The following is a 144179-nucleotide window of genomic DNA, read 5'->3' as shown; positions in this document are numbered from 1 at the left end:
TTAGGTGTAAACCAAGTAATGGTTCTACAAGGTGCTTTTAAAGTTTTACCTTTAAAATTAACCATGAAAACTTATGCCAGGTGATCAAATGAAGCAGACTGGCTTGCTTTACTGGTTTTTGTGAATCTTTCTAATGGATCCACTGCCCTGTGTCTCAACAGCCATGGGTAGGTTTTATTTAACCTGATTTTGGCCAAGTGAGGTGTCTATTTTAAGAAAGTCTTCAAAGCACTCTTTGAGTCCCTTAAGAGGAATGACAGCCTTCAAAAGGAAATTCCTTGTAAGATGTCTCAAGCATGTGGGAACAGTCATGCCTGTTAAATAGTTTGGATTAATTTTTAGATCTGTTAATATTAAAAAAAAAAACACCAAAAACCCAAAACCCAAACAACAATAAAAACAACAACAACAACAAAACCCCCACACACAAAAAACCCACCAAAAACCCAAAGAACCCATTTGCCTAAATCACATTCTCAGGGACATTAAAAAAACAAAACCAAAACACAACAAAAACAAAAACAAAACAAAACAAAACAAAAAAACACAAACAAAAAACCCCCAAACAAACAAACAAACAAACCCCCAAAAACCCCAAAACAAAACAAAAAACAAAACCACCACCACCAAGAACAAACCCCAAAAAACCCAAACCAAACCAACCCAACCCAAACCAAAAAAGAGAAACTCTTCTTGTTTCCAACAAACTTCTCCAAACCAAAAGCAGCATGATGACTAACTCTAGCCGAGGCTCTTAGAGCACTTCTGTGTTCTTCAGTTTGGGTGCATCATTGAATTATGCACAAAATCATAGACAGGCACCAGACTTCCATTTTTAGGCAAAGGACCTCAAAATAGGAGGCGATAGGGCAGAGGAGGGAACTAGCAGTTTATTTTAATCAGGTCTCCAAGCTACATAATCTGTGGTGATCATCTCAGGGCAAGCTAAAACTACCCCATGAGACAGAAGTCTGCTCTTCCCTTTCCTTTTTCTCAGTCTTAGGTCCTTTTAACCTCTCTGTTCCTTCTTTCACTCTTCATACCAATTTTCTCATGACAGGCAGGGTGATAGATTTCTTTGATTTATTTTATAAGTGTTGCAAAATCTGAGGCACCTTAGACAGTGATATATGAGACAGATACTTCTCTCATCATTTAAACTTTTTACAAGTAGATCAAACACTGTCTCATTTTTCATCTCAGTAGTCTGAATGTCTTCATAGTTGTAAATGAGTTATTCTGTATATGCGGCTATGAGGTCCATTAGACATCACTTGTCTAAAGTTTTAGCTTAAAACCCCCCACAATTTTAGGTTATTTTTCCTGATTTTTCCCCCCCCTAAAGTAACCTCCTATTTGTTAAAGATACATAAAGCAGAAACATGAAACAGTTGAAGTCAAATGTCTGTAGATGGCCTTCTGGTTTTGGACCTCTTCTGACATGCATTTAGCAATTAGTCCATTGTATTCAGCTCCCAGTCAAGCAGTGTTACATTACGTCGTGGTTTCTATAGACAGCTTAATAGCAAAATTAACAGTGTGAATTTGGAAGCAGTAGCCACTTTTGCAGAGCTGTCAAAACCACACAATGCCAACAAATATTTCTATATCTTTAATTAAAATGCATCTCTGTCTTCTCTGCATTCGTTACATGCTGGATCTTCTGCACTTGTCCTGCAAGCTCTGCTGAATGTAGTTATTCCAGAAGAAGTATGCCAGGGATAATTTACACCACTCAATCCATGCAGTTTGAACATGGTCCTACTTTTTAAATGAAGATGTGACTAGTCATGAGTGATAGGTATTATTTGCTCTCTTTTAATTTTGATGAGCTTTGTTGCCACTCATTTATAAGATCTGGCTTAAAACTAAATGTACCATATGATAAGGCCCGGAAAAAATAGCTTAAGTCTTCATAATTGCTAGTTGTATACAGTTCTAGCACACAGGTCTAGAACAAAACTCATAAAACTAAAGCACTGGCATTGTTTCAGCTTCCTCAAACAACTCAGCAATTGTTCCAACTTCTGAGATACAAAGTTACACACTAATACTTTAGACCTGGAAAACTGTTACTCTAATGGAGACAGTGAAGTCATCTCCTGCAAGAACCTGTAGTTATGCTGTCTCCTGAAGGCATCCAAAGAGACTCAGCTGCATTCTCCTTTAGCCTCATGGACGATGACCCTCTAAAACCATGCTCTGTGTTACATGCCATAGAGCAGGCTTCAAATGCAGTCCATGGAGATCTTTACTCACCAGCCAGGTAAATGTGTGTCTTTTAGAATAAAGCAGGAGTGAAAAATCTATGGTCTAGTCTCTGGTATTGATTTTATGGCTCCCAACCATGCTATTCTTGTATTCCTTGTTCCTACATAGTAAAGTGCAGATATCCAAATTTCCAAGTGTGACTAACTGGCCTTAGAAAAGATAGTTTCTCATCTGTGCATAAAACAAAAGCAGCAGCATTCTATTCTGCTAGACATGTTTCAGCAGGAATGAAGCTAAAACACCATAAGAAAACCAGCGATATTTGAAATCAGCAAGGACTGCAATTAAAAAAAAAAAAATAAATCTTATAACTGCATGTAAAGAGTTTACATGAGAAGGCCCGTTGAAAAGAGGGACTTCCTCATGTGCAATTCCTATCTTTATATATGAAAATGGTTTTGATTCTGTTTAACTGCACTCATTGTGACATTATAGCAAAGCAAATTATGACTGAGCCTGGCTGATAGTTTGTCTGATGCAATGTAATTCTCAATTTCAGAAGTGCTACTTTCTCACAAGAATGCAGTGATATTATACCTCTGTTGTAGTGATTGTGTTTGCTGAAAAAAAATCCACCTTTGTCACTTAATTAATAGGTATTTCTTTAGTAATCACAACAAAAGGCTATCAGAAAATAACTACGAAGTTCATAACCCTCTCCAAAGAGATTACTTTTTTTTTGAAAGGCAAGTTGGGGTTTGTTTTTCTCTATCCAGTTTCAGTTTCAGGCTTCTGGCCTGGTGTATTACAAATGCAAGTAGAAGTGCATTTGCAGTTAGGTGCTTAATTCAAAGGCTCCTCCTGGTGTTCTTCACAGCAGAATCCTCCCTGAGCCTGACTACCAATTCAAGAGTGGAATTTGTAGTGCAGGACATCCAACTGACATCTGACTCAATTTTCCCTGAATCATTAGAAATTTTAGTAGTAGCTAAAAAAAATCTGTTAACCCAAGGATAATTTTAGGACTCCTTCTGGGTTGTCAAAAGATTTTCTGAAGGTATCGCCAACTTCTATTATTTCATAGGAACCCTTCAAATAAATATGAAAGGCACTGATTGTCCAGTTTCATTTCGTAATCATTTGCAAGCACCAATCTACTGTAAAATTAACATGTGATCATTTTATAATCACATTATACAGAGGAGTTGTCACATCCAATAGTTCTGGTCTGGTTTTCTCCAGTGTAATTTTCCTCATGTAATAATGCACAATTTGTAAAGAGGTATGAAAGGAGATTTGACTTCAGCTTACTTGGGACTATACAAATTAGCCAGGTGCAGATCTAGTGCAAAATGGAACCAGTCCCATAAAATAGAAAGAATTCACCTCTGTAAGGAGTATTTACATCATGATACCTTTTGCCTTAGAAGATCCTTGTATTTTTTATTGCAATCCTCTAAAAACAAGTTAGTTTAGTAAATATTTATCATTTTTGAGAAACTGGATACCTTAAACTGCTTCAAACTGAGCTGGAATCTGTATCTTTAAGTACTGGAGACTGCTAGAATATCTAATACAATCCAAATATTTTGTAAACACCCGGTTCTCTGGAAATATTTGTTCTACTCTCTTAAGTGTTGTTGGCCTATGTTACTCCTTTATATTACATTCATTTTTTAATATCAAAGCTGTAAGTATATTGGTAATTTCCTGTAGTCAATAATTTTATTCACATGCAAAAGATGGCTGTGTAAAGCAAGATGATGAAGGACTGACATTTTTGGCATGTTCTTCTATAAGAATTAAAGGGTTCAGTGTTACACCCTTTGCAGATACACATGAACATCCTTGTTATATAGGAGCCCAATCCTATAAAAGAAGCTTTTGTGAGAAACTAGACACCAGAAGATGTGTATCCAACTGAAAATGCAGAAGACACTTTAGGGTGACTCATTCAAATGCCTCTTCAGAATCAGGGAACAATAGTTATGGGTTATAGATTATTTTTTTACGTTTTACAGCATTACAGAACAGCCTGTTATAAATTAATTCTACTTGGTTAAGATGAGTAAAGCTACTTGGGAATATTTTAAAACTGTGAAATTATCTGCCAGTAGATTGGGGTATGCATTTATTAATGGCACTGAATATACTCTTAAGCAAATATCTGTCATATTTCTCCAGTATTTAGAATTCTCTTAAGATTTTTCTTATTTTAGGTTGTAAAGGTGCATCATCCAACCCTGATTTCCTTATTTGTCTAAGAACAGCAGTTACCATCAATTTGTAACTCCAATAAAAAATTACTGGGGTCCCATATAGTCTGAAATGTTCCTGATTCTGATTGAATTTAATTTAATTTATTTTCTTTTCTGCTATGTCCTCATTCAAAAGGCATTTTTAAATCCCATTTTAAGCATGGACTAAATTAAAGTAAACAAACCATAATCTTTTGCATTTTAGCAATATTCTCCTGTAGGTGCCATAGATAATGTATTAAGTATTCATTTATTTTCTTACCTTTGATCAACTCAGTCTTACTAGTATATCCATAATCCAGTTAATCACAGAGTTGGATTGTTTTTTGACAAAATCTCAAAATAGTCCAATTCTTACAGAATTTCAATATCTGGACTCTGATTGTGTGGTTTGTAGACTTAAATGAATTTTATTGAAAGACTTAAAATTTTCAGGGTTTTTTTCTTCCTACTAATTTACACTGTTGGTAGAAAAGTGAGTTTAAATTTCTGGTTTAAACCAGAAATCTGTCTGGCTTTCTTCTAACCTACATGCGAAGTATAAATAATGTATTAGAATGCCCCCTGCAGGAACATTGGCAATTGCCATCTATTTCAGCCATCATCTTTTCAGGGAAGGGATCTGAGAAATCTCTGATTTTATTTCATTCCACAACTGACTGCTGTATTAGTCAGTTAGAATAAGATACCCTGTTCAGAACATGGAAAACACAAGGAGCTAGGATTCAGATAACTAGTTCCCCATTTCACAAGGAGAGTGCGCTCTTTTTCTCTTTGTGGCAGGTAAGAAAACACATCCTGTATGCATTGACAAGCAGACATCAAATTGTTCATTGCCTGTGCAAATTTGAAGCTTTACATCGATTTCACATCTCACAGATGTTACTAAGATTGGCATTTTGAGTTAATGTGCAGTTTAGATAAAACTCCAGCTCCCTAAACATATCTTTTTGTTGGCCCCATGGCAGGTGCTGGACTCATCATATTTCTCACTGTAATGGAATGGGAGAGCTGGGGCACAAGGGGGTGCAAGGTGTCCAAGGGGGTGTGCTCCTTACACAGAGTAACACATGAACGAGGAACGTTTGAGAAGCTGAAGAGGAAATGTAAATACCAGATGTTTTACATGGTATTTCTACAAATGACACAGTTTTAGGAAAATATACAGCCCATTTGGAGTCACTGGAGGATGAAAACAAATAAAAAACCTCAAATCAATCAAACAAGCAAACAATACCCAAAAAAAAAAAACAAAAAAACCAGCAACAACAAAAAAACTCACCATCAATGATCAATGGAAAAAAAAAAAAAAAAAAAAAAAAAAAGAAGAAAGAAAATAAAGGTAAAAACTAACAAGACAATTCACTATTTTGAAAACAAGACTGCAGGACACAGCAACCAAAACCAGCCTCACCTCAGCCCAGTGTCTCCTAACTGACCAGGATACTGTTTTCTCTCCAGGAGCAGTGGAATTTAATCCTATGCAATACTTAACCAGAAGGATGTAATTTTCTTTGAAGGAGCACTTGTGGGTCAGAGATTTTTTTTCAGAGAGATCTTCACGTGTTATAAAAAGAGACTAAAGAAGGACAGAAGAGTGCTGAAACAGAAGAATTTGTCTTTCTTTCATATGATCTGTATGTGTAGTCTACATCCCCAGCAGTCACCATCTGCTAGTAGAGACAACCACTCGCTTTTCTGTGTTCTTTTTGTGATACTTGGCACGATTGATAATGATAAGAAGGAGATGGTACTACAAATCAGAGATGTAGAACAGATCCTGATTGGTACTGATTTAAAGCAGCAGAGGGCTTGGCCCAGTGCTGCTTACCTAGGGAGAGACCAGGACATACTTTCCTCCTTAATGAAAACAAAATATTTGAATTCCCTGAAGATTCTACAAATATGTGATTCATAATTATATAACTATTTGGATGAGCTAACCAAAGTCCTAAAATGGATTAACCCAACCATTTAATTTAAGGATGATTGAAAGCTGATGAAAAGTAAAAATTACACTTTTAAAAACGTAAAACAACTCAATGAACATGCACACCAGCTTTCTGGAGACTAGTTGCATTTGCTGATCTGAAACCACCTGAATGAGCACTGAGTTTGGAGTTCATCTCTGCTGCAACTCTAACACAAGCTCTCAGCCTCTGGAATTACGGTGGCCTCAACATGGCTGAGGGCATTTAGACAAACTTATGCCATGTATTTAAGGAATCTGTGGGTCAAACTGGAGGAAATACACCTCACATCTCTCCCTAAAAAGAGCAGTTAAAATCTACTATGTAGGTTCATAATGACAAGAAGTCATTTAAACAGAGAGAAATTTATCCTGGCCATCACAGATACTATCAGCTGTTTGAGCATTTTAACTTTTCCTCTCATCTGCTTTTAGAAAATAGTAGATGATTGAATTCTTCAGATATTTCTCAACATATGGGAGTTTTAATGTTTAAATTCTGAAGAGTGAGGAAGAGATGGTCATTGTAATCTCGAAGCATTTTAAAATAAATTAAAATGAAAGCACCTGTGTTTTCTGGCTGGACAACAGTGTATCGGCCAAAATAGCTGGTTTAACAGTTCTGCCTGTGGTAAGCTAGGTCCTCATAATTCATTTCATAATTGGGAAAAAATGCAGATTTTCTGACATCATCTCAGTGCACTGTTGAACACACTGTACTGCAGAGAATCCAACAATAACCCCTTATTTTTACTCTACATGATCTGACAAGAAACAATTGACCCAGACTGTATATGATGGCAATACATTTTAATTTGGACTTTTTGGCTCGTAATCTAGACACAAATAATAAATGTATATTTGAGTATAAATTAAATTATGTCTGTGAACTTATATTCTTTCTTTCTTTTTTCCCACTTATAAAAACAAATCAAAGAACCAGAGCCAGATGTTTCAGATGCTAGAATCTGAAAATTAGATGTTGGACTCTGTGAAAGAGGAGAAAGGTGTCACCTCCCCATTTCGTGGTTTGGAGTTATATTTAAATGTTATCAATGGTGGTGGGTTTTTTTGTTTTGTTTTGGTTTGTGATTTTTTTTTTGTTTGTTTGTTTGTTGTTTTTTTTTTTTTTTTTGTTTTTTCTTTCTTTCTTTCTCTGCAGTCCCAGCCCAATGTCTCAATGGTAATGGACTCGTATCCTATTACTTGTTAATTACTAATTTTAAACCACAGGCCCAATCCCTCAACTGGACTCACAAATTCCGCTGTGCCACATATGAGTAAAATCTGTGAATTTCAACTCTCAAATCTCCTTCTGCAGCTGAGTGGGTTGCTATAGAAAGAACTGCTTTTGGACAGGAAATGATCTTCCCACAAGAAAGCAAGCCTAGGAAAATAATTACTACAAAGAGTGCAGCAAAACCCTGATTCTGACCTTGGCTGTCCTGATGCAAATCCTGAATACGATCCTCTCAAGTTTCTCTGAATGAATAGGCAGAAGAATATAATTTCTAAGGGGACCCATTCTGAGAGTTCTCTTGTGTTTTTCATCATGTGAGAGCTTTCTGCTGAGAAACGAGCAGGTGGCACTCAGCCTGGCATTTCTGGCTTATTTTGATTTACCTGATCTGATTTCAGAGAGATTAGGGAAAGAGATGCAAATGGACACAGGTCTACGAAGGGAACAGAAAGGACACAGCAAATGTAAAGGGAGAAGGGATGGTGTCCATTTAATTCCACCTGTCTGCCTGGGTCACTGTCATTATCAGAGAACACTATAGAGTCCTATTTTTAACTTGAGAAAAAACCCAATTGTGCTCTAGTTCATATTGAAAAAATCAATTTAATAACAAACGCCTATCTAGGAGAGCATGTCTAAGATTCTGCAAGATCAACTTGTTAATAATGGCCCAAGTATTTAAAAAGTAAACAAAACCTCAATTGCCTATTGACATGAATCTTTCCAGACTCCTTCACTATCCCTCTGTCTAGCATAGTTTAGAATTGAGTGGGAAGGCGATATGGAGACAGAAATGTAAAGGAAGGGAACAGACAGAAAAAGAGACACAGAAAAAGAGAAGATGAAAGTAAAGAGATGGAGAAAATAACCGCAAAATTCTTCTAAAAAGATCTTAAAAATTGCATGTCACTTCCAATTCTTCAACGACAACCCATGACGGAGAAGCAATGTAGACTTTCTCATGATCTAGCCTTCAGTTTCTTCACATATTGCATAATAGGGGACATTCACAAAGGGATTATAAAGACTAACAAATGAATAATGACTATTATACATATGCTAAAGACCTGAATGATATGTGCTACACCTGGATTTAGGTAGAGCAGTAGAAGTGTTATACATAGTTAGAAGAAATACCATAAACCTCAAATCCTTTATTAGAAGCTTACTTGCTTTTGCAATGCAGCTTCAATGTACTAAAAATTGTCAAAGGTTTAAACCGTCATCATCTCTGTCACCCTGTAATTGCAATCAAAAGTCATATTTCTGAGGCAATATCTTAAATTTTATTGACACTACATCATGTGGTCTAGCTGGTATTTAATGGGAACAGAGCTACAGCAAGATTTGTCAGCACTGTAGGCAAAACTAACAACACCATGTACAGCTGAGTTATTCTGACACTTTATAAGACTGTTACTAGTGGTGTTTAATTTCATTAAAATATGACTTCTGGAAGGAAATTATCCATATCCTCTGTTTCAGTCTGGTTAGTCTATGTCTCGGCAGAATCATTTCAGATGTTTCCAATAAATATTTCACCAGCAGTACATTATCTTTGCATTATAAACATCTAAAAGTCCCTTCATGAACAGATCCAAGTGTCATATTTTGCACCAGGGATGTGTGAGGAACATAAATTTTTAGTCTAGAAAAAACCTACCAAATTATGCCAATTTGTAAGAACTTGAACAACCTGGATTCTGTTTGATTATGTTTTGAAATAATCTGTCTCACCTGATCATGCTTGAAATCATGCCCATGATAATGATCATGGGCATCTTCTACCTGGATGCTAATTAGACCACAGCTGCAGACAATATCCAAATTCAAGCTTTCACTGCTGTAGCTAGGTAACAAGGCAAGCAGCCTCCCAGAGTTCTGCCTAGACTGTTCAAGGAACACCCTGGATGAAGAGACCACAGAGGAAAAAAAAAGATTCATGGCTTACAGGAGTAGCCTTTGAAGGAAATTATAAGACCAAGACCAAGAATCAGGAAGGTTAGAAGCAAAATGGAAATAGAGCATAATAGAGCTCAGTGGAAAAAGGGATGTATCATCCCATCTTGTGTCTCCATGTCAACTTGCTCATTTTAGCAATTATTATGCTGTTTTCCAGGCCCAAAGTCAGTTTTCTGTTTGACAAAGGTTCACTCTTGCCTAAGGCGATCATTACTTTTTAGGCCAGTGATTTTCTGTATGAGAGAAATGATACAAGGTTATGCAGAATCACAAAATCACAGAGTAGGAAAGGTTGGAAAGGATGGCAGTGGGTCATCTGGTCCAGCCTCCCTGGTCACACAGAGCTGAGAAATATTTGGGTTTTAGATAGCTTGCCATTACATGCAATTTCACAGGACCAAGAAGACAAAGACATATAGTACTTCTGTAATAGTGTGAGGAGGTAGCTATTGTCACTGGTGGCTGTGAATACAAATGACTCTGAAGATCATCCACTGAAGCAGGACAGGCATGCTTAATGTCTCAGCGGTTGATCAGTGAGGTTGTTTAAAATACTCATATGTGTCACCAGGTTCTTATCACACACTTTTTCATCTTCTATAATCATGTTGACATTGGAAGTCAAAAATGTGACAAGAGATTACATCACAACTGTGGCTCAGCTCACCGTTTGACTATGTGCTTCAAATTCAGTTTACTATGATATAGAACAGTCTTGCCTAAAAATGGCCTGGAAAAGATGCCAGCCCCTAGGAAGCATACGTAGACTGATAAACCTGTACCAGGGTACCAAGCTGAAAGTCCTCCTAAACAACTAATGGTCTCTAAACATGATGCTGTGTATGTGCCAAGTATCTGCTGGTAAATGCTGTTCTAGGAGGTTTGTATATTAACAGACACATTGGCTGAATGCTTGTACAAAACCAAATTAAAATACTTTATTTTTAAGAAACTGGACAACATAGACGAAACTCATCTAGCTCACTTTCTGTCTGAAACCATGTAGCCTGTTTGGAAAACTCAAGGGCAACTCTTGACAGTTTTGTCAGAAATCTGACTGCGTATTTCTGACAGCAAACAGGAACAGCAAAGCTCTTGTGAATGAAAGCAAGTAACTAAAAAATAATCCCAACTCGATTCTAATGTGTACAGCTCCACAGCAGCCACAAAAGACACATATTTGCTTTCAGTTCAATATTCACATGAGAATAAAATAGGGAGCATTTTCAATTATTTGGCTACATCTAAAAGAATGATGTCCACAGAACTTTAGGGATATGGGTTTCACTCCAGTTAATTAAAGAATGATTCCTTAAATTCAACTATCAATCATTATGACATGGGATTTTTAGAGACAGTCTTCTCAACTTCCCTTTGCATTGTCAAATCAAACAACAATTAACAGCCAAAGAGATCTGGCTACAGCCATATTTTTCAGCTTCTTTCCTAAAGTGCAGTGTAAAAGGAAGACCTTTTTATTTAGCAGTGTAATTAATTTTTATGTTTAAAAAATCTACTATGAAAAACTAACATTGCAACACATAGACAAAATATTGATGAAAATTAATGAAATTAAAACTATTTAAGAGGTACGGACACAGAAAATATCCACATTTTCAAATATGATCATATGCAAAAGTGATCATATGAAATTTGCTGTAATAAATGTCAACACTTAGCATCAAATAACAGTGAAGTAACTAGTAATATATGTGTCTCAAATAAATTTTAGTTTAGTAGAGTGTTTAGTATAACTTCACTACAATCATGATTTTTAAAGTCATGTCATTTATAGAAGTCAAGAGAATTAACTGGCATAAAGTTGATGAAATCCTTACACTAGACCTATATTTGGAAGGAAGAAATGCTAATGGTGACTTCATTTATTTGTTATTTCAGAGAAATAGCTGCCTCTTGATGCTTTCGAACATGGGTAAGACAAATCCAAGACCTTTAACAGAAATTGTAATGGTTTCCAACTTTTGTTCCAGGCAGGCTAGGACTAGAGATACAGAGCCAACTCTGTATCTGGCCTAACTCTACTCACAAAATTTGGCCAAACATAAATTTGTCACACTGATTTCATGTAAAGGCCTGCACCTGTGTGGTGCTCAGGTTTCTTTCAGAATTAAATGTAATATGGGAAGTCTGTAAAACCACATTTAGAATTGAAGGCTCTGAATTACTATTTTTTCTATGAATTCCATATAAACAACTGAGTTTGCATTTTCTAGGGTTGTTACAGTAGTGCATTTATTTATAATAACTATTTATTTTTCATATTTAATAGAATAAACAATAAGTTGTTTTCATGGATACTATACAAACACCAGAGAAGGTATCCTATTTTAAAGACTGCCAGAATATATTAAAGAGACAGGAAAAAAGAACAAACCAGCCATAACAGCAACCAAATACATCTTGACAATGTCAATTTTGAGAATGTGTTCCTCAGGTTTGCTATTTTCAACAGTTTATTGCAGATATAGAAACTGTTCTGAAAACAGGTCTTGCAGAGTACCAGTGCAGAAAATAAAGGTTCTGTGACCCAGAGGTTCTTTGTTCTGTGAGGAACAAAGCCTGTGAAGATTACGCATAGGAAACACCAGGGAGGAAAGCATGGAAGACAGATTGGAGAGCAGCAGATAACTGGAAATTGACAGGCTGGCATGTTTGGTGAACCATATGGATTGACGGGATGACGTAAAAAGAGGCAAAATAGTCCAAATACTGCAGACTTGGTAGGCCAGGCCAACAAGTTTGTTTACAACAGTTATTTCCAAGATTCATATTGGAAGGATGACAAATATTTGTGAGGACATTTTAAATTGCCACGGTGAAAGAAAATAAGCAATTTCCTAAAGGATTCACTGTCGGTATGAACTTTGAACATAAGAATCTCTGATTGACTTACATTTTATACCAAACACTATAAACTGTTCACTTACTGGAGTAAAGGAACTGTGATCTCTGTACAAGTTCTCGGTTTTTTCATTACATCTGCTGAGAATCTGACACTTCCCACATATTACTAAGATTTCAGCAGAATGTACACAGTTGTGCAATGTACACAACTGTGAAAAAGCATGTGCAAAAGCCCTTTATTTCTTGTTACTTAAATACTTCTACAATGGCAAAATGAAAATCTTTTTCCCTGGTCCACAGAAGGCATAAGCTGTGGTAACAACCTCTGCAGAACTTCAGCTTGAGATGTTGCATTTTATGTTTACAACTCCAATGATGTCCTGTGTGAGAATCTGAATGCTTAACTGGTTTCTGTAGGAATAAACTGGAAGATGCAGATGAGTTGGAGGTGAGTTGAGGCTGTAGTTCCTTGGCACTGACCATAAGGAATGCGAGTGCGGGGTTTGGCAAATTCCCTGGCTCAAGGTGATTTCTGAATACCCTTCCTGAGACAGTGGCTGGTGAATTAGCCAAGTGGCAAAAGAACAGCTTAGGTCTAAGTTTCTCTTTACAGATATGAGTAAGAAAAAAAACCCCATGAGAATCCTTGCAGCATGTCTTAGTACGGAGCAGAAGGGAGGTAGTTTCCATGCTTTGTTCAAGAGTCTTAGTGCCAGACTGCTGCTGGAATAAGCACATTTCAGTGCACACCCTTAGCTTGAGATAGTCCATCTCTTTGCAGCATGTTAACACTGCAGCTGTGGGACCCTCACCTTAATAAGCAAGACTTATTTCCCTATACCCCAAATACCGTTTGGAGTAGCTCTGTGAAAAAGGGGACTCGACTCCCAGTGTTCCTCCTGCAGTATGCTGCAAGCAGAGTGACACAATTTATACAACTAAACAGAATCGTCACATACAAAGAAGATAAGACACATCTGTGTTATGATGCTGCATGGCATCCACGTGCTTCCTGAATAGTCACAATAGTGGCAATAATGAGGGTTATGTTAAAGTCATAGGCAGAGGCAAAAAACCTAAGTATGCTTCTGCAGTTACACGTGAGCTGAAATAGGTGTGTGGTTTCCACTTCACTTTGAGCAAGGCTTACCCAGTACAGCTGCAGTGAAAGGATGTGTGCAAGCTGTGTAAAATTCCAGTGGAAATGCTGCAAAGAAAAGAACTTCTTATGTTTGTGGAGGATCTCATGTAGCAACAATTTAAGTCTGCCTTTCTCTCAAATGGAGAGTATCCAAAAGTTAAACCGTCTGCTGGGGCCTATATTTAAGATTAAGCACTCAGCCTATAAGCCAAGAGGCATGATTGAGTCCTAGTTTTAGGACACAAAAATGTTAATGTTATCTCTCTTCCCCTCTTTCTCTCTCTGTATAATATTTGTTATGCTCTTTGTGAACATTCCTCTTTTTAACCTAAGCCTTTTTAGGACTAATGATATCAGCACAGCTTGTTACACTGAAGTACTTGTTCTACCTGTTGGTATATGAGATTATTTTCCTTCTATATTATATGTCCAGAAAGAAACTGTAAGGAGAAAAAGAAGGAAAAATAGCTGAAAAAATATTTGCACAGAAGATGGAACACACAATTCTGAGTTAGTTTCTTTTCAGGTGCAAACAAATACTTTTCAGGCAATATGACTAACATTTACACACCTGGGCTATTACATCTCTCTTAAAGATTGTCACAATAAACTTTTTGGTTTTAGGAATATTAAAAATTGCTGCTTCCTAACCAGGCATATTTTAAACCTTGATTGTCTTAGGTAGGGGGCAAAACATATAATTTTGTTTTTCTGTAGAATAGTCAACATCCTGTTCTAGGAACAATTGAAATAATGAAGATTTTCTGGGTCTCTAGAAGTCCTTAGGTTATTATTATTGCTTCTGGATGACAGTCACCTTCTGTTTAGATTTGCTGAACGCATTTATCCCAGCTGACAGGCCCGATACCTTTAGAGTTGACTGCAGGGCTGTGCGTGAGGGGGAGCATGCACCGATCCTAACAAAACACTTTGTTTGCATGGTCCGTCCCTACACAGGGGAAAACAATGCTGTTCTCTCTCTTTTGTTTAAGTAATCATCACGCTGACCCATTGGACCAAACGACCTTACACTGCTGACAACAAACTGCCAGAAGGAGTATTGACCACAAATACCAACCCTGGTATTTGTCACTCTCTCTTTGTGGAACTTTCCAGAGGACATTGCACTTGCAGCTACTCCAGTATCACATCTGCACTGATGTGACTGAGTGGAGCTGTGACTGACTCACTCACAGGCCAAGGTCGACCTTGCCAAAGCCAGTGCTCACCACAGATTCGTGTTTTTCTTGTTGTAAGCAAGAACTGGATGAGAGGGGAGGATTTAGAAGCTGATCACAGCAGAACGGTGACTGAAATATGTGCTTTGACTCCTCTGAGAGGGCTTGTCTCTTCATGAGCTGTTAGGAAGCCCTAGGAAACTGTCCAGGTTCCTAAGAAACTGAAACTGGAGAATTTAAAACATGACCTCCACAAGTGAGGTGAAGTATTGGGACCTCCAGCCTAACAGCTGATTTTTGTGGGTGAATTCCTGAAAAATTACTACTGTTTTTTACTGTGTATGGTGATCTTGTGTGATTAAGTTCTATAAAAAAGTTTTTTAAAGGTGTTTTGTGCAGTTGGAGCTACCACTGCTTTCCCATTACTAAAATAACACTACAGTAATATCAGTATCCCTGTAGGCAGGGTGACTGAAGAAGAAACCACTTCAAGCTGACTCCTGAGTAAGCAGGGTAGAAAACTTTGAATTTTGCATTTTGTTGAAGCACAATGAAGTATATGTGTGTATGGACGTTTGGTGGTGGTGTTTTTTTTTTTTTTCCTCTCTCCCCTCAAAGGAATAAATAGAATTACATATCCAACATATCTACATAAAGGTTCATTTCATATTCATTGCTTTAAGCATAGTATTTGCTGGAGGCTATATTTTTTAAATGGTATAAATTAACTTTCACCATTTGCTTACCTCTAAAACCAAGGCCAGTCATAAGGATTGCTTCTAAAGACATCTAATGGAAAAACAGCTACAAGACAGCTAGTAAAAGAATGCATGTCCTCTGTAGTTCCCAGATTAGAGCTCAGTTACATCCCACAGAAAATATACATAGAATAAGAAGGCATGACAAAACCACCTTCTGACTGGGAAACAGAAAAAAGAAAAAAAAAGATATAAAAGGTTAGATTAGCTGAAAAATTACTTATTGGAATGAAAAAGCAGAATAACAAAAAATAAGCATTGGTGGTAGCAAAACAGGGAGGAAACTACTAAGGGAAATTGAGAAATCTGCCTGAAGAACAATCACCAATCACATATCTTCTTAGAATACGTGGTTTAGCTGAAGATGAGACAGAGGACAGTGGTGAAGGACTAAAAAGCAGTGGCCTTTGGCTTTCTTATATCAGTGATAAACTGATTAGACTGTATGATCCAATGACCTCAAGTGATCTTAACCTTGACAAGACAATGAGTTTCTCAGTTTAACTACAGGAAAGATAAGGCACTGACATTGAAATGCTCTCAGTATAAGAATGGAGGCATGCTTATTGGCAAATAAAGTTAGGTAAGGCAAGCTGCAAACCTGCAACCTGCAAGCTGCAAATATTAAGTAACATGTAATACTACTTAATAGCACTTTTTTTTCTAAAGAGATAAATTTCTCAGCTTTTTGTGGGTTCGCTTGGAGCTAAAGCTATGGCACAAATGGTGTTTTATTATAGGATAGGGACCATAGAGAATGAGAAAAATAATTTCTAGGATATAAGTGGAAGGCAAGTGGTAATAAAGGTCAGATAATTCCCATGTTGGCTTGAATTAACTAAATAGTTGACTAGTAACCCCTTGCCTATATTCTGGAAATGTTTGGCAAAGATAAGCAGTCATTTGTATTGTTAATGCATTAATGTATTACCATGGCACAGCTTTGTCAATTGTGCCTTGAGAGCTACAGCTGTACCTCTTCAGCTTGCTTTAGGGTACAGCAGACTATGTGTATGTCCATGTCTCCAATACTAGGCTCAAGTCTGCTCCTGTTAGTTCTCCAACCTTGAAATTGGTCAGTTCAATTGAGTTGGTTGCTTTACTGGCAGATGAACATCTCAATGATCAGCTCTTTTTAAGAAACTCTAGCAGGCTGTATTCATATATACAATGCTCAGCGAGGTAGTAAGAAATTGAATGGTGTGTAGAAAAAAAGAGCAGAAAAGATTTGCAGAAGTATGTTTGGTTATGCTAACTTCATCACATATACTTTCAAGGCCCTGTAAAATATGCAACAGATAGGAACTGCACACAGAAAGCAGCACTAACATAGAGTGAGCCACTTACCACTATCACTTCCTATGAACACGAACAGAACTCTGGTAATAGGGAATGAATATTTCAGCAGTGAGTACAAAGATCAGAAGAAAATGATGCATACACCAGTATACTCATAATTCACTACTGCTCCTGATGCATGTCTAGTCCAGAATTCACAGCATGATTCACCATTTTTTAATATATTCTACATTAGCCAATCCCTCTTAAGAGAGGGCCAGCATTTATCAACTTCAGAAATGTTAGTTTTAAAAACTTTTATAAAACATCACTAGTTCTCCAGGATCAAGGACACTGTTCCTGAATTTTCAGGAAGACTTTCTGTGTGATCTGACATTTTAAAATTCATACTCAGTTGGACATATATTTGAGATAGATAAAATAGTTTGAAAGAGAGGAAGGGAATTAAACTCCATCTTATTAATACAATGTTGTTAAGAAAAGTGAGCATGAAATTGTTAATACAATATTTTACGAAAGTCCGTGCAGTTTTTTTCCAAGCTGTGTCCCTGTCCAGCTAGTGAAAATGCTGTAAACTCCCATCCAAACACGCCCCTCTAACCCTTACTAATTCCTACATTTTTCTCATTCCCCTGCTGTAGTATTAGTTTCCTGGCTAAAGTGTGGGTACCTAACTTGAGGTCCAGCTGCTACTGTTTGTGAGCCAATGCATAGGACAGTGCATATTTTTAAAACACTGAGGCTGCTGTTTCCCTGTAGAAAATAAAAGTGTTTCCTGATAACGCACAACCAGCTGGCTCAACAGTTTTTGCATACATACAGTCAAGGTCTATTCTTCATTTCACATGTTGTGAGATGTTCGCCCCAGATTAGTGTTCCAAAAGAAAACTTACCATCGCTTATTTGATTCATTTAGAATTCTAAGGAACCCTTCAATTGTTCATGTTCATCAGATCTTAAAAGAAAATAAGAATAAACAATGTATTACTGTCTGGTCAAAAGGGATTTATTAAAGATACTTGATGCAGGATTTAAATAAATGCTTATAAAGCAAGATAAAATTTGAAAATCTAATTTTGTATGTTACTAAAGATAAACCATGGATAAATATGTAAGAAAGAATAAATGTGGTGAACTATGATATAAATACTCTAGCTGTTGCTTAAGCTAAGCTTTAATGTATTAAAAAGGCATTTATATTGTGGCATGTTTCCTGGACTGAATATCTATGTTATATAAAGGCCACTGAAGTGCTCCCTTCCCCCTTCCATTTACAATCTTTTTAGTTTAGGTCAACTGTCATTCAGCAGAACATGAAAAGTCAATTCTGATATTTTTCCCTCAGTGTTTTCTCTATATGAAGCAATCAATTCAAGAAACTAAAAAAAAAAAAAAAATAATATATATATATATAAAAGAAGAAATCAATGAAATTTTATCAAGCATGAAATAATGTTTTAACGAAACAGGGGGATTTGCTGAAGTAATGTTTCAGTAAGGAAGGAAATACCATTGACTTTATTACAGCTGCCTAATGTTTTCCACGAACTGCAGAAAATAATTCATTGTATCTTAGTGACCTACAATAACAGCTGACTGCTTGCACTTGATGGAAATGTGATTTGTGCCTACTAAAAATTAACTATTTAACTTCTTCATATTCTTTTCTCTCTAGCACGTTACTTTCCTTTGCATTCTGTTTTGAACTGCTTTGTGAGATGTGAACTTCAGTAAACAAAACCACCAATTGCTAGGCAATGTTCTTCCATGAAAGAAGAAAAAGAGGGTCAGACTGCATGCTTCTGTGAGCTGTAAACCCCATGCTGGGCTCTAAAAGACTGCACTTAGATGAGGCCCCTTCATTCTAACAGGCATTTTATCTCAAAGGTTCAATAATGCAATAAATATAAAGGAACATTTTTGGCAGTTGCACATGTGCACACAAATGCATATACATATACGTTCAGCAGAAAGTTCTAGAGTAAGAATATTAGAGAAGATGAAAAAAACAGTTAAGGTTCAGGGCAGGAAGAGAAACAGTGACAAAGTGAAAAACTAGTAATTTGTCTAAGTAGTGTGGAGGAAAATGGGCAGGGATGAGGCAGAAAGAATGGGAACAAAATCTTTGTCTAGTGAGACTTGTCAGAAGATTTACTCCCACCACCGTTGCTGCCTCCAAGAAACAGGAGATGGATCCAAGCTGTCCTGCTGCAACTGACTGTGCTGTAAGTCCAACAAATTTCATATTCGCCATGTAACACCATCCCTTCGCTACACAACCTACCATGTTCTGTCCATACTAGGTAATAGCACCAAGATATTGTGCACACATCAATGAAAATAATACTATATGTATACAAAGTATTTATCCTTATAGTGGGAAACTGTATATGTAAGTGCATCACATATACAATATCTATGAATATTTACATCTACATTGCATGTATATGCAACTGCCTATGGATACCTGTGCAGTTTACTGGGGAAGGAGAATTTGTCTAGGGATCACAAGAAAATTTTACTGTAATAGGTCACCCGGGATCCTTCACATTCATTCAGAAGAAACAAGAATGTTCACCTTCAAATATGAATAGTACTGCACACCTCAATAATTTGCATGAAAAATAGAGATGAAAAAGAGATATATCCACTTTGATTTTTATTATATATAGTTGAAATGCACTGCCTATTTTTTCTAGTCTTTCTAATTCAAAAGAGGAAAACTAGCACGAAACCAGGATTGCTTCCACTGAAGTAATGCACGTTTATAGAAGTAAAAATAGTGTAAGGAGACCCTGAAGTCTTCATTCTACAATTCCATGCTAGTGGGATTTTGTTTTATTCTTTCAAATGTGTGAATGGAAAGACCACTTCACATTACTGAAAATGAAACAACACTGTAAGCAAGGAAGTGTTAAGATACTACTGTAAGTGAATATCAGCTCTTTTGAATGGGCTGAAACATTGCATTATTAAATTGCTATGAAATTTTAGGCTTGCATTCTATATGCTAGTCAAAAAATGTCATCGTGACCATTACAGTGGCTCATCAGCAAGGAAACTGTTTTCAAACTCACTCCTGGCATGATGTCAGGGTACCGCTCACTGAAATATGAGTATCAGTTCCTCAGAGGTTTATGTTTAAAATATTATGTAGGCCTGTTTATGAGCTGAGCTCTCTTAATACCAGAAATCAAGAGACTATACCTGCAATCTAAACTTACCTTTCTCTGTAACAACTATAATTCCTCTGTAAGTTCCCAATTTCCTTCCTGCTGTTTAAAGTACTCTGGACCATGTGTCAAATGCCTCTGTGAAAGACAAGATGCGACTGGGCTCAAAAAAAAAAAAAAAAAAAAAAAAGCTGAAATACCAAAATGAGAGGGAACCTCTGATTGTTGAACCACAACAAGTTTATATAATGAAAGGTCTGACTCTTCTGTCACTGGGGAGTAACTAAAAAAAGTTCCCTGAGATTATTCACTGTTCAGTTTTTTATTTATTTTATCCTTCTTGTCAAAGGGAAATGACTGGGCAACCAGTTGGCACAAGCTTCAAGCAGACTTAATGCCCCCTCAAGTAGTTTTTTATTGAGCTCATTTTTACCTAGTGAAAAGAAGCTTATGCTCATATAGATCTATATTTTTCTTTTACAGGCATTAAAATCAAGAGAAAGTGTGTAACATAAATCTTGGTAAACAGGTTCACAAGATTGGCAATATACTTATATATAGTGAAAATCAAATTCTACAGAAGGAGACCACAGATGATTGAGAACTGTGTCATAACAGACCTTTCTGTCTAATATATCCCGTAACTAGTTTCTGTGTTTCTTACAAAGATGGATATGTCTGGTGGATTTTATGCCTGATATCACAGAAAACATCTATATGAAACAAATAAATGCTTGAACCATTTTACAAAAAAATACTGCAAGGTTTTCTGTCTCAGCAGGTATTCAAGTAGCATGCTCCAGGCACTCACTATATAGAAAACATCTCTCACTAATACTCATTCTTTATTATTGATTTGATTGGATATATTCTTTGGAACATAAGAAGCAAAATACAGATGCCTAATTGACTTTCTCTGCACCATCATATTCTACACTTCACCTTCTCTTCTGATATCCCCTCTGCCTAAACTAAATTGCCCCAAAATTATTCTCAATAATAGAGATTTTTTTTTAAAATTCTTAGAAATTCTTTAGAAAAGCTAGTTTTTTTGCTTTTCTTAGAGTGACTTAATATATTGCTTGCTTTTCAATTAGTGTTAAAATTGGAGTGGATCTTTTTTTTTTGGTTGTAACAATATACAGGTTTTCTCAGCAGATTTACAGCACACCAACCTGCACAAGTAGTTTGGTTTCCTTGGCTTACCTACACCTACCCTGAATTCTCTATGTTGTCATGTTTCTACTTTTTCTTATTTCCCCTAAAGTTTTCAGTAGCTTCTTGCCATTTTATTGCACATTTTCCCTCTTTTACCAATGCTTGTACTGAATCATAAGAATATTTTTTCTCCATCAAGAGAAACTCTCACTTAGAATAAAATGTTAGAGAGTCCTAACCAATTTTTATATTTTAATGCTATTTTTTAAAAAAAGTCACTGAGAAAAGTATGCTGAGAATCCTGCACAACGATGGCTTACAACACTAGTAGATAATGGTGCTCTCAGTGGCACCAAATGCCAAAGGAAATACATCACTGAAGTAAATATGGTTATAAGACATAGCTGTATCACTGCTAAGGCAGAAAATAATCAGTTCCATAATAACTGGGTATATTTTAAAACAATATTATTTTAAGACTAGAACATACATTTCTTTTTTTCCCCCTAAAGGACAGCTCTCAGATGAGCATGGAGTAATACCTTGTACACCTTTTAAATCCTGTGTGTGCACATATTGTCCCAAAATGTATATACTAGATGTGTTCTACTGTCAATATAATTGTTCTTACAATTCAAAAGTGGAAATAATTGTACACTTTCTCAGGTTACAGCTATTCTTAAATACAACCTGGGGAGTTGAGATTATCCTTCAATGAATTTACTCTTTTGCACACTAAAGCAAGTGCAAATTAGAGATGTAAAATTAATTTCTGTAATGTTGTAAATACTTAAAAGTAATTCAGTCAGTGGTTGCAATTCAGTATCATCTTGGTGAGTGTTTCAGTATTTGATAAGTCCACATTTGCTTACTGCAACCTCTTACCAGAAGCTGTGCATTTCTCTAGTGCAGTCAGAGGCATGTAATCCAGCTAAGGCAATTTTGGAATCATGGGTGTGTAGCAAAACACACCTCCAGTGTTCATCTTGGCATGTCTTTAGAGAGCTGCCAGCTTTCCAGGCAAGTGTGGAAGTCTAGAGGGTAGCAAAGAAACCACAGTGGAATGCTACAATGAAAGCATTAAGATTGGAAATACTAGAAAATATAAAACATTAATAACTACTCTACAAAAAGCTACTCAGTAAATAACTTATGGAAATAAGCTGTATTTTTAATTTTACTACACTAACTGATCTTCTGTGGAAATATAATTTTCTCTGTTACTTGTTAAATATATCCAGACAAGAAGACAGCTTACTCTTGCTTGCCAGGTGGACCCTCCTTCCTTCTTTCCTTCTTTCCTTCTTTCCTTCTTTCCTTCTTTCCTTCTTTCCTTCTTTCCTTCTTTCCTTCTTTCCTTCCTTCCTTCCTTCCTTCCTTCCTTCCTTCCTTCCTTCCTTCCTTCCTTCCTTCCTTCCTTCCTTCCTTCCTTCCTTCCTTCCTTCCTTCCTTCCTTCCTTCCTTCCTTCCTTCCTTCCTTCCTTCCTTCCTTCCTTCCTTCCTTCCTTCCTTCCTTCCTTCCTCCATCCTTCCTTCCTTCCTTCCTCCTTCCTCCTTCCTTCCTTCCTGCCTCCCTTGCTTCCTTCCTTCCTTCCTGCTTCCTTCCTTCCTTCCTTCCTTCCTTCCTTCCTTCCTTCCTTCCTTCCTTCCTTCCTTCCTTCCTTCCTTCCTTCCTTCCTTCCTTCCTTCCTTCCTTCCCTCCTTCCCTCCTTTGATACAGAAATTGTGTGACTTTGAAAAGTAGCTTTCAGTGGTGTCTGCCAGGTTTACCAGGGTGCTGTGTCCTTTCAGACCCCTGTCAATCCATACACTTGATCCTCCACAATAGGTACAGGCAAGTGGGACATCCTCCTCTCACAGGCTAAAAGGACTCAGTGTATGCATCTTGCTGGGAGATGGTGCAGGCAAGAGGTTCCTGGAACGGTGAGACAGATCTTCTGTAAATTGCTTTTGCTTCAGTTCCACAGCTGCAAGAGCAGCAGGCGCTGGAGACAGATGAGTCCAGAGAAGAGACTTTGCTAAAGGCTGGCCAAGAAACCAAGCCAGAGGCAGAGACACTGGTACGTAAAATGCATTCCAGTGGTTGGCATCTGGGCCCTGCAGCTGCCAAGCACACCCAGTGTGTGGCCATGGGTGTTGGCTTCAATACTAGAACATTTTGAGGGGGAGGCCAACAACCAGTAACCAGAGAAGACACTGCCAAGTTACTACAGAAATTAAATTCATGTGCCAATTTGCTTGCTATTTCAAAAGACAAAATTTTATCTCATAAGTATTGTTTTGAACATAGCTACAGAACAGTTAACAGAAATATGCTGATATTTGCTAGTGGGGGAGGGGTAAAATACTCACGTAAGTGAAACGATGCTCCTTGGGGCACTGGTTAGCAAAACAAAACCATACCCATTATACTATTCCTTAATTAATGCACGAGTTTCCTTAGAGACCACAGCTCTGTTGGGGGACACAAGTCTGGTGTATTTCTTCCCCAGAGACTGTGTAGGGAGAGTTATATAAAACAAAGATAGAGGTGAAATGAAAGATATACCAAGTATATAGCAAGTTTCAGCTCCAAAGACAGGCTCTGTGCACTATAAATATGTGAGTAGATTAGAGTGTCATGTAAAAACAAAAAGGTTTTATTAAATCTTTAGAACATAATAGAATTTAACACATGGCTTAGAGTATAGTATATCTAATGGCATGCACGCTGCACAGTCCATGCTGTATCAGGCTGTATACCCAGCTCTTCAGTGGAGACCATGTCAGAACAGATGATTACATTTTATAATTTGTTAAGAGTTAAAAGGGGGTCAAATATATCTTTGCCTCTCTCCTGGGAGACTTCCTTTTAAAAATAAAAGCCCTTAGGTTCTCAAAATACTTGAGCTGTGGTAGCAAAAAATTCATAGAGGCTAATTTGCCAATCAGATCACATGTTAATTAGTGAAAGGGACTACTGTTTTAAACACAGCATTCACGTTCCTTTGAAGAAGGCTTGAGCGTGTTGCTCGTGCATGATTCTTCAGTCCCTGTCTCCCCAAACCCCAAAGCAATGCTGGAGTGCAGTGCGTCTCTGAAGGAGAGCTCTCTAAAACTGTGAGACTGAGATCCCGTCTCAATGACTCACAGACCTCCCACCAAATCTCACTTTGCAGCATCTGCAAATTCAGTTAAGAATCTGAATGTCAATCAATGGTTTTCTCTGGCTCAGTAATCATTCACAATAATGATTTTGTTATTGAAACTCCAGCACCAGTTCTGCTGAAGATTTACAGGCCAGAATGGAATCCAGCTCGCTGGCCTTTAATTATCCTAGCTCTATAGTACTAAAAAACCTAGGGAAAAAAGTATCAAAACCCAATGAATTAGGCAGATATAATTTTACAAGCTCTTGGGACATATTAATTTAGAAAGAGAACATGGCAAATCAAAATCAAAAAAATACTATGTTTCAATCATATATGAACTTGAAAAATAAAAACAAAACAAGAAATCTCAAATTGCACTGTTGGCAATCTACTGCCATAATTTTCTTCTGAGACCTTGGCTTTTAAATACGTATTTAATTTTGACTATAAATTAGTGGTGAAATCTTCGGAAGTTAAAATGGGCAATATGTAGTAGCGATCCTAGTTAACATGAATGTTGTCTTAATTCTGTTAAAGTCTGCAACATAAGAAACAACACCTTAAATCTGAGTTTCACTTAGTAACTATTTTGCCTCTGAATAAAGCTGCTGCATATTAAGTGTTTGATTTCAATTTTTTTTTGTTATGACTGAGAATTTACTTACCAAATTACCATGTTCATGTCAATATAAGAAAATATTGTATGTGTATCACAGGAGAGCCTGTGAATTCAAATGGTAATGAGATCTTTTCTTTTCTGTTTCTGTGTTACTGGACTAAATTGTGCCGTACTGGGGCTTCTTAACAGTTTGATGTCTGTGGAACAGATGGCTGAACAGAATGAGTTACTGATGCAGATGCAAAGTTGACACAGAACCATCTCCAGGCTGTGTTAATAGAGATGGATGGCTCTGGGAGGGAAAGTTCACACAACGGTGTGTCTTAGCAGCATACTGTAGACCCTAAGTCTTTGACATTTCAGCTTGTTCTCAAAAAAGCTGATTTTTCTCTTCGCTATTATGCTTATTTTATTTCTTTTGCTACTGGCCTTTTCATGGCAACTGCAGATAGAAGAAATTTAACCATAAAGATTAGTTGTTATAATATAAAAATCCTACTTGCAAGACTAGTTATAAACAGCTTCACTAGGCAGGACTTTAAAACACCCTCCCTTTAACAAGACTCTCATTTCTGCTCTATCTTTGCCTTCTACTTGGTCTTTAGGGAAAGCAGGTCCATATACTAACATGTAACTCATAAATGATCATCACCCCTGATCACCATTATCTTGAAATCTATACATTGATGCCACCAGGAGTTTACGAAGGATCTCAGCTTTTTTTTCTTGTCTCTGTTCTCTGCAGTCCGATGGGCAGTCTATCAGGAGGTGGTAACTCATGTCTGAGGTATGTTTTGTAAGTCTTCCTAGGTTTTGTTTCATTGGAGCACACACATCCCATCATATGCATAAACTGGATCCATCTTGACTGACTACTAAACCAGTCAGTTCGTGTTCTTTTCTCATTTCCCTTAGTTTCAAGACTTAGGCACAGGAGTTATCACTGAAGACAGTGGGAAGTTAGCACAAAACCAGGTCTTCCTTCTTCCCTTCTTCCTCACTTCTTATTACCATCATTAATTCATAGCTGTTACCATATTCCTTGCTACTGCAACTTTCTCCTTTAGTCTTCAAGTGCTGTGAAGCCAGTCCTCTCCTAGTGCAACCATAGCTGCGCCGGAGCTGGTGCTACAATTTGGCTCAGCAAGAAGTGGTGGAGCCCTGAGCTGCTCCCAAAGAACACAGCTGCTGAGTAGGAAAAAGAATGTTTTTTATTCTGACCTCTTAAGTAACATCGAGGAACAAGCAAAGGCCTACAAAGGGGAAGTCAAAAGTCATCTTGTGACAGGTTACATAAAGTTAAGATTTGTGCTTCCAACAGGCAAAGGGAAACAAACGAACAAAAAAAAGCTTTCTGCAGCAGAGTCCTTAAATAAGCAATATGGATTTGTCACAGCCAACAATCCTCCCACTGAAGGGTGGGTTGAAGTTTCTAGCTGGAATCAGCCCAGAGAGAAACTCCTTGTGGTGTGCTGGCTCTCCTCATTCTCTTTCGACAAGGTAAGTCAGTCCCTCCAGCCGAGCCCAGCCACTCTCATCGCTCAGGATGTATTAACTCTTGCCACACTGACACCCGGATCGGGCCCCGTGTGAAGCTTCCCAACACGGATGTTTGTGGTTGGACAAAGTCCGTGTCATTCGTCGCAACCCTGGCGATCTCCGGTCTCCTGCTCAGCATCTGCCCAAACGGTGGCAGCGATGGAGGCACAGGCGACACACGAGTCCGCCCCAGAGCCCTCTCGGTACCACCGCTCTCACATGGGTCGGCGATGCAGTCGGGAAGGGGAGGGCCCTGTTCCGCCCAGGATGGATTTCGCTGGCGGTTGCCCCTGTGCAGCTCCTGGAGCGATTTCCCCGGGGCTGTGGGCATTCTCCCCGTGGGGATGGCGCGTTCCCCATCGGCCTCACGCGGGGCCGGGGATCTCTGGCTGCAGCGGCCAAAGTACGCGGCAAGAGCGCGTCTTTCCTCTCCAGAGCCATTGTGATTACAGACTGTGACAGCCTCGCCATCAGCACCCCTTCAGCCATACACTCGGAGCATACCTCTGCAAGAGTGTACTACCTGAGTAAAACACATTACTCTTTTTTCTGGCGTTTCTTTGTAAAGGCCGCGACGAACGCGCCGCCGCCTCGGCCCCGCCATGGCGCGGGGCAGCAGCGCCCCCTGCCGGGCCCCGCCGCGCCCGGCAGCTGCGCCTCGGGCCTTGGAGCTGCTCCGGCCGGAAACCAGCGCTCGTCCTTCGTAAAATCCCTCCTGCCTTTGCCTTGCTTCCCCCTTTCCGTGGGTGTATTAAATTATTTCAGACCCCGAATCTCGTACAATTACACATATACTTATTTTTCTTCTGTAGAAGAACTTGGGCCACACAATTTTGGTTTGAAATAGAAGAGTGAAGTGTGAGTACTAGAAACACTGCTCGTTGCACCAGGCAGAGGTGAGGGAAGGACTAGGCAGGAGCAGTGTGTAAAAGTTTAACATACAAATACTAAGTCATTGTTACATCTGTAGTATGAGTAAATAGGGATACGTTTCATTTCACAGATGGAAATACTGGCATAAAATTGCTTCCCTTATGTCACATGAAGACTAAATGGCAAATGTGATATTTCAGTTCAGGCATTACCAGGTAACACGTGTGGTGCATATGGCTACCCACCTAACGTTTATGAAAAGAGGGTTTTTCCTATTGTCTAGATAATCATTATAAAGAAATATCCGTGAAAATATTAGTATGTGTTACTCAAGTCTTATACTCTTGCAGAGATATGCTCAAATCTTGAAGTGGATAGTTTTAGAGGTTCTGGTGACAAGACTGTCACAGTCTGTAATCTCAATAGCTTCTGAAGAGAAAAGACATACTCTTGCCATATACTTGGACACTGAATTACCTACATTTTCATAGGCACATTCTTTGCACAAATTTTATCTCTGACTCTAAGAGAATACCCTCTATTGTTAAACAGCTAGGATATGTCCTTTGTGGATGTTTTCCCTAGGAATATCCCAGCCTATCCCCAACTATCACTTTTACTGATACCTTTGTTATAATTATTATTGTGGTATAGCTTGAATCTTTCCTATGGTATGTTTTTACTCTCACTCCATGACCACCTTGGGCATGGAGAATATTTTTCTACCTTCCTTTTTATCCACTTCTTTGCAGAAGCCCTTTATCTATTAGAAGATACTGTGTCTTCCTCTATTTTCTCTTTTCTTGAAAATCTCCTTGTTCTGTCTTGTTCTCTTTGTCTGTCTCCTATTGTCCCTGCTCTGGCTGCAACCCTGAGAGTTTTCAGCACTTCCCTCCCCTCCTCCCCTCCCCTCCCCTCCCCTCCCCTCCCCTCCCCTCCCCTCCCCTCCCCTCCCCTTCCCTTCCCTTCCCTTCCCTTCCCTTCCCTTCCCTCCCCTCCCCTCCCCTCCCCTCCCCTTCCCTTCCCTTCCCTTCCCTTCCCTTCCCTTCCCTTCCCTTCCCTTCCCTTCCCTTCCCTTCCCTTCCCTTCCCTTCCCTTCGCTTCCCTTCCCTTCCCTTCCCTTCCCTTCCCTTCCCTTCCCTTCCCTTCCCTTCCCTTCCCTTCCCTTCCCTTCCCTTCCCTTCCCTTCCCTTCCCTTCCCTTCCCTTCCCTTCCCTTCCCTTCCCTTCCCTTCCCTTCCCTTCCCTTCCCTTCCCTTCCCTTCCCTTCCCTTCCCTTCCCTTCCCTTCCCTTCCCTTCCCTTCCCTTCCCTTCCCTTCCCTTCCCTTCCCTTCCCTTCCCTTCCCTTCCCTTCCCTTCCCTTCCCTTCCCTTCCCTTCCCTTCCCTTCCCTTCCCTTCCCTTCCCTTCCCTTCTCCCTTGTGATCCATTCATCTTCTTTCCCTTGAGCATCATAGCTCCCCAGAGCTGCCTCTTGTTTCATCACCTTCTGGTATCTGTTTCTCAGCTCTTTTTCCTTCTTGCCTAGTCTAGACCCTGCCACAGTTCCTATCCTAAATCTTACCAGCCGTGCTCCAGTCTGTTTCCCCTAAGTTCTCCTTAGTGAAAATTTCCCTTTCTGTTACTGTTTGTGAAGCCCCCTCCATGTTCTGTACTTCAAGCTCTTTTTAAGATTTCCCAGTACTTTTAACTTCCGTCCCCTAAATGCACTCTTCCCGGAGAGGATTCCTCTGCCCCTGTTCCTGTGCAGGAGTTCAGAGTCCAGAAATGCTACTTGGCACAATGGTGGAGGGAGCTGCTGACAGAGCACCACAGTTGTTTGGGAAAGTCACACAGCTCCTTGGGCCTCCCTGTCTCTCCTCCTTCCTGCAGAGCTGCCTTGGGCTCCTGTACAACCAGGCTGTATCAGGTTGTCTCCTCCAGGTTTCTAGATTCAGGACTGACAGAGCACGGCTGAGCTCTCAGCACTCACCTGGCCCATCACAGCCCAGCTCTGTGACTCCTGGGGTTGTCACCTGTGTATAGACCCTGCTGTTTAATCTTGAGTTTGCATATGCCCACCTAGTCTGCATATGAATGGCAGTCTTTTCTGGCCTTGCAACTTGACAAAATTAGGCCTGTGAAGACAAATTTCCCCTCCCATATACTTTTTTCTTCTAGCAGAGTAAAGCCTTATTTGAACATGGTACAAAAAATTTCCGAGCATGCTGGGAAAAGCTGGTACAGTTGTTTAACAGAGGTGTTACAATATATTTTTTCCTTTTTGAACTCACATTTGGAGGCTACTGAGCCTTTTGGCTTTAGTTAATACAAAACACATCTGAGGTAGACATTTGGTATGGAACAGCTTAATTTTCAAAATACAAAGATCGATAAATTCACAAGCCACATAAAAAATGTCTTACAAAGTAGAGGAAAATAGGAAATTCTTGTAGAAAGAAATTCTGCCAGTCCTTTTCTATGGTATATAATCAAATACAATTCCACATTATGCAATTGTGATTGTTATCCAACATCTGCATTTAATATTGGACTACTGCTAAAAATACAGTTTTATAACAAGAAAACTACTGTAAACAAATAATAAAATCTCAATTTCTGTAAACTAAGATAGATATAGAGTGCTGTGTTTAGCATGTAATACACTGTGCCAGATCCCAAGGATTATTAGTAAATGTACAAGTATTGCAGGCAAAATAGTCTTGACTTGGAGAGTTTGACTTTGTTTGTTGCCAATTGCAAGCTTTAAATACTGATTGAGGTATTGAGAAACCAAGAAGACAAACAACAAAGCAAAAATGGGGAAATTTCTTTCTTCCCACCATTCCTCCTTCCCATCACAGTTGCTACACTTTCTCAAACTTGGTTGATTTCCTTGGGCTCCCCTGAATGGCCGGGGGGTTGGTGAGGAATAGGGTTCTTACCCCAGTGCTGAAGCTGTCTGGAAGATAAAATACTTTTTAGGCCTGTTCTAAACTTTTTTTCCTCATTTTGCTTCTCAATGGCTTTCCACATTTGGCTGTATCTTTCAGACACATTTGAAAAGAGTTTCAAATGGAATCTAGTTTTTTTCAGTGTCCCACTCTGCTGTTTAGAATAGAGGTCCAGAATATTTGAATGTACTTGGATTTTTCTTTACTTTTAGATACAACTTGTGGATGAGACTAAGCATGACAGACTTAAAGGACTTGGAAAGTGATTGAAAGCCAAGTTTTGAATTTACTATGATTTGATAAATCAGCATACAAAAAATCAGCAAGCTGAAATTAAAGAAAACATATGAAAGATGCCCAATGCAATTTTTGCTTTCTCACAGATAGATGTTTGTCTCGACTTTGCAAGACATCCTTATTCCACTACTATTAAGATGAAAAAAAGTTATATAGAAGCTACTTTTTAGCCCTACAACATGAAAGATATAGCTTGATGAAGATATCAGTGTTGACCTTGGACAGTACTCTCCTAAATAAGGACATATATTATATTTGGTTGGGGTACGCTATTGTAATGAGGGGCTCTAGTTCAGAAGCCCTGCCCTAATAGTTGTACATTTAATTGTATCTGAGTCACAGGATCCTCTGTGACCAGCAGTTTGTACTTTGCCCTGGAACACAGCACATAGCCTGAGGAGATACACACATATTATCTTTTTAGGTGGAGCAGGATTTCCAACATGCTGGTATTTGCACTTCATGTTTAACTGAACTGTGATACAGAAATGTACTTGAACGGACTCCTCAGATGTCTAATCCTTTATTTGTCTTCTTTGCTTCTTGTCTGTTGTATATTTACCACAGATTCTAATCAAGAAATGATCCTCTGCTTTTTCCTCATTATTTAATGACACAATACAACTGTCACTTTCCATTGCAAGGCTTCATCGGTTTCATTTCTCACAATGGGATCCCTTTAAATCTGTCTATGAAGTGTTTGGAATTTTTGCTACAGTTGTGTTTCTTTCTACAAAAGCCTTGTGGACTCCACAGAAAGGCAGTGACAGAGCTGGGCTCCTTTGGAAAAGCTGGGCTCGTTTCATTAGCTCAGGACTCTTTACGAAGATCTGCTTGTTGAGAAAAGCATTTTTGTACAAACTGACATGGACTTTTATACTGTCAGCCACTGTTAAGATTGGGTACTGAACACTGACATTTTTAAGAGATGCTTATGAACAACTTTCTGAAGTTCTTTGTGTGTCAGTAGGGAATATACTTAAAAATACATCATGACTGACTGTTCAAGGGCATTAAAAAATACTTGGTTGAGTGCAAAAGTATTCTCAATACAGATATTTATCTACCTAGAAAATAGCTTCTATTAATCAGGAAGCCTCTTGCAGGACACAGCATTGAGGAAACAGTCCCCCTTCAAATGTGCAAATCACATGGGACATGATCAATTTGCACATCTGTCAGAAAGTTAATGTTTACTAGTATTAGCTCCTTTCCCTTTCTCCTTCTCACTGTCCCAAGCATAGTTCCCAGGAACTTCTACCATGTCCTGTGGGAAGCCGTTGCCCTCTAGCTCCCAGAAAGATGTATGGTATGAATGCATGGATAGGACCATACTGGTGACAGATTTCTGAAGGAATCGTGCTACCACTGAAGAAAGTCCATAGAAAATATCTGATTGTATTTTATCTGAGTAAGGGAAAAAGTAATAAAAAAAGAATAAAGCTACTTTAAAAAGGGTTTTCACCTGAGATCATAAAACAATGAGGTGTCTCCTTTTCAAGGCTCAGCTTTCTACAGGTAAAGCATGGAGGTACATGCACAGTATTGTGCTTGTAATTTGCCATCATATCTTGCTTAGCTGGCCGTGCATGTTTAAGGAGATGTTTAATGGAAACATACATTCCCTTTACAATAACATGAACTCATTGTGTTGTAACTGCTAGTGTCACTTTTGCTGAGATCGACCTACTAATCATCTCCCTCCCTGAGCTCACAGAATCACAGCATGTCTGAGGCTGGGAAACACTGCTAGAGATCATCTGGTCTAACTTCTCCTCAAAGCAGGGTCTTAGGAAAATCTCATTCCCTATTTATTACACCAATTAATCTTTGTAATATAAAATGGCATTAACTTTCTTTAAAACACATGCATAGTTTGCAGTCTTGCTTAAGCAAGCAAACTAAACCCCAGCATCTTGTGAGGAGAAGGACAACCTGGTTCCCAAGATAAGGACTTTGCTTCTTAGCATTTTAATCACTGTACATGAAGAATAAAAGATACTCCTGGGCAACCACGATAATTCCAGCATTCTAGCCCCTCTAACATGTGTTTGAAACCCTCCCACCATCTGTCAGTATAGATAAGTAGGTACAGCAAGACTGACTCTGGGTGCATCTGATCAACAGAGAAGCAGGTGGATGATGACATAGGAATGTTGTTGCTTTGTGAAGTTTTACTATGATTAGTAAATATTGGTGTGTGTTTGTTAAGCAGCAGTAAGTGAAATGTGCACCTGAATGCCTGGCCTGCTTTGAATGGGACACCTGATGTAAATGAACAAAAGAACTACTCTTGTAATTCTATGCTTTGCATCCCAGCTTGTCTCCTTCTATGGCATGGTCCAGGGCAAAATTTAGGACAGAGGTCAATTACAGCAATTTGGCTGGGACTGCATCCAGATGGGTTTATATCTCCAAGGATGGAGACTCCACAGCTTCTCTGGGCAGAAGTCTGTGACCACCTTGACAAGATAAAAGGTTTTTCTTGTATTATGAACATTGGTAACATCTCCCTGAGGCATTTCTTCTTCAGGCCCCAGCTCTCTCAACTCACCACTGTATGTCAGATGATCCTCATCATCGTTGTGGGTGGATTGCTCTGGTGTATCCTTGTCTTGTACTGGAGAGCCCAGCACTGACTGGACTCAGCACTCCAGGTTTGGCTTCAGCAGTGCTGAGGGGAGGGGTCACTCCCTCAGCCTGCTGGCAGTGCTTCTCCTAATGCTGCCAAGGTCAGCCTCCTTGACCTTGCTGCAGTCTTAAAAGAACTGTGGAATATAGCCTGATGGCCTGTAGGAAGGGGTTAATATTTCAGAGCCATGATGAAGTGTGATTTGGAGCATTCTCACATGAACAGTAGCGAAAGCTGATATTCTTCAGTATTCTTATTAATTGCTTTTAAGGTATGTAGTAAGAAAGACTAAGTCCTACACACCACCTTGTGATATGGTACAAGTGCCTGAAGGTGCTGTGACTGCTGTTACTGTTCCTACACTTCAGACTTCCAGAGTTATGGTTTATCTTCCTTACCTTTGATCTCAAGTCCACAGCCTCACTTCATCAAAGAAAGCCATCCTTGACCCTCATCAACAGGCAAATGAGATGGCAAAAGCCTCCACCAAAAGGAATAGAGGAAAAAAAGAGACAGGATTTTTAAAACTCCTCCCTGTCCCATTTCACACTGCTTTCTCATTATCCCCATCTCATGTTTGAACTGCCCAGGGTATACATCACCTAGTTCAATGGACACACACTCCATTGGTTTTGGTAATATTTGGAATAGATTTTACACCAATAAATAAAAGCTTAGTCAATCTCTTTTGAATGTTGTGATACCAGTGAGAAAGAGGCAAGAGTATAATATACAAAGGTTTTCTTTGTCATACATTAAGCTTCTGTGACATTTCAGAATTGTTTTTTCCTTACAGTTTATTGTTTTTCTACCTCCACCAAATGGATTTCCCCACCAAAAGTAGCTCAATGCACTGTGCAAATTTTGGAAGAACAGCAAATAATAAGCACAGTTTGAATAGGAATTTATGCCTGTGTATTTTTGGTTAACAGTCAGTAATACACAAGACACAATGAAACAAAACCAAATGAGAACAATATATTATAAGCAGAAGATGACTTGCCTGTGTTTCCCCTCTGTCTGTTTCAACAACATATTCCTGTTTTCAGAGATGGTTCTGCTGCTATATCTAAAATTATTTAAGCCAGTTTTTCTTCTTTCTATAGTAAACCAAATTTCTCTTCCAGCTGAGTTTTTCCCTGTACTTTTTTGTTGTAAGTGGAAAGTAGCAATGTGGCAGCCACGACTTGCATGCAGGGCCTCCAGCGGATATTTTACTTGCAACAGGCAGGTTTCTGTTTCTTATTTACAAACCTAATGATTGGTGTCCTTTCCAGTGAAAATGCATGGACCCACAGAACTATTAGGCATTATGTGATGCATAAACAAAATTGTTTTATGAAATTTACAGTTATTTCTACTGGCACTTTTCAGAAGTTCAAAAGACTGTTAAGGTGGACTTTTGTGTTGGACTACTGAAGTCATCTCACTTTACTGACAAACGGCTTAATCCAAATCCCTTTGCTCGTCTATTGTTGAGACACGAGCACAGATTCTGAAACAAAATGTTTTGGGACCTTTAAAATGCACTTAGTCATGGGCTTAAGTGAGCTTAAAAGAATGTAGAATGGAACTAATATTGACCTAACTTGCCCCCGCCCCCCCCAAAAGCTTAAAAAATGTAAACAAATGGCAGTTTTAAATACAGAGAGTCCAGAGGTGGAGAAAGTACTTCCTCTTTCTTAATTTATCTTCATTTTCTGCCCTGTGGCCTGCAGTGACATCCAATGTGGTAAGATGGAATGGTCTCAAACCCTTCAGAAATTAGCATACTCCCTCCAGAGCAATTAAAATTATCACTCCAGCAAGAGAAGGAGAAAAGAGGGTGAAAATCAGACTTTGCAAATTCCAAAGATCTGTCTTGATTTGAAACACACATGAAGTCAGCTTTGACTGAACAATGGAGGAATTTATGGGGAACTCTCTAAGCTTCTCAGTCTTTCAGAGTTCTGCCCAAATGTTTCTACTTAGAGCCTCTGCCTGATGCCTTCATGTCAGATGTCTATTTCTTAGGGAGCTAATCTGGTGACTACGCTATTTTTGAGATCATGTCACTATTACTTGCATATTTGGGCTTCACGTGCTGCCTCTGTGAAATGCCAAATCCTATTTTCCTCACACGCAATGGTGCAGTTGTTTTTTTCCCTTTTTTTTCAGCCTCACAAGATCAGAATGCTCACTGAAAACCATGCTATTTTTCCTTGTCTTTGAAAGATGGAGACAGGAAAAATGTTTATTAAATATGGATTAAGAAGGTATTTTATTTAGGTGCAAATTATTTTTCATAATACAGAGTGCTTTAAATAATACCATACAGCCTGTCTTAAAAGATGGACACACTGTATGCTTTCTCATTACTTGCAATAATGATTTTTCTGAGCAATTAACTGCTCCTGAAGTAACTTTTTTTTTTTTTTTTTTTTTTTTTTTTTTTTTTTTTTTTTTTTCCCCGTAGGTTAATTCACTTCATATTTTCTCTTTTGCCTGGCTGCAGCTGGCTGACACCAACTAATAGCTGACCCTGTGGAAATAATAGTGAATTTTCCTGCAGGATCCAGAAGCCAGCTAACAGAAGCTTCTGGAAGAGCATTCTTCTATTTGCAAAGGGACTTGCAGCACACTATTTAAACAGAGTAAGATTGGTTTCATTTGCACTGGAGAACTATTTTAATGTACAAATAGCCTGAACTTTCTGCAGCTTTTGGAAATAACTTGAATATTACTTACTCTCCTAGTCAATGAGAAACAGATTCTTCAGCAGCAAATAGAAAACTAGCTCAAATGCAAAGGAAACAGAATTTAATGAGAACAAATTATTCTGAATAATATACATATGTACATTTTTGTAACTGCCTGACAGATCTGTTTCTATGCTTGAAAATTATGTCACATTAAATGAGTTAAAAAGAATGACTTTATCCTAAACCCCAAAAGTATTTTGCAATCTGACTTACTGCATTTATTACTATTCATACCAGTATGGAGGTCTTCTATTGTGAAAGTCAACCCAAATAAATAACCCCTTCTGTTTGCTATTTTTTTGCTATTTTTATACATAAAATAAGCATGGATGGCATCTCGGGCCTGATTGCTTCTTGTGCCTCTGCTGATTGTTTTTTTTTAAAGGTGTAGGTTTTATAGTGCATTTTTAAAGCTATCCCTTTGTCTTTTATATTCATGGATAAGGGGAAAAAGAGAAAAAAGAATTTAAAATATCCCAAGGAATTATTACTTAAAAAAAGAAAAAATAACTGAGAAATGGGCAATCTGGAGCACCCTAAGAAAAGGGATTGTCAGTCTGAATAGAAATTGCCATTTTAACACAAGGTGGCATAAGCCTTCGCAACTCTTGGAGTTGTTGTTTCCTTCAATATGTTACAAAGAAGAAGAAGTAACTTTGTTATTTTCAGATGCTTTCATTTCCTCTTCCTGTATCTTCAGATACATCTACGAAAGAACATATACATAGATATACATAATACTTGTCCACAATGCCGTTTTTCTTGTCTTCAAAAGAACTGTTGCAAACATGTAAGTGAACCAGCAGCTTGAAATACAATTCTTCAGCTTGGATAAGATCTCTGGGCACATACTAGCAGCACACTGATTTTTGACTGAATTTTTAATATGCATAGTATGTCTAGTTTTTAAAAGACAGCACGGGTTTGAGCCATGAATAACACAATGGCTTATATGGCACCCTGCATTTTGCTGCTCCTTCTGTACAGATATTTCAAGCTGCTCATATTGTACAACAATAATAAATAGCTATTAAGGGTGGTGGTAAACATGGACTGAGCCAGTGCAGTCCACCGTACAACCCTGTGCTGAAATGCCTGGCAAGGCTTTGTATCTTTACTGCTCTTTAACAGCTGGCAGAGCAGAAATTTGTGAAATGGTTAATGATGGATATGAGAGAAACAGTATGGATCAGAGGAGAGGAAGATGATGTAAAATTACCTTCATTTGGTGTGAGAATGAAACCTAAGTTACAAACAGTTTTCAGTGGAACAGTTATGAGCTGTCAGTGCTTATCTGTAAAAGCTGGCTAAACCTCTCACTTGTTAGCTTTGGCAGACATCTTTGGATCTCTTCCATACATGGAAGAACCTGTTCAGTTTGTCAAAGGATTTATATTTAGTTAAAAAAAAAAAAAAAAAAAAAAAGTCCAAGGGAATCAAACCAAAATGGCTTAAAATACTGGAGTGTGTGACAATCCTGTAACTCCCTGTGAATGTGGAGCCCAGAGATGAAGCAGAACAGTTCCCTCAACATCTGATTTTGTGTTTTCCCTTTGACTCTTTGGAGCAGCAGAGGAGTTGAGTCTGCAAAAGACAGTTGTGTAAAGCAACTAATGGAACCATATGGATGTAAAAGTGCAAAGCCATCTATCATCTCACCTCATGTTTTGACTGCAATCAAGTTATATGTCTCAGTCCAAATCCAAGAGATTTAAAGAATTTAATTATTTTCCAGTGGTATTTCTACCTTTTAAGAGCTGGGGTGCATCTAAAATTTTGTAATTATTAAGGTTGTCAAAGGCATATGTGCATAGGTGGATGAAAGGATAAAAAGGATGATAAAAGCACAATGAAAAGTGGAAAAAGCTATTCCCAGGTGTTAGGTATTGGCTAGTCTGAAAATTTGCTGGTACTGTCACTGGGATTTCTAAGAGCAAGAGAGAGAACACTGGCTAATTCTGGTGAAGTTCCATTCAAAGACAGGATTTGAAAGATTCTCAAACTGTAAATCTGAGAATTAAACATTGCTTTTGACTGATTTTTTTTCTACATATTTATTTTAATAAATTTGTAAAATCACAGCAGTTCCATTTAGAAGCACTGGGAATAAGAATAAAGTGACTACTTAACTAATGAATCTGTTTGCTCCCCGTAATATCTGTTCTTTTGCTTTGTACAAAGAGAGATTCCTGCCATAAAAAGAATGCAGGCAAATTTTGTATCATTTTTCCTGTGAATATTTCTGATTATTGTACAGATGGCTGCATACCGAGTCTGTGGGATTCATCCATAAGTAATCGTTACTTTGCACTACAGGAGTTTGCAATTACTTTCCCAGCTTCATTCTCTGTTCTGTGGTGTTTTGTTTCTCCCTTATACTGAAATTGAAGGATCCTGCTGTAAGCAGCAGTATTGACTTAGTCATCCTTATTTATTTATCACTCAGAGTGCTCCTTCTCAGCAGGTCAGAAATTGGAAAATTCATGTATGTGGTCCTTCTAATCTGAGTAGTTTGCCCAGTATCATGCTTAGCAGATTTTGTGCGAAAACTTTTTCCTGTTTCCTTTTCAAAATATGAAATATGAAAAGAGCAGCAAAATTGATTTGTGCAAATGAGTCCTTTACAACTACAGAATATGTTTTGCAAAGTTTAAGCTAAAATCTGAACTGTCACAAAGTTCAAGTTACCTTTTTGTTGCATTTATTCATTTTTTTTCAGAAGGGTCATGTATCAGTGAGAAAGCTGAGAAAGAGGACATGTAAGAGGAAGAGCAAGAATATATGTACTTTATGAACAGCATTGTTTACATTGGGCTTTAAAAATCCTAGGGTTCAAAGTGAAAAATTCTGAGCAGAACAAAAAACATCATTAGCAATTCAGTGTTGCTTTCTCTCTGACCAGCTTGTTTTGACAAGCATGGCTGTGTGTTTACATACATAACTTGGACACACAGTTGAAGACATAACCTAAAACATAACGAAATTTTTTGTAGTGTAAGTACCGCATGCTAATGCAGTCACATAAACATTGTGATTACTCAGCCAACTGATTAGCATATTGTTAGGAGTATGTATTTTTCTTTTCAACTATAAAAGAAACAGAACACATTAAAAACCCATAGAAAATGAGATATAATAGGCTTGTTACTAAATAAAGTCTTGTATGCTGTTCTTAATTTGTAAGGAAGATTATATTCACAATAGATTTATGGCAGCTATACCACAATTACAAAAACTTTAGAGTATTCACCCTTCTTATGCTAGGAAGCCATATACAGTTGGTGAATTAAACAAAACCAGGTCCATGATACATAAACACAGCGTGCTGTAGCCTTCCTGGTATTTAACTCAGCAAAAGTGTTTCTGTGGAGTTCCCAGCCAGGGTAGCACACAACAAGAATTCTTTTGTTATAGAGTCGCTGCTTACTCAAGTACTAGTCTGTTAGTATTTCAGTGACTATTTTAACAACCACTGATTATTATTCAGCTGACCAGTTTCAACATTGTAAAAACCCCCACCTTAACTCTACTTGGCACATGGCTGAGAGGTCTGGAAGCCATGCTATCAATTAAACTGCTTTGATTGAATATTTAACCTATTCAGTAGGAAGAGTTGATGTTTCAGTGCTCGACTAAATTAAGTGGGAATTTTAATTTGAAGCTGTGTTTGAAGACCTTACCTTTTGTTTTTACATTTTAACAAAACTGGCATAATGAAACAATAGACTGGAGTTTGGAGGAAAAGTGAGGGAATGGATAGGAAACGGTGGAGGAATTAAGGTAGCTTACATATTTCCTTCCATAACCCACTCAGCAGAATCAAAAAACAGCTACCAAAATGTAAATTGTTCTGGATGCAAAAGTACTTGTCTTTGAGCTACCACGTGAGTGAAGAGAGTCTGTGACTTACAGTTGGTGGTCTTGCTGCGGCTGCTCAGGAATGTGCCGAATAACTTCATAAACCGTACTTAGCATATCCTGGGCTGCGACAAAGTCAGGGCCAGGAACAGATTGACTTGAAACCTAAAACCAAGAAAGTGTATTCCTACTCCAAGTGCAAATATGAACAGATGCAACAGAAATTAAACTGTTAATGTAACTTGCAATTTTTAAAACTTTTTGTCAAAGTTTTGCTTGTAGATTGAACGGGATTGAACAGATTGACTCTGCTAGTTTACATTTCATTTTGGGTAAGTTCTCACCACATTAATAGTAAGGCAAGTAATAGTTTTAAATTCGTTTAGCCACTTAAAATATTTAGGATGCATCTTTTGCATTTAATACAGTAAATAAGTTACATTAATGTACCACAAGTCAAGAAAGGAACATTTAATAAAGAGAAAAGCAGGAGAACAGACAGTAAAAAGCAGCAAATATTCAGGGCATGGGTTCAGCATGAAATTCCCATTGGCCTGTCAAAGACAGAGATATGCATGGAATTTCCATAGATCAAGTAATATTGATTGTTCAGCATGGTAAGTATATTAATTTCCTCTTATGTCATGACAACAGCTTTACCTAGAGTCCACATCCATAAGGAATTACCAGTCCTTCTGCCTACATCTGCCTATACCCAACCTTCAGTTCTTCATTATCTCCACTTTCTTATTTTCCCCTTTCTCTGCTAACTACAGTGAATCAGTGGATCAAATGCTGACTTTATCTGCGATGCTATACATTTGAGTAGCTGAACATAACCCAGTGGAGTTTCTCCCATTTCTTGAAATCTTACTGTAAATTACAGTAGATTTCATTGCTTGTACATCCATCCTGTGGTTCTTGTCACTGCTCTCTCCCTCCTGACCTCCTAAGGCCCTGATCCTGCAAGAATGTGATACTGTGATATGATCAGCTTAAGGGATATAGACTCATAGAAAGTTTGGGTTGGAAGTCCCTAAAGATCATCCAGTTCAAACCCTTCTTCCATAGGCAGGGACACCTTTCACTAGACCAGGTTGCTCAAAGTCCAATCTGAGCACTTCCAGGGATGAGGCATCTGCAAATGAGGCAACTGGAAGTTGCTTCACCATCCTCACAGTAAATTTATTTCATCTAAATATATCCTCTTCAGTATAATATGGCAGTGTGCTTAAGGGTGTGATGATCTAGAGCCTGATCTGTAAACTTAATAAGCCTCTTACTGGCACAAACTGTAACAGAAGTCATTCAGCTGCTCTTTTTTCTGTAAGTCTTTTATCTCTGCTGTAGTAAAAGTCTGTCCTCTCCACTAACATTTGCAGTAGCACTTTAGCCCTATAAATGTATATTTCAAACTCCAAATCTAATTCCATCAGAGAAGATAATAAATGAATCTATGACTGTTTTTTGACAATATCTATTATGAGTACTAATCATAAAAACAAATGAGGTGTGACAATGTGGGCCAATGACCATGCTTTAAGAGCACTCCCGTACCTGACCAGATTGATGCTCTCCAAAGGTACAAGGTTACATTGCTGGCAATTTTCTCTAGCAAAGGGGAAGTCTTTCTTCTATTTCCACCTAATTTTGCCATTGTCCCTAAATTTTGTGGCCCTCTTTCTGATTTTTTTTCTTTATCCTCTTACACCATATCAGAATGATTTTCAACTGCTATGCAGTACTGTCAGCAAAGACACAATGTAAGGAAGCAGCAAATGTTGCAGGATTTTTTTTTCTGCTGGCTTTCCTTTGTTTAACTCCTCCCCCACAATACATGAAAACAACAAAGTAATTTCTGTGAAATACAGCCGATACTTACCTTACATTTACACTTTAAATAACTTCTCTGAGACTTGTCTGCACTGCCAGGGCTGAATGTTGCATGAGCAGAAATATTAAGGTCAAGGGAGAAAATGGTGTCACAATAATATGCTTCCCTGTGTGTCACAAGTGGTCCAGTGCTAACCAACTACCCAACACTATTAATATTCTTTTAATATAGGGTAGTTGAATGGAGATTGCTCTCTTCAGAGCTTGGTTATTCCTTACTTCACTATGTTGATTACCAAGTACTGAACTAGTAACACAGGAAAGAAAGAGCAAGTACTGGATAAACAATAGTCATGAATATGGAGTCATACACATATCCATAAAAAGCAACAGAAGCAAAGCTACAGAAGGATTCTGGTACAGATATTTAGTATACCTAGAGAAATAGAAGAGAAACTGTCTGTTTATGATGTAAAATCACATACCCTAGAACCACTGGTAAGATCTGGAAATGTGATGAACTCATATATCCCAAAATCATCCGAAGCACTTTCATGACCTAAAGTTAGAACAAAGATTTAAAAAAGAGGTGTAATACGAACCTGGAAAATAATGACTAGCAAGGTATTTAGCTCTAATTTTTAAAACACCTGAATACTGCTGATGTGATCTGCTTTAGACCACTTCCTGCCAAATTCCTAAACTGATGTGGAGTGAGGCAGGACAGCTGCAGAGCTCTGAGTCCTGACAACACAAAGGCAGTACAGAATACGATAGAAGGTTATATATGTATACTGCAATGTCATTAACTCATGATTTTGATAACAATTGATGCCATGAACATTTTCAGTTGTGATCCTCCCATGGTGTATCACCTCTTACTGATGTCCCAGAATAACACTCATTTAAGTCGTATTGGTGACAACAGCGGACTACAGATATTCCAATCCCAGAATACTGGGATTAATAAGCAGAACTCAAGACAATAGTACACACTGCTATGAGCTCCAGGCTCATGGGTTTAGCTCATAGCTCCAGCTATGACCTAAACCCATGCTGACTTCCTATTTAGGTCTTCATTAGGCTATCATAGAAGTGTGCAATATAACCCAACATAAAAACACACTTTTCTTCCCTTCCTTTTATTTTTTTTTTCTGTATGTGGGGATACTATTTTTTCTTTTTCAGGAATGGACTTTGACCTTATGCTCATTAATTTGACACTTATTTCATTACCTGAAAATGCCTGTGCCTTTCTGTAATCAGCCTCTGCCCTAGAAAACATAAACATGTTTGATGTCATAAGCCAAGGAAAGAAAATTAATATGATAAAATGCAATTCTCTGGATGGAAAGTACTTTTAGACCTAAGATGAATTATTTTTCTACCTGCTCCGTAGCTTCTGTTGTATCACTGAAAAGAAGAAGAAAAAAAAATTACTCTTTTTGCTCCAAAGGTCTAAAAGAAGAGCTGGACTATATTTAACTTTTACATACCTTTATGTGGCTGATATCTTTTCCATAGGAATAAAAAGGCCATAGCTAGGATCAAAAATAATGAAATTCCTGTTATTACTGCAAGAGAAGACAAAGATTTTCCTTTCTGGGCCAGCTTTTCCAACCCTGTGACAAAGAAGATGAGTACTGTATTTAGTTTCTTGTTCTTTACAATGTGCTACAATGACACTGAAAAATGCATCTTTTAAAATTATTCTGAAGCTAGTAAACCTGCATAGAGATACAAAACAGATACAAAATTTGGGTCTTGTGAGTGGATAATATTTATTTTTCCCCACAGGTCTCCTGAACTGAAAAAGCAATGATATGCATATCGGAAAAGACTTCAAAGCAGATTAGTGCCTAGAGCTAATGGAAAGTCAGTAAATGTAATCCACAAATTACAGCATCACAAAAAGAAGATGTATATTATAACTTGACAGTGATAGAGACACTGAACTACCAAAAAAGAGGATGAGAGAGCAACTTGTGCTAGATTGGAGGGAAATCCTCCTAGTAGTACAAGCTATAAAGCAGGACAGGAAAAAAGATGCATTAGACTTTTTCTTAAGAATTTTAGATCACTGACACTCTTGTTGTTTATCAAACCACACCAGAAACCAATAAATTATCACAGAATTATAGAATCATTTAGGCTGGAAAAGACCTCTGAGACCATCAAGTCCAACCTATGACCAAAGGTTAACATGGCACTAAGTTCCATGTTCAGTCTTTCCCTAAACACCTCCAAGGATGGTGACTCCACCATGCTGTTTGTATTTATATCTAAATATATTCAAAATACTTCTTTCCTTTGCTCAGGTCTTTTGCTGGGATATGCATTAGCAGGACTTTTCCAGCAGGATTTTCTGATACAACACGAACACAAATTGCATATAATTACATACATAAAGGCACATGGAAAACATTTGTAGTGAATTTTCACAGAATATGAAACTTAGAAAATACCAGACATATTTGCTTGTGCACTCTTAATTTCCTCCTTTTGCTCTGAATTGTGCAAAATTCATGTAATTAAAGGACATGTCACAATCCATACAGGTAAATAATGTTGAGTATTTGCTAGCGCCAGATTTATTAGTACAATTAAATGTATATTATTTAGCTGGATGTGTTTCCAGTATTGACAAATTCCTGTGCAGAGGGCTAGAAATGCTTACATCTACTGACTACACACAATTCACTGGCATTGTGCAGTGTTTTTCATGAAGATTCAATATGAGGATTTCTAGCCAGATGTGTCCTAAAGATATGGGAAAATAAATCACTGCAATTTCACCTTTTTTTAATTAGTCTTTCAGTATACTGCTTTCCTTAGGAAGAAAAAGCCCAAATGCTGGAGAATCAGATGAGTCCTTAAAACTGTTTTATAAGGTGAATAATTTCAAATGTAGACTCAATAAATCACATCTCCATAGATACATCAGTGCAGAAAACAAAGACATGCTCTTTGCATGCTTTTAACACACTCAGAGTGACTAACCTTGAAAACTGACCATCTCATGACTAGTGTACATGAGATAACCTCATCTTATTTTAGAATCTTGGCTAAAAATGGTTAACAACTTAGTGAAACTATTGATTTGATTGTAACTTATTAAAATAATTGTTTTATTGATAATTTTTAGTATTAATAAGGCAATTGTCTATAGCACCATATAGGTGAATTTCTGTCCTATGGGGAAGTTGTGTAAAATCTTCTGAAACATCAGAGTTCCTGTTGCTACTGAAAATGGGGTTTTGAGTATTTTGAATGCCATACCCCAGGCCCTGTATCTAGGATTATGGGGATAAGGAGAAGGACTATGGACAATTTTCATAGTCTTTGCTTAGTATGTTTATTCAGTCTCAATCAGAATTTAGCCTGAGCAGCATCACTGAGTATGAATTGTGTATGAATTCATACCTCTTAGAATCAGTCAGCGCTGCTCTGCAAAGTGTAGCCTTGACATCTCCATTTATTGCTATTTGAATAAACACTCATCAAAAAGAAAATAGCTGCAGAGGCGGAAAATGATCTTTTTATATTTTTAAACACACAGGATAAAATGTTTTAATAAGATATAAGTAAAATATTTGTAATTAAGAAATCTATTATTTTAAGTGCAACTAAACATGAAGCTGTGGAGTCTTCCCTCCTTTTTGGCCTTTGAAAGGAAATCTCAGCTGAATATCATATCTTACATGAACCTCCTGGAGAAATGTCATGTTTATTTCTATCAACACATAGTTCTGGTTGCATATTCTTTCACTACTAAACACAATATTCAGTTTTTGAGTGCAGTATTCTTATTATGAAATTGCAACCCATCTTCCTTCCAGCATACTGAAAGCCCTGGATTCATGATGAATCAGTAATCAGCCTGAATCATGGACATCAAGACATGTTCTTGTTTACCAGACTAACAAATTTTTTAGCTCTTTGCTCAGCACAAGTGAAATTGCGTTGTTAAATTTTCTAACAGGCAATCTAGTCTATCTTTTTGAACATTAATAGCATATGTTCCTTATCTGGAAATACTTGTATTGATCTGTATTGAGAAGAGATACCAGACTTCCTCGATATCTCGTTCTTTGCTCTATGCTTCTGGGGACTTTCTGAAAAACTGTTTTGTTGTTATTGAACACAATCATATGGGAGCTGAGGTTATAGTGTATGAGAAATAAAAATATATGTTCTTCAGAACCCAGCAATCGATCCAGAGATTCATAAATATGACAAGGAAATAATTTACATGAACATTGTAATAAAATCTCACAAAACTTCAGTGTCTTAGTGGGTTGCAGTCCAAGCTGTGTCACACTGCAAGTAAAACCTGTATCCCACAGAATGTCCAAAAGCCCCTTCACTATATTCTTAGCAAGACCTACATTTTGATGCATCTTCCATGAATGTCTTCCTTTTTTCTGGGGCTGACTCTCCACTCAGATGTTACACTTTCCAGCAATGAAGTTACATCCTTACCTACAGACATAACGACAACTGTGAAGTGAGTTTCATCTCGTTTTCCAGTCGCGTTGTTGAAAGCACAGCACATGTAATCTGTTGTCTTCTGGGCCATTTTATCAGATACAACTTCCAGATGGGGTCCATATTTGATTACTTGGGTGGTATTGTCATCCCTTTGAATCCATGAATAAGTGTTTGGTGGATTTGAATCTGCTGAGCAGTCAAACAGTACCACTTCCCCCATGTCAACTGTAAACACTGCCCCTATATTCAGACCTTTGTCTGATTTTACTCTAAGTCCATAAGGTCCATCTGCATTGGGGAAAAAAAAAAAAAAGGGAAATACAGTGAGAAAATGAAAATCAAAGGATATAATTAAAATTAAATAAGAAGTGCATCACTAAAGTTAGAATATTTAAGTTAGAGTAGCCTTTAGAATGGCTGGCATTCAGTAATTTCAATGAAAAGGCTTTCAGTTCAATAACTGGATCTTATCTATGCTTAGGTCAGGCTACACCCACTTATTTCTGGTCTAATTGTTGTTTAAGGAAAAAGCATGGGTCTATGTATTTCTCAGTATGATAAAAAGAATGAAAACTGAAATCAGTTGGATTTCTACAAGGTAAAAAAGCATGTCTTCTTCAGCAGCATATTTGATTTCTACTTCAATGCTAAACTTACTGGCATAAGTAATTTCCCTACAAATTTAAAAGTGAATAAATTGGCCTTGTAATGTTTCCTCACTGCAATAATTTACAGTGTAAAAATTATTTAGGGAACTAACTTACAGGTATAATATTGAGTGGGGTGTGCCTTAGATAAGTTCAGAAAAAAAAATCCATAAATAGCTGCTAGAATAAACTTTAACTTCCCCCCTCTCCCCCCATTTTAGTAGGTTTGTACTACTAAATGCTTTAAATAATTAAATAATATTTTAATTAAATAATTTAAAATTCTTAAATAATTACTACTGTGATAATGCTTTTTCCAAGAGCAAGTTCTTGTGCTGAAAATTGTCTTTCTAAATATAATTAGAAGAAGCATATGTTGTTCTACAGTCATGTGTTCGTTACTCAAAAAATTGAGCAGATGAATATTTTTAGTGTATATGGAAATGAGAAGACAAACAATATGCTTCAATATTATAAGGATATTTCTCACGCTGGAACATTTTTACTGGAACATTTCAGATCATTGGGGCTTTTATATCTTTACATGTTAAAATTATTTTTACAGTTATTTAAGTATAGAAATTAATATAGAGAATATAATGATTGAAGTGTGCCTTATTAAATAACTTTTTCTAGTTAAAGCAAACAACCAAAAAACAAACCCTATTCATTTTAATGTTGTTAATTCCCTGAGGACTTACATGAATAATCAAAAATGCACAGACCTAATACTGACAGAGCCAAAGACGGAAATATGCAGAACATCTTTTTGGTAGGATCCCTGAAGATCAGTAAAGTTGCCTCATACAGAATGGTGTAACACAAAATGGGCAGAGTACAGTGCCCATTGCAGACAGTGGAATCTAGTAATATTTCCACCTTCCTGTGGTTGTCTGGAAGAATTAAGATAATGTAGCTGGGTTTGAATAGGAAAATTCCTGCTACATGAAGCTGCACACTTGTATATTTCAGACTTTATCACCCACCAGGAAATTTGGTACGATATTAGAATGTTCTGTAATACACACTTCTGTTTACTGTTTGTCTTTTTTTATGAGACTCATTTATACTTCAAGAACACCTGAGCCACCAGCACACAGCACAAACCAAGCCATTTTGTGTGTGCCTCTGTTTTTTTCTGTTTGTTCAGGCTTAGACAAGAGACTATAGACCACCACATATGACCTCAGTTTAGTCCACTTTTAAGTAAATGTCCATATTTCACAACATAAACTTGTCAATCTTTCAATTTTCTCTACTAATTTCCTAGTGGTAAGCTTTTCTCATTCCAATTTTAAGGAATGGCCAACAGCACACATAATATTTACTTGGGAAATGACATACAAGTTCACTTCAGCATAAATTAGTGCTGCTCCCACCTACATTGCAGTGGCCACTCTGAAGAAACATGGCTTTTCTTTAAGTCCTAGAAGCTGGGCTGTTCCCTCACAGGAACTCTTCAGCTCCTGAGTCACTTTATTGTCTCCAAGCTGACCCTGAAATGACCATTTCTGTGAAGTACAGACCTATTCCCCGCTGTTTTGGCTTGGCTGGCCTCACTTGGGCTGCATGTTTCTGTGGAAGGGGAGCTTTTCACAGAGGCTTACCTCTTATAGGTATTTACTTCCTTTTTTTCCAGATCTGAAAGGAGAAGGGATGTACTGGCCTCTGCCATTTTTCATAAATGAAAAAAAGCCCCTCTCAAACTATTTATAGGCAGGAACATACTTTTTTTTTCACTTTTCAGAGCAATTCAGTGGTTCTTTCAATCCAATTCTCCCTACTTAGGAGAATTAGCTTTTATTTTCACAGATAATATGACTTTGACATGTGTTAACAGAGATAAATGGTAAGAATAGTAAGAATAGCTGACTGGTTTCCATGACCCCCTCACTGTAGTGGGTGGCTTGCCACAGCCTGCAAAAGAATTAGAAGTGATTTTTGGTTTTTTTTTTTTGTCAGTATCATAACTGTGCAGCATAAAGAGATAACACTGAGGATTATATTTTAATGAAAGCTGCAAATTGAAAGAAATCATTATACGAACACTGACACACACTGGCTGGGGAAGTAAGTTAGTTAAAAAAAACAGAGAGGTTATCTTAAGAAATAGTCAAATCTTGGCAAAATCTGAAAAGTAGCATTCCTTGCTGAAGTCAACACAAGGTTTGGGTAAGCCTTCTGCTTTGCCTGGAGCAATATTTTGCCTCTCCTGGGCATCGTGTACATCAGGTCCGTAATGGGTAACTGACAGGTATACACAGCTTTAAGGATGATTCTGAAAAGCAGGCAATTAACCATTCTCTCACTAGTACTAAGTATATTCTATCTTTTGGAAGACTTGAGGAAGAAAATCCCACTTAATCTGCTGAGTTCAACTCCATCAACACAGTATGACAGTGTCTGCTGCAGCCTACAGAACAGCAGCTTCTTCCAGTCTTGAAATAATTTGTTTCTGATTCACATGACTGCAATAGCCATGTTCCAGGCTGCATTATCTCCATAACTAATGGAGAAGCAGGATAATATTAATAAGACATAAATTAAAACCCACTTTTCATACTCAGTAAAACCCCACAATGACAGCCTTCATGGATCCCGCAGCTCTATTTTCCCTTTCCGGTATTGTTCTCTACAGAAAACTGCCTCTCGCCTCAGTAAAACCATTTAACTAAATGACGTGTAAAATAATAAATCAATCTTTCCGAGTAACGATTTACTGCTCCATGGGAATACTTCCAATTGCTCCTATCACTAGGAGGCAGTTCCAGTTTCCAAGCAGATGGCAGGTATTTACCGTGAGTGACCTTTTCTTTACCACCTGCAGTAACTCCCCCACAGCAATGACATATGGCAGAGGGATCCCAGGGCTTGTTCCTGACACTGGGAGACAAAGTACTTCTGCAGCAGAGGTTGAACCAAATTAGGTGACTTCGTACAGCTCAGGAGGGAAGACCCCAATTCCCATTGCTGACTTGGATATAGACAATACCACAGGTATTTGCAGTCTTTCAGCATTGCATTGTTTGCTGTTAATATTTTCTTCCAGATTTTATGTTATGCACAAAGCAAACCCTCAGTTCTGATGGATGACATTCTGAAAATGCATACACAATAATATTTACACACATGGAGAAAAAGGCAGCAAAAGATTCAAGAAATGTGGACTCTTAAGTAACTTGGAGAGTGTAAACAATATGTCAAAAGCAGGTCTCTAGTTTAGAACCTGGAAAGACTTTTCAAATTTGCAGAAAAATTTGAGTAATTGAGTGAGGAAGAAGGGAGGAAGCAATGCCAGAGCTGGGACTGAAGGGCACACACGTTGCCAGAGCAAGTCCCAGACACTTGTCAGTGTGATCAGTGCTTTGGAGATTTTCCCAACTGTAACAGGTCAGAAATTCAAATCTCACATGGGCTGTGCAAGAAACAGAGCTGTCTGGAAGGTAGCAAGAGTGGCAGATGTTTTTCTAGCCTGACCTGACTTTATTGTATGGGAAGAAGGCTGTCAGGCTGGATACAGCCTGTTCTGTCGCCAAGTTCTGTGCAGGTATTCTTTGAAGACAGACCAGTACAAGGCCAACTCACAGCTCATCAAAGTGAGAAACACAGTAGAGGAACTGCATTCATACACCTTCAGCTCTCATTCTTAGCACTTTAAGCACATAAGTGAGCTGAGATTGTGACTCTACAAAAGCAGGCATATAAAAACGTGCTACCTTGAGGAAAGAATGTGATTTTTTTTTTTTAACTACAGTAATGACAAGTTATTTCCTTGTTTATCATGATTCCTCGGTCCAATGAGATGGAAGCTCAATCAATATTTGCTTTGTTTCGGACTCTTTGCAACTGCTTCTTCATCTTCAAGTCTGCACTGCTGGTAAATTTACAAGCTGCACATGATCTTATATCAGCTCATATCTAAAAATGTCCTTGTTGATCTTTACTAATTTAGGTAGTCTTTTTCTCTTCTCCTGGAGCAGTGTAGAGAGCAGCCCCCCCATACTTTGGATGTGAGTCATCCCCTTATCCAATTCTTCCAAGTTATAACAAAAACCCCTGCCAAACTAGCAGAATAGATAATGAGAGATTAAAGGAGATGAAAGGAGGAGGAGGAAAATAAGAGATTCTGAATAGAATAGAGATTCTGATTAAAGATGTAGGCTCTGAATATGTTGGCAGTGCAATCATAACAAGTTGAGCATGAGCTGCCTACCAGCTGCTAGCTGCCAGAGCCTGCAGAAAGCAGGAATGAACACCAGCCCTTGGCTGGACAGGAATCCAGCTCCAGTCCTTGCAGTGTCCCTTCCAGACTGGGCCACTGGGTAAACTGGCTATATCTGAATAGGACTGGTGGCAAAGTGGGTCCTGGCCTTTCAAATTTCAGCTCTCCTCTGAGAAGGATAATTTGGTCACATATGTGTAGCATGTGCTACTTGAAAATTGAGGCACTGGGAATTCCTGACATGGACCAAAATGAGAAGGCCCTAAGATTTGTTGTATAATTGTTGAATGGTGATTAAATCAATCTTTTGTTTCCTCCAACTCAATTAGTTTCTCAGGTGCCTTCATTTCCAGTCAAAATATCTGGCTACCTTATGGTTTATTCTTCTGTAAAAAAATGGTCTTTATGCAACTGTTATTGCTCCCTCACGTTTCCCATTTGATGTGCAATGCAGTCACTTCTCTCAGCTCTAATTTTGCTAAGCCTGACTGAGGTCTCTTTGTCTCTTCTCCATTCCTGTCTTCCTCTCTTTCCAGTTCAAGATCAGCATTCTGGGATCTTCAGGGACTGCACTAAGTATTGTACATGTGGTGTTATCTTCGGTGTGCCATTAGCACTCCCCTTGTTTCCCTGTCGGAAATCCATTGCCCACTTCTATCCACTGCTAGAATTAAATGTATCTTTCTCATGCCTGAATCACGCTGTCAGTTCATAGATATCTTGTGACAGCTCAATCACCTAGGCTCACTGCCTTGATTATTTTCTGATCAATCTCAATCTTATCAGCAGAAATTCATGTTTTTTTATTCTCTGCAAGGGCATGCCCATTTATTTTTTTACTAGTAAATTTCATCCCAGCTCTATCATAATGTCAAAGTCATTCAGTCCTCCTATTTAATGTCATAAATGAACTTCATTGAGATACTCCCTGTCTTCTTTCTGGTGCTATTAATGTAAGTATGAAAAAGGAATGGACTTGAAATGATCTTGAGGAAATCCACTAATACCAGTCCTTCAGCCTGGTACTTCCTGTGCTTAGTTTTTTGATACTAGTTCGTGTCTCCATTTATAACAACATTTTCATGTATAAAGATCTCATTATTTTTTTCTTTGAGTCACAACTGAAGACATCTTTGGAAATCTTGAAGTTTCTATTTGAATTCTGCAGTTGAGACCAATCTTCACAACTACACAACACTGAATAATTTTATTATCCCATTTTAAGTTAAAGCTATTATAAACAAGCTCATTTTGAATGCAAGCTCACATACAATGTTGACTCAACTGTTTTCTACCTGTTTGGAGGCACTCCTTCCAGCAAAATCATTCATGCAAAGATAATAATGAATATTTCATATACTCACAATATATGGTTGGTGCAATTATCTCACTTTCCATTGCGCTGACAGGGTTAGATACCAGACAGCTGTAATTCCCAATGTCTTCTTTTACTACAGGGGCAATTAGAAGTGTAGCATTGTTTGATGAAAAAGTATAATTAGGGCCAGCATGAAGACGCTTCCCATTTTTCATCCAGTGGTAAGCTACCCTTGTACCTCTATCCACAGTACATTTTAGGGTAATATTCCCTACATATTCCACTACTCCTGAAGATGGCTCAGTATGTACAGTTGGCTTTGTCACTGGAACTGTAAAATAAAGAGACATGAAGAGTTTTTAAAGTGATAAGCCACTATATTACAGTCTTCATGGTCAAGATGATTCAAATAGCAATCATCATTCTCCCTGGAAATTAGTCTCTTAAATGTAGTTAAAGGTTAAAAAAAGAAGGCCATATTCTCAGCTGATGATTCTAAGAATTGTTATGAGACATAAATAAAACCAGACTGTTTATATTACTGGAAATAGGATAAAGGCTGCAGTCATGTACCATAGCCTCATATACAAATCACTGAGTCTACAGAAATGAAAAGAGCACAAAGCATGATTGCCCACCGTGTGTGACCTATCAGCATGATTGCCCACAGCTTTGCCCAGCCTGGGCACCAAATGAAATGTGGGTGACCTGTCATGAGGATGTCTGCAGCTTGGGATGGGTTTGGGAGTCAAATGGCAGCTTCAACTTTGTCACCCCAAGATGTCATTTATCTCATTCCTTCCAAGCCCAACAGTTACAGGATTCTCTCTGGATAATTAATAAATTACAGAATTACAGAGGCCTCTTGACATCTTGTCATACTTTTAGATAATTCTTTTCTACTTTCACTTTTTTTTTTTTTTTTTTTTTTTTTTTTTTTTTTTTAAAGCCCCCAGCAGTACAAAGACCAGAGCCTAAAGATCTGCGCTTCTCTTACAGACATAGAGCTACAGTCACCAGCAAAAGTCAATGGCTCCTCTTTGTTTCAGGAGGTAAAGTTGTTCAGGGAAAAAGACTATTTGAAATTCAATGCATCCTCATGATAGCACAGCAGAAACTTATTAAATCTTATTTTTTTAGAAGCCTGATTTCATCTTATATGTTTCTATACTTCTGTTTTTACTTATGATATAGAAACTTCAATCCATATAATAATTTTGCTTAAAGATGACATATTTTAGTATTCCCTCCAGCAGCAGTAGAAAACAACATAACTTGATTGTTAGCATATATTCATGTGCGGTTGCATTAAATGAGACACCATTGTAACTGGATACTAAGAACCAGGATTTCAAAAGTATTGTAATTTTATTTTCAAAATGAAGATACTGTCTTTTACTAACTTACCATCAACAGCTACTTGAATCTTTTGACTTGCAGCTATGGTCCCATTTCCATGGACATTGACTTTTACAATGTAATTGCCCTCATCACTGAGATGCAATGGATTAATCCTCAAAGATGCATTCGGTGGTATAAGGGTAAACTTGTGCTGGTATTCCAAGTCTGGAACTACTCTTTGATTTACAGAGCCAAGCAAGTATTTTGGATTACTTTGAGACCTCTCAAAAAGCCAAATTATCTGGATTTCAGAAGCTGTAGCATTGAAATTGTAGTCAACAGAAAGATGAAGTGGTTGCCCCTCAATACCATGGATGGTATGAGATGGTACTGTCAATTTCAAGGCAGAACAAATTCCTGCATAAAAATGAAAGAAAAAACAAATAAACAAACCCAAAACATAAATGGAAACTCCAGAAAACTCAAATGAGAAATTCTCACAGTGAAAAAACTCTCAAGGCTAAAACTTACATTTTTTGCATGGTTATAATTCAGATTTTAAGTACAAAAGGGGCAAGAGATCATTGACATTGGTGAAGCTGGATCTAGCTACAGAGCTCTAGCCTCAAATTATACAAAAAGCCAAAGGAAGGATCTTTTACTGTTGAAAGTTTGACAAAAATGAGACCATGTACATTTACCTTCATGTATAAAATATCTTCCCTTTAAAATATTTTGTATTTTGAGGTCTTACACTGTCTAACAGTGTTGAATTGTAAACTTAGTTTTTAGGATTTTTTCTGGCTTGTTTCAGCAACAGAGGAGCTTCTTATGTACTCTTCCAGTTATGCTGAGAAACTGACTGAAAATCTGACAAGCAACACTTTTATGAACTCTGACTAAAACTATATATATTATTGCTGACTGCTCTGTACCTGTAAGACTAAATTCAAGAAACAATCCAAAGCTTGCAAAGGCCAAGTATTCCAGTCTTAGGAAATTGGCAGGATTGAGTCTTGCTGTTGATATGCACAAAAGTAAAATTTTCAGCCACATGATTAATTCTGTTTTCCAAGAATTCTGTCTCTGTTATGATGCAAAAAGGCCACTCCTCAGTTAATCATCGTCTTTCCCATACATTTTAAAAAATATTTTTTCCTTGTGCTGGCCTAAGACATATTTATATAACACTACTAAAGCTTTAGTCTTGGGACTAAGTGATTGATTTTCACATTAACTTTTCCAAATGATGTAAAAAACCTGACATTAATAAACTGATCTCACAACACCATTTAAACTGATAGGACTTTAGAGATGAAGAATTTAAGCCCAGAGAATATTAAATCAAAAATACAGACACATTGTGTATGATCAATTTGAAATATTAAGGACACGATTTTTCAAAATACTTATAAAAACATTTTAGTATGTTCAAGATGAAACTTCAGTTGACTCCAGTTGCAGGTTTGATTGCTCAGATTTGAGTTCAATACTGCTGAAAAGCACGCTGCAAGTGCTAAAAGACCCTAGGAGAAAAGCAATCTGTTATAAGTAAGAAATGTAAAAACTGTGATTTACATAATCCGTCTGCTACTGCATAAGAACACACTGGAAACTGAGAAAACACTGCCCAGGACAACACACCATGCTTTCACCATGCACCATCTATTCTTTTCCTGCTAATGATCATTTTTGGCTGGACTTGATGATCCTGAGATTCTGTGATTCTTGACATGCTTCCAAATACCTGTAATGAAAAAGTAACTTTCCAGGTGATGTACACAGAATGCATTTCTACTTTGGTGGGTAGGGAAGGGCAGAAGGAGCAATGTATGAAAAATATGTGACTGTGCTCGTTAATATACTGCAGAGCTAACTTTGTTTCTTAAGTTTCCTACTTTCATAACATTATTCTTTATGACAGAAATTGTTAAAGGTTAATTTGTGTCCAATTTCCTAGGTTTTTTGACAGAAAAAAAAAAAATCAGTTCAATAGCATAATATGGTGTAGGTGTTTCACCACATGTGGTATCTGTACATGTCTTTTGCATTAGAATAATCATATTTCAGTGCACGGTTGTTTGCCACGAGGTAGTGGCAATGCAAACTCATTGGGAATGAGGGTGGGGACACAAAAAGGGGGGGATGGTTACAGATGCAGCAGTAATGCCAGTAATTAATGTCAGGGATACTCTGGAAGGGCATGCAAAGTAGCAGAGCAGAGAAGGAGTGTGAGTGGGCTGGTCCACGGGCAGCCAGCAGTGCTGTGCAGAATCTACTCCAAAAAAGTAATTTTGTGGCTGGCTTCTCTTTTCATAAAGCTGAGCAATATTACCCTCATCTAAAGACAGCTAACAGCATTTCTGAGGGCATGGCAGGGAAGCCAAAGGAAAATGCTGCAGAATACTAACGGGGAAATATACAAAAGGACAGTGAAATCATTTGACAGAAAGTCTGGCAAGCCCCCATTAGTGGGGGCTAAGGAGGAAGCAGGCAGAGGGCTTCAGGCTGCATGGACTTCAGTTTGCAGAGGGATCAGCTCAGATAGGAGGACAACAGGGTAAAATAAAAGAGGAAGCGTGTAGAAAAAATGTGGAATGGTTTAAGTGGAGGATACATAGGACAGAGATGTTTACATGCTTAACTTTCTAGATGAAAAACCTAAAATGGATGATGCACATCAAATTGAAGCCTGCTCCCCAACCTCTTTTTAACAGTATTTGTAGCCTGTTGTTCTTGCAATTTTCTAACACTGCACAACTCTTCAAGGCTTGCTAGAGTCTGGTTTACAGGACATTAAGTATTTTGTTGGTTGACCTAACACTTCTCAGACATTAATATGCTCCCTGACAATATTACAGTACAGATTAGATTTAAACTGCTGTTTTCCACTTGAAAAAGAGAGAGAGAGAGAGTAACTCCTCAGTAGAATCCTTCATGAAATATTTAATGCTGGAGATCTATCTCATGTAACCTACCAATTATATATATATGTACCAAATATATATAACCACCCATTTCAGTTTTTAGATTGACTATAATAAAGTCAAAAACATAAAAAACAGAGAGATCAGTAATTAAAAGATCTGTCCATATACTCATTCTTTATGTATGATGCTGTTCAATTTTTGGGTTTATTCAGCTGTCAATAGGTGATTGTTCTGTTGGACAACATGCCAGTAATAAAAGCAGTGCCATCATCAAATGCGGAAAACAAATAATATTTCTCACAGATCTGTTTGTGCAAAAACTTAGCACAACCTAAGCAGGTCTTGCAAGCACTAGGATAACTGGGACCACCAGTACGGAAGGCAACAGCACAACAGAGTAATGAAAAGAGAATCAGGGCTGGAAAATTTACTTTCTTTGCAGCTAAAAACTGTTGGAATAGAAACTGCAAATTAACTTTGTTTTACTTGATTCACAGGTAAAATCGGCTCTGTCTTGGAAAGACATTTTGATCTGCAATTAAGGAAATTCTTTTAGCTAGAACCAGAGGTGCTGAGGGCAGAAACCCCATTTTCCTGTCAGTCCCTTCAGGAGTGACTTTGGATAACTCCAGTTTTTGTTGCTCATTCTAGCTTTGCTGGGGTGACTTTTAGAGTGCCAGCATCCCACAGGAGCTTCCCCATGGCTGGCAGGGCAAGTGAGAAGGCAGGCTGAGACCAGGGCAAGTTACTAGATAACGGTGTTCTGTCAAAGGCAAGGGTTTTACAGGAGCAGTGATGGAAGTATTCTGGTCTTAGCAGAGATCATGTCTTCTGCAGCCTGGAATACTTTTTATTGAGAGGGTTATCCTCTTCACCAAAAATGTTGTCAAGCATTAGAATGGGATACCCAGGGAAGTGGTAGAGTCACCCTCCCTGGGAGTACTTCAAAGATGTGTAGATGTGGTGCTCAGGAACATGATTTAATGGTGGAATTGGCGGTGTTAGGCTTATGGCTGGACTTGATGTTCTTTAGGGTCTGCCCCAACCTAAAGGGTTCTATGATTCACTTGTATTAGGCTAATTTTGATTTTTAATTTAAACTGGGAACTGTTACAACTAATCCTTGAATTAATGTTTAATAGCAAAATCAAACTAAATTAATACTTATCAGGCTCAAATTCCATAAAATTTAAGCCTCTCCCTGCAGCTTTACAAATATAATATGACATGACAAGGAAATCCCAAAACCTAATTTTTGTATAATGATCGTAAGGACTGTACCAGAACGACCTCCATTTGGAGCTCAGTGATCTGTGCTTTGCTTCCAAATTACTTTGCTATCACCAGTATTAGCAAGCACAACAGAATTGTTGTTGACATAAAACAAGGGCTGCAGCTCTGGTTTAAATAAAAAACTATGACATAATTTTTGAGTTTATGGCATAAACTGAAACCTGCCTAGCGAGGTTTTAGCATTCTGTGAATTTAACATGCATATCTCCTTGTCAAAGTGAGCTTGGACTCCCAACTGCTTTTCACCAGAGTGTTCATTTAGCCCTTCAGCTCTCCTGAACTTGGTGCAAAATGTCACCAGATCAGTGATTTTTTTTTTCCTTTTTACAAGTAAGTTTATTTGTGGAAAAAAACTTCAACCAAACAACCCAGCTGTAATGGTCCAGGAAAGCTGCAATTTCTATACCTCCATTTATATAATGGAAAACTTGGGCATCCTCTTCCCTAGATTGGGATTTTTGCCCAAGAAAAAGTCCCACTGAGCTTTGTTACAGGACTTTATTTGCTGAGGTCAATGCCTTCAGTGGCCTGTGTGTCATGTCTCCAATGCACCTGATTCTCATCATGGTATGAAGTGTGAGCAGCACATTTCCAGTCCTAGAAAATGTGTATATCTGGGTAAGGATGTAAGGCTTCCTGGTGAATAAACTGGTACTCTAAAGCACTCTGCTTGCATGACAATAACTCTTCTAGGATTTTAATGAAAAATATCCAATAAAGTGGTAAAGTAGATAAAGCACAAAGTCATTGATTTTCCATCAAATATTTTTAATTTTTAAAGAAGAGAGCCAATAATTGTCATATAAAACATAAATCATTATGAAGCCAAAAGTCATGAAAAAGTATTGAGCTCAAAATCAAGAAAACTAGGTGATTCTATAATACGATAGAACTAAGAAGTTCACAAAGGAGATAAAAGAAAAGTTGTTCCTATATATGAATGATTAGAAGATGCACTACAGTTGTAATATTATATATTTCCTCTGCTGACATTTACAAAATTAGATCTATATTAGATATTAGATATGAATTACAAAATTAAATATTGAAAAAAGGTAATTACAGTAGTTTGTAGAAATAAGCTTATCTAACATTTGATCACAGGATATTTCTGTCAAAGTACATAGAACATCTGTTTTTTATCTACTGCATGGATAACAAATGCACACTTACAAAAACTGCACCCAGACACCAAACAAATGCATTGTTAATGGGGAGATATTCTTCAGTTGACTAAAAGCTTAATTTAATTTCAATACCAATTACATTTAGACATTACATATAAATTACTTAATCATAAAGAAGTGAAAAATAATGTATCCCTGCTGTCTCAATATATTTTTAAATAAGTGTGTAACGGCTTCTGTATAATCCTTGCTTTAGAACCTGTCCAGCCTTACTTGTTAAAAAGAATGCACAATGCATATGTTACTCAATAAAATGTAATAGTATGTATTTAATCAATACCCATGCTTTACATGTAGATTATGTAAAGTTAATCAACGCTAAGTTTTACATAGAGATTATGTATAGCATTAATTTTTGTTTAACTGCTAGAACTTTAGCTTCATTCATAAAACAAGATGCCAGTGCCTGATGAAAAGCTTTTAGGTTACCTTCCTGAAATCAAACATCTGACAATACAACAGATTTATCTTTAAATTTATAACAATAAATCTTATATAATTAATTAAAATCTACCCAATGACAATCAAATATAATTCATACTGTATCTTACCTACAAGCAGAAAATATATTTTGCACTGTAAGTCCCAAAAGAAGTTGGCTAAAGGGCTCCATGAAAGCATCCTGTCCCACACAAATGCCACCTTCTCAGCACTGAGCCAGGACTTGGACCTGCAGCTGCTGGTTTATTTGCTAGGGAAATCAGCAATGAGTTAACAGGTCCTATCCTGTCCCCTGCCTTATGTGATTTGAATATGTGTATACAAAGAACAAAGGGAGTGGAGCACCTGTTAGATGAGGACCCATCTTCATTGCCTCTGACTTTATCACAACCCTTCCCTGGCAGTCACAGCAAATATGACACAGAATGTAATAAATGGGGCACACAATACAAAGTACATTTAATTAATACAAGTAAGTAAACGCACCAAGTGAACAGGTTATACAGTTATTAACTTCCTTTAGTTACAGTTTCATAAAAAATACTGTGATGCTACAGGCTTATTTCAAACTAAAATTAGTATTCTGAATATTTTTCAGAGCTCTTCTAATGACAGCCTCTAATTTTCTGTTATATATATATATATATAAAAAAAATTAAACAGCTGTTAAAGAGCCTTACTATTTTTTTGTTAGCACTTTCAAGCCAATAACTTTTCTGTATTTTTTCTTCCTTAACCTAAGTATAACTCAGCAAAGAACTAACTCCCTTTCTCTAAACAACATGTAATGTCAAGTGCCTCAGACATCTTTGAAATGAAAATCCCATGGCTAGAGTGAACAGCTTAATACAGTTGTTAAGTGCTGATTATAGTTTCTTCTCCATTAACTTACATCAGTTTAAATTAATATTAATGTAGGGTTTGGATTTTGTCCAAAGCTGTCACTCACCATACAAATCAGCAGCAAACTGGACAAACCCACCCAGAGCTGTGCATTAATAGTTTGCAACTGCAAATATTAGCAGTGACAGAGATGATTTATCCATACAAAAACACACAATATTTTTCACTAAACAGCACTTAGGCAACCTATTATTGATTAACAAATACTAGGCTAGACTATATATATAGGCTCCTGCACAAAGCAGGAGCAACTGGTAAGAAGGGACTGCCTCCCCCTCACTGTGTGCTAGGAGCAGGGGTCCAGCAAGGTGCTAAGTCCCCATCAGAAGGGCTGAACACTCAATTTTTACCTTAGTTAAAGAGAGATGAAAACAGATGCTTCCAGGTCCAATATAAGAAATACAAGGCTTAATCCAGTTTAATAAAGCAGAAGTACAATGGTCCTACCAGAAATAATACCACCACCTGACATATGTCAGGAGATGAAGAAGGTATTTCACATATTCCCAAAAGCTTTCTGGCTCCATTGTCCTGCCCACCTGAATGTTGTTGTTTATAACCTGCTTAATCCATGTAACTGTAGGCTTGATATATCAAATTGCAGCCTTTCACAAAAGCTAGGTTAGAAATTATTATCTACTTGATTTCACCGTGGAATAAAATATTGGTCATAGGTTCTAGCTAAGTTCTAACTGAAATGATGGGACCTTCAGTATTGGAATAAAACCTGTGGTGGCACTTTAAATGCCCCATATGGGCAAAGAAAATAATAATAATAATAAAGGAACAGATTAGCAGAGTTATGCTTTTCAGTTGTGTCCTGTCATTTCCAGCATTTGAATGTATTTTTAATGTCATTAATATACTGCAAGTTTTTACAAGAACTCACACAAACGTGCACGTGAAAAATGGATTTACTCTTCTGCAGAATTGTAGCTCGTGCTAGTTGTTAAATGGCATTTACACTTAACACAAATCGAATCTCCCTTCTTTTGAATAGAAGCAACTATATTAAAGCAGCACTACTTGCAGCACCAACATTCTGAAAATGTTAGTTATTTTATTAATGAGAAGTAACTTTGTTACGTGCTAAACCAGTTAGAGGCTTTCCACAAAACAACTCCACGATATTCCCAATGGCGGCCAGAAGTAACGAGGTCGTGCTAAAGCAAGGCGGGAGGGACCATCGGTCCTGGCCCTCCCCTTGTCATCGGTGTGTCGTTCCAAAGACACCTGCTCTTGCCTCGGTATCACCAGCAGCATCGGGAAACGCGCGGGGCTGACAGCCGTGCGCTCCACAAGGAAAAAAACCCGTTTCCTAAAGGTACAACACAGTGGATGTGCCGGTCGTCTCACCGCCGAATGCTGCCTCCACTTAAACAAAGACTACAGGACAAATTATTTCTTAACTTGTGCTGATATAAAGTAGATTTAAAAAGCCATCTGGTGGGTTTTGGTGTGTGTTTTTTTGGTTGTGCGGGGGGGAGGTTTTAAGTTGCTATCAATACAACTAAATAGAGCGACACAAGCCCGTTTTGGTGACGCAAAACCGCATCCATCCCCCGTGAACAGGCCAGGCACGCTCTGTGCCGAGCGCCCGAAATAACCCGAGACAACCGGCAAATTCTCTACGAGAATTTGGAGAATAAGCTCCAGCTTGTCTCCATAACAGAGCCTCGTTCTGTGTTCTGAGCGAACCGCTTCCAAATCTACGCCGCGGCCAGCGCGGCTCCCGCCGGCAGGAGCAGCCGCAGCTCCAGGCCCGCCCTGCCGGCCGCGCTGCCGGGACTTGTAGTCGGGCCGGGCGGCCCGGAACTACCGCTCCCAGGGAGCCGCGGGCGGGCGCGGTCAGGTGGCGCCCAACATGGCTCCGCCGTGCCCCGGCACCTTGCGCGGCCGCTGAGCGCAGTCGGGGCGGCGGCGGGGCCATCATGCAGAAGATCAAGTCGCTGATGACCCGCCAGGTGAGCGGCTCTTCTCGGGGGGCGGCGGGGTACCGCAGTGGCCGTCCCGGCCTCTCCTCCCGGCCGCCGTGCCTGGGCAGTCCGGAGAGCCGCCGGGGCGCGGGTATCGCCCTCTGCCCTGCCCGGGGAGGGAAGGCTCGGGGCGTGTGAGCTCTTGCTGCACACGCATCCACCTTGTTTTTCTCTTTACGCCGCGAAATGGAAGCGTGCGCGGATGCCAAGGAGTAGCTCGTGTCACAACAGAGAAATCGTTGTTGAAGATGACAGGGCAGGCCCGTGCCAGTTTGCTTTTCTGACATATAATTTTGAGCGCCGCGCTGTGGTTCTGTAGCACGGCTTTGTCTGGCAGCAAATGCTTTTGGTCCAAAGGGAGGCGAGGCTGAGGAGGTGCCAGGGACATATTTGGGTGGGCACGTAGTGTGGATGTGTGCCGGGGCACCCGGTGTGTGTCTGTCAGCTCACTGCTCTGTGCCGCTTGTACCGGTTGTCTCCGGTAGATCTTATGTACATCTAAGCCTGCATTTGGACCAATATTTCTAAGGCTGAGAGGCCTTTTAAGGAAGTGTATCAAGAGAACATTCCAGTTGTTCGCATACATAAGACAGGAAGTCTGTTTATCTGTGTCTAATTGGAGAACTTAAAAAAAATCGCTTGTGCCACCCACATCAGATATTCTAGATAGTTACAGAAAACCATGGGAAAGTAAAAAACTTCTTTTTTTTCTAAAACTATGGCCTCAGAGTTGTGATCCTTATGCAGAAGGCAGGGCTTAAAAATGAACGCTTGTGTGAAAGTGGAATTGCCAAAATAATATTCTGTTCTGCTTCGGTCGAGGGGTACATGATTCATTTTCAGCTTGACTAGGAGGAGTGCTGGGAAGCCTGCCCGGTGTGGAGATGATGTTTTCTGCAAATGATACAACTTAGGCAATTTTCAGTCATTCAGAAAGATTAGGTTCCATTTACCGTTTGATAAGTGAAACCTTTTATTTGTTCTGGAGATAAGTTACTAGAACTGCATGTTTTTCAGAGGACTTGGGGAAGATTTTGTGTGAAGTATGAGAAACTGCAGCGGTTGCTTTGCTTGTTTCTTATGTTTTCAGTTTCTTATACTGAGTTTCTGGAGCGTAGAGGTGAGTCAGCTTTGATGGTGGCAGCTGCAGACCGAGTTGAAATGATGTGCATCAAAATCTGAGAATCAAAACCAAAATGGAAAGTTTCTGCATCTTGGGAACATGAAATAGTTGTAAAATGTAGTAGTTACCACTGAAGTGATGTACAACACTTTTGTCAGTTTCAAAGAAAAAATACAAACTTTCTTACCACAAACTAACATAGTACTTGCATAGGTCCTTTGAGAAATAGAGGTACCCAGGGTCAGAAAGGGGGTTGGAAGAAATACTGTTAACATCAGTCATGAGAGCAGGAAGGAAGGAATCAAACTTAACTGATTATTAAATTTTTTTTAAGGGTCTAAGGAGTCCTCAGGAGAGTGTTAATGACCTCAGTCCTATTGAAAGCTTCCGGATTCCTACTAAGGTATGATACAACATCCCTCCCCTGCCACTCCCTTTGTTTTTAGTTTTTCTTTTGTAGGTAAATGACACTTATTTGTGTCTTTTTTTTTTTCCTTAACACCAAGTTTGCTGTTGTTTTTTTCAGAGGTTTATTTCTTGCTGAAAATTTTTTAGAGTGTTTTAATGAAAGAATTAAGAGCTGTGAGACAAATCAGTTCACCAACTCCAAATGAACTTGCATGGAAGTTTTTTTCTTGAAACTTTTCAGTTGTCATTGGATGCTGGTCTTAATATTATTTAGGTTTCTTGCTGGCATGAATTAAAAAAAAAATAAGGAAAAAGAAATATGCCTTTTTTAGTTTTACTTTGGAAAGTAGATGCTGTGTGGATGGCATGTGTAGTTCTAGTCTTAACATTTAGTTTCTTCATGGTTTTGGTGCTGTAAGTACATTTCGTAATTCCGTAGTTTTAATCTTCAGCATATATAATTAACTTCATGTTCTACTTTAAAAGTTATATCTTTATAATAGCAATAGTTTTCGGCAATTTTTGGGTCTCACTATTTAAATGAAGCCAGCTCACTGTCATCGCACAAGTCAAGCTGAGTAATCTGTGTGTGAGGGAAGAATTGACACAATAATTGACTGTTCTCTATATCCTGTTTATCTGAGGAGAGAAGTCACAAGACTTCTGTGGTTGTCTATTGTTTTCTATAAATTTGGTCTTTGCCTTTAACCAATAAGCTTAAATTACTGAGTTAAATTTAGATGACCCATTTTACACTAGTTAAAAAATCAAACCAAAGACCCCTTGTGTTTCTTTGTTTCTGTATAAGTACTGTGTAACATGTTGCTTGTGCTGAGGCAGATCAGAAAATTAGCAATTGCTGTATATTTAAAAAATCAAGTAAGAGTCTCTGGATTGGTACATCATACGTTGTTAAACAGTGGCCAATACACTGTTATCAAAGAGCCAAAATATTCAATTGCAGCAATATTGAAGGAACTGTCCCATCTCCATGGCTCAGATTTCACAATTGCAGGTTCCTGGCACTCCCTGAGCAACCAATTTCAAACTGTCTTTTTGCCAAGGTGGCTCTCCAGATAAAAGCAGATGTAGGGTATCTTGGCTGGATTTCTGTTCTGTAATGGTTTGATGTTATATGTCTGGTAAGTCTACAGTGTGTAGTAATAACTGTTTTTATTTATCTCTTGAATCATGAAAGTCTCAAGCTGTTTTGATGACAGAATGGTTATGATGCTGCACTTTCACTGTCACGCTTCCACGTTCACATTGGTATCTCCAGACTGATTTAGGGCAAATGTTACTGAAAGCTTCAAAAATAAAGGTATACAGAAGAGTACAGAATGGGAGGCTGCAGGGCCAGCATGAATTAGGGCCAGTATGAATTACTGGTAATCCTAGGTACAAACCCATGTTTTTTGAGATGAGTGACTATCACACTAGTTTGGAGGTCAAATGGGAAATATGGAGACAGGAAGAAGAGTATGCTGACATTCCATCCCCGGAGGGCAGAATCAGCAAAATTCTTTTTGGTCTTGATAGCTGAAAGTTGTTGATTTACTGACAGTTTGCTGACTGGCCAGCATGATGAAGTGATGACTGTACTGCTCAATTTTTCATTTTTAGGCAATGAAATTTTTAGGCATTTGGTGCGTACCTGAGTGTATTCACTCATGTTAACTAGTGCTCCAATAAGTTCTAAAACTATTTTGAAAAATTTCAGGTTTTTTATCATATGAAGGCAAATCCCCAGCAAACTTACTTTACTCATTGTTAATACAGACTCATGCAGCTCACTCACATCGGGAAGTATCTCAGTAGGAAGTAAGTGTAATAGTTTGAGTCTGTGATAGTCTGTAGAGAAGCCAAATCTGAACTGCAAGGCTGGATATAACAGGCTGCCCAGAGAAGTCGTGGATGCCCCATCCCTGGCAGTGCTCAAGTCACTTCATGATCCTTTCCATCATTCTCTGATGATTCTTGGAAGAAGATTCTTGGAAGAGAAAGTCGTCTGTAGAAGGTCATAATATCTATTTTGACTGAGATACCTTACTTCATTGGCATATCCTGATTATGCAGGGAAACTAATTCTTTTTGAACTATTCTGTTATTGTTTCCCAAGCTGGTAACAGTTTTATTTAGCAGGCTCTGTCACAAAAGGCTGAGGTAGGTATTTTGCATGCTTGAATTCAAGAGTGTTGGATTAATGGTGAGTTGAGTTTGAATTAGGTTATATTTATTTTGATGATAATCAGCTCGTATGCAATATACAAATATTATTTGACTTTGTAGCTTATCATGGTAAATAACACTGAGATTTTTTTTTTTTATTAATGTTTTCCAATAGCTCTAGGAATGTAGGTTTCTATTTCCCCAGCAGTAATGAGTGCTTTTCAGGGGTGCATTAAGTAGTGGTGTGGCTAAGATGTACTCTATGGATAAGCTGTGTTGTTCTCTCCATCAGGAGAGTTATTTTCAAAGTATAGTGTTTGTTTTGGTAGAGTGAGAGCTTTTTAATGAGTACTCTCTATGCATATTGAACAAGGAAAGATCAAGAGGAGTTTCTGGGCATTTTGTATGAAAGATAGGGAATACCACAAACTTCTCTGTGGTACTGCCTTCCCTAGCTGGGGGAGGGGGAGGTAGGGAGGAAAAGCAAAGTGAGTTTATAGATACAGTTATACATTGTATTTTATGATGTTATAGAGATTGTTATATAAAATACATAGCGATATATTAGATCATTATATAATACACATAGTTATACAATATATGTACATTATTATATGAAATATATACTGTTCTATTATTCTATAATATTTTATAATATATGCATAATATTATAATACAGTCTAATATATCATAGTACATACATTAGATTAGATACTAGATAAAGGCTCTTCACCCAAGTGTGGTTGAGGACTGGAACAGCTCTCCAGAGAAGTGATCACAGCTCCAAGCCTGACAGAGTTCAAGAAGCATTTGGACAATGCTCTCAGGCATATGGTGAGACTTTTGGGGACGGTCCTGTGCAGGCCCAGGAGCTGGATTTGATGATCCTTGTGGGTCCCTTCAAACTCAGTGTATTCTGTGATTCTGTGATTATAAGACAAATATAATCTCTAAATACATCTTTGTATATGGATAAAATTCAAAGACTGTGTTTGCGTGCATGTATATAGATACATATATAAATGCTTTAATACTTCATTTATTTCACAATGTTGCAGTATACCTGCTGATTGAATCTGTTGAGCACGGCCCTCATCCCAGTATTTAGGATTAGCTTTTAGCGCAGGTGTTATCCAGGTTCAGAATGGAGGGATATAAATCAGTTGCATATTCATTGGTGTGGTTTTGGCTCATGCCAGAAATGGAGGTTGTGTCCAAATGTGTATAGAACAGACTTGGCCCCTGGCAATCTCCAGATGAAAGTGCATAAGCTGTTGCTGAACTTCAGCTTTATTCTAGATTAGAAACTGTTTTGAATTTTTTTTTCTGAGTAGTATCATTTAACTTTTTTCAATGACTTCACTTCCCAATCTTTTAGGTGATAGTGACTGGAATGCAGAAGGTGTTTGCTTCTACTCCTTACCAGTAATGCTTCATTCAGCAGTGCAATAGTGGTTTTACTGGTACAGGCAACATAGCATACAAGGAAAGTGGGAGTGTGATGCACTGGGAAATAGCTGGGTAGACATCTAAAACTTGCTGAACTGCATTTCAGATGAGTCTGCAATGAGATGACTCTTCTGAATTACGTTTCAAGGAATTGCCATGGGCTTCTAGACTGTAAACTCCTATTTTCATAGAATAGAAAGACAAAATGATGCGAGATGTGTGTGGATGCAAGCTCTGTGCTTTATTTAGCAATGGCTTCTTCGAGTACGCAAAGATGTCAGACTTCTTTTTCCTTCTTTCTTTTACTTCCCAGATGCTGTCTTTCACTGATCTATTTAGGTGGCATAATGAGAGAGGCCTGCTGCTGAAGGTTGCACGAATGGTAACCTGAGAGGATAAATTGTTTTTCCATGAAAGTATGATCCCAAAGTACTGGGGGGAAAAGAAAGTGCAGTTGGCACCACAAGTGACAGGAGTTTTAGGTAGGAGATGAAGCCTCTTGCTGAATAGAACTCTGGAAAAATGAGTAGCCTGTGAAACAGTATCTTTGCAGGCTGTGTTGGCCCATTATTGATTGGACAGTTCCTACTGCTGAACGTGCGTGTTAACCTGGACAGGTGGATGGAAGTGAATGTTGTGGGGCCCATCTTGCCAATGTGCTTCTCTTCCTGACCTCCTGTGTGTCATAATGATTCAGTTTAGCAATGGCAAAGTTCTCTGCAAGGGTATTACCATGAGATTCCCGCTGTCGCAATTTTGGACAGGTTTTTCTATTCAGAAGAGCACTTGGAATTGCTGAATTAACATAAAATATAAAATGTTAAGTGTGTTTTAATGCTGACTTTTTTTTTCTTTTTAAGGAAGATACTTATATGGGAATAGCTAGACAGGTTTTGAGATGGAAAAATATCTTCAGGGATTTAATAGCGCTTCTCTCTTTCCTCCTATTAAGTGTGTGAGTACCAAGTCCACAGAGTTAAACCGGCCCTTTGCCAAGACCCCTGAAACTACAAGTTTATTTCTATATTGTAAAATTGTTTTTGTGTATCTAATTGAAAGGATGAGGAAGATGGAATATCAGAAAATAAACTTTAGCTAGGGATAGTTGTCTCCTTTAGTGGTGAATGAATAAACTGGCCTTCACTATCTCGGTTACTTCAAGTTACTGGAGCTTGGTGTGCTGAAAGCTGCAGGTTATCATGGCAGAAGGTCTGATGTCAGATAATGTAATTTATGTGGGAGCTAAGGTTTATCTGGAGAGTTGTTCTAACTTGACTGCTTTTCTAGAAAAAATGAACAAGGTAAAGAAAAACCTTGTCATTTAATAATTATTTTCCTGAGTAGTGTTTTGGCAACTCAGATCACTCTCAGATGAGTGATCTGAGACAGGATAAAATGGTTTCTTAGAAATTTTCCTAGGCATTCCAACATCAAATCCAGAATATGTGTCCATAATGGCTTTCTTAATGCATCTTTAGCAGATGTAAATCACCACTGACCTATGGCATAGAGGTATTTTTTTCACCAACATGAAAAGATACCAGTAATCCAGAATTTCAAATGGTCCTAAGCATTTCTTCTTTGGTTAGTTTTTAATCTTTTTTTCTTTTAGGAAACAGACATGCAGGAACTTGTAGGCAAATATCGGATGATAAATTCAGTTATTCTATTTGCAGTGCTTCAGTGGACCCTGTTGCCTGTCTTGGATAATTTTTAATTTTAGTTTTATATAGCTAAAACTCAATGCACTGTAAGATGTGAAACTAATTCACAGTGGGGTATACATTATAAAGCTACCATTACAGATATATAATGATACAACTATATTATTTCCTTGCTTCTGTCGGTCTGTTGGTGCAGCCCGTGTCCTTTCTCTGGCTGGGCTCGGATTGCTGCGTTCGCCTGCGCTGGTGGCAGCAGCTGTGCCAGGCGTTTCAGGTGGAGATCTCGGGGTGGGAGAAGGTGGCTGCTCGAGGGCTTTCCCCGGTTCCCCGCTGTCTCCTCCATGGTTTTTCTCCCATTCCCCGCTGCCCCAGTGCGGCTCAGGGCCTCCTGGCTGCGGCCTGGCCCGCAGCACCGCTCGCGGCAGCGCCTGGGGCTTTCCTTCAGCCTCGCTTGGGGCCACTCGGGATGTGAGTTACGCATGAAACACGTTTTTCTTTGTATCAGAGCTGTTGCTTTTTATTTCCCTACTGCCTCACTGTTTTCTTCTTTTCCTTTTTTGCCCCCTCTCTTTTTTCTTGTTTAGAAGGATTTCAGCGGAGCAGCGGCTTGTCTGATGCTCTTCCAAACCACCCACTTGTGACCCCTTGGCTGCCTCTTACTGCACAGAGGAACAGCACCTTGCTGTGTATTGTGTCACTTTGCCTCAGAACATCTACTCATTGATCTTATCTCACCTGATGTGCAAAATAAGCAAATTAGTGCTTGTTCAGTCATTTAATTTAAAATCGGATACTGCCAGCTGGTGAAATAAACCTTTGAGCTTTTTGTGATGAACATAGCAGCACCTTGCCCCGCTGGAACAATTCAGCACTGCTGAGAGGTTCAGGATCGTTGTGGGACTCTTCAGTCTGCTGGATTGCTTCACTAGAGTTTAATTTCATTATCAAGCAATTTTATTTTTGATGAAAGAATATTCTAACACTTCTCCTTTTGAGTCTCTGATAAAAGGAATTTTAATTCTTTTTGAGGGAACAACATCCAGGAGAGGGCCAGTATTGCTTGCAATGTCCAGTGTAGCAGAGAAGGAGAAGGTTCAGGCTGAGTCCTTGGTTTGCTTCAACCTCAGGAAGCATCTGGGTTGTTGGGGAGACCTTCCAGAGGAGATTGCGTTGGCAAGGAGGGGGATGCGTATCTCTGGATGTTAGCTTTCAGAAAGCTGATAGCACATCTCTGCTCAGTCCACTCTGCTAAAATCTGAGAGCTGTTAATCTTGTGCAAAGAAGGCAGATCTATTCTGGTTTTACCTGTAGAAATCAAGTGTTTAATAGCATGACTTTTATTTCAGTGAATGTGAGGGCTGAGCTGAAAAGTTATGCATTTGTAGGGACACTGTCTCCCTGTAATTTACAAAGAGGGTTCTTTTGTTTTTAAAAATTCTGGTTTTATTTGTTTTGTTTTGTCCATTTTTTTTCTCCGTCTGAAGAAATAATCTCCCAGTATGTTTTTAGTTTATTATGAGAGTTTCTAAAGTTAAGAAGGAAGAAACTGGACTCAACATGCACTTGGTGCCATAAATGTATTAAGCAGGCTGCAACGTTGAAGTCTACGCTATGTTTTTTGAAAAGTTTTAGAAGTCTTGCTCTCTGTAGTAGGAAGTACAAGCCACAGTGTACTGATCTTTCTGTATTTTGCCATTGCCTCTTGTGCTAATGTTGGAAGTGGCTTTTGAAAGATGTTTGTTTTGTTAAAACATTGTTCTTCCTAGGATGTGTTATTACATTATGGAAGTTCTTTTTTATTTTGTGCAGGAGGAGCTCAGAGAACTACATGAAGAACCAACTGATCCTCAGGCACAACAGGAAATAATTAACAGCATTGAAGAAGTTTATTTTTCCAATGACTCCTTTGATATTGTGAAGTATGAGTTAGAGGTAAGCTGTCATCATAAAAGAAAAATGATAATAAAAAATGAAGACCAAAAGTATGCTTGTTTCAATGAGCTATTTTTATTTCTTAGACCTTGCATTAATACAACACCGTATTCCCCTACATCATCTTGCAGTTGTGTGGATCTTCTAGCATAGAGTATGGGTGCATATATACAGTATATAATCTTTTCTTTTAATGTAGTAGAATGTGCTAACAGGCATTTCGTAATTTAAACTGTAGTGAAAAACTCAAGATAGCTGAGGAAACAAGTCTGTTCTGTATTTTGTGTATTTTTTTAGCAAACAGACAATTTCTGTGATTGGGTGATTATGTGTATACATATATGATGTAAAATAAAGTAAGTGTGAGGTAATTATATTATTATATGAGACAATTATGATCATATGTTGTATATCTTAACACTAATTGATTTCAGTATCCATTGTTTGAAAAGATGGATTAATTCTGCAAATTAGATTGCAGAAGCTGTAAGAATGTTTCTTTAATGAAACTGATTCCCTAGCTAATACTATGTGTGAGTTAACAGTCTTTAATTCCTCACTGATTTTAATTTATTATTTAAATGCAGAGGCTTCCTCCAGTACTCAGTCTTCAAGAACTGGAAGAGTACAGAGACAAACTAAAACAACAGCAAGCTGCTGTAAGTTTTTTCCTCTGTACCCTTACACAATTTGTTGTCTTGTCTATAAGTCTAGCAAGAAGTGTAACTGAAAAAGATTTGATTTCTTAACCATTAGATACTAAGTATATTTTTAATATGTTGTGTGCCTTTATAGTAGAAAATCATTGCTAAATTATATAATCATATGAAATAATGGAAGTAAATCTTAGTGTTATGTATTGTAACAAAGAGCAAATGTGCTAACTAATTACTTTGGAAACTTGACTTTTTGAATGTTTATCTCCTAATGTTCAACACAGTGCTGAATAGTGGAGTAATATCTCTTTGAGGGATTTCTAGCAATATTGGACATAAAATGTTTTAAAAACTCTCCCCTTGAAGACGTTATTTTCTCTTACTTTTTATTTGCCCATATGCTAATTGTTCATAAGGGTTTTTAGTGAACAGTGATGCAGAGATATTGTGTAATAAACCAAATGAAATGTAATGAGCAGTAACTACAAGGAATGAGGAGAAAGTGGAGTTGCAGCATTTGAAAGGTGCTTGTTGTGTTTCAGACTTTGAAATTTTCTATTCATATGTTAATTGTTGTTCCATTACTCTTTCGAGATGAACAGCATGGTACAGGAAACAAATCTATTAACTGTGGGATTTGGAGGGTGTCTGCAAGTGAAATAGAAGTCATAATCCTAATTCATGTCTTCAAATAAATGAAATGTATAGGAGAATCTTGCATTGTTAACAGTACGTAAAGCAAGTGCCTTCTGCCTTAGACTGCTTTCCCCATGATATACATATGAAGTTTTTTGAAAGATCAGTTAGAAGTTGAGGAAATTAATATTCCATATTTCTCACCAAGATTTATAAGGAAAGAAGTTGGAAGTGAGTGAGAATAGTTTTTGTGTGTTTGTGTGGTGGTGTTTTTTTTTAATTTTAAGAGAACGTGGTGGTGACGTTAGTTTGCAAGGAAGTGCTCTCAAGACTGAGAACTTCACTGAGATATGCTGCATAAACCTAATATGTGTTAGCAATGTCTTGGCCATTTTTTGCTTGCAGGATGGGAACTGGCTGCAGCTGGGGGAGTAGTTTCAGGGCATGGCTGCTGCTGAAATATTTGAATTGGAAAGTGCATGCAGCTAATGGATAATAGGGGAGAGAACTGAGCACAAGGCTTCCAGTAAATATGGTCAGATGTTTTTCTTTTAGAGTACAAACAGGTAAAAACTCTCAAAGCCAAAACTTTTGACAAGAAACATGTATCCAGTTTTTCCCTCACCATCCCACTCAGACAGGATTGGTCCTTGCTTGTTTCTTTCTTAATCTCATGAAAATGTGTTTCTGGTATAGGAAGGAATTATTTCCCCCTTGGGCATGTGCCAAGGTGCTAAGAGATACCTTATATGCTGCATTTCATGTCCTTATGTCAAATTTTCAGGTAGAGTGTGAGAGACAGTTGCATGTTTTCTTCTTGTGTCTCAGTTATTGTTCATTTATCTCGTCATGGGTCATTTAGAAAGCCGTCTGCCTTAAAGGACATTAGTGTCTTTCATGGAAGAGAAAACTGCAGAATGTTAGTTCAGTCCTAAAAATATTTTAATGGTGAATAGATTATTGGATAGAGTATTCAAGAAGCCTGTTGGCATATCACACAATACCTCTGCTTTTTCAAAAAACTAGATACTGTGTTGTTCACTTCAGCGTTTGTACCTACAGATGGCAGAGGAATTTACAGTAGTAGTTTGGAGATAATAGCAAATGGAAACCACTTATATGAGTGTGAATTACAGATACTAGAGTTCTGATCTTCCACTTCTCACTGACTGTTACTGTCTGCTTTTGCACAGCTGATCTTGGTCATCCAATTGTTTTCTCAGGGTGACTAGAAAGATTTATTTTCTGTAGTTTGCTCATTAGTTGTTCATTCCACTGGAAGGATCCCAACTTGCTCAAACATTTTTTAATGTATGTATAATAACAGCTTTAGTTTGTAATCAACTTGCTACATACAATTTGAATTAGAAAGGCTTTTTAGTTGTGTGTCTGCTAGACTTCATTTTAATTAGGAGTCTAATACCCTTAGCTATGTTGTTTTTTCTTCAGGAGGTGAAATATATTTTATGGATGTGGTTAGGAAAGAGAAAATTGTTTGTCCCTTCAGCAAATGTTGTTGGCAGGCATTGATAATAACCACGATCACATTCAGTACTAGCAGTTGTAATGCAAGATTGCAAGACTTAGCACAGCACAATTATATGGCAGATGCCAAAAGAAGTGTGACAGTTTTAAAATCAAGGAAGTAACTGGGGATGGTATTGCTCATCTGAAAAAGTATCTGGAAGGGTAGCTTGGAACCTCAGAAAGAAAAGTAGTTATCACTAAGTTCTGGGAAAGAAAAAAAAGTGCCTGTGGCAGGTGCTTCTCAATGTTGAGATTGTTATTAGTCAAGGATAACTGAGGACTTGCAAAACAAAAGAGTGTAAAAACTGAAAAGGAATGTATCTTTTATTCATGTGTGCTGCTTGAACATTGCTTAACAGTGGAGAATAAAACTGTTAGGTTTGTACTAGAGCATTGAATAACTAGCAGGTATATCCATGTCCTAAAGTTTTTAACAGGTACAGGACTAGAATGAAGAATGTGTTGAAAGAAGAAGGTGAAAATTTGACAGTGCATAGACTGCGGAGTGAACAAAATTTCTTAAGAGCCCGGGGGTCACGTAGGCTTGTGTAGCATTTGGCTTGATTATATCCTATCCTGACCCCACCTCGCTCTGGGGTGGTTTGTTTGCTGGCCTGCAGAGGAAAGCTTTATTAGTTGTGGAACAATGGAAAGGTTAAGAAGAACTGAAAAGTTGTAAAATTGCTTTGTGGTTCTGAGCTGTGTTTGATAAGGATGGGGGAGAGCATAGCTGGGTATGTGCCCCTTGTCCACATTGCCCCCTGATGACATTGGAATACTTCAAAGACTATTTATGTGCAAGTGCTCTTCCAGAGGATGGGAATTGAGCTGGTGGAACCAATGTAAGTTTGTTACAGGAATGCTGATTGAAGGAGCTCAACTTTGTGCTATGTTTACCTAAGCAGTCAAGCTTACAAAAACCTCTTTGTTTCTCTTTGACAGTAATGCTTTGTGGGCTGGCTGTCATAGCCAGTTTTATTTTATTTCTGTTTCTGAGAGTATTGTTCCCCCAAAAGAATATAGAGCAGTACCAGTAATTTCTTTTTCATGTTTGAAACCATTTCTTAAATATTTTTAGTCCCTGATGAAAAACAAAACTAAATACACAATTCTCAAGCTGGCATTTATAGGACTATTACTGTTGGATTTCTTTCTTTTTAAGTTTCTGTTTTTGTGGACAAGAGATTGATTAAGGTATCAATGCCCAGTTTTTAAATTCAATACAGACAGCAGGTCTCAGGGTCATTCTACTTAGAATTATACTCAGAGCAGTGGAGAAAATTTTAAAATATATATTCTGTGTTCTAAAGAAAGGATATAATGTGTAGAGGGTGCATATTCATTTTGACATAGTTTTAATTTAGTGCAGTATCAGTCTCAAAGGTGGTGTCCTTACGTTAAATGTGTTGTGGTTTAACTCTAGATGGCAATGATGTATCATGCAGCCTCTCTCTTGCTTCTCCACCAGTGGGGTAGGGGGGAGAATGGGAGGAGTAAAAGAGCTCATGGGTTGAGAAAAGGTAGATAATGCAGAAGAAATAGCTAAAAAATAGGTAAAGGAAAAACAAGTGAAGCAAAACAAGGAATTAATTCACTGCTCCTCATGGGCAGGCAGCCGTTCAGTCTTCTCCAGGAGAGCAGGGCTGTATCATGTGTAGCAGTTATTTGTGAAGACAAGATCCTTCCCTTCCTTCTTCTCCCCTCAGCTGTATATGCTGATCATGACACCACATGTTTAGGATATCCTATGGGTCAGTTGGGATCAGTTATGTCCCCTCTCAAAGGTTTGGGCACCCCGAGCCCACTTGGTGGTGAGGTGTTTTGAGGAGTAGAAAGGCTTTGATTCTCTGCAGGCACTGCTCAACTGAAACACCTCTGTGTTATCAAAACTCATTTCAGCCCAAGACCAAAAGAGCCCCATACCAGGTACTCTGGAGAAAATTGAATACCCCAGCCCAAGCCAGCACACCATGCTGTATGACTGACTTAGATTTGTACTCTAGCAATAGCATGAGCAAACTGTAAACACTTGAAGTGTCCCAAATTATTTCTATTTGCTTTTCTAGCACATTCCTTAACAAGCGGTGAGTTAAGTGAGTAGTCTAAAAATGCCCACTAATCATTAGATGGAATTGTGAATGTTTCTCTTATCTTGGCTCTAAGAAAAGCTGACCATAATTTTTACAGGTTTTTTGTATGTTGTTGTGAAGCATTTATTCATGAATTTGAAAAATGCAGAACTTAATGGCAGAGAATCACAAACTTGTAGAATTTTAGTATAAGCATGGCCTATTTAATTAGGATTGCTATGTATCAAATGGAGTGTTCTTCTTTTTAAGGTATCTAAGAAAGTTGCAGATTTAATCCTTGAGAAACAGCCTGCATATGTTGAGGTAAGACAACTAACACTTGCTTTTCAATTTTGTGCTGTCATAATGCTGCAGTTGTGTAGTTATAGTAATTTGTAGTAGGGGTGTTAGAACCTGATTGGAACCAGCTATTTTTGTATGCTAAAAACATAGTGAATGTAGTGAAAATGTAATATAGTGAAAACCAATGGTGTATTGAGTCGAAAGTCCTTAAGATGATAAAGGTATTGACATATGGTCATTTTACAAAGCTTTCTGAAGAATTCAGAATTCATTAATTCAAAGGCTTGGCTGTAAAGGACTTCAAACAGGAGGTGTTTTAATGCCCCTGTTTAGGACTGCCACATCTTATTCCATAAGAGAAAGCTATAGTGATCTTTCTTAAGATCACTTAACTGCCACTAATCTCAGGCAGTTTTGAGAATCACAGTGTCATATAATGTTGTGTTGGAAGGGACCCACTAGGGTCATCAAGTCCAACTCCTGTCCCTGCTCAGAACCATCCCCGAAAGTCACACCATGTGCCCAGTAGTACTGTTCTAACAGTTCTGCAAAGTGAAAATGGTGATTAAGTTAGTCTGAGAGTGATCTTGTGAATACATCTGTTTATGTACAGCACCTTACATCGCTATTGTTATACTGGTTATTATGGCAATTCTTGGTGCAAGAAGCTGGAGAGAGTGTTGAAGAACAAAGATGGTTTCCTGGCTATTAACCTGTGCTAGATGTCATGGAGCTGCAGTTATTTTCCCCTTCTCCAGAGGACACAACATCCTCTTTTGTTCACTTGTTCTTATGGCCAGTGCATCCAGCCTTAGTTAGGTTGCCATCTGTGTTCTGGCATCATTGCCTGGTAAAAGGAGTGCTGCTGTTTAAAGAACAATGGAGTGGGGAGAAGTGACCGTCAGAGAAGCTTGTGTCATCCTCTGCAATAGCAGGTGGAAGAAAAAGGCTGTAATGGTAAAGTTGTTTCAGTTTTAGTTAAAGGGGTGAGGTAGGAGGCTATTGCTGGGGAAGGCTGGTAAATGCTACTGTGGTTGAGTCTTCACAAGATAGGGTAATTGGTATAAAAATCTGGTATTATTTTACTGTTGTTTGGAATGGACAGTTTTGAGTGAGTGCTGTTTTTTCTGAATCCAGCAGCTTTGCTTTGAAAACCTCTCACTGCATAATGGAACTGCAGCAAATGTTCTTGCATTTTTCTGTTTAATGTTAATAATGTTCTTATTGCAGACATCTTAGTGAGGTGCACCTGTTTTATATCTAGAAGTGCTTTCAGATGTTCCAAAGGGACAGTTAAAAATCCGTAGTGCCAGTAAAAATCGTTTAAAAACTTTACTTAAGTGCATTTTTGCCTGATGAAATCAATAATCCTTCAGTGTTACTTATGGACACAGGCCTGCACAGAATTATTCTTGTCAGTAGGCTTCTGGTGGGTGTTACAGGTCTCACTTTCCCACTGATTCAGGAAATGAACCTCCTGCTGTGCTGTATGAACTTGTAATGGCAGCTCCAGTTCAGTGTTCAGCTACAGTAAGAGAACATTACAAGAAATAACAGTGCAATTGAGCACATCTCCTGGACACATTTTCAGTGTGTAAAGTGTAGTTCAGGGATATTGTGGTTTGAAGCCCATGCCTAGTATGGTTTAACAGGCACTCCTGTGGCCACAAGAGGCATGGCACAGACACAGGGTAAGGGATTTACAGTTTTCTGTTGTTGGAAGAAAGACATGCTTTAGGAACAGCCAGTGGGGTGAAAGACTGTTTTTGAGAAGAGAAAAATTTTACTCAGTTCTAAATGCTGGGTAGAAGATTCCCTCTTTGGGAACTGTACTCTCCTCTCCATCCAGTCATGTTCAAAGGAGAGATTTTACAGTCTTTGCAAGAGGCAGGACTGGAGTGGAGTTGCTCCTTATTGTATGTGTTTCCTTATGATCAAGGGAATAATGGCTTTTTGAATAGCTCTGGTATTTGCAAAGTATGTTTTTAGAGAGAAGTATTGAGGAAAGTAATCTTTGAATTTGGTTTCTTAAAATATTTTGCACATCAGCAATTAGGCTGTCATTTATACAAAGCAACACTGCTACCATAAAGAAGCAGATTTTGGTGGACAGTGCAGCTTAGTGATTTGGAGTCTAATCAGGAGCTGATCTAAAACTGAACTGAACTTTGAACTCATTTTTGCTTGTCATGTTATTAGAATTAGATTTGTTCTCAAAGTGAAAATCTCGCTTCTCATGGAAAGCACTTCATACATTTTGAAATGATGGGCAGAATTAAAAATAAAACAGACTTAAAAATAAATAAATAAATAAATATATTTTTTTTTCTGTAGCCTGGGGAAAGAATGTGCTTTTCTGTGGAGCTGTTCTAACAAAAGAAATCCTAATAGTTATATTAAAACATTTATTTTTTTCTAGGAGTTGAGATTATGCTAGGCACTTCACTAAGTCAAAATCAAGCTAAATTCAGGTCACCTCTGCTGAAGAGTTTTCAGCTGAAAGTCAACAGGATATCATTAACATTCATTATGTTGTGACATCTATTAAATTGGTAGAACAGAAGTGCTTCTAAACAAGAAAATACTGTGTGAAACTTTTTTTTTTTGCTGCTCTCTGGCATATTAATGCAAATTAAGCCGTTGTGCTTCTATCCCTGAAGCTTTAATTATTCTGTTGTAATGCATCAATGGTATAGAGATTATTAGGCTAAATGCGCAATATATAAATGTAGAGGGTCCCACTGCAATGAAAATGGATTTCAGCTATCTTATCTTCAAAGAATTGTATTTCAAAATACAGTTTATATTAGTGGTACATTGCAGTGCTTAGTGTATATAAATGATGAAACGAATAATATATAAGGTAGCTCTACAAAGTCATTATAACATCTCAAGAGAAGTTACTAATCAGTAGTCTTCACTGGAGTGTAACTTGTACATTTGTTAAACCTTAACATTTGTTTAACTTAATTTGTTGTCTCTCTGTAGGAACTTGAACGTGTTACGTCACTGCAGAGTGGCCTTCAGTTAGCAGCGGTTATTTGCACAAATGGAAGAAGGTATCTTGCTTAAGGAACTGCAGAGATTGAAAGTGGGGAAGTATTTAACAGGAAATCTGTAAACCCAGGAAGATTGCTTGCTGATGATATTTCCTGTTTATGTGCTGAGTGCTATTAGCAGTAGAAATTAGAGATACTGAAACAATTCCAAACTCTTGCAGCTCTTACTTTTGCAATTGGGAGTTCTCTTTGAAACAGAAAGCTTTGGAGATATACCACTGATCAACAGGCAAGTGCAGAAGGGAGGATGTACCTTCTTAGTAGTCTGTTGGTACAACCTTGTTTTCTGAGTTTCCCTAACAATGCTGACAATCTTATTTTCTACCATATATTTTGTTGGACTTGTTAGAATTGATTAGAAGTAAGTTTTATTTTATGAATTGTTGAAGATTATGTTAATTTCTACCTTGCAGACACCTGAATATAGCAAAGGAGGGCTTCACACAAACTAGTTTGGGACTCCTTGCAAATCAGAGGAAACGACAGTTGCTTATTGGATTGCTAAAGTCTTTGAGAACAATAAAAACACTGGTATGTACAGTTGTTTCTTTTCAGTGACAAATATTTTTCTTAATTTCTGCATAGTAATGACTGGATTTTTTTTTTTTTTTTTTTAAGCAAAGAACTGATGTCCGTTTGAGTGAGATGTTGGAGGTAAGTCCCTACCAGACTGGTATAATTTGAAGCTATTCTAAGTCCACATTTGCCAGTCATCTTAATTTTGTTCCTTCCTTTCCTCTTGCAAACAGGTTGTGTGCATGGTATGGAATTATATTTTTATTCTTCTTTTAAATTGATAAAAACTTTGTATCAAATTAGATAGCCCCTCTGCTGAGGGGGAGTATTTTCTATGAAAATCGAATTCCTGTCTTTAGATCTGGGCATTGAAGCTTCAGTTAGTTCAGTGAAAATGTTGTGGGGTCTTCACTTATCCCTGCTCTCAACTTACACCTCTTTTCTTTAGCTTGATATTTGAAAAAAAAAAAAAAAAAAAGAAAAAAAGAAAAAAAAAGATGAGATTTAGCTGTTTGTCGATATACTGGGTCTGGATAAAGAATTTCTATTGATATATTCCTATACAAATTTATAGATGGGCTCCCTGCTTGGTATTTTATTTGTAAATGTAGTAGCCTTCTGTCCTTATTCATTGGCTTGATTTTTTAATTCAATTGTAGAAAACACTGCACCATGCAGGCCATGATGCTGAAAATTCTGATGCTGTTATGTACTGTCTAAAAATGCAGTAGACACTGCACAGAGGAAAATAAGATCTTGATTTAAGGCAATTAGTTGTATGAAAGAAAGCTTTAGGATTTTACTGACAGCTATAGGACGTGTAGCGTAACAATTTCCACTTGCAAGTTTGCCAGATATTTGCAGCTAATACTGGATAGAATGTCATGATGACAGTCCCCAGTTATTAAATTTAGAAATTGAATCTTAATAGTTTTAACTTTCAAGATTCTGTGAATTTAATTCCATCTTGAGTAAGTAACCTTGTCTCAGCAAACTTTCTTACTCTTTACCAAGCACAAGTGCACTCATTTTCGGGTGGCATAAATGCTTTCTGCTCAGTATGCCCTGTACAACTATTAGCTTTTCATTTCTGTGCTTTTTTTTTTTTGTATTTTTAAAGGAAATTAACTCATCATTGTCTATTGGCAGCAATTGTCCTGAGGAGGTGTGGGTGTTGCATTCACACACAGACCCTAATGTCTGATAATCTTAACTGGTCAGTGATTTTTAAGGGCTGGAATTGCTGGTTTTGGCAGGGTGCAGTTTCAGAGCTGTGCTCAGTGTCTGTTCCCAGTAAGTTATCCCGGCTACTGGCCCATTTATTTTCTGTACTCCAAGAGGTTAGTAGGTTGGAATATACATGAGAGCTATTAGTAGCCACTCACAGAGGAGCATTTTGAAAGGGTTCCCAATTAAAAAAAGACCTGGAATGAAGCTACAGTAGCTTACAGGCTGAGCTGCATCTGGAATATATTACTAACACATCTTACACAAGCAGGCTTTCTGATTTGAGCTCTGTTAGACTTAATGGAGCAAATACCAGGTTTCCAGTGGAGAGAGATGTAAAGAGCTATAAATACAGCAGTCTTTTTAGACTGTTCTGTTTTCATCTAATGGATAATGTATTTGGGTTTTTTTTGTGTTTTTTAGTTAAATTCGATCTGCATTAGGACATTGCTGTTAAAACCAATTTCACTTCAGAAATCACTGAAATCACTCCTCTATGATAACAGCTGATTACAAATTACCCTCGTGTTTTTACTCTTCAGTCAATCACTGAAATTCCAGTAACAGCTTTGCATTTGAGCTCTCTAAAGCACGTAATATAACAGATGTAATTATGACAAAACCCAGAAGCTCTTAGCTATTAAAGAGGATTTCTCTTCTTCCAAGATTCTTTCTGGTCTCCTGTCTAATAGAATACAAAAATAATAGGTATATCTGAGGCAATGCCTGTGTCTTGTTGGTAGGATCCTTGGGTTTTACATTTTTGTGTGTATGTTTTTTTTTGTCTTGATATCCTTATAATACTTCCTGATTGAGCTGTCTATGTATTGGATATTCTTTTTATATATTAGGCCAATGCATCCATAGCGTGTTCTTTGTTTCTTGAGGCCTTCTGTGAGTCAGTTGTATTTAAGTTAATTTCTAGTGAGCTGGATGTGTCAATTTAAATAGTGTTTATTTGGGCATAATGTTGCGAGTGTCTTCCTTGTCTCCTTTTATGTTTTATAAAATGGGAACAGCCTACCAGTGCCTGAACTAACCTCTTTTCATGCTCATGAATGGGTTACTGGAAAGATGTTAGTTCTATAATAAAAACTTATATTTTTTATGTATGGATAAGGAAACAATACAGCAAGTTGTTTGCATAAGGTAATGTAGTACCTAGTGTTTTCAGAGGTTGCTAATTCTAAACTACTTGCACATTAAGTGCTGCAGTAGACCCTCACTCTTTTCCTTTAACTTTACCATATAGACACAGAGGAGAGGCAGAGTATTTTATTCTTAATGTTTATACATAAGCATGCAGGCAAAAATGGGTATTGCATTGTTGCTTCAGATGAGCTTTCAATTGTATTTTATCCTAAGGAAGAGGATTATCCAGGAGCTATTCAGCTGTGCTTGGAATGCCAGAAAGCTGCCAGCACTTTCAAACACTACAGTTGTATAAGGTAGGGTGACATTGTGCACGTCAGCTTCTGTATGATTTTATTTGTAAGTGGTATAAAATAGTGATCGTTTGTTGTCATTCTCTAAAGAAAGTTTAATAGAAAAATAATTTTCAGATTAGAAATGTAAAATTGAGGGAGTTATAAAAGCTTAAGTATCCTCTGTAGTTTCCCACCTTCCTCTACCATGACTAATCAGTCGTCACAGTCATAACAGCACATAATCAATGTTTAGACTATGTAATTGTTTTCTAATTGTTGTAATATGTTGGCAAGTAAAGTTTCAACTTAAAGTGAATTATAACTGTGCAACAAACTCCAACCTAGACATACCTGACTTGAGTTTTTAATGAGAAATTTTTATTCTGGAAATAATTTGCCTATAGCGAGATGGCTTCTGCAGGATAATTTACCCTGGTTCTTGTCAATGAAATTAGAGAGTGCCGAGTTTCATGCTGACGTGAAGAAATTGCTTTCAGTACTGAAACTAATCCAAATATCCACAGTTTCTAACTTAGACTTAATGTTTTCATTTCTTTAAAAAAAAAAAAAAGGAATAGCAGGAAATGCTCATAAACGCCAGATGATTATGGAGGTCCTTCTGTTTGAAGGTTTATTGCATGTGGAGAAACAGTAAAGAAATAGTGGGTACTCTCTTTAGTGTTTAATGGCAATTCTTTTTGATGTCTGTTTTTTCTATTTAGACTTTTCTTTGGAGGATGTTGTACCCAAATTATCTAATGGAAACAAAAAAGGAAGGTGATGGGTGTATCACTTAAGCATAGAGAACTAAGCAGAGATGTCTTTTGATAATTAATGTAGGCCCCTAGGGAGAAGATTCACAGCACAGAAGGAAGTTGTCTAAAATCAGATATGGTGGTTATTTAATAAAAACTGAGCTTTCTCTGCTGGAAGAGAACATCCTACCTATTTCTTTGTTGCTTTGACCCTTCCAAACAAAAACAGTAGGGTGTTTTTTTGGTTTTTTTTTGTTTTGTTTTGTTTTGTTTTGGTTTTTGTTTTTGTTTTTTTTTTTAATTGCTGCTGTTCTGAAATTTTTAAAGGTGATGATTGCAAAAATGCAGTGGTGCCTTTCTTTGTCGTAAATAGTTTCTCTTACGGTAGCTATTTTTTGTTAATTTTTTATACCAGCTTTAAAAATTTTTCTGAGAAAGCTTAAATTCTCTTTTTCCTATACTATAGCATTTCTGTAAGGGGGTCCTGGGCAACAAATAAAATTCCTTGTAGTTTGCAATGACTTGACAGCCCTGACCCTTCTGGGTATATTCTGCTGTAGACCACAGTGCCAAACCAAAACATTTAAAGCAAGTTTCTTGAAGGTTGAGAATGTCTTTGAATTCTTGGTTAAATCCTAGCAGGATGGAGTCTTGTCTAGACCCTCTTAACATTGCTGCATTATAAACCTAGAATAATGTTCCTTTCCATGTAGCAGTGGTGTAATGGTGCTAGTCTGACACAGCTGCAGCAGCTTAATGGTTTATGATGAGTTACTGTGTTGTGGCTCAGTAGCAGGGTTTTTGGAAATAAGAAGTGGTCTGAAACGTTTATTAATCAGTTATTTTATTCTAAACTTTTTTTTCATTCATCAATAGTGAGTTAAATTCAAAACTGCAGGACACCTTGGAACAAATAGAGGTAAGAATTAATATAGTGATGTTTAGTATATGTTAATATTTAACCTCTAAGTATGTACTAGTATTTAATCTCTAAATATTAGAGCTTTCTGGTAAAATGTTGTCAGCAATTATAGAATGTGTACATTTCTTTCAAATACTCTCTTTGGATACTGTAGCAATTGCTGTTCATATAGACTTTAGTGCTGTAATCAGCCTAGATGCTCTCTTATACATTATTATATGATGGCCCAGTCCACTGTAAGTGGTAGAGCAGTCAAATATAAAAAGTCACATAACATTTGAAGTATTGAACTTCTAAAGAGTTGTGAAAAGTAAATTGATAGCAAGCCAGTAGATTTGGATAAACTATACAAGAGATCACAGGTTCACAGGAAAATTCAGTTTCACAAGAAAGGTCAGCAAGCTGGAAACTATTGGATAGGACCAGTGCTAAGCTGTAGGAAATAAGACTTGAATAGCTGTGAAGGATGAGGCTAAGGTTGGTTTAAGTTGGTAGATAGTATCAAAAGCAAAGGGATAGAAAGAAACAAGAGAAGGATTTTTTTTTTTTTAATGTCTGAAATTCAAATTGCTGAGTAATGTTTTAGAGAAGTTCTGAGTCCTTAGGTTTCTTGTCATTTTATCATTTGGCTTAGAGAAGAAAGTGCAACAAACACCTCCCACCAAATCTCTAGGATTAATACCAAAAATATTTTGTGACTAATGATGTGATTAATGAAAATTTCCCAATAGATTAAATAAAAGTACATAACAGACTAAACACCCATCTACTGTGGTTTCTATTTCTAAGAGCACAACTGTATTGCAAGATCATTAAATAATAAGAATTTAAATGGTTTTATTATCTAGCAAGGAAAGAAAACACTTGTTAACTGTGTATGTTATTATACGTTACTGATTCATTCTGTTTTTATTTTTGGCATAGTTGGTTGAAAATAACTAGAGTTAGGTTGTGTATCTGAATATGTTATAGCATCTACATGAGAATCATGTTATTAAGTTACATAGTCAAATTCTTGAAAGCTTTATTAGTCATTAATATATGATCCTATTGAAGTTTTTTTTCACTTAGTTTGCATAATAGGTGAACTTCATTTGTTGCAGAGCTGTTCAGTATGCTCAGACACAGCTCTGCTGGCAGAACCCATGTTTGTGTGTCTGCTTTCTTTTTTGACTCAGGTCCTGATCGCGGTCCTGATCGCTGTGCTGATGTAGTATTCTATAAATGGCTATCTTGCCAATTAACTTATAGTTGAGATACTGTTAGCTCCAGTTAAGAGATGCTGTCAGAGGGTTAAGAAGTCTATAATTGAATTGATGGAGTTGAAACCCCCAGATCTGGGTTTTGCTCAGGGGTGGAAGTAGACCAGCTTAGAAATCCCTTCTCTCCCATACTGAGGTTTCTAGCCTTCTCAAAGTAAACATCACTTTGAATTTGACTTCAGCGTTGTTGTTTGTCCTTGGGAGTGGTGGAACTCTTTGGCTGACACTGAAGTATTTACACTGCAAGAAGTAACACTTAAGCACCTCAGAATAGTCCAGAGACAAAGTCTTGGTTACTTTGCAAGCATAATTATCACACTGTTTATATAAACATCTTCCTTGCTTGCTGTTGTTTAAGTAATGTATTAGTTGGCCTCTTTTTATTTAGTATTTAACATGCTTTCTTTCATTTTTATAGGAACAATTGGACGTAGCACTTTCCAAAATATGCAAGAATTTTGATATCAATCATTACACAAAGGTTCAGCAGGCTTACAGGTTGCTTGGAAAAACACAGGTTAGTACTTATCTCTTCTGAGGAAGTCACAAAGAATGGTGTCCTGGTTTGGGACAAATTTAGGAGAAAACCCCTGTATAGGATCCCTCTAAGGAAGCAAACCCAAGTGGCCCCTCCCTCCAACCGGTCCGGAAAAAAAACCCTCTTTGGAGAAAAGTGGAAAAAACTATTTTACTAAACAAATGAAGTGCATACAAGTATAAAGAATGAATAATATTAAACAATAAAACCTCTCCTTCTGAAGTGAGATGGCAAATTGAGAAAGTCCTTGCCGTGGGTGGAGCTCGGCTCTCTCTCAGTGCCTCTCCTCAGTCCCAGTCCCTCCGGCGCTGCTGGAAAATGCCAAGGTCCAGCCCCGGTGGGCTGCAGGTGCAGCCCCCAGTGCTCCCCTGGGTTTTCAGTCCAGAGCAGGTTTAAACAGTTCCAAGAAAAAGGAAAAAAAACAGTCCAGGGAACTTCTCTGCCCTAGCTAGCTGAAACTAACTAAAAACAAAAAAAAGATCTCTGTCCTGCAGTCTCTCCAAGCCTCTGCCGAACACGCTGTCCGCAGAAGAATGTGGAGGAGTCGGGCAGTTTTCTCAAAACAAACTCCGCGCTTCTCCTTGCTCTTAGAACCAGTCTTAAAGGCACAGGACTCAATATACAGCACAAACAGAACAGACGATTGGGGATACAAGCATCATTAAGTTACCCTAGGACAAATGGTCATGTCACAGCATGAAGCTTTGACTACTGTGATGGAAATTTATTTTCCTAATTGTTGTGGATTAATCCCAGGTGGCAGCTAAGTCCCGCACAGCTGCTTGCTTCCTCCTCCTTGGTGCAATGGCAAAGTCAGAGGGCAGGCAGGTGTTCAGTCATCCCCAGGACAGTAGGACTCCATCATGTGTAGCAGTGAAGACGAACTTCATCACTTCGAACATTTCCCTGTTCCGTCCTCTTGCTTTGTTACTAAGCATGACACCACGTGTTATGGATTATCCCTTTGGTCAGTTGGGGTCAGCTGTCCTGGCTGTGTCTCCTCCCAGCTCCTTGTGCACACCCAGCCCACTCTGGAGGCTTGGGGTGAGAAGCACAAAAGCCCTTGACCCTGTGTAAACCCTGATCAGCAATGGCCAAAACATCCCTGAATTATCAACACTGTTTCCAGCACAAATCTAAAACACAGCCCTGTGCCCTATACCAGCTACTCTAAGGAAAATTAACTCTATGCCACCCAAAACTAGCACACTAATGCTGATGGGTCTTGCCAAATATATGTACACAAAGGTTTTAATAATGCTCATGTAATTTAACAGTACGTGCTAAAGGTAAGCTGTGTGTTACTGCAACATCTAGGTTTTTTGGGCAGGTTATAACTGAAACAGTTGCGTGTTTCTGCCCTGTTTACACTGCTGTTTGCACTATTCATTCTATTTGGTCATGTGAGTACTATTTTTTATAACTAGGCCTGTTTTTCTGGGTTGTGCACAACCTCTGCCTTGAGTATTTCCACTTTATATTGTACTGTTAACATCATGGGAATAGAACATGTGAGGAGATAGATTTTTTGCAGTAAAATACATCCCATGACATGTCAAACGCTCCCTGTGGACATGTCCTGAAAGCTACATCTGTGTGTGCCTAGAGCATTTTCTGTGTATGTAAGAGTAGACCTAAGTTCTCCCATAGGATGATGTTCTCTTCCGTTTGGTACGCTGCCTTGAGGCTTCATATTGGTTTGTTTCTCTGAGAAGTCAGGTATCAGTTTCCTTCAGAAGGTATCAAGTATGGGAGCTAATACTGTGCAGGAAATTCCTGTGCAGGAAAGGGGATAAGGAGACATGAAAGTCTTTGAGGCATGTTCTGTCAGTGATCAGTGCTCATAATACAGGATGAATGTGGTGGTGCCAGTGTAACAGGGATTGATTTACTTAGGGAAGAGGTTCCCACAGAAAGCTTTAGTTGCTAAAGATCAAGCCAAAGCACCTGTCCCCAGATGAAAACAGGACAAGAACCCCAATCATTTTTTATTATGCTTGCCTTTTTTAATGCTCTTTGCAGATTTCAGGAGCATATCTGATATAAAGATTGCCTTTCATGGGTTTGTTTTAAATTTTTGTTTGCTTGTTTTGCTTCTTTCTAATTGGAACCTTTCTAGCAAAGTTGGGCTCTTTTGTTTTCCTGGCTTGACTGTAATAGAAGTGTAGCTCTGCGATGGGATAGAAATGGATTTATCTTCCCATGCTTTGTTAATGTGCAGAACTATTGGAAAGACTGCAACTTAAAATCAGGCGAGAAGATTAATTAGACTTTTTTCAGTGCACTGTATTCAATTTCTTATTTACTGAACAAAAATAGATGCAATGCATTCACTGCGTGTCAGGTGCATGATGTTGAGAAAGGCAGATATTTCTTGGAATGGAGTGATGTTTCTGACAAAATAAAAAGTGTTACTTGTTACTGCATGGTTTTGCTTGCTTTGTTCCATTATAGAGTGACTTGGTTTTGACATTCTTTTTATTACTAGTAAAGCACGTATTTTGAACTTGTCCTGAAAATAATTTAGTTGCATTGTTATTCAAATCTCTCCCATATTGATCTCTTCTCAGTAAACAAAATGTCAAGATCCTTCAGTATCTTCAGTACTTTTCATTATTTCATTTGTCATTCATTTTCTTTGGCTAATTCAAGTTTGGACTAGCTATAGAAGATGGGCTGTTTTCAGTAAGATTTAAGCAGAATTGCTTCTTCATTTCTTATGGAGTGATTGAGTTCTCAGCTCTTGTCAGTAGCTAAAAATGTCAAATAGGAAGTAGTGAAACTGAACATTTTCAAATCTGTTGGTTACATGTACGTGAAAATAGTGAGAAAATTCAGTTTCTGAAGTGGAATAATGTTACATACAATTTATTAACATCAGGGACTCTTTGGAAACATCCTGACCTGAAACTCAGACATGATGATGGCAAAACTAATATTACAAAGTCATTAGTCCTTAGTACATGTTACTTTTTCCTGGAAGAGGTAGTCTTTCTTTTTTTTTTAAACAAATGTCTTTTTTTCCACCAAAGAGAGGAGTTTTATAGGAAATTTATTTATATGATGTGCATGACTTTCTGTAATGTTTAATTGTACTTTGGATTCTTCCCTCTGGCAAGTGGATGACGACTTTGCAATTGTGATTTTAATTTTAATGATTACAAAGGAAATATTTTTGTTTTAGTTAGCAGTGTTTCCTCTGGGAGGAGGAGCATGACTCTCAATTTCTTTTTGACGCATTTTCAGTACTTGGGAGGGTAAATACATGAGTAAATTCTATAATTAGCTATATTATATTAATATTTACTAGGGACAGTGTACAAAAAAAAATGTAAATTACAAAGGGAAGATGGCAGAGGAAACTGATTTTACTTGCAATTCTGAACTCTTTTATGTGACCATCTTGTAATACTGCCAAGATGTGTGTTGGGTATTTTTGAGACACAGATTGGAGGGCATGCTTACAAGTGTTCAGTACTGAAAAAGATGTATGTTGAAAGATGATGGCATATGACAAATTGAATTTTGCTATTTGATTTTATGTCACTCCATTTCTTTCAGACAGCAATGGACCAGTTACATATGCACTTCACCCAAGCCATTCACAACACCGTGTTTCAAGTAGTCCTTGGGTATGTGGAGCTGTGTGCAGGAAACACAGACACCAAGTTTCAGAAGTTACAGTACAAAGATCTCTGCACAGTATGTAATTCTTGCATATATGTATGGTTTTTAATCTGAATTTTTGCACTGTTGTAGGTGTACCTTTTGTCAGTAGGGACTGAGTTGTTAACCCTGTAGCTACTCTAGTTTCTTAACACTTTTCTTAGTACAACTTAGGACTGTTTGAAATATTTGTTACTCATTACTTAATGCTGATTTTGATTACGCTAAATCTTAGCTCCTTGGGGTTATTGTACACTCCATCTAACAAACAAAGACCAACATTTCAAAATGTGTGTGTCTTCAGTATGAAATGCTAGTTGTTGGAGTAACTATTATCTTTGAACTTTTTTCCAGTGCATTTAGGTAGTGTTCACAATTTCTCTGATTCTGCATTTCAGTAAGAATTCTTGTAAAGATTCTAATTTAATTGGAGTCTTCCCATTATTCCTGACTTTGTATAATTCACTTTTCATTCTCACATTTAATTTTGCCCTTTTGATACCAGAATAAAGAATAGCTATAATACTGAAATCAGGTGAAAGCCTGATGATAGGCAGATCATGGGCTGGGAACATATATGTATTTTCCTCTACTACAAATTTTAAGTGCTGTGTCTTGCATATTTTGTAATGTTGTTAGAATGAATTACTGTAGTTTGAATAGCATTTTTAGTTCACTCTTAATTTTTTAACTTGGGATTTTACTGTTACACCCTGAGAAATTTTCTAAAACCAACGATGGGTAAGAAGAATGTGAGATATTTTAGGTGGTTCTAATGCTGAATCGCGATTTGAAATTATGTTTCTATCTTGAATGTTGTTTAGGATGTTTGTTTCAGTCACAGACTAAGCCCTCATCATATTCATCAACTCAAGGACTCACCCCATCGGTTGCAATTTGTTGAATTAAAATACAGTCACAAGGACATTAAAGTTCATATTCTGATCCATTTTCTGTTCTTTCACTTCTGTTATCACCTGGGATCATGTAGCTGCCACTAGTAAGCAGCATATCTGCATTGTAAACCATTTCATTTTAAAGAGGTGCCTCTTTGACTTAAAAAGCTTACATAATCCAAGAACCTTCAGATAAATAAGATAAGCAAAGTAAAATAAGCAAATAAAATAAGATAAGCAAAATAAATTTTTTGGGAATAATTGACTTAAGTATTCACGAGCATAATGAGTAAGCTTCTGGATAGTTGGTATTTTTACTTCACTGAGATGAATTCTAGCTGCAGAAAGCCAGCAAACGCTGATCTTTGTTCTCCAGACTGATGTCCTTTCATCTTTCTGCTATAAGCCTTCAGAGTGTGTTTTTGTTTCTTAGCTTCTAATAAACCTTTCTTCCAAGTTTTTTTTTTTTTTTTTTTTTTTTTTTTTGCTTCTGTATGTCGTTCAGTTTATTTCTTGTTCCTTGCTAATAGTAATGATACTAAGCCCATTTATTTACACTTACAAACTACTACTGAACTGCTTCTGACCATTCTAAAGTACAAGTTGTGTGTTGCTGTTTATCCTTATACTTGAGCATGTGGAGGGATCTTTCAGGTACTTGGAAATACCATATTTTGTAATACACAGAAAGAGGGTGGCTTTAACTGCATGGTTACAAAATTATTACCTCATTATTTCTATTAGATTTTACTTATGCGAAGCCTTAATGAGATGATGCTTAAATAAATGGGACCCTGCCAGAGCTGGCATTCTGTATAAAGGAAGGTACTCAGAATTTGGGACTCTATTGTACTATGAATATTGCTTTAATTGCATTGAAATTTACTTTTTAAATTTTTCATGATGGTCTTGGTAACCATTAGGTATGTAGGGACAGGCTGCAGATGGGAAAATTTGGTCTCTTACAAACCATGTTGTTCAGTGTTGGTTGTTAGCTGTTCTAATGCATTTGTGAAACCGGGGTACTGAATGAGATGAACTGTCATAGCAATTCAATTGCTAACTTCCTGTAGAAAAACCAGCAGATTTTAATCTCATGCATTCAGTTGTTGGGGAATAAATTGCATAAGAATGAAATTTGAGCCTTCTTTCTCCTCGTTTAGTTTGAGTGAGAGCCCTCTTCAGGCTGCCTATGCTATTATGCCTATGCCTAAGCCAGGATGCCCTTAACATGTAAAGGGTTATGGAGTACTTACTCTAATTAAGCAAGGGAAGTCATATAAAATTGAAGTATTTCTTTTGAGGCAGATATTCTGCTATGTGTTTCTGAAAATCTGTCAAAATGAACTTTTCTCTCTTATTTCCACTGTATATGGGTAGTGGGGTGCTGTAGTGGCTTTTTTCTTTGTTTTGTTTGCATCTTTTTGGAAGTTAGATACTGGATATTATAATAATGTGAGTCTTTTAAAAAAGGATGTTTTCAGAAATTCTTAAGCATTTATGAAAGTTAGTGCCTGTGCACTCAAAGTTACTGTTTCACTGTTGAGTGTTTCTTTTCTTAGCATATGCTATGCTTGTACATATTTTCTCTTTTTGAATATTGCTAGAGCAGAGCAAAGCTTGGCTGCTTCAGTCTTGATTCAGCTTGATTTTCTTTGTTCTAATATAAGCTCAAAGAAGTTCAGTTGTTTCCTTAGTTTAAATTGAATTATTTTGCTATTTAGTAAGTAATCCTTTCTTCCTGTCCACCTGAAAGTCAGTATGTCTTCAAGTGTAGTGATTTGCACAAGTAAACTTTAGATTTTAGCTACTAAAAGCCCTGAAATACAGTAAGAGTAACATTTCCTGGTAAGTTAGTAGGGAATATTGCTGAATCAGCGAGTTTGTTTATTTTTAAACTACTTCTTTAAAGATCATTCAACCCAATAGGGTATTCACCAGGAAGGCTTCCCTGTAGCACTGAAGTACAAAAGTCAGTGTCATTAAACTGACACACAGGGGTGCCTGCATCCCTCTGATAGTGAGATGGCCTTATTTCTGTATCTGTGTCACTGTAAAATAAATGTAAAAGGTAGTTATTTTGCAGGCCAATTGAGAAAATGGAAAACAAAGATGCTAACAAAACCACTTTGTACTATTGGACAGCATTTGATTAGTTGACCAAAATCAGGAATCTGTCACTTCTTAAAATACATTTGGAAATGAAACTGATGTATCTCAGCTCAGCTGTATGAATTTGGAGAGTGTGGTAAGGTTTGTGTCGCTACAGCAAAAAATGAACACAATTTTGAAGTTTCGCAATGCTCTTTTGTTGTTCTGTAGCATATTACATCAGACAGCTACATTCCATGCCTTGCTGACCTCTGCAAAGCCCTCTGGGAAGTCATGCTCAGTTACTACCGAACCATGCAGTGGCATGAGAACCATGACCAAGATGAGGCAGCAGTTGTGTCTTCTGGTAAGAAACTTGTGGAAATAAAACTTCTAATATTTGGAAATAACTTTATGTGTTGACATCTTTGTGGTCTTGACTCAGCGCCTTCAGCATTTTTGCTGATAGTGTGTGTTAAGGACTAAAGCACTCACTGGATTTTTTTACTCTTCAGTATAAGGTTATTTTTTTAATGAATATTTGTATGTGCCAGTATTGCAGATATAAATGATTTTATTTTAAGCAGTGTTTAGGGGAAATGTCCTTCCCCTGTTGTGTGGAATCTTAAAAAGAAGATAATAAAAAAATGAATTTTGTTTAGTAAAAAAAAATATTTTCAATTGCTGGAGCTGTTTTTTGAGTTGAAGCTATTGCTTGAGAGGAGAGTTTTTATAGCTATATCAGATGTAAAATTCAGAGTTGAAATAATCTGCTTTTGTGATGCACTGTGTGAAGAAAGATTCTAAAGTTTTGATGAAATTGCCCATTCTCAACAATATTTACATTACAGTTTAAATAAGATGGTTATGTTTTCTTCTCTTGTGTCCACTTTGCTGTGGTTTTTGCAGATGTAAAATCAGGCAGGTACAGAGAGCTTGCTTCTTGGAACAATGATCACAGTAGACTCCTAATTCAGCCACATATGCACTTAAAAACTAGTTTCCCTTAGTGACGTTACTTGTGGTATCCTGAGGAAAGAAAATAATCTGTACTCTAAAGCCTTCTACAGGAACCATTAAGCCTAATAAAGTGATATATACAGTCAGGTGCATAATTTTAAATGCACTGCTTTTGAATACATGCCAGAGTGTTTTGGTATGTTTACTACTAACCTTCTGTCAATCAGTTTTTAATTTTCTGGAGATATGGCTTAGCTATAATGTACAACTGAGATATAGTGATCTACTGAATCACTTTTTCAAATACCTCAGAAATGATAAAGCACACAGAAGGGAGTTTTACAAGTACAGTTTAATTTCAGAGGGACTATGAATACCTACTGCTTTTTTTTTTTTTTTCTAAAACTCATTGCTTATTCTACAGTAATTAAAACTGTACATGGAATTCTCATTTCATACTTACTGATTTAATGGCTGTGGTATGTGGGAAAGTCAAGGAGTAAAATTCCTGTAGAATGGGCATGTATGGCAGAGCAAAGTGGGGAGACAGTTCAGGAGATTATGCTAAAGTTGTTCCTCAAATAAGTCCCAGAGACTGGAGCAGTAGATGTACCACTATGTCTGGCTTTTATAATTTTGGGAACTCATCACTGTCCCAGTATTGTCCTGGTTAATCTCAGAACTCATCAGAAGTACCTTAAATGTTGCAAAGGACTCTTGATTTTTGGGCACAGGTACAACCGTGGAAGTGAGAAGCTGGACTTGAAAGACATTACTTATAAAGCTCTTCGAAATTTAGTAGTGAAACCTATCCAAAAGAAGTCCTTGAAAAGATAGAATTAAGTATTTATATGTAGAGCCTGTTCAGTCAAACTGAATATAAAATTAGTGAACTAAAACGATCAACATAACATGAAATGAATTCTATGTCATATTTAATGAGGTGCAGCTTAGTCTGTGATTTTGTTGTTTATACAGTAAGTGGCAAATCGCTGTAATAAGGGCTTTCATCCCTCAAAATAAACTACTTACTGGAAAATTTTCCATTACACTGTTGGTTGTGGTCAGAGCATTATTTATGTTTTTTAGTAAAGAATCAAACAGAAAATGAGTTTTAAAGGGACATGTGCAGATAATTTTTGTCCTCCCTGCTCACAGCAAAGTGAACTTCGAAGTCACACTGATTTGTCTGAGGGCTTGCCTGGTTCAGCTGGGTTTTCACATACCATTAAATTTACTATGATGTTGATGTAATTTACATGTATTCATAAGACAATGATTTAACAGAAAACCAGAAAGTGAGTGGTAAAATGATCACTGTAGCATTTAAACTCCTGATTTCACAAGTGTAATCCTAGGGGTAAAAGTTGATAACAGCTCTAATATCTGTAAAAGATTCAAAGAAAAGCAAGAAGAAAATGATGTAGGTTATAAATTCAATTTCCAAAGGTTTGCTTTATAGTACTGTGTAAATTCTGTGCAAGACCTGCTTAGTATTCAATGAGGGAAGCTGGAGGACAGAGATTTGATTGAGTCCTTTTTTTTTTTTTTTGCTTTCCTCTGCCATGCAAGGATTAAACAAAAACCTTTTGTTATGACTAAAAGCTGCCTTTTTGAATTTCCAGAAATACCTGATGAATTACTGTATTTAAATCAGGCATCTAGAATGATAACTCCTCCTTATTTTTATCTGGAGTTATGAATATTTATGTATTCCATACATGTTCCAAATTCCTCAATGCAAAATGTGCAGTCCTTGATTTTCAAGGAAGTTATCCTAAATTAACGTGTTTGCATGTGTGAAATTAGCTGCAGTGCAGTTCATTAAAAGACTGGAAACAAGACCTCTTAGCATGACTGGCCATAAACCAGGACCATTGGGAGACTGATGGAGAGAGAATATTCCATTGATTTTTTTAGTGAACAATAACATCTATGTTGCAGTGTCCAACCATTCCTTCATGAGTGGCAATTTGTGAGTACAGGGGCCACGGTCTTAATCTAGAGAACAGGTCAAAGACACTGACTTGTTTAGCATTGGCTTCAGTCTGCAGAAGTTTGAAAGAGAGGAGGTTGCAGAAACACACGAAGAGGGTGCTGTGGCTAACATTGCTGGTTTTGTTTCCTTCATAGTCCGGAAAAGATTAGATCCACTTAGAGGTTTTCTGTTTATAGAAATTAGATTCTTAGGTTCTTTCTGTTTACATTTAATTTAATCTTCCTTGAAGATCAGGGAAATGCATTTGTCAGGATTATTACTTTCAGAAGATGAGCATATTTAGGTACAGTTTTTAAGTTATGGTTTATGTAGGCATTGGTTAGTCTTTGTTTTATGATTTTTCTTTCATAAGGAAAAATTTTTTGCATGCCCTGCAACAGTAGATATAGTATGGAATTATGTTTATTGGTCTTGTTTGCATGTAAAACAGCCTTTTATGATCTCATTTTGAGTTATTAGAGTAAAATCTCAGTTAACCTGCAAAAGTGGTCTCAATGTCTTAACACAGGAAAAAATTGAACACAGATTTGCAGCCTTGAAAAATGAATATCCCAAATATAAACCCAAAATCCGGACTGTATTTTATCATGTTTTTAATTTTGATGAGGAGTTATTCAATTCACAGTACTAGAATTTTTACGTTCTGGCTGGTTATTATGCTGGTTCTGTGTTCCTGAATTCCAGCCTGGTGGCTGGAATTCCTGGTGGAAATTTAACTCAACTGGCTTGCCAGTTGTTCTTGGTAGTGTTTGTATGTTCACTGCTGTAATCCCTGGCTAACAGATAAAGCTTTCTCAGAGTTCGATAAACTTCATAATTTAATAATATGTCCAGCCACACCTGATAGCTCCATCTGAAAGAAATCAAGCAAGGCCAGCGTCCTTCTCAGTATTTGTATTTCCCATGTCTGTTTTTTGAATTTAAATGGAGGTACAGATGTAGAAGATCCTGTTAAACTTCTATAAACATTATTGTAATAGGCAATAGTGAAGGTGAAACTAAGCCAGGAGTTTTTCTGGAAAAAGATGTGAAGCCTAGTAATGAAGAACTACAAGGGTTAGTCAGGATTAGCTCTCGCTGTGATCCTTGCCATACATTACTACCTAAGGAACACTACTGGGACAGGTATTTGGTGTGCAGGTGATGAATCTCTCCTGGTCTGTATTTGCATATAATGCTTATATGTGCATTTTTCATTTCAGCTCAAAAGTTTAGAGCAAAGTAGCTCTTCGGCAGTTTGCATAATCATGGCAATAGCTAAGGGAATGTGATTCTGTGTAGGATAACTTTGAAGGTTTTTGGAAATATTTACACTGCTTTTAACCTGAAGTTTCAGATGGCAACAATGTGATTGGAACTGAAGAGAACAGTTTTGACCGCAACTATGTAAAAAAGAAATTGGAGCACGGGCTTTCACGAATATGGCAGGTATGGCTTTTGAATTTTGTTTCCTCCTGAGTATTTATTCCCCCTCTCTTCCATCTCTCTGATATTAATTATGCTAATGTTATTAAAGAAATGTCTCCAGGGTTTTTTTAAGTGATTTGTTTTGATTTGAATGTATCAAGACCACAGAAATTTAATTTCTATGACTCAGTGGTTGCAATGATTCCACACTCAGTCGAGATACCAAAACATAGTAACAGGACTTTTAGTCTGATCCCATTTCTTTCAACCTGTATGCTGCCACACAATCTATTTTCTTCTCATGTGCTTTTCTCTGTATACTGCTTTATATTTCTGGTATTACCATAGGTATGGACAAGCAGCCTTGTGAACCTGATTGGTTTCATGCTGTTCCTGGTGTGATTGCTGGATCAGTTTGGTGTGCAGTATGATGAAAAAGCTGAGTTCTGTTTTTGCACTGACAATAAAGTGTCTAGGAATGACTCTATCTGTGTTATAGAGTGCCAAAGAAACTGATTACAAAATTATTTTAGAGAAATTACCCATGTTGCAGAAAATGGAATTCTATTCTAAATCTCAAAAAAGAATTTATAAGTGCAAGCAACCAATAAGTGTTAATGAACCAGGCATCCAAGCCTTCACTTTTTGTCTTCAGTGTATTAAGTATACAAAAACTTGTTTGTGTTTTGTAGGATGTTCAATTGAAAGTGAAAACTTATCTTCTGGGAACAGATCTGTCTAACTTCAAATACGATGACTTCATATTTGTACTTGATGTTATCAGCAGGTAAGACCTTTCTGTACGTGTCCACAAACGAGCTCTGATAAGATAGCACTGTTGATTAAGGCTGATATTTGTATTTTGATGTCAATTTTGTTCAAATGTGCTGATAGCTTGAAGAGCAATTCTTCTATATGTGAGAGTTTCTGAGTATTTAGGGGAGGTAGCATGAACTGCTTTGCTGCTTAAGTGTGATGATTTCAGTATTGTCTCCCTTTAAGATATGGGATATGCAAGTCTAGCAGTTTTTTTTCTAAGAGCTTTTAAAGGGAGTCTGAGTCAAGCAGAAAAATATTGTGGTACTGCCAACCTGTACAATATTATATCCTTCTGTTTTGGTGATAAAATGACAGATTGAGACTGTGAACTGACAGCTTGCCCAGTGTAGCAGGCTCTCAAAAATACATTTATTTTGCCTGTGGCTCTTTGTCTCTATGTATATGGCACTTAACAATAGGATTTGAAGGCAAATGAGACATGGGCTTTTGTGGAATGCAACCTTAACATTGCAATGTAACATTGGTGCTCTGTGTTCATGAAGATACATCTACACTCACAGCTGGAACAGCAATGTTAAGAAATCAATAAATATATCTAAACTTTGTTTTATTCTCTAGGCTGATGCAGGTTGGAGAAGAATTTTGTGGCAGCAAGTCTGAAGTTTTGCAAGAGTCTATCAGAAAACAAAGCGTTAACTATTTCAAAACTTACCACAGGTGAGACTATTAATGTGTGCAGTGGATGATTCTAATGACATTTATTATTGTTGGGTAAACACTTTGGAAAGGGATTCCACTGCATAATGTTTGTGCATTGAGGTTGACAGTAGAGTATGTTTCCTTGATGAGAATAAGGCTCTGAACCCTGGAGAAGGGGGGAGGATAGAGAAGCCTTTGCTTCCACTGTGTTTGTGGAAAACTGTAGTTCTGCAGCAGGGAAGCCAGATAAAGATGAACTTTTTAATGTAGAATTTCAGTAGTTTTTTAGGCTGCCTTTTGTCTCCTGGCATGCTGAAGAGGAATGCCTCTGAAGTCCATGCTTTGTAGCAAAACTGTGTCTTCTTTTTGTATGCTATTGCTTAAGAAGACTCATCATGTACTACTATGAAGTGTTTTTTTCAATATGCAATTCTGTCTTGGATCAAGTGAGATATTTAGAACTGAGTCCATCCTTTTGAGTCATGCTTTCACGGCTTGTTTGTTGGCAGGATCTAATTACATTTCAGTCAGCTCTATTGTCATATCTGAGGCCAGTCATATGTTGTCATGGACAGGCATTCTCTAGACTCAGATACGATATATGGCCATAACAGCATCAAGATTATCTTTCAGTTTGTTTCAGTTGCCTTGATTTTACAAATGTTTTGGTTTGGGTGATTGACAACTTTTTAATTCTAGTTTTCTAGCATTACATTCTTTCTGGGTGTAAAAACTAGGCAGATATGAGAAGATATACAGCCTTTCATGCTCCAGGAATGCTTACTTTCCTAGTCTTGATCTGTTGTCCTCTTGTTTGGGAGCTGTCATGCAACTAATACATCCAGAGCCATTTGAAAAGTCTGAGACTTTCTTCCTAAAATCCATGAAGTATGAAAATTAGGGCAGGAGAACTTAAACAGTGTTCTAAATTCAGAAGATGAGAATGTGGTTTGGAATTTCTTCCAGCTTTGGTAGTCTGTAGCTAGGAATTCTTTCTGGACATTTGATGAAGACCTCAGTTCCAGTTGTCTGAAAAACTTGAGCTTTAATCAGATCCACATTTTGTCTTGTCAGGAGATGCCAGAGAAGACAATATTTTAATTCCTTAATTTTTTCTGAATCCTACACTGAATGTCATGAATTGATTTTTTTAACCTAACCATCTTTTACTACACTGACTTCACAGTGACATCACATAATGCCTTGTTGGGTTAAGTAAATATATATTTTGACCGTTACAGTTTTGCTTATGTTTAACAGCTTAAGGAATCATAGACTAATTTTCTGAATTGTCTGTCAGTAAAATAAGGGTTAAGGAAGATTGATGGAATATGTATAGAAATAGTAATTTTTACTTGTGTTTTTTAAGATAATGTAATTCTTGTGAAAATAATATGAAATATTTATTGACATGAATTAAATGATATGAAACCTTTTAGTCTTTCTACATGTTTTATGCTGCAAGGGTATTGTGAAGATTAATTGGCTGATTTTTTCATCATCAGAAGGAAAAACATAGAAAAACCCTGTCTCAGCCATATCCTCTAGGTTGTTTTCTATAAAAGCTTTAAGCATCTTGCCTTTTCAGATCAAGCTAATGTGGTTTTCACTTCTCTTGGGGATTTAATTGGAGGGGGGTAAAAAAGAAAGCAGGAGTGCTTTTATGGATTCATTAGTACATGAATGCTATACAAAGCTGAAATGCCTAGAGTCCAGCAGTAATCAGTTCTTTGTGTAATTTGACATATGTGGCCTCCTGGGCAGTGGGGTGTTATAGAGAACTGCCAACATAGAGAAAATATTGAAAGGAATTGGCTGTGTGATTCAAAAAACATAGAAGAGAAAATAGTACTAGAGCATACAGGAAGCCTTTTCTTGGGTGCGAGTTGATTGTTCTGATAAATCAGAGTGGGCTTTTCACAAAGCATCAGTAAGATGATTTTTGAAACGCAGTCTACTTTTTGTACTGATATATTTGTAAAAAGGTGTGTCTGATCACTTAAGCTTTTCAGAAAACGAGTGCATCAGGTCTTCATGCATTCCCCTTTCTAGACGTATATCCTGGTGAAAATCAAGAGCATTTGTTCATGTACTCTATCAGAACATTGGTTTCAGACTTGAAATGCTACAAAACCTGTTGTGTGGCTTTTAAATGTTTGCTTTTCTATGACTCTTTCACCTCAGTCTCTGTGACAAAGACTTTTAATCTCTAAAGCTGGTTTTCACAACATTTCTATCTGTTGTTTCTGTTGGCTTTACTGTGAGAAGATCTGCAAGCTATGGGTACTCAATGCCCTGAAAATAACACTTGAAGTTTATTTGTATATAACTGGGGTATTTAAATGGACATAGCAAACTATGGTCACAATTCAACACATTGCTTATCTCATCGTGGCAAGCAAATTTTAATTGTAGTGGTGGTTGTAGTTCATTACTGGAGTTGTGGTATTCCTAGAATATTTTATTGCCTAATTAGAAACCCAGTGCATAATTTACCAACTGTTACTTGTTAAACAAAACAATATGCCTTATTTTAAGAGAAAAGGATAGAGCAGTGTGATTCATTGGTATCTTTTCCTGTATGTTCCACTTATGTGGCAAATTTTTTTTCTCTGTTGGAAATGTTTCTGCTCATGACAGAGTGGAGGCTTTTCTAGTGATTGAAAACAACAGAAGAAATGCAGAGATGTAATGGCTTGATTACTTTTCCTTATTACTGTATTGATACCAAAGTAAAATAAGGCTATGAAGAAAATTAGAGATTATTAGCCATTTAGGTTTTTATTTGGAAAGTCTGTAGAATGTTAGTTCTTTCCACTTCCCTTTGCACTCTGTTGGCTTCAGTGTGTTTGAAAGAAGCATCTCTCTTATGTGGGCTCTCAGAAGCTGTTGTGCTGCCAGTGGAGTATATACGATATTGCTTTCTCCAGTTTACATAGGGAAAAGATCCAATATTTCTTCATAATTGTAGATGTCCCTCTATAATTTGTAATGGTTTTGACTAAAAAAATTAGTTTACGATTTTTGGAGATAGTCTCCAAGAAAATATTCCTCCAGAGTTGTCATAAAAAAGACACTGTTTTGAGTGGTTTGTTGGTTAGAAAGTAATTGCCAACTTTGTGATTTACTCTTTCTGCCAATTAAGAGTATTCGTTTGTGTTTCAGAACCCGTCTTGAAGAACTAAGAATGTTTTTGGAGAATGAGACCTGGGAACTTTGTCCTGTTAAATCAAGCTTTAGTATTTTGCAGCTTCATGTACGTTCTATCAGTAAAATGTACTAATACTTCAATAAATAGGAGTCACAGTGTTCTAAGAAATAGTAAGATCCATGAATAACTGTACAAATTTTTTAATGGCTACTAAAAGCTCCTCAGTTTTACTTTGTGATATTAGAAACTTAGGAGTCAAATGATTTTGAAACAGTAGTGTTTCTGTTTCAGGCAGGCAGATAGGTTTTTATGGAAGATGCTAGAGTTGTAAGCACAATGTTAGCCTTCATTTTTCATGCTTCAATGTGCTGTTAATATGTCTGTTTTTAATTTCTAAATTATTTATCTGACAGTAAGGTGCCAAAGGATGAGTGCCTAAAATTAGTTGCATGAGCACTCACTAGCTTGTACCAGTTTGGCATCTGTTTCTGGAAACATAGGTCATACGGCCTCATTTGGAAAGGAAAAATAATACTCTTCTGTGGTGGAAGTCCAGCTGGAAGCAAGTAATTAGTGTACTCACCTTCTAATCATCTGAAGTGATTTTTTTGATTTTTAGCATGTGGTGGATGAAATTAACTTGTTTTGCCAAATTAAACATGGTGCCTGTGATTAAAGCTATAGCTGAAGTTCAAAAATGTTTTAGCACAGAAACGTTAAGATCATTTGTCAGCTTCTCTGGAGTTAACAGTAGAAGTAAGCAATAGGTTACTGGGTCACTAAAAGTACAGAGGGAAAGAAAAGGAGGACCCTCAGCAGCATCCAGCAGCAAAAGAAATCATATTTTTAATAAAGAAGTGGGATTATACATCCATACATACTGCTCAAGGGACTGGAGCAGCAGAAAATGGTAGAAAGTTATTGATTTGTTTAAGCAAACAGAAATCTAACATTGTAGTCCTTTTAGCTGCATGTGTTTTAATCTTTAAACCTTTCGTTAAATGAAAATGTACATTTTGCCATTATGAATATCAATAGCTAGGGTTTAATAGATAAAAATGGTATGTCATCTGAGATAAGTTGTTTTTTAGGGGAAAAAAAAAGTTAAAAAGTGATGCCTTTTTGGGTCCTACTCGGTCCATACACTTGCAAAAGCTCATGCACTCATCTAGGGATCAGAAACCGTGCAGTGGGTTTGAGAAGTAAAAAATTTTGACTACTTTTTAAAAATAAAGTATCAACGAAAAAATTACATCTTTAGTAAATTACTAGGTAACTTCTGTAAAGAAAACTGCACTTCTGGATAGAATTTAAGGCTTTTTTTAATTTCCTGGTTTCTGTGAAATAAAAAACATGATTAGTTTTCACCTCGTTTTAGGCAGTAAATACTGCCAGAATGCAGATGTATTGCATGTTGTAGCAGAAAACTTTTAAAAGTACAAAGACAATCAGTGTAAGCTTGCCCCTTTCAAGGTTAACTTCAGCCAGCATGAAAAGCACGTTTAAATAAGCAGCAAACTTTGGCTAAAAGTTAATTATCCAAGTTTGTTGTTAATCCTTTTTTTTAAATGGAACTGGACTCATAATAATACTGAAAATGCCTGATTAAAATGTGATTTATTTCTATTGATAGGAATTTAAGTTCATGGAGCAGTCGCGTTCCCCATCCGTGTCACCGAGTAAGCAGCCTGCCTCAGCAGTTTCGTCGACGGTAACGCTGTTTGAGCAGTACTGTAACGGAGGAAACCCCTTTGAAATTCAGGCTGACAGCAAAGATGATGAGACAGAAGATGTGTTAGCTTCCAATGGGGTATGGAGTGTTCCAGGAAAAAAGAAAAAAAAAAATACTGAAATAGTGTTTTCAGGAAATGATGATTTATGTTGTGTGGAAATGATGGCAAAGTGTCTTAGTACAAGAATCTGTTGCCTGCAGTACTGTGCAGCTTTGCTTATAAAAGTGCCAGAAAGCCAGGGATCCTGTTTAAAGTTCAGTTTCTTTTGCGCTGGATCAGTACTTTTTTTCCACTGAAGTCAGGCATTCCTGAAGGTTAGCAAGACATGTTCCACCTAAATTAGTATTTTTCCATTTTTAAGACAGCCTTTCAACCAGCAAAGTTATTTGTATCCCAATCAAGGTAAAAGCCAAGAAGTGACCAAAGTGCAACATTAAATGAGTGACAATATGATAAGAAAAATACTGGTAGTCAATTTATTATTTTCTTTTTTTAACAGTATGAATCAGATGAACAAGAAAAAAGTGCCTATCAAGAGTATGATAGTGACAGTGATGTTCCTGAAGAGTTGAAAAGAGATTATGTGGATGAGCAGACAGGAGATGCCCCGATAAAAAGGTAAGTGGGTTGTGTGTGTCCTTGGTCTAATTCACATGCTTTTCATCTCAGTATTCCAATTAGTTCAGTTTCTGTAATCTACAAGAGAGGAATAATAATCAAATAAACATTATGCTGCCTGCAAGTTAGAAGGCTCAGCACTTAGATCTCCAGAATGAGGAGGAACATTAAACTGCTCATCATTATTGCAGACAAAACTTGAAGAAAGGAAAGTTTTGAAAGCAGATAAAGCCTCTCTGAGGCAGGTAGTGGAAAACTGATTAGTAGGGACTAGATGTTAACTGAAGGTCCTTCTATAGCAGCTGTTGTGTGTATGTGTGTCAAAAGCAGCTGTTTACAGACAAATTCTTTGAATTTTGGGCTTCTGCTTCTGCAGAACAGTAAACTTCTACAGGTTAAGAAAAATAATTAGGTTCTTCCATAGCTTGAAGACAGTACTTTCGAATTTTAAATTATCTTTTTCTTCAATACACACATATATGTAAATGAATATACATATTCTATTTTGATGTATAAAAAAGGGGTTTTTTAATATATATTCGTATTAAAAAGCCAACTTTCTATCCTTTAATAGGATCGAAAACCAAGTTTTTGTCTAGGACACTGTGCAACTTAGATGTACATTCAGACTTTGTGAAGCAGGCTAACATTTTTTTTTTTTATGTAGGGTTTACAGGAAAACTAGAATGCCAACACTTGGATCAAAGCAGAGTAGTGACAAGATAACTCTTTAGGATAAAATATTGTTAGCATGATTCTTTCCATAAGGTACATCATGTAAACTACCTCCTTTTAAAGAAGTAGTGGAGATATAGCTAAAAATTCTTTAACTGGAACAAACAAGACTTGCTGTCCATAGGTTTGTGCTTTGAAATTGAAACTTTTGGAAGAATATAATTTTGAGGTGTGGCAGCTGGCAGAGGGTTTCTCTTACAGAAAATTAAAATGTGTCTAGTTGGATAAATATTGAGTCCAACTTCCCACCTCTTTCAGAACTAAAATTTATGAAAAGTTTAATGACTTTTTTAGTTTCATCTTCCTCAAAATTGCTTCCATTTCTAGGTAGTAACTTTCAGCTGTAGCTGACTAATCTGCCTCTTGTTTTGTTGTGACTTGTGTTTTTTTTATTCTCTTAATGAATTATGAATTCCAGTCAGAGTGATTAAAATGACTCTTGGGGCAAGACGGAGGCCTGCAGAGCTCCAGAATTAGGATAAAAGTAAAAAATTGCTTTCTCTAGCACAATCCTTTGTAAATTAAGTCAGGCTTCTTTCTTTAATATTAGAGTCCTAACCCAGTTGTGCTTTGACATAAAATTCTGCACTGGAAAACATACTATCATGCAAAAGAAGGGGGGAAGAATAATATATTTTCCACTAAATTGCATTTGTATGTCTTTGAATGTTTTCACATTTGCTGTATTTTGTTGTTTTCTTTGAAGTGTTTCTCGAGAAACTCTGAGGAGCAGAAAGAGATCAGATTATAACCTCAATAAAGTGAATGCACCTATTCTAACCAACACTACACTGAATGTAATAAGGCTTGTTGGTATGTAGAATAATTGTAATTTTTTATAAGTGTTTTTGACTTTTGTGCAATCTTACTGGATTATAGAAAATATGTTAAATGATATCTATATAAATACACCTAATTGGGCTCTATTGGTACTCTTACATGTTAATAAAATGGAAAGGAAGCACTAAACAAGTTCTTTAATTAGACAAATATGCTTATATCTTGTGAGTGGAAAAGTAATCTGCATGCAAGTGTTGGTTTTAAACTATAATGGTAGTTTATTTGTCTGAAGTATTGAAGGTGTTAGGAGAGTGGAGATAGAAAGCAAAAAGATTAATGCTCTATGTTGCCTGGTGTGTTCTGTGAAATGATTTATTTTAAAGTAGAATAGTTGCAAAAGTAAGAACTTTAGGACTAGGATTTTTTTTTCCATTTCATTATTCAAATTCTTGCACTCAGAATAACTGTTTTTACTACGTAGTAATCAACTAGAAGAAAAGAGCTCACTCATACATCCTAGGAATCTCTGGGGAGTTTAGGGAGCCTCTACCCCTGGAGGTCATCAGGATGTGACTGAACCGGCTGCTGAGCAGCCTCGTGACCTGCTTGGAACAGGAGGTTGCACCAGGCAACTTCTTGAGGTCTTTTTTTGCACCAGACAACTTCTTGAGGTCTTTTCTTGCCAAACTTTAGAAAACACTGGCCTCCAATTCAAGATGTGATGGGATTGATTTTTTGTGATCATGTCTTCTGTGTGATGATCCAGATAATTTTACGGTAGCAATTTTCTGCTACTGACTTCTGTTTTATTTATAGACAAGGGGAAGTAACTGCCTAAATTTATCTGTGCAGGCAGAAGAGAGAGGAATTCTGTATGTATTGCATTAATGAGGTTTGCTTTCAAAGTTTGAAAATTATTGTTGCATTTCAGAGTAAGCCCTTTTAAAAAAGGTTACTCCAACACCTGATTAACACCTTTTGCTGTCTTTGAGGGCAGCATGGAAGTCAGGAATTAATTTTCTAAATTTTTTTTGCAGGTTTGCTAAAACCTTATTTTTTCCTTGAGCATTTACCATATAGACCTGAATTGAGAGTTCATTCTGTTGTGACTTCTCTGGCATTGATCTGTGACTTAGATTGGAGAGATTTGTTTGCTGCTTTCTGCTGTAAGGTTTTGCTCTAAGAAAATTGAGGATTGAATCTAGAAACTACTCATGACACTTTCATGCAAACTCCAGCCTCTGTCCCTGCCATAAAGCATTGTACCAGTCCAGTTTTACATAAGGAGTCCTATTTGTGGATTATGTTCACAACCCCAAAATAAAGCATTATTTTAAAAGCTCATATATATGCTTTTTCCTCCTTCTGGAATTATTAATAATTAATTAAATCTTATGACAACAGTCTTCAAGTACTCCTGTACATTATATCAGTCCTTTCCTGTTTTGATGGTGTCGCTTCTTTTTTTTCTGTTATCACTCTTTTTTTTTTTTTTTTGGTGCCACAGTAATGAAAATGTTCAAATGGCCAATTGCTGGGAACTCCACTGGTAGCTTTTTAGTTACATCCCTTTTTCAACACACTCTAACTTAATTTATTTACTGTGCAATGTTGTTAAATTAATACTTTCACCAAATCCCAGATAAGAGATATGTAATGCGTCCTTTGTGTAGAAAATTGTGTACCTTAGTCTGGTACAGTTCACTTCTGTTAGATCCATGATTTATCTTAATTTTGCCTCCATATTTCTGTTTTTGTCATTTCCATACTTGCTTCAAAACAATCTGAGATACATCCTAAAAGTTAAAACAGTGGATGAGTAGCTATTTGGATTGCTATTTTCCCTCATTAATATGTTTTTTTTTGCTGTTTTTAGTCATAGTGATGAAGATGCAGAATTAAGTTGCCCAATCAAGTAACAGAAATAATTGCCTTACTTTTTAGGAAAGTAGCAGTGCCCATTGTGTTATACTGAATAAGTTTGACAGTATTTGTTAAGCATTTTTCCATGTGGTGTATGCTTTTTATAGAGGCTAAATGAATAAAAAAAAAAGTAGCTTAATATTTATAAACTACATAGATGAGTTGCTAATGTATAATTGAAGTGGGAGCTGCTACAATTTTTTTGAATTTCGAGTGAACAGTTCAATTTATCAGATTTCTCTCATGTTAATTAACAAAGGTAATTAGTTCTCTTTCTAGTATAGAGTAGCCATTAGACTAATTTTATGACGTTAATTTTTCCTATCAAGCCATTGCATGTTGACTTAAAATGTAAACGAAGAATAAACATAGGTTAAATTTGTGTGGAATATTTTGACTAAGCACTATATATCAACAAGAATAATTAATGGCTGTGTCATTGTATATTTTGATTCAGTGATCTCTTAATTAATATCATTCTGACCTTAGTCAGACTGATATTAGTGGGTATTTCTTATATTGATGGGTTTTAATGCTTTTTTGGCCTTATTTTTGCTTGTGTTAAGAACAGGTTTTGAGGACAAGTTCTTAGATTTTGCTTGCTTTAAACCCCATTATCTTTCAAGAAAATAATAATAATGATGACAAACCTCACAGCAGAAGTAGTTAGCTGAAGTGAGTGATTGGTCACATAAACACAGAACCTCACGCGACTTAAATCCTTAAATGGCACAGTCTTTCAGAATGATTTAGCTACAACGGACTTTGCTCTTTGTCCTTTGAAGCAGCATTTTAGTTCTTAATGTAAGTTTTCCACCACTCCTTTTTCCTGGCCACCTGGGTCAGGGATTCCTGAGGGATGGTCTTGTCAATGAAGACTGATGCATGGAAGGCGTTTGGTATATCAGCCTTTTCTGTGTCCCCATCACCACGGTTCTTTCTCCATTTCAGTAGCAGGCCTTTCATAATTGATATATTTGAAGAAGCCCTTCTTGTTGCCCTTGACATTCTTGACCAGATTTAATTCCAGGTGGGCCTTGGCTTTTCATGTCTTATATCTGCTCACTCCAACAATATCTCTGTATTCATTCCAAGTGGCCTGTCCCTGCCTCCTGTGTATGTCGTGCTTTAGTGAGTTTTGACAGATGTTCCTTGTTCATCCATGCTGGTCTCTTGCCCTCTTTGCAATTTCTTGCTCATCAGGATTTAATGTTCTTGAGCCTGAAGGAAGTGGCGCTTGAATATTGACCATCTCTCATGGACGCTTTTTCTCTGCAGAGTGTGTCCCCGTGGGATTCTTCCAAATAGATCCCCAAAGAAGCTGAAGTTAGCTCTCCAGAAGTCCAGGGTTGCAATTTAGCTTGCTGCCCTGCTTCCTTCATGCAGGATACTGAACTTCACAATCTCATGGTCACTGTAGCTAAGGCTGTCCCCAACCTTTACGCCTCTAACAAAGCCTTCCTTGTTCATTAGTATAAGGTTGAGCAACACACCATTCCTCGTTGATATCTTCCACCATCTCTGTCCGAAAGTTGTTGTCAAGGCTCTACTGTTTGTGCTTTGCTGTTTTGCTCTTCTAGCAGATGTTACGATGACTGAAGTCCCCTGTGAGAACCAGGGCCTGTGACCACGAGGCTGCTTCTACTTGTCTGTTAAAAGACTTTATCCACTTCCTTCTCCTCATCAGGTGGCCTGTAGCAAACACCACCAACAGTGTCACTGTTACTAGCCTGCCCTGTTATGCTAACACTTAAGCTCTCGACTGACTCATCATCTACCCCAAGACATAGCTCAATACCTGCCAGGTGTTGGCTCACATACAGGACAACTCCACCACTGTGCTTTCCAGGTCTCTTTCCTAAGCAGCATGTAGCCCTTCACTGACAATATTCCAGTCACACAAGCTATTCCAACATACCACCATAATGCAATGAGATCAAAACCCTGTGACTGCATACACACCTCTGATTCCTCTTGTTTGTTCCCTACACTGAGTGCATTGGTGTACAGGCACTTCATAGAGGTATTTGACTGTGCCAGTATCCCCATGGGAGTGCCATAAAGGGATGTCCCATAGTCCTGTCTTACGGTCATGTCTTTGGCTGCTTGCACCTGCTGGAGATACCCTCACTTAAATCTCATTTTGCTGCATGCATTGTCACTGTAACTCTCCCCTTACCCCATCTTTCCTAGTTTCATGCTCATTTTACCAGGCTGGCCTGGTAAAGGTTTTTTCGTAAAGATTTGCGTGTGCTAACTTGTGAGGTGCATCAGTTTTGTATAAATTAGCCTGATAAAGAATACTCTCTACTTGCTATCCTTAAGGACAGAAGGCGTTCTGCAAGCAATGCTTCAAAAGAAACTTGGTAAATGTTCAACAGTTTAAGCTATGTAGAGCCTCTAGAAATTGAAGCTACTTTCAGTTGCTGAAACTTTAAATGTTGTTTTCAAGTATTTCTGGAAGTTTCTATTTTGCTATGGCTTTGGACTGTTTGGAAATGTTCTTATATATCCCTTTTTAAATCAAAATAGTAACTTCAGGGCAAGTGGGTAACAATGTGTGGACATTAAAAATTGGTGTCCTGTTAGAGAAAGCAATGAGGAGGAAATGTTCTTGGAACACTTGTTGTGTCAAGATGCTGAGTGATGTAGTAATAGAGAAATGTTCTTGGCACTGGAAGATTTTTATAAGGACAATACTTGGGCAGTGTACAGTGCATAGCCCTTTTGAAAAAATTACGACATTGCCCAAGGGATTACCTTCAATATTTATGCCAGCTGCACCGTTACTTGGAAATCTTAGCTGTCCAGAATATGACTTGTCACTCATACTGTGTTTGGGTTGCAAGCAAATTTAAAAATATGTTTATCATAGAGTAAGAAGTCAGCCTGTCAAATACAGAATATTCAGATAGTATGGGAGAAGATGACACTTGCTTTAATTAGGGTACTAGTACCATCCTTTCACAAACATCCAAAAATTTCCACATTGGACTGTGCATGTGATTTTCCCTTTTAGAAGACAAACAGAAATTTTTAAGTTCACTTTTCAGTTTGTTCATAATGCAATGGGTCAAAACATTAAAAATAAAGTAGTGTAGAGTTAACAAATGAGCTAAACTGACAAATATTCATTATTATAACCTGTCAAATCTCTAAAAATAGCAAAACATATGCTTGCATGTCTTAGCAAACAGGGTCATAGTCACATAGTATTCAATGAGGAGTCTAAATTAGATAGACACCTGGAAGGTAGCAATGTCAGGCTGTTGCTTGATTCTTACTCTAGTGCTCTACCATTTTATCATGTATGTAGCTGTATCATGCACTCTTCAACATAATTATCTTTGCTGACCTAAGCAATTACTTGCTGGAAAAATTGAAATAACTCCCCCATTATTAAAGGCGAGCTTTTGTTTCTTTATTACCCAGCTTCTCTGATTAAATCAATATTTTCTCTATTTCTTAGTAAATTACTTTTCTGGCCAGAGTATTGTCTTGGAGATGAGTGTTGTTGACTAGAGGAAAAAGAAATGGTTTTAGAACCTTCCTGTAATTTTTCTAACCTGTCATATGTAAACATGTCTGGAGTATGACAATTTGTAAAATGATCTGCTGTGTCCTACGTGATGGGGTCGACTGCATTTGTGTTTTGATTTCAAAATTGCTGTCTCTTACTTTAATAACCAAAAGTTTGGTATATGCTATGTTTTTAGAACAATAAAAGGGCAAGCAGGATGTATTTTCCCGGTAGCCAGCAGGAAATATGAGGTCTCTGCGATATCAGGGTTTTCATTAAGTTTGCTTCTTTTATGACCCTATGAAGAGCCATGTCATATGCTGAAAAAAATGACTGAAAACTATAGGCCCTGTGAAGTAGGCCTGTAGGGAATCCCTTTTGGACTCCAAATCCTGTGATCAGTTTGATTCAGATAACATACAGATGAAGGTCCTGAGGCTGGGGTTTTTTTATTATTTAAAAAAAAAAAAAATTTCCTACGTCCAGTATTTTACAGCAGAGAATAGGAAGGAAGAGAAGGGATTATTCTCTGTGGATGTGCCAGGGTACTGACATCCTCCTTTACCCATAATCTGTCCCCTTAGAAACATCTCAAACTTAAAACTACATGGGATTTTTACCATAGGATAGAAAGGAAGAAAAGCAGAAAATGCTGTATCACTGATGCGAAGCACATAATTCCTGGAGTTTTGAGTTAAATCCAATCTTGGATATACCATTTTTATACTGTGTTTTTCTATTGCTTGAAAAATATCTGTATATGCATATATAAAAACACTAATGCATAAAATCTTCAGTGGCTCTATATAGCATTTGCCTGCTATCGAGACTGCTTTAGTAGATTACTATGTTTTATCTAAAGGAAGGTAAAACTCGTAGACAATCCAGACAATTGTATGTTTTGAATTGGGTACCAGAAGGCCTAGAAGGGTTGAAGATATTTTGATATGGATTAACATCTATATTTTGAAAAGTCTTGAAACAATTGTGATGTCTTAAGCCATCATTTTAGCTTTTTTTTTAAACCTTTCCAGTCTGTAAACTATTGTTAAGTTGTTGTGGATAAACATTGAAGGGTACATAATACACTTTGAGTTGGCTGGCTTTGAGTTTGTCCAAAGTGTCTTTGTAGCACTTGTGCTGACGAAACTGATCTTCTGTATTTAATTTTTAAGGGAAATACATGCAGATGATGAATATTCTGAAACCTATTGCGTTTGATGTGATCCACTTCATGTCCCAGCTCTTTGATTACTATCTGTATGCAGTCTACACATTTTTTGGACGAAATGACATGGTAGGTAGAAACACTTTTTCATTTTCAAGTATCACTGTACACAGAGAATGAAAATACAGAGGATAACAGTCTTTACTTAAAATACTATCTAATATGTAATTCCCAGAAAAATTAGTGGCAACAGAATGGATTTGAATGTAGGAGTAAGAAAAGGCTAATTAGATCTGCAATATGGAAAAGAAGTACAGGGAGCATTATTGTCTGTGAGACATTAATCATAATATGTTTTGAATAGACAGATTCTCTGTTCTTTTTTCCAGCACTACTGAAAAGGAGGAAAGACAAGGTGAAATACCTAGAAGTAGTGGTAGAAAGTGGGTAGCAAAGGAGCCTGCAGAAGGAGGGTTTGAGCCTAGACAGTATAAGGTGATTAAATTTGTCTGCATGTATTTCTCTAGTTTGCATAAGAATAGCAAATGAAGGAAAAGGGGGTAATGAAAGTTAAGTAGTAACTCAAGTTTAAGAAGTCTGAAAGACGCTTTTTCATATCTAGTGTTCTTCTGTCAACTACTTGCATTAATGAAAACAACGTTGTTTTGAGTGATCTTGAATAAAATGCTTGTTGGCAATGTATTTACATAACACAAATCAACTTTCAATAGAATTGTCTTAATAGCTGCATGTAAAAACAACTTTCTCCTATCTTGGCCCCTAAATTACTACACAAGTAACCCTGTCGAGGGGTTCCAAATCCATCATCGTGTGTTGGCAAATTGTGATGAATTTTCAGACTCAACATATGGTTCTAAAAGGTTTTGAACTGTTCTGTTTGGCAGGACAAACGTATTTGCAATTTATGTTTACAAGATGTATGGAGGGTTTTTTCTTTTTGTTGGGTTTTTTTTTTTTTTTTTGGTTTGTTTGTGGTTTGGGGCTTTTTGGTTTGTTTTGTTAAGATAATTGATTTCCATTGGCTTAGTTGCTCTGGTATTCACATTGTTTTGCATTTGTTGTTTTCTGTGGTGTTTTTTTTTTTTTTTTTTTTTTTTTTTTTTTTTTTTTTTTTTTTGCACCTCCTGTTTTATGTTTCTAAAGCCCATAACAACTTCCTCACTCTGTGCTTCCAACAGAGAGCAGCTCAGTGCTAGGCAGGTAAATGTTACAGTAGATGGGTGGTAAAATTGTGATGTTTTTGTAGTGTGGTATTTGTTTTGGCATATTGTTTTCCATGGGAAACACAGTGCTTACAAGGGTTTATGGTTGTAATAAACCCTCTTGTAATGTTGCTTAAATGTCCTCACTCTCCACAGTGTTTCTAAACCTTTAGGAAATAGAGATGGTTGATGGCATGTGATTTAGACCACTCAGAGAGTTCCTGTTTTACTTTTGTTTAGAAAATAATGTCAAATGGGATTCTTAGATTATGCTGGTATAACTTCATTAAGTGTTTAAAATTATTTGTGAATATTGTGGTTGTTTTGTATATGTGAGTTAGTACACACATAAGGAGGGCGATTGGTTATACAGAGTTCATTACTAGCTCAGTGAAAACCAGGGATTTAAAATACACATGTTGAGTTCTATGTCTGTTCATGATGTTGTCACTACTCTTTCCAGACCTTGTTCGAATCATTATCCTATGTAATTGGTATTTAGCTTTCTTCACTGCCAAAAATTAAACACTGTTGTAACCAGAATTGCTTTCAAAACTTCTTTTATTTGTGGGATGCAAATAAAGCCTGCCTTATCTCAAATTATGGAACTAGTAAAATTTAAAAAGATTGCCTGTATTTAACATCTACTCACTAAAATTTAGACATTAATGAGCATGCCACAAAATAGTTTTCCTTAGGAAAAACAAATTGAGGTGAGTTTTCTTTTTCTTTTTTTTTTTGACCAGACGTTGCACTAATTTGTAAACTTATTTTTTTAAAATAACTATAGGAGGTTATTATAAGAGGTAATTACTCTAAGAGGTTAATGAGAAGAGGTAAAATTGGTGATGAATAGAATTATTCTCTAAATTGTTTAATGCTCTGCTTACTAGCCTTACTAGGTCATCCATTTATGGAATTTAAAAATCTGTAGGTCTGCAAATGGAAATAGCAAAAACTTGCATGAAGTGAGTCAGATGTACCGATGAGTGAAATGTTCATGGTGAAGCCATGAGGTTATGTTCTTGTGGACATATCTCCTAGATCAGATTTTATATTTCATAAGAGTGTACTTCCAATGGGAATTCAACTCAGATGTAAATTGTCATTTAATATATAGAAGGATTGGGGCAGATGGACATTTTACATCAGAAGTTTTAGATGCACTAAATGGAGACCTAAATTGTGCCTGTTTGAATTCAAAAGGAGAGAGGAGGTTGTCATATAAATGCAAATACTTACTTCCCTGATTCAGCCCACTGAAGGGAAGTCTAATAATGCAGTATACAATAGTGCCCTAAATATTGTTCAGCAAATTGCCTTTTGGTGTAAATCACATACCAGAACTGTATTCAAATCCTTCTAGGTTGTTGACTTAAATGTGTGTTTCTTACATGTCCTGTTTCCACTTTCTTTGTTGTGTTAGTTTGTTGGGGGATTTTATTAACAGTAAGTAGTAGTAGAAGATAAGAAATTACAATAATTATGCATGTCAAATCAGACCCTCAGCTGGTATAATCCATTGCACTTAGCAGGAAATTAGTGTAGCTATATATATATGTATATATAAAATAAATGCATCTATAGCATGGATATATATATGTATATATCCCAGCTGAGCATCTGCCCTATACACTCCTGAGCCATGAACATGGAGATGGCACATTTCTGAGGTTGGTCTTTGTAGGCATTAAGTAATAATGACTGTTTATAAAGATCAGTGGTTATAATTTTTACATATGCAAAAGATACATAAATTTGATAATTACAATGGATTTTATAGCTAGAAAGAGGAGCGAAAACCATTTGACTTGGGTGTGGTGTGAATGCAAGGCTCAGAGGTGGTGTGGGGCACCATTCTGGGCTCATCACCCAAACGAGAATATCTAGAGTCCTGCAGTCAAATTCAGCATTGTAACAGTAAAAGATACTAGATGTTTTATTGGTATGAATGATACACTGTCATCTTCATGAAAGATACTTAGGTCATTCTTCATGCCAGTGCAGTGTTGAGTGCTGTGACCTTTGTTGTTTTTGTTTTCATTTTGTATGGTTGTGATTCTGTGCTAAAATTTTAATGTAAGTTGTAGATAGTCTTTGCAAGCTCAAGTTTTGCTGTATAACTTTAAAGTTTAAACCAGTGAGATTTCATTCCCCATCTTAAGTAGAATATATTTCTTTCAGTTTGAATCAACAGGACTGGGCCTCAGTAGCAGCAGATTGCGCACTACACTGAACAGAATCCAGGAGAGTTTGATTGATCTGGTAAGTATCTGGATTTCTGTGGGATAGGGGTTTGTGTACAACGTTCAGGAATTATATTTCATCAGGGCTTTTTGATTTTTTTTCTCTTTTCACATTCAGTGTCTAATAACAAAGGCTTCCTTTAATGATGTAGGGGTCATTATTGTATGAAATCACTTGTTTCTAATGTACAGCAAAATTAATTAAATAGATTTTGCTAGATGTAACAGTGGAATTCTGTATTTAAGTCTTCTGTTATGGTTTGTGTAATAAAGAGAGCCATTCAGCATTATCCTTACTAAGAAATATTTTGTAAAAAGAAATAGATGACTCATTTTTCTTCAGTAAAAGAATGGCAAAACAGTAAGCTATCCTGAAGATTATTCACCTTTCAGGTTAATAGAGGTTGTGTACTAAGACCTTCCTTAATTTTGGGGAACATTACCTGATGTATGTTTTGGATTATATCCCATTGGTCATTTCTTGCTTTATTTTCAAAGTGTGAAAAGCAAATACGGTGCTCATGTCACAGTGGCACTAGATTGCTGTCCTGCACAGGAGGTAGGTAGTTTTTGTGGATTCAGCTGAACAACAGAGTTTATAAAGAAATATTGCTAAAAACTACATCAGATATGGAAGTTTGAAGTTCTCATATTCCACCTAAGTATAAAACACTTGAAACATTGTGAAGAAATTTCCTCAAGGTATTGAGGAATGGCTTGTGTACCTCAGGGTATTGAGGAATGGCTTGTAATAGTTAATACCATGGATGCTACAGGGAGGTTTTATTTTCTGAGGCTTCTATCTTAGAAAGAAGAAAAAGATGATGTACTCCGACTTGAACAAGGATTTGACACTCCACAGAAATTAACTTTATGCTTTTTTAATTCCTTGAAGCATTATATCGAATCCTAAACTGTTCTCTCAGAGAAGCGTCTTAAAGGGCTTGGGGGCCTTTTCTCATACAGTCAGTAGAGGGAGCATAAGATAACTTATAACCCTAGGCCTCTGTAAAAGAGAAAAATGCTTCTTGACATTCTTCTCACAGGCAGTGTATGCAGAAAGAAAAATTACTTCTAGGAAGTACTTGCAAATGACTCATTTAAAGATTATGGAAAAATGGCAATTACAGAATTAATTTTTTTAGTTTCTCTGTAGTGGTGGTTCTTGACAGTGCTTTACAGACTTCATTTTTTTTAGCAGTTAAAATAATTTTAAAAAAATTAATGTGACATGGAAAAATAACAGCAAATTGTTTTCTTCCTCAGTCATTAATAGTACTGTAACATATTATTTCCAATTGAAATTAATAGCTATGTTCAATATAAGATTTGAAAGAAGAAAGAAATCTTAGCTAACTGCTACTAACTTAAGGACATTCTATGAGGTTTATTAATATCTTATCAACTTATGCCAATCTTATACAATAAATGGAAAATTTTCACTTTTTGATTCATGAGAAAATAAAAGTATTCTGGGTATTTTTTATTGTTTGCTTTTTTTTTAAGAGTTTTTGAAAGTCAAGGTTCATTTTCATTGTGTCATAAAAAGGGTATTTCTCAAGACTGTACAGATTGTTCTGAGCTGCTCAAGGGATTCTCCCATCTTATTTAAAATTTTTGTAAATTGCTTTCTGAAGGTATTCATGTTTGTGTCATGGCTTTCAGTCAGTCCCATGGCCTGTTGGGAATTTAAGGTTGTTGCCTTGTCTTCTATCCATGGTAACTTTATTAAGGGCTTCATTTCTGTCACCTTTCCCTTCCTGATGGCGGCATCAACATTTTATTTCCATAGAGGCAGTCTGAATCTGACAATTCTGAGTCTGTGACTGAAACTCGGCCAGAGTTGTACGTAGATCAGAATAATTTCACAAATCCGTCAGTGTTTGTGAAAGTTGAGCTGCATGATCAAGACTCTTCAGTAGTTTAGACTGGATCATTTCTAGCTTTCCTTTTGGACTTTCTCAATTCCTTTTTTTGGGATATCAGTGGATGAAGGCCTCTTTAAGCATTGCAATTTATTGCCAGGAGTTGAAGGAATAATTGGAGGATTGAGTGGCCACCCCCTCCAGCTTTGTGTAGAATTCTGGTAGTTTCTGTTTGGGATTGAATTAATGCTAGCTAGTGTATACCAGATACCTTTTTTTTTTTTTTTTTTTTTTTGAGAATAATGCTTTTATCATAATTCAACTGAATTTTAAGTTTCCTTTGTGAAGGAAAAAGCAATGTGGAATGGGAGTTCCACTTCTGGCAAGTTAAAGCACTAAGTGTTCTTCCTTGCTTTTTTGTAGCATGTTCATTATGAAGAGTATGTAGGTCAATTGGAGAAATTCTCTGTAACTCCTTATTGAGCTGCTCTATTTTCCCATTATTACAGTTTAAGAAGTTTCTGTCCTGTAATATATACTGTGCTTACAGTATACTAATCATACTTGGAAAAGAAGTACTATCCTGGTTTTTGTTTGGACCACTGAGAGACTAAGTCAAATTTCTGACTTGTGGCCAGTGTGCAAAAGGCTGCAGCAATTTGAAGCACTTCTTCTACTCTTCCCTCCATCTTTTCTCATTCATCATGTGCCTCCTGCTTCTGCTGGAGATCCTTATCCCCTCTGAGCAGTATTCAAGTATAGCTGAATCACTTCTCCACTGTTTTTTGCAGTCTAATACCTCGTGGCAAAACCAGCTGTACTTTATAAACTGCAGCAAGTCCTCCTGCAGTTTAGATTAATGTTTTAGACAGTGAACATGAAATAGCTGAGATGCGAACGTGTGTCCTGTTAACTTCTTTGCAAGGCAATGGTGTGGCACCTCAGCTGTGATGCATACTATTCAATGTCAATATGTCTCTCCTACACTGATAAAGGATAAACCACATTATAGTAAACAAAAACCCCCTCTGAGAGTTGAGAATTTTCTCTCACACAAAGTCCTGTACCAGGGTTAAAAGATGAACGGAACTTGCTTTTTGGTCTTCAGAGATGTTTATTCAGTTTTCTTATCTCAAGGTCCGTGTGCCGCTTACACCTAGCTTAACGCACTGGAAAACACAGCTGGCAAGAACGCCAGCTGAGGAATTCCAAGGTCTTTTAAAGGTTTCTAGTCCAATTAACTCATAAAACGTACTATATTTACAGTTTTGTGCCAATAATCGCTACCTATTTTAAACATGGAATTTTTGCATCAAACCCATTTTACCCATGTCTCTGTGCCACCGTCACAGTAGAAAATGGAGTAGAAGAAGATGAGACACTGCCCCAAATCCTCCATCTTGCTTTCATCTATCTTCATACTAAAACCCCAAAACTACGAATTTTCACACTGTGACAAACTAAACTGCTATTTATTTCAAATCTTCTTTGCTTTTAATTCACCTCTAAGTGTTGGAAGTATTTCCTGTGTCTGGTTCTGTCCCCGCACCGGGTGAGAGCTGACCTCCGGCTAGCTCAAGTCAATACAGACACAGAAGGTCCCGGTTCGTTTCGGCTTCTCAGCTTAGCAGCTGGACCCAATAGTGTCGTGACAGCCAACAGCAGCAGAAGAGAAAAGGCTGGCTCTCAGCTTAGCAGGTTAAAAGATGTTTATTAGCTCAAGATCTGAGGAGCAGAGAGAGCGCTCTGGGCTGAGAGCTCCAAGCTGAGAGACTGAGCGGCTGAGAGTGAGAGAGTCCCTCCGCCACCTTATAAGCGGGGGAGGGGTTCCAGAAAGGATACAAGACAACAAATCAGGGGATTCAGGGGGTAACAAGGTGTGCCCACCCCCAAGCCTTGGAGGACCACTAAAATCCACAGCTAAAGAAATTCCCCCCAGGGGACCTATCACCTGAAGCCCTCTCCCTGAGATTTCGCAACCTGGGAGGGCTCCTCAAAGTGATAGACAAGCGGCCCCAGAGTGAGGAGGGTGGGAGGACTGACACAAAACACCTTGTTATACAGAAAACAAAAAAAGGGTTACAACATTGGGGATACAGTGAAATGAACCATAACATAAACTTCTTATAAAAACCTAATAAAACAGTTTTGCACCACCACAATTTCCCATGGACTAAAGTCAAAGGCAGTGCTTTCCTGGGGTCCCAGCCAGGGTCTCAGACCCCCCAGAGCACCTTGAGGGATTTTCCACGTGCTCTGGACTCCAACAACCCCCAAACAATAGACAATGACCAAGCCGCTTCAGTTGGTAGTAAATGTTCTCCTGCTGGTGGTGATTGGGATACAGAAACATTTTTGATTTGAACTTTTCTTAAAATTTGGATGTTCTGTATAACGTAATCAAAATGACAGTGATGAAGGACTTTATTATGACAATGATAAAAGGATTTATTTACAATTTACATTCTTAAAACACTAATGCTTTAGATATGCTTCCAATCTCAGACTGTTACAAATTTAATAATAATGAAATCCAATTATTGCTCTTTAAAAACCTCTGTACTGCTAATACAGAATTTGGTTTAAGTATGATCTGAAATTTCTTTTGGTAAATAAATATACTTAGTTAAAAATAAATTACCCGGGCCTACCAATTAACAAACCTTTATTTGCTTTCTTATAATAAGTTTTGTGGAAGTATGCTGACAGCTTACAGTAATTGAGTAAGCTGTTTTCTGTATGTAACCTCCTTGTCTTTGACTTAAAAAAATACCTTTAGGCTAAATCAAAAGTATAAAAAATAAATGTACTATGAGTATTTGTTTTAAAGTAGTTTAGGGTCTAGTTTCATTTCTGAGGGTTAAGAGAACAATATGACTTTCAAAGATTTATTTGGCTGCACTGTACTGATCTTCATATGCGTATCTGAACTTCACAGTCAGGTCTTTGCACATCTAGCTCAAAGTAGCTGTCATATAGATTTCTGTTATACACTAGCTTCAGAGTTAATAATTTAATAATTGCTTCTGGGTCCTCCAGAAGTAGTACTCTATAAACACTCTACTCATTCATATAAGCAGATGGTATTAAAAAGAAAACAAAGAAAGAGAAGACTGAAAAGTAGCTGAAGAAGTGCTGTTCTTTCAGCCTCACTCAGATGTGGTTTAGATTGGGCTAAATACATTCAAAGAAGCCCCTTTGTTGAGTTGCTTGTATCTACTCACTGTCAGTTTCCAAGTCAGTATGCCCTAAACCAGGACAGTATGTAGAGCTACCTACACACATTATGTCCTTGTGTTTGTAATTTCTAACAGGAATGTGTTTTAAAACAGTAATGATGTCCATATTAGTTCACTGAGAGCTTTAAGCCCCTAGGTACAAGGCATCAATCAGTTTGTTGTGTGTTTTGGTAGGAATAATTACTGCTTTGGAAGGAAAATACATCTGATTGCTTGCTTTTTCTGTTTTTAAGCAGCTTCCTTATCTTCACAAAATGTAATGTAATAGTGATACTGCTGTTGCCTAGACCTTGTTTATGAATGTCCCGTGTATGTAAATAGCTGCTTTGAATGATAGTACTGCAAAAAGAGATTTGGGGCGCAAATAACCATGGAATACTCATAAATAATTCATTGCAAACAGGTTTGCTCAAGCAAAACTGAAATGTAGAATGAAGTTTCCTGGAGTTACTGTGTCTTACTGCAGTAGAAAACAAATCACTAAAGTACGTAAGCATTGCAATGCAGTGTATAGAAGTGTAGATGGAAGGAATTACTGATATAAATGAGTATGGGTCAATGTATTTTAGAATCTGTCTTTACTTTGGCTTTTGGACTCCTTCTGCAGAAAGTACGGGTTTTTTGGCAGTCAGGTTGGAGATTGATGGTGCAGAAATGGAAAATGTAGATTTTTTCCGATGTACAAATATGATAGAGATTGGTAGGAATAATTTTTTTTTCTTCATGTCTGACTTCCTATCCCATTTTGGCTTTGACTCTTTTATCCTATGTAATGGTATAATTCAGTTACATTCGTCCCAGTGCTGGAAACAAATAGTTTGGTTTTACTTAAAATGTCACATCACAGGCCTGCGTTATGTAGTGTGCCCTGTTACATATGGTTTGGCAAAATACTAGTGGCAAACTCTGGAGAATCTTGGCTGTGGAATTGTTTACCTGATATGGCTGTGCCTAGCACAGGATGCAGCTCCTAAAGGGCATAGCTAAGGTCCTCAGTGAAATGGTAGCTGTGATTCTTGGTGAGGTTTTATTTGGCTGAATATATCTTGTGCAATATTTCTAACCCATGCTTGGTCTTCTGCTGCTTAAAAGGAAAAAAAATACCTGAAGAAAAAAAAGAAGAAAACAGTTTGTGTGTTTTCTCTTTCTTCTCTTTAAAAGAGATTCCTAAGTGTACATAATGGCAATTTCGAGGTGTTGTATGAATTGCTTGTCAAGGGAAGAGAACTCTGTGTGTACAAATTCTGACACGACAAGCACTTTGAAATTATGCTAGGACTTCTGAGGTGTTCTCCTTCCTCACATTATTCATTTAGAATATAGCTTTTTTTGTTTACTTGACTACATTATTAATTAGACTGGAATAATTCACTAAAGTTTTTGAGCTTATTTAATTGGATGCATTTTCTGGGTTTTGGCAATTGCTTGGTCTCTCTTTAAGCAGTCTCTGGGACGTATCATTTTTTTGTCACTTCAGACTCTTGTTGCTGGGCACCAAAAATGGGCTGTGTTCATAGGAGTGCAGGTGTCCACAGAGTCACAGCTGAGCACCTGGGTACCAGCAGCAGTTCCTCCTGAGAAAATTTCTTTGTACAAGAAAGTGCTGCAGTAAAAATGTGTCTGAGCAGGCCAGATCAGCTTACATGCTTTTTTTGCAAGATAGTGGTTCAGGTTCTAATGCTGCCTGTGCATGTGCTTTTCTGTGGAGTCTCATCTGACATTTATTTGTTTAGTTAATGACTCATTTTCTCAGTTGTCTGTCAGCACACAGTGGTTCCTCATAGAGGCATTGTTGCACTGATCGAGTAAATAAACCTTCCAACTTCTTGTAATTTTTAATGCAAAAAGTAATTTAACTTTGAACGTTAAAAAATAAAAGAAATGCAAAGATCGCAGAAGTTTTGGTGAAAACTTTATTGAACTCTTTTACTGAAGTCAGAGGGCCTGACCCAGCTGAGGTTTGGGACATGATTGTTTTGTGACAAAGAGCATGGAGGATCCCCACTCTTGAAATCAGAACCTCATGCCTGCTGTGAAGCAATGCTCATCAATTCAACCCTGGGGACAATGTGAAATGTGTTGGGAAGTTTGGGGATCCCTTTTATGGCTCTCCAGTAATGCTATAAAGATATCACTTGCATGAAAAATATTGTAAATAATAGAAAATTAATAGCATGGTTTCTCAAAATGGTTTGTAGTTTGGTTTTTAAAGATCTGCTTTCTTAAAGCCTGTAGAGTGTAATCATTGTAGTAGCTTACATTGCTTATGTTTGATTTACTTTCTTGAGAGTTGAGGCAAGATTACCTGCTTGGTATGTTTTGTGCCCCTCAGCAAGAAAATACTAATCTTGCAACTTTAGACCTAGTAGGAGTATTGTAAAATACCATTTAAAAACCTTAACATGTTTACAACATATTCAAGAAATACTTTTACCTTGAAAGCAATGTGCTTTTGCAATTGACCCTACTTATCATTTTCAGCATTCAGTTTCAAGAGCAGTTAGGGATGTGTAAGCTCAAATGGGAGAAAAAAAGCCTGATTGGTTGCTTTCAGTACATTCCTTGTGATAAAAAATTCTTGTATATTAAACATTTACTTGGAGTTAGTTGAACTATTTTCAGACAGCTTTTGAACACAATAAGAAGTTATGCTTTCTTGGATCAGTTTTTCTTGTAATCGATGCTCATGATATTAACAGAAACTATTAATTACAGTTTTATAAACAGAGATGATAGAACTATCTTGTCTCATGTAAACATTTGGGGTTAGTCTGCTTTTCCTCATCCATCAGCACGCATCAGGTTCTTGGTAAAAGTGTTGGTATGTTGCAGCTGCTGTAGGCTGTTCTACTGCCAGAACCTTTTCAGATAGTACAGTTCTGTCCATGCTTTTGGAACACCACTTACTCCTTTACGATCAGGATTTCTTCAGTAGCATTTAGAGTTAATGCAAAATCAAGCCTAAAATTTTTGCTATTGTGTATGTATATTAAATTAAAACGATTCTACAACTGAAAAAAAGTATTAGGCCAGAAGAAGTGCAGTTTTAAAAGGTTATTTGTTATGGGTGCGATCGCAGAACTTTGCATGCTGGGGACAGGTAGTGGAATTTACTGTTTTTTGTTTAAAGTTAGTGGAAGTGGATGATTGTAATTAACTGTCAACTATTTCACCATAATTGGCAGATAATCAGTTGCTTCAGTTGTAAGTTCTTTTGGATAACAGAAATAAAAGTGTCTCTGTTCTCACAACAAGATCAGCTCTGTAAAAATGTCTCTCTTGCAAATTGAATGTCAATTTTTTTAACTTAGATAATTAGCTGATATAGTTTATACTTCCGATTTAGGTAATTAGTTTATAGACTCCTCTTCTCATTGAGATGCAAGGCTTAACAGAGGCTTGCCACTGGGTTCAGCCAAACTTGAAATGAAAATGTTCTCTAGTTACAGATGACATTTTTAGAGGATAAGGTTGAAGGAGAGGCTTGTTCCTTACACAGATAGATTTTATTTTTCTACCTGTTCATTAAAAATTTTCTTCATGAGAGTAAATAATTAAAGGATGAAGTGAAATAAAGTGAAAATTTAATAGGTAAGACCTGCTGTAAGGTGTCTGCAGGCACTACTGGTTACCCTGTCCTGCTGTGCTTGCTACAGTTCATTTGGTTATTGTTCAGATAAGTCTAGTGTTATTGTTCAGATAAGTTTGGTGTTTTTAATTTTTTTTTTTAACACTTTTGTTTTTTTCTTTTTTGGCAAGGAAGGAGAAGAACATCTTGTAGTTTGCATCAGTTCCATATATACCTTAAAATTATTTTATCCAGTCTCTTTCGTGCAGTTTTCTTACAAAGATGTGTGGGCTGTGATATGTCTTTGACATATCCCAGTTTTGCTGGATCAGGAAGACCTGCTGCTCTGATGCAGGGAGGAGCTAAGCAAGTTTATTCTGCTTTAGTATTGCTCTCTGCCTGCTTAATGCTGGATGCTAAAGTATGTTCTCGGTGTATCTTGACATTTCTTGAAATTAAAGTTCAGCTGGCTGCTATTTAATTTTCTGGCTTCTACTCCTCTCCTCTTCCTCTTGAGGCTGGCAGTTTTACAGGACTCTGCTTGTTTTCTATGGCACACAAAGGGAATTTTCTGGCTGCAGACATTTTCTTGCAGATTTTCTTTATTACTGGAAGGGTTAACTTTAACAAGTCCAGTACACTGAAAAACATCTGATTTCTTTAAATAGTCTGTAGCCGTTTTTCCTATTCCAGCCTGTGTGGAATAAGAAAAACATTTTTCCTATTTCAGCCCCTTTATTTGCTGCTTTCAGTCATTTGATCATTTCTGTTAATGAGGGCAGGAGGAAAAAACACATGCATCACTGAGTCCCTTTCAGAGTGATCCTGTGCTTCTTTGGGGTATTGGCACACTGGCTGTTTGCTTTTTGCTATCAACATGCTTTTGCAGTGCCTGCTTTTTAGAACAAATTAGGAGAATGAATTGCTCAAGCTGTTTGGCCACGATATTTGAACCAAAGTTTGACTCCTTGGTTGAAGGTAGCATTTCTTTGACTTAGCCACTTCTGACCTACCTTTTGTGTTCTCCAGATGCAACACAGTTTTGGCATTTAAAATTAATTGTAATTAGTCTTTGAAAGAAAGAAATGTTCTTAAATGTTTACTACTGATGCTCTTCCCTCAGCTTTGTCACTCATTGTCTCTCCTGAGGATACAGCATTGCTTAGTGACCTGTGGGTTTGGCTACTTTTGTCCTGTGTAAACACTTTAAAACTAATTTTTTTGTGTTTGGGTATTTTTTTTTTTTTTTTATCTAGGTTTCTGAGAATGGAATTAAGTGAAAAAAGTAAAAGAATGGGCAGAAAAAGAGGGAATTTCAATAATTAATCAATATTGTCTTTGCCTTAGTTAATGTTTTTAGAGAATTGATTGTTGCAGCTATATTGTTAGATGTCATTGCCTATGTGCAGTAAACATGTGGATGTGCTCAGGAAGGACCTTAGAGCTCTCTAAAAGAGGTTTACATGAGCTTTAGCAAATATCCAGGCCTTTTGACTTGCGTATCCATTCTGATAAACTCAGAATGCAAGCTTCATAGTATTGTGAAGCATCTAGTCAGCTTAATTCCAGATTTATCTGGCTGAATGTGAACACAGATCAGAGCAAAGAAAATTAATTTTTCAAATAACATAACATTGTAGCTAGTGTTCCTGTGCTCAGTGCAACTGTATCTGATCACATTTGCCATAAGCTTCTAAAAGTTTTGTCTCTGCTTCTTGATGTATTTCGGTGGGATCTTTTAGTGCTACAAATGATGTGTTGATAGAATTGCTCAGTCAGCAGTCTTTGTTTTCAATGTCAGAATTTCTGTGGGGAACCATTAAGGTTCCCTGGTTTATTGGTTTTTTATGTCTGTAGCCTTACAATATTTTTTTAATAAGTCTGAAGGTACTTCCTCACCCTTGTTAGTGAGAACTCTGCTTTGCCAGACTGTGCATTGTTCCATCCATAGCCCATTTTTATGTTTGTGTTTGATGTCTCTGGAGATGCAGAACTGAAAGAGCCTTTCTGATTTAGCAAATCCACCTCCTATTGCCTTGGGCTGTCACACCACAGGAGGAAACTGCCAAATGAAATCTGAGAGAGTTAAAGTGGAACTTGTGAATTTTTTTTCCTCCACACCTCAAACCGCTTTTATCAGCTTGGATGCTATTACCTTCTCAGTTGTCTTATATTCTTAATGTCACTTTTGGTTTGGCATTCATCCAAGCAGTAAACACATTCTAGTACTGCTTTGTCTATAGCATCAAAGTTTTGATCTTTCTGCTCATCCTGTATCACTTAAATTCTCACCAGGTCCTTACACATTTTGACATCATCAATTTTCACCTGCCCTGCCTTTAATTGCTGCAATACTACCGCAATGGGCCTGTCAGATATTTTGCTATCAGAATAACAGCCCTCTTGGTTTTCCAGTTTTCACTTGATCATATGTGCAATATGTTTTCTCTTGATGTTTCAAGGTCTGCAATGAAATATTCCTCTTTGTCTCAATCCTGACATATAGAATGAGTGGCACCACTACTAATTTCCACCAGGTGCTTGCTGCTCTCCTCCATAAGCAAAAGTGTCTGAACAAAGCCTGTTTGAATGGCAAGTATTCTGTTTCAGGTCATTTCTCACAGTTGTTCTCTGCTGTGAAGACCAGAAGAAATTAATGGCTACTGTTGTGGTTAGCTTGAGTCTATTTTTCTCCCTCCTTCCTTAGTTACTTCACTGCAATTTCTTCTGTTTTTATGTGTGTCTCTAGTTGAAACAAACAAACAGACAATTCACAAACTTGAAAGCTGCTTTCTTTCATTATATTGTTTTTGGCTTTATCTTTTTTCCTTTATTAACTGCAATTTCAGAATTACACTCATTTGGTTTTTTGAGTCCAAACATAAATGCTATATTTAAGCATTATTGTTGTCATATTGGTTGGTTGTTCCTATGCTGTTTACAGCAGCCAGTTGGGCCACTGATTTTACTTTTGTAAAAGTTATTTTTTCCACACCTTTGTTACTGTGTTACTGTTATTTGTTCTCATTCCATACATACAGGCTGATGTGTTGTAGCATCCATAGACTGTAGACTCTGGCCAGGGTTTCTATCCCCAGGGTTTTGAAAGACTCTTACTAAAATCAGTGCCATATCCTGCCTGTCTTCTTACCTGTTCTGGGTGCTGTATTACCTTTACTTTGTAGCATTTCTCATCTTCTTGTGGCCTGTGTATAAGCATGGTATGAATAATTAATCCAAGCTAGCCAGAATTACCTTTGTTTTCATGCCCTGAAACTCTCTGAAGCCTGGGGAATAGCCAGGCTTCAGAGGGTGTCCCTTTGTACACCTGCTTTGGGAATTTTTTCCTTCTGTGATTCCTCTTCTAGCTGCACCTTGTACTTAGATTCCTGAAATGTGTGGGTAGATTGTTTCCTATATTTTTTTTCCTTTAATTTTGGAACAAGGCACTGGTATAACCTGTTTCTCACTACAGATTCTATTCCTTTGCTGTGAATATTTCCTTGCTTTCTAGCATCAAGATGTCTGCAGGATAGAAATTTTTATGGAATGGTTTAGTTGAGATGTTAGGGCATGGGTTGTACTCGATGATCTTAAAGGTCTCTTCCAACCTAGCGATTCTGTAATTGAGAACATCAGTTGTTTTTTTCCTAAGTTAGCCATGCCTCATATAAGCAGTAAAGCCCATGCAGAAGTAACATTCCTTTGATATGTCTCTTTATTTGGTTGCTGTCAGATACTGTCTCCAAGCATGAGATGTCAGTCTCCCAAAAGGCAATTGGGCTAAGGCCTGTTTGGGTGTTAAGGTGTAGTGAGAAGATTGTTCACTGCCTTTTTCTTTTAATTTATTTTTTCCTTGGCTAGTGATTTACATGATATGATTTTTTTTTTCACCCACTTCCCTATACTGTTCAAATAGGAATAGGCTTAATTTAAATTACACCTTAGAATTTGAAACATTCCTTCACCTTATCTGCCATCTGAAACTCTTCAGCTGGAGCCATCCTTGCTGGTTTTGTGGGGTTTAATTTGTTTAATTCTTTGTTTCAGGAGGTGTCTGCTGATCCTTCAGGAACTCTCACAGCTGCTGAAGAGAGAAAAGAGAAGGTGCCAAGCCCACATCTTAGTCATCTTGTAGTTCTGACATCCGGCAATTCGCTGTATGGTTTGGCAGAGAGAGTGGTGGCCACAGAATCCTTGTAGGTTGTTTACTGTACACACTGTGTTTGTGATCGCTGAAAGCTATTGATTGTTTAAGAAATTGTGGTTACAAACCAAAGCCTTCTTTCCAGGTCAAAAATTCCTGCCTCTATGTGATTTTAAATATGAGCGATAAGGGTAATTTCGTTATTAAAGGTACTGGCATCTAATTCTTTGGTCTAGCAACATGCAAACACAAGAAATGAAATTTTAGTGCAGATGATCCAGTAATTTGTGACAATACATGGCCAAATCTAACAGAAGAAGAGTTTAATTTCAAAGAGGCTAATGGGAATATTTAATCTGTATGGTTCATTTTCACCTTATATTAAATACTTGACTCAGAACTGCTTAGTTCATATCAGTTTGGCTTGAATTACCATGTCCTTTGCAATGGGTAGAAGTCCAATTATGTCACACCACAGGAGAAGAAGAGATTATAACCAATTAATACAAGTGTTACGAAGTGATTTTTACTTGATAAGAATATTAGTACGAGTCAGATAGGAATTATTTTTTTCCTCACACTGGATGGCACCTAAAGATTAGGAGTTAATTTTAAAAATATTCTTTTCATTTATGCTTAGCTAGAAATATAATTCTACCCCTGAGAAGGAATACAAGATTAAATTCTGTTTTGAAATTCTAAGATGGATTTATTAATATTGATGTTGACTGTCCTGCAATGGAAATTGTGTGACTCTTGGTCACTGACTTTACTAGACCTTGGCTCTGACTTCTGCAGCATATCCTCAGTAAAATAGAAATACGCATTCTTGATATTTTAAGTGTTAGTCTCTTTATTCTCGTTTGCAAATGCATTTTAAAATTGTCATTTTGAGAATGATATGCTGTCATCCAACTGATACGGTTTTTCTTGGGACTAAATTTTCCAAGATTGCTTATTGGTATTGCCAGATATGTCAGCTGTAGAGTAAAAATTGTAAAGAGACATGCCAAACGTTGCACTTAGTTCACAGTAAATTTTCTTTGCTTTCAAAGGGTATTTCTGGCTGAACAGTTTGAATTTCTTCAGCCTCATCTTGATGCTGTGATGCCAGCTGCCAAGAAGCCTTTTCTTCAGCAGTTCTATTCTCAGGTCAGAATTGTGTAATTCGCAGCTGATTTTCATACAGAAAATTTGAAACTTGTACATTATGGTGCAAATACTTCTACATCATAGTTATATAATGCTCCCGCTGGCCAGATATTTACTGAAGTGAATTTATTTTCTGTTTCAGACAGTGTCAACTGCCAGTGAACTACGTAAACCAGTTTATTGGATTGTTGCTGCTAAAGCCATTGATTATGAACAAATGCTTCTTCTCATGGCTAATGTGAAATGGGATGTGAAGGAAATCATGTCACAGCACAACGTATATGTAGATGCTCTTTTAAAGGTGAATAGTTTATGGGAAATGGTGGGCTAGATTTTATATAAACACTAAATTGCTGCAATACTTCACTGAAACTGTTAAAAGTGGCATGGCTAGGACACTGTATCATCCTGACAAATGGGAAGTTACTAAGATCTGTCCAGAAGTGTCATTATTCTTGGTTCTAAAGCATTGTTTTCAGTAATGATTTTTTTACTACATGGTGTGTGAAAATGACCAAAAAAGTTTAATGAGTCTCACATCTAAGCCCTGAGTGCTAGAGAAATGTGTAGTAAACAGAGTAACACTGAGAGAAATTCAGTGGTCAGAGATAACATTTTTCAAAAAACCCAAAACACACTATTTGCTGTTCTGAATAATTTTGCTGATTGTCTTTGAGATGTATCATAGGCGCTGTAGGTCAAATCAACACCAATGATGTTCATGCAGTATCTAATTGAAGTTGCTATATTTAGAAGTTAACATTTGAAAAGGAAGCTAAAGGGAAGTTATTCACCCAACTTTTTGATTGCATTCATTAGATGTCATTATACAGTTGCCCTGTCTTAGGGCATACAGAACTAGTTCTTGGGACAAGCCCTTTCTCATCCTTTTATTTATGCCTAAATAATCTTTCTAAAGGTCTTCAGAGGGAAGTTCTCGCAGTGATAGGATTATGCTAATTAATTTTACAATGTTAATTACTAATTTTTTAGAGAAACTGAAAATTTTATTTTAAAGATGTGCGAAGTGTGAATCATAGAAAAAGCTACACATGTGTGTGGAATAACAGTTTGGCTAACACCTTCATACTTCATAGCTCTTTTCTGCTAAAAAAAAAAAAAAAAAAATCAAGCCAAAGAAGGAAGAATTTGACAGAGGATATATCATTGCACTGAATTTGATGGAATCTTTGTATCTTTGTCATTATCCTTATTTATTCTGCCGTGACTTTTTGATATCAGTTTGTGCTTATACCAGTTGATCTCTGGGGCAAAACTTTTTCCGTCTGTGAGTATGCAGCTGCTGGTGAATTCTCTTCAGGACAATCAGAGCTAATACCATTTAAAACCAGTGGTCTCTCTATTCTATAGCTAGTACTTATTGCTACAAAAGCTTTTAAATAACTGCTAAGCAGTGAGTGATTTTTTGTGTACACTGGGATTCCAGGAACATTGGATGTGAGCAGAGTGTTTAAAGTAATAATCAACTACTTTCAGCCTTGTGCACACATACACAAAGTTCTCTATTCAGTCATAGTGTGTTGGGGGCAGATAAAGTGGGGAAAGAAGATTGTTGAAGAAACAGATTATGGAGCATTACACATCTTCATCTTCAGAAGAAATGAGTTGTATGTCAGTTAAAGCATGACATCGTGGTACTCTGCATCTTGTTGGCAAATTCATCTTTCAGAAAATTTGTGTTAAATGACAGTTGATTACTGAGGTTCTCTTCCGAATTTCTTCACTTACTGAATTTTTGAGAGGGGATGCAAGAAAAAAAAGGAAAAGGAAAAAACCCTAGATTAACAGCCTTGGAAATAAAATCTCTGCTGGGCAAGAGTCTACACTACCAATAACTTTCCCTGGTTATACAGAGGATTTCATTACTAGTCTTCTTGATAGTGAAGTCATTTGATACTTTTTTATATGATAAAGGCTTTAATCATTGGCAGAGGACTTCTGTTTCACTTTAAGTCACAAAATCATTGTAGCAGTAATTGCATTCAGTTATGACTACTTTGTCAGTCAAAGTATCAGCTGAAATCCATCCAGGCCATTGATGATTCATGTGGAAAAAGGTGCCTTCCTTTAACCTGAATTGTTACCTAGTGCTGCAGTGTGGTCATAACTGTTAGATTTGGACTCTTCCAATGCGTTCTCTCAGCTCCTTCTAAATCACTGAGAAATTATCTAATTTGAAATGTTGAAGAATGAAAGATGGTTACAATATTTCTGAGCTTCTTTTTGAAAGCCGGTGGGGTGGGTATTTAGAGGGATAAAGAGATCATCACTAGATTTTCATCAGTGGCTGTATTTTGACTTAAAGAAGTTAAATATGAGTTTAGGGAGTGAGGCAATGAAAATGGCATTTGAAGGATGAGCTTGGTTCATTTTCAGAGGTGTCAGTTTCACAGAGAACCTCAGCTCTGGGGAACAGAGCAGCAATTCCTGTTAAAAAAAAAATCACCGAGGTAAATGTTGTGAGTGGTATACTAGAAAGCGGTATGTTTTCTGCTTTACACTTTGAGATGTCTACAGTTTGTGCCTGTTAAGCCTCTCTTCTTTGCTCTTTTCAGTATTCTCTTTCATGTGCATTTCTAATTAGTTGTTGCTGTTGTTGGATGTATAGAGTATGATCCATTTTATTCTAAAAGAATTAACATCTTTTATGTTTTATTAGGAATTTGAAGAATTTAACAGGAGGTTGAATGATGTGTCTAAGAGAGTCCGTATTCCATTGCCAGTCTCCAACATCCTGTGGGAGCACTGCATACGCTTGGCCAATAGAACTCTTGTGGAAGGGTAAGTGTTTATGAAAGTCTTGCTTTTGGGTAAGTATGTCTATAATAATAATAATGTTTATTTTATAGAGTTAAAAGTTCTAATTTTATAGTGTCCTTGTGAGTTCATGTGCTTTTGGGGACCCTAAAAATTATCAGTGCTTAACACATTCCTTATTGGTTGTTTCACAGTCTGGTGCAGCATTAAGCCTAAAGAGGGTGGTCTTGTTCCTAGATACTGCTGAAGAATGACACTGAATGTTTTAATGAAGCATTTGAAAGTACAGTACTCTCTCAAAGAAGCTTCTGTATGAAAATTATAATTTTGTAGCAGAGCAAAGAAGGAAGTTAAAATATAATAGTCTGTACTTCCATGGTGATGCTATTTATCTTTGCCAAGAGGAGAGATGAAGTTATCAACATTATCAGTTTTCTTAAAGTAGCCATGGAACATGATTTTTCCAAATTCATCCAGAACAGAGAAATGTCTTAGTCGGCTTGCTTGAACACCTTAGTCAGGAACCTATACTCATCCCTTGCTCTTGTAATCAGTGTCTGGATTCAGTTTTGTAGCCTGAGGATTGTAGACTTTTTGTCCTCTGCATTTATTTTTATGGTTTTGTCCCCCTGCTACATATGATTGGGCTCTTATCAGAACTTCTTCTGCACCACAGAATATGTGCTTATTTCCACTCCTTCTACATGTTTCCATACATCTTTCCTGGTTATCTTTACCTTATTCATTCCCTACTACCTATTTTACTTCTTTCCATCCCACTATCCTGCTGTCTGCTCTAAAGTAGGACTTCAACAAAACACCCTTTTTCTCCAAGCGTTAGCTGCCTATTGAGGATCGTCAGCTTCCACTGCTTTCATAAACCCATGATTTTTTTATCTCATGCCCATTCTTTCTCATGCCATCATCCTTTTGCAGTCCCTAGAGAGATCAGTTTCATGTTCAGAGTAATTAAGTCCATCCATGACCTGTCTTTGGCTTCTCAATTCCTTCATATGACATATGGCCTATACAACTAGCTTTCCTTTTTGAAATTTTATTTTCTAGTTACCATGCCTCAAATAAAAAGAAGTGAAACCAAGGCCTATCTCTTCTCCTCCCGTTCCCCTTATCTTTCAAGTCAAAAACACTGTCAGTCACTATCAACCCCATCTACCTCAGCCTTTGTGTTTGTTTTCAACTTGTTTCCTTTTCTTGCATCTCATTTATCTTTTGTGGCTTCAGAGTTCATGAAACATTTAATCCTTGGCTCTGAAGATCATCACTCATATGTCTTTCTCCACGCTGCAGTTTAGGTTCATGCTTGTGACTTACCCTGGAACTTTGACCTTTACTTTTGCCTAAGCAGATTGGACTAGGAATACTTTCCTGATATAATTTGTCCTGTACCATTTCTAAGAGTGTAAATAGTACTCATTTGTTGCCATATCATTTTCTCCCAGATATTTGCCGGTAAGTTCTTCTTCTTGGCCAGTTCTGTAATTTTTACATATATTAGGTTCTTTACATATAGGTTCTTTTCCCACTGTGGAAAGTGAAGTAAGGTGTTCTGAACAGCTGACTCTGAGTACCTTTGTAACTTCTTTTATCTCTGAATTCAATAAATGTATGGAGTTAAAACCCATGAAGGAGACATTTCTCATCCAGTCAACTGAAATTGCTTTCATCAGGCTCTTCACTGAATGAAGAATTACCTCCACTGCAGTCAATTATATCTTTCTTTAGATTTTGTTCTTCCCTATCTCCCAGTTCTGTGTTCTCTCCTGTTTCCCAATTGGCTTCTTGAGCCTATTGAAAATCATCTGCTAGTCCCTTCAGAAGCTCCAGAGGACTTTTGCCTTTGTCATCTCTCTTTTTTCGCCTCTGTTACTTTTGCATTCTGCACATTCTTTCTGTGTACCAACTCTGTGTGAAATTTCTTCATAGTCTAACCTGACCTTGGTGTGTATCCAGCTTCCAGCTGTATGTTTCTGCTGCCTCTTTTGCATCAAACATAATAATCTAGGAAGTCTGTAATAATTAGGATCAACTTCATGAACCAGTGCAAAACTGTGCTTATTTTAGATTTGGTGGAGGGGAAGAGTGAGACAGGGTTGTGACTTGTGGGAGCAACTGGTGGATGAGCTGGATTAAGCCTCTCGAGTGACTGTGCCCCAGACCCTGTCCACAGTTGACACTGGCTTTCTTAAGGGATTTGCAGTGTCAATTCCTTTGATCTTGACAAATGCAGTTCCTTATTCATTTGAAGAACTGCAAAGATCGTTTTCCTCATTTGTTGCCTATCCCCCACTGTGATTTTTGCTAGTATTACCCTGCCCTTAAACTCATTTACAGTCTCCTATAACCTGTTACTAGTTTGCTGGCAATCTGTTCTCATTAAATCATCAACTTCTCACAGAGATGAGCCACCCTTCATCCTCTGGTTGCTGTGGCTGTTTTTTAACAAGTAGCATTGTGTCTTTGATGCTTCCGTTTGGTTCCGCAAGCTCCTGGTGACCATTCCTAAAGCTGCAGTGGTACCTTTCAGAGTCCAGTGCTCGTGATCCCTTGAAACCACTGTCTAGTGTGCTAATTAGCATTGGTTTAATTTCTTCTAACTTACTTATTGTAAGTTGTTCAATGTAAGCTTTTCTGTGGCTTTTGGGGGAGGAGGGTGTGATTTTTCTATGTATCACTGGGTACAGTAGGGTTCTGTTTGATGACTGGGCTAAAATGTGTTATGCAAATAAAGCTTTGCAGCAGACATCCTAAGAGAAGTTCTTGTCTGCTTTTGACTTAAAACTATAATTTTGCTCCTCTTCAAGGTTCAAAAGACAGAGTTAACTTTGAGAAGCAAAATTAATTTTTATTTCCTTCTAAGTTTTGCTTTTCACTGTTTCTCTTTTTAGTTATGCCAATGTAAAGAAGTGCAGCAATGAAGGACGTGCCTTGATGCAACTGGATTTTCAACAGTTCTTAATGAAACTAGAAAAGTTAACAGACATTAGGCCTATTCCAGATAAAGAATTTGTGGAGACCTACATTAAAGCATACTACCTGACAGAAAATGACATGGAATGCTGGATAAAAGAACATAGGGTAAGAGTTAAACTTTCATTATTTCCTCTCTATTGAGAAAATTCACCCTGATAATAAAAATTTGCTAACAGCTATAAATAATCAATCTTTCTATGTGTTAAAAATGAATATAGGCATATACGTGTATATTTTCATTTATTATAATAAAACTTAGAGAGGGAGCAGTATAAACGTAAATGTATGTGTGCATGTACATGTTCATTTTAATCATATGAAGTTAGTATGTGTTTGAACTGGTTCAACATCTGATGACTGGGGAGGATGACTAAGCCAGACACATCTGCCTATTGTATCAGAAAGTATAGAGAACTAGAGAAAAGGAAGATTGAAAACATTGTGAGCTGTTCAGAATATGCCAAAGATCACAACTTGATCATCAAGAATTACGGTTTGGGTTCACACCGTTAGGTTTTGTATCACCTTTAGTAGTAGATTGCTTAAACCAAGTTGTAAGGCACAGTGAAGAAGAATAATTGCTTTTTCTTTCTTCATTTGATAATGCTTAAACAGCATTTTTTGCTGAGATAAGTCTATATTTGTGTTTTGAAAACATTCAGATGCTTTCACTCTAGCACGAACTAACAGTTATAACAGATCTGTGTAAGTAATAGTCACATGCTATTGGAGATATCCATCTTTGAAGTAAAAAGTCTTTTAAAGTGAAACACTTGAAATCTGTATTTTGGGATTACTTAAATCCTGCTAGAAATGGAGGCAAGAAGTATGTCTTTGCTTGAATTTTCCTTGTATTGCCTGGAGCTCCAAGAGAGATTGTGATGGGGTTTGATGACCTACAGGGAAAAACGTGTTTTTAAAACACATTGATGGAAGCTGTGTTTTGGATAGTGTTAAGGCATAAAGGTAATACTGACAAATATGGTGTTTCCACAGGTATTAAGAATTATTTTCTTGACATTTTTTCCTCCTTTATCAAGTACTGAAATCAAAATAATTTGGAGACTCTGCAGACAGAAGCATTTAGAAGCTTATTGGAAATGAGAAGTAAAATAAAAAAGATCACCAACATTTATCATAGTTTATTTAAAAAAAAAGCTTTTGTGTCGGAAGCTTAACCATTTGCATATGTATTTCCCACCAAGCCTCCCAAAAATGGAAAATACATTAAAAGTTGATTTATACACATGTTCACAGAGTTACTTTCTGTGAACTCTGTCCAGTATATTTAAAGTCATAAGCATTTTCTGTTATAAGCCACCATGTAGCAAAATATAGTTTTGTCCTCTGCCTCAACTATGAAAACTATTCAGACATGACTGAACTATAGCTTTAAATCCTCCCGTGTGCTGATGCTTCTATCAGTTGTAAATTCCACACTGAGTATGTCTGTTTTTTTAAAGTTTTCTGTCTTTGTCTGGTGTTTTGTTCTACCCTAACCATGATCTGCTTTTGTTTGCCAGGAATATTCCACTAAGCAGTTGACCAATCTGGTGAATATTTGTCTGGGCACCTACATCAACAAAAAGGCACGACAGAAGCTGTTAGCTACCATTGATGACATAGACAGGCCTAAGAGATAACTGGAGAAAGCTGCTTTCTTTCTGACTTGTACCTTTTTCTGTTTCATGTGAAGCATGCAGACATTTCTCTTGTGGACTAATGACAATTACAGCATTAGAAATGTTGTGCATGACCTTTCTCTCGCAACATTGGAGACACTCTGAAGTGACAGTGTTCTAAAAATACGACTTTTCTAATCTGTAGAATTCTTTTCTGTTGTATTTCTTCTTCTTCTTTTTTTTTTTTTTTTTTTTTTTTTTTGGCGCTTGCCCTAAGTAAAGGGGGGCCACTGTGTATCATTACTGAGCTGTATGTTTTGCAAAAGTGTATACTGTGAAATCAAAATCAGAGAGAAACACATTGGCTTAATATATCATTGATGCTCTTTTTAAATAAAAGGGCTACTTGACAATATGATTTCTTTCCTCCCTGCTTTCACCTTCAGAAATTGTGCTGTATTATAGACCAGTGTAAAATGAAAGGATATGTATAATAATTTGATCGATGCATGTGGATTAAGAGTGCAGATGAACTTAGTACTCTCATGTTAAAGCCCATCATCTTCATTTGTATTTAAAAATGTCTGTTTATTTCAGAATTAATTTAGTCATCAAAATTATTGACTTCAGATTAATAGAAGGTAATAAACATTGTATGCTAATATGATTTGTTTGTGAGACGTTGTTTTTCCAGTTCAACAGTGCAAAATGTCAGCAATAATGCCAGGGAATTGGAATAATGTTCTTCTGACTAAAATTTTGGATTGATACTAAGATAATCTTCCTGTTTCCCGCTCTGCTGTAGACATCCTGAGTGATCTTGAGCAAAGTAAAATGGCTTGACTGCATATGTGCCCTAGAAATCAATTTGTCAGAGCATCGCTGACTTCACTGAAATTTTCAGGTTTGCCTTTTGGTTTTCAGTATGTAAAGTTTCAGGAATTTTATTTTTTATTGCACCATCAACTTTTTGGACTGCTCTCAGACCATTTTAAAGGAAACTTTGAGCTAATATGTAAAATAAATTACATAGGCTGCAATCCACTGGTGTGTGCAACATGCTGAATTCTCAGTTTGGGATTCATACTTGCCATTGTATTTTAATTCAGTCATGAGGGAGCCAGGAGTTAGTGAATGTCAACAGTAATATAGTGACAGAAAGTTGCCCCATGGAGTCATCATAATTGTTCTTTTCCGTGGCCTAATTTCCTCTTCAGAAGGGTACCAAGCATCATTGTGTGAGTTTAGAGAAAGCCTGTATACAGATTTAGAATGATAGAATTTGCATTTTAAATATTGACTGTGTGGTATTCAGCTTCCTTGGTTATCTGTATTTTAAAGGAAATAAGATTTAAACCAAAATTTAACACTGTTCTGTATTGACCATGCTGTCTTGCCTAGTTCCGTTTAAAACTTGCTTAGTGGTTTGTCACCATGTGTGTTGAAGCTGAATCACTTTAATCCTCATTAAAAAGGTAGCACAAATGAAAGTGTAGACTTCTGACTCAGCTTATCTGCCCTGGAGTCAAATCCTGAGCGAGAGCTCTTGGAAGGAACAGAAACATATTGGGGACTATCAGTGTGAAATATCTTTCAATTTCCTTCTCTTAGACGAAATAAGAAATTTAAATCTCTTTACATGAGCTTTGGTGAGCTGAACACAATTTAATTTCTCCTAAAGTGCTTAGGTCACTGTAATTTTAGTGCTTACCAAAAGGTAGAGGTATAAACATTGAAATGCAATGAGCAATTGCATGAATCACAATCAGGAGTGATTTTTTTGTAGTGTATCTATTGTTTGACTTGTTATTTTTAAGTAAGCCCCCAAATAAAAGAATGTGCGAGAAGCAGTTTTAAACCTATGCAACAGCTGTATGATCTTCATTCATAAATGCCTCAGAAATCATTATATTTCCACAAGAACCTTTCCTTGCTGCCCAGGATTGATGCCAAGCAGGAAGCCACATAGCTACATGGCCTACATACACTCTTAGATACATGTTTTTAGGTTATGAGAAATCAGGTGTTGGACTCGTGGGTCCATTCTAACTCAGAATATTCTATATTACCTGGCTGTGACTGACTAATGAAGCTAAGTTTTCACTGAGTGCTGAATTATCTCACTAAGGATATGTTTGGTAGTTTCCATGCTCTGATATGAGGATTTTTTATAAACCATTGATTTTTGAGCATCTCAGTGCATCTTTGTTCTCTGCAATAAGCCTCTTACACTGCTTTTTCTGCAATAGAGAATATAGCTTAGATAGCCTTTATGTTTTACAGGAGTGTTTTGCAAAACTTTAATAATAGAAGAAAATCTCCTTCAGTCTCCAAGAAGACTGACCAGCAGTGCAGGAGTGGGCATCTGTCAAACTCTGATATTTGTCAAACTCACCTGGAGCATAGATGAGCAGTTTTCAAGTCTCCAGTTAGGCGAGGCCTATACCTACACTGATCGGCGCACAAACTGGCTTTTCTACTGTGGGCTTCTCTCAGTTACATCCCATGGTGACACTGTCCTTCCAAAAAGCAGCTACTGGGACAAAAATAGTAGGAAGCCAGCTGATTGTTTATGTGGCCCTGATGTATGATTGAGGTCCTTGGTTTGGTAGAGGTTTAATGATTCTAAGCAGAATGACATTGATGGGAAAGACCATCTTGGATCAGCTGTGCTTCAGCTGATGGGACAGTATTCAGAGCAGCCCCCGGAGGTGTTAATTCAAATGCCTCATCTGGGTAGGCACATGGATGTTCCATGATTTCCGGCAGGTAGCTACATTTTCAGGTAATTGATTGTTCTGAGTTCCATTTTTCCCTCATGGATAACAGTTTTCCCATGTGTACAGTAAAAACTTCTGATCTTCAGCGGGAAAAACTAGACCCTGTCCAGATCTGCTTAGCAAGCCCTAGATGTGGGGTGTAGATTACAGCACGTGTTTACTGAAAGAACATTCTCCCTTCTTTGCCCTTATCCCCTTAGGGGATAAAAGAGGATGAATGATCAATGGCTGCCTCAAAGCTTCTATGAAAGTTTTGCATTCCCTCTTAATTTTTTGCAGTTGTGAATGATAAAGGGATGTCTTGTGATAGATACCAGATGCAAAACTGTGGATTTGAGTTGCTCTTCACTTGTTATTTTGCCACAGAATGTGCAAAACTCTAAGGACCCCCTGTTGTACTGTGAAAGGGATCTATTTGGGGTATTTTCCTGTTTAGGACCTGCTATGTTGTAAATGACACAAATGGAGATTGACAAAAAAATGCAGATTTATTGTATTTTTGATGGTATCTACTTTATTTTTAACCACTGCTTGAAACAGCATAGCATAAAGGCTAAACATTGTACTGACAGTGGGATTATGGTGCAAATATGGAAATAATGCAATTTGCAAGCGGCAAGGTTTCTGTGCTTGCTGGCTATTTAAGGATATTTGTGAGTGTGTTGTTTTTGCACTGCCAGAACTGGTTTTCATCACAACAGAGACTTGGTTTTTAAGGATCTCCTGTTCATCCATGAGATCATGAAGTGTTATGTGGAACAGCATCTTTAAGTAATACTCAGGGCTTCACAAACACATATTTTGGTTTTTTTAAAGTAGGCATGAATTAATAGCATACCATATGATAAAATACATGTCTGAGAAACAAATAATAGCATAAGTAACCTTGGTTTTTGTGTTGTGGATCCAGTGCTTTATTTTGTGGGGCATTCAGTCCAAGAGACTTTACATGTATAAACTGAATTAAAAATGATTGTATGTGAACTAAACTTGAGTCTGCTTGGCTGTTCTTATAAACAAAATCTCTACAGTGTACTTCAGCTGTGCTGGTTTGGTCTAGAGCTCTGGATACATATGTAAAAACAAAACCTACTTTCAGAGCAGAGTTTTACAGATCTGTGTTACATTTTTGGATTATCTTGCACAGATTTTAATAGATTCAAAGTTTCCAAGTATCTGTCTAAATGTGGTGATCTTTGGAAAACAAAGTATACGAGCAAGCTGAAGATCTAGGGGAAGAGATGCGGGGAGGTACCTCTTGTCACTAAGCACAAAATGCATGATCAGATGTGCAAAATGACTGCAGGTATTTCTGAAGATCTTTTTTACAAATAAAGCCAGGGTTTATACCCGTATGTATTTCCTGCCCTATATCACTAGTAATTTTTATTCATCCATAGAAAGTCATCCCATTCATTTTATTTTAGTAAATAATAAAAAAGAAATGTCTCTTGAGCCTTAAAATGGAAAGGATCCTTGTACAAGAAAATTATTCTGGAGCTGCTATCTGAGAGCTGCGGGGATGCCATGTGGAATATGCACCATAAGTTTGTGTTCCTTGAAATTCATCCTTACATTTATAGTGTAAATATATACACACAGAGAGCTTGTGTGCAATGTAAGGGACTACAAAAAAAGAATGGTAAAACTGAACAAGCCACATGCTACTGGTTTCTCTGCTGTCATTGACACTGACACTGAAGCCTGGGTAGGTAGTGCAGAGGTGTTTCCTCGTGGGAGTAATGGGTGTCCATTGAGGACAAGGTCATAGTCTGAGTCTGAATTCTGAGCCTTGAGTACACCTGAGTTACCATTCTGCTTCCATTGCTACTGCCTGTGTGTGCCCCTGATGTGTGGTCTGCAGGAAGCACCACATGTGAGCCTGCTGAAAAGGAGCTCTAGCTCAGCCCAAAGCATTGAAAGCAGCAGGCTGGACACTTGGTGGAGCACGTTCCTCTTGCCCTTAAAGGAAAGCTCATGGATTGCTGGAACTCTGGAGGCTGAAAATTTCAGGCTTTCTGAGCTGAGGGGTGCTGACCCTCAGGCAAGCACTACATTTGACTTGAGGCCTTGGAACAGGCTTCTAAGATTGAGTGATAGCACTGGGATTGTGGGTGTGTAGTTTTGTGTGATCTCACAGGGTGAAAAACTTAGATTTAGTATTTTAGTATATAGTAATTCATGTGAGTCAAGATGGGGGACTTTGGGTGTTGTCTGGGTCCTTCTTCACCTTCTTCTTCCTTCTTCTTCATGGGTTTGGGAGGTTTTCTGTAATCTGGTGAAAAAGGTCCATGTTGTGGGCCTTGGGTGGTCATTAGTGGGTCAAAAGTATAAATAATATAGGTGTCACTTCATTATTGGGTAATTATTGCTTAAATAACCTTGGAAAGAGTCAGAGGGACTCCATTTTACCTCATTTCTCTAACTTGCAAGTTAGAGCTCACAGCTCATGAGTCTGTAACATAGATAAGAAATAATAAACACCCGAGTCCCAACTGGAAACCGACATTTCCCGTGTATTATTCATCCTGACCTTGGTAAGGAAAAAAAGAAGCCAGAGCCTTCACAATGGATAGTCATTCTTGCTGTCTGGCTGTTCGGGGAGGATACCTGTTTGACACACACAACACTCCTGGGTCAGGGCATGGGTGGATCGGGCTGAAATGCAGTGGAACAGCAGCCTGGTGAAAATGTAGGTTGCTCTGGGAGAGCCTGCTGTCTTCTTGAAACCTCAGACCCCAATAAATGCAGGAGTTCTGATGCCTGATGCAGTTATTAGCACAGTACTAAGCATCTGTGAGTTTTCAGGACCATTTATTTCCAGAAGTGTAGGAAAATGTCATTTATGTAAATAAGTTTGACCTTGGGCTAATTCCTGGCCCTGAGCTGCTAATTCAGCTGTCTCCTCCAGCACACTTAGAATATTTAAGCAGCCAAATGTTCCAACTAGCTGAGTGGTCACGGGTGGTTTATAATGTGCTACATTTCACTACAGAAAATATTTGCCATGAATAGTAGTGGTGTGTCATGGCTGTAACACCATTAACCCTTCCTTCCCCCCTTGCAGATGCAGCCCAGTGCGGTGTTGGTGTCTCTGCTATTCAAAAAGGTGTTTCCTTCTCAGACCTTTAGGCTGAGTTCTGTTTATTTTTAGTGAGGTGTTTACTTCTGCCTTCAATTGCTCAAAATGTCTCTGATGAGATGCAGGGCTCTGGGTGATGCACAAGTGCTTTTGCCTTGTGTGCTAGGAGAGCTCTTGGTGTTTGTGGCTACCCTGGCCAGGAGAAAGGAAGCCCCCGCGGGTGACACATCAGGGATCACCTTAGAACTACTGCATGCCACAGCAGCCAGGTCACAGACCCGTCCTGAGCTTTGATTCAGGTTCTGCTCTTTCTCAGTGCCTGATGTAGAGAAGTTGGTTATATTTTCCTGTTCTTTACTCCCCTAGGTATAAAAGAAATTACATTATCTACCATGTTTTGTGAGGTGCTGTTAGGCCGTGGTTCCATAGGCACAAGCTGTACTTTTAGCAGCCACTGGTTAACCCTGGGAAAGATGAAACATGAACTGGTTTTTTTTCACAGGGTAACAGTAGGCAAACAGCCATTGTGGATCACATTTTTATTTTTCTTGAAGCTCAAGTTATACTTCTTAAGGTACTGAGTTAAAATCTAAATACCAGAATTAATATGCAAAAAAAAAGCTAGACTGGGAGGTACAAGAAGAATGTAGATGGGATTTAAGATCTTGTTTGCTCACAAGAAAATTTGGACATAAAATTCTTGGCCATTTACTTTTTTTTACAAATAGTATTTTTTGGTAAAGCCCATATCTGAGATTCTTATAAATGAAATAATCAGGTAAAGAGATTGGGGAAATTTTTTTCAATGCCTATCCATGCTTTTTATGATCTATGTCTTCAATAATGGAAAATGATGGGATAATATCTCTGGAGACTTTTTATTTTGAAGCAGTAACTTGATTAGCTTTGGTTGCTGGGTGAGTGTGCAGACTCTAAGCTGGTAGGCTCTGTTTAAGAGTCTGTATGATTAGTTCCTATGAACTTGGGTGCTCTTACCTCATGTCTTTAGGTTGATACTCCTTTCTGTATTAAATTTCAGTTTTCTGCATTTGAAAGGAGAGAATTGTATGAATAATTAAACCACATTCATTAACCTGTAATGAATGGTCAGTAAATCTGGGAATTGGACTGAATGACATGCATGTGGGATGTTTTGAACTATGTTCCTTGTAGGAATGAGAAAAAAATTTTTTGAAGTAGATAAATAATTTTCTGTGGGTCAGTATGTGTCTATACCACAACCTGAAAAATAGAACTATAATGTTCTCTGGGGTTATCTGGTACTTTGTGATGAACTTTTCT

The 144179-nt window shown here is 37.4% G+C and overlaps 2 protein-coding genes across 4 annotated transcripts; one reads left to right on the top strand and one right to left on the bottom strand.

The window, feature by feature from the left end:
- Positions 1-39059: 39059 nt before the first annotated feature.
- Positions 39060-59717, bottom strand: HEPACAM2 (HEPACAM family member 2). Its single transcript, XM_040061627.2, has 10 exons — positions 59648-59717; positions 53753-54103; positions 52392-52676; positions 46150-46446; positions 43164-43289; positions 43056-43080; positions 42904-42941; positions 42153-42226; positions 39887-39999; positions 39060-39063 (listed from the first exon to the last, which is right to left on the bottom strand). The coding sequence occupies exons 1-10, from the start codon at positions 59715-59717 to the stop codon at positions 39060-39062; spliced, it is 1383 nt and encodes a 460-aa protein (XP_039917561.1).
- A 2567-nt stretch (positions 59718-62284) lies between these two features.
- On the top strand, positions 62285-140784 carry VPS50 (VPS50 subunit of EARP/GARPII complex). 3 transcript variants are annotated; one of them, XM_040066067.2, is made up of 28 exons: positions 62285-62404; positions 63874-63942; positions 71039-71161; positions 71749-71820; positions 76320-76373; positions 79341-79411; positions 79825-79942; positions 80030-80065; positions 82520-82602; positions 84213-84255; positions 85939-86037; positions 89620-89760; positions 92943-93078; positions 97001-97098; positions 97770-97864; positions 98476-98574; positions 101722-101812; positions 103341-103517; positions 103940-104058; positions 105500-105606; positions 112192-112313; positions 115592-115672; positions 128376-128524; positions 129528-129624; positions 129767-129925; positions 132305-132426; positions 135309-135498; positions 136917-140784. In XM_040066067.2, the coding sequence occupies exons 1-28, from the start codon at positions 62372-62374 to the stop codon at positions 137034-137036; spliced, it is 2904 nt and encodes a 967-aa protein (XP_039922001.1). In that variant the 5' UTR covers positions 62285-62371; the 3' UTR covers positions 137037-140784. The 3 variants fall into 3 exon arrangements, with proteins under 3 accessions (XP_039922001.1, XP_058277036.1, XP_039922011.1); XM_040066077.2 differs by lacking the exons at positions 62285-62404; positions 63874-63942; positions 71039-71161; positions 71749-71820; positions 76320-76373 and adding an exon at positions 78924-79215; XM_058421053.1 differs by lacking the exons at positions 105500-105606; positions 112192-112313; positions 115592-115672; ... (4 more) ...; positions 135309-135498; positions 136917-140784 and adding an exon at positions 104726-104840.
- Positions 140785-144179: the final 3395 nt, after the last annotated feature.

This window comes from Hirundo rustica, chromosome 1 (genome assembly GCF_015227805.2).
Source record: "Hirundo rustica isolate bHirRus1 chromosome 1, bHirRus1.pri.v3, whole genome shotgun sequence".
NCBI lineage: Eukaryota > Metazoa > Chordata > Aves > Passeriformes > Hirundinidae > Hirundo > Hirundo rustica.
The sequence above is the reverse complement of the archived record's forward strand: the minus strand, read 5'-3'. Positions and strand labels throughout refer to the sequence as shown.

Excerpts from the sequence above, each read along its gene's own strand:
- HEPACAM2 (XM_040061627.2), bottom strand. The coding sequence starts at position 59,717 with ATGCTTTCATGGAGCCCTTTAGCCAACTTCTTTTGGGACTTACAGTGC. Across the intron at positions 54,104-59,647 it reads AATATATTTTCTGCTTGTAG|GAATTTGTTCTGCCTTGAAA; the intron begins GTAAGATACAGT and ends ATTTTTATGCAG. Across the intron at positions 52,677-53,752 it reads GATTCAAGTAGCTGTTGATG|TTCCAGTGACAAAGCCAACT; the intron begins GTAAGTTAGTAA and ends TTTATTTTACAG.
- VPS50 (XM_040066067.2), top strand. The coding sequence starts at position 62,372 with ATGCAGAAGATCAAGTCGCTGATGACCCGCCAG. Across the intron at positions 104,059-105,499 it reads GGAGATGCCCCGATAAAAAG|TGTTTCTCGAGAAACTCTGA; the intron begins GTAAGTGGGTTG and ends TTTTCTTTGAAG. Across the intron at positions 129,625-129,766 it reads TTCAGCAGTTCTATTCTCAG|ACAGTGTCAACTGCCAGTGA; the intron begins GTCAGAATTGTG and ends TTTCTGTTTCAG.